This window comes from Lithobates pipiens, unplaced genomic scaffold, assembly GCF_037356315.1.
Source record: "Lithobates pipiens isolate NorthernLeopardFrog02 unplaced genomic scaffold, aLitPip1_a1.2 Scaffold_10, whole genome shotgun sequence".
Lineage (NCBI taxonomy): Eukaryota > Metazoa > Chordata > Amphibia > Anura > Ranidae > Lithobates > Lithobates pipiens.
The window spans coordinates 199,043,316-199,187,494 of record NW_027507686.1 but is presented as its reverse complement, the minus strand read 5'-3'; positions in this window follow the sequence as shown (position 1 = coordinate 199,187,494).

The following is a 144,179-nucleotide window of genomic DNA, read 5'->3' as shown; positions in this document are numbered from 1 at the left end:
CTTCCTTTGTTCATTTACATTACATGGGGAGGTTAGAAGTACATTGTGTGTGTTTTCAGGTTGGCTCACAGGAAGTAACAAGGATGCTACATTTCTGTTAAGATCAACAGATATTTTTTGCAGTGGAATAGAGATTTTGCATGGGAATACCTTGTTGCAGCCATCTAAGCTTCATGCATTTGGCTTGAAGTTGTGGAGCTGTCCCAATGACTGCAAAAGACAAGTGCAGCTGGCCAAACTTGACAGGCTGCATTGAAATTGCTACATACAAGAAGCAAAACAAATGAAGAAAGTACAGCGTAATAAATAAAAATGAATTCAATTAATAAAATTCATAAACTATAAAGGTGCCAAACAACACTATGGAAAGACACCCAATGCAAAGCAAACAGAACTTGTCACACAGTGAGTACAGTCCATACAGTTCATAGGATGATGAGAGGCCGAATAGTGCTGTAAATAAACACCCGGTGCGCGCCACACTTAGCCCTTGTACAAACAATTGGAGATTCTGATGGAATGTGTTCGATCTGAGCGTTTTGTCGGATATTCCGACTGTGTGTGGTATGCATGGGACTGTTTCCGTCGGAATATCCGTCGGACCAAATTTTACAACTTGCTGGAAATATTTTCTGACAAAATGCTCCGATCGGACATACTCCGATCATGTGTAGAGAATTCCGATCGGACAAAGTGCCACGCATGCTCAGATCAAATTCCTACATCAAAGCTATTGGCTACTAGCCTGAACGTAGTCCCGTCGTAACAAAATAACGTCATCACGTTCTGAACGATCGGATTTTCCGACAACTTCGTCAGAAAAGATTCCTGGGTATGATATTGGATTACTGCCTAACCCATAATTATTTTTGGTTCAATGGCGACTTCTACAGTCAGAAGACGGGAGTCGCCATGGGAGCCAAATTCGCTCCCAGTATAGCGAATCTTTTCATGAGTCAATGGGAAGATAGGTGGATTTATCAAACTAGACGCAGGGAATTCACATTCTATAGTAGATATATAAATGATGTGTTCTTTATATGGGAGGGCACAGAGGCATCATTGCAGAAATTCATGGAATATCTAAACAGTAATCTGAACCACATTAAACTTGACTACAGCTGGAATCAGCAACAAATACATTACTTGGATGTAGAGGTAATAAAAGAAGGGAACTACTTGTATACAAAAACGTACTTTAAGAGCACAGACAGGAATAGCTTCATCCCTATACAGAGTGGACACCACCCAAAATGGCTGATGAACATTCCCAAAGGCCAATTCACTAGGATAAGACATAACTGTACAACAAATGTGGATTATATCACGCAAGCGAACTCTCTGAAACTACAGTTTGAAGAGAAGGGATATAAACCCATGATACTAGACAAGTTAATTACAGATGTAGGCCAAAGAACTCAGGATCCGTATTTGCAACCAACGATTAAACAAAAAGATACCTCTTTTGAATGGGGATTAATTTCCAATTATCATAAACAATATAAAGATGTAGAGGCCATTATTACAAAACATTGGCACATACTCCAGATGGATAGGGTAATGGGAAAGACCCTACCACAAAAAACACCTTTTATATATAGAAAAAATGCTACATTTGGTGATCAGGTGGTCAAAAAAGTTCTTGACCCCCCCAAAAGATTCAAAATGTTCTGGGAACAAACTGGTTTCCATGCTTGCAGAAGATGCTAAGCATGTAGACAAGTGAATACTCATATAAGAGGGCTGACTAAATTCACATCTACGGCCAACAGTAAAGAATTTCAAATCAAGGAGTGTATCACTTGCAGATCTACACATGTAGTATATGCATTAGAGTGCCCGTGCGGCCTTATGTATATAGGTCGCACGAAACGCATGCTCACCACACGAGTGGCGGAACATATCTATAATATCAGTATAGGATATAAAGAACACAGCGTTTCACTGCACTTTAGGAATAAGCATAAGAGAGACCCAAAGGGACTAAAGTTTTGGGGAATAGACAAGCTGCACCCTAACTGGAGAGGAGCGAATATGGTAAGGGTGATTTCCCGACGTGAAACAGAATGGATCTTTTTAACGGACACACTTAGCCCTAAGGGCCTGAACATAGAATTAGATGTAAACCGCCATATTAGCAACTATTAGAGAGAGGGGGGTAGGTATGTGGTGAATTGCTGAACAGGACGAGGTCTATTAGTATAATCACTCGGATTATGATTAAAGTGATAAGGAATTAGAGAGTAATACTAATATCAATAATACACTCATAAAATGGATACGTCTGGGCATAGTACTATTGTTAATATATATACATAAGATCAATACAGTTTATGTCTCATATATAAGACATAGAATAGTGGGTTGTTAGGACAATAATATATAACAATAAAAAAAAAAAAACACTAGTTGATAATATTAACCTCTGAGGGGAATTGAAGTAGGATGGAGGCACATGCCCACACTGAAATGCCACTAGAGATAATATTAAATATTGGATAATAAATGAAAACAGAGTAATCAGTTGGAAAGTGTAAATTACATATTATGAACTATTAGTTGGTTCAGTAGAACTAATGACTTAATATTGTGTACCTCTTTGTTTATTTATTTTTTAATATTTTTAATATATTTTTTATATAATGGTTTTAATACAATAATTAAGTGTGATGAGCATAACAATCACGCAGGATACATTTAATATGAATAATAGTTATGTAAGCCCCACCACATCCCTCCGCGGAGCTTACATAAGTTGTACTGCGAGAGGAGATGGTGAGACACTTGTATGCACGGCTGGGTGATTTCTCACATCCGGGGACAGATTGTCCGACAACCGGAGGTAGGAATGAGAATACCGGAAGGACATACATTGCAGACAGCCGTCCAGACAAGTGGGAGGGGAAAGGTGGATGGGGACGAGCGGCGTCGTAGAGGATATGACGCGGCTCCTCCTCTATGGAACCTAGTATAAATAACTACAGTGTATGTCGCGTGACCACGTCCTCTGAAGACGTAATCACGAAACACGTCAGGGCGTGATCGCGCGAGTAGTGAGGTGGAGCAGTAGCAGACGAGTACCCGGGTCTCCAGTGACAGGCAGTGGCGAACAAGGAAACCAGCCTGGCGGTGAGAAGCTTGATCTGTATAACTGGCAACCATTGTACATGCTTTTAATCAATTGTTTTTAAGTAAGCGCATTTGTAAGGGGGGAGAGGGTTATTGTTAATAAAGGGTATAACACTATATCAGATCCCTTGCATCTTTTACATGCCTATGCACAACGAGTACAATATAAACGGAGGAGACAGGAACAGACAGGAGGAGCTCATACAGCGGAATCTAAAAGATAGGCTCTTAAGCAGATTGCTTCTGGTAAGCTGCCATCTGTGTGGACACACATTGCGGTGCAAAATGGTGAAGGTGTAGGATTGACTTCACTTGCATCCACATATACGGGATGATTACTTCTGTGTCGCATGCTGCTATCACACAGATAGTTTGAAAGAACTCTGTTATTATTATTATTTTTTTTGTGCTGGACTTATTAATGCTGGACTGTGTTTTATTCATTTTATTCATTTTCTAAGTTTACATGTTGGTTGTTAGCAATCATTAAGATAGGAGTATTGCAACGAACCAAGTTTAACTGCACGTTGGGAACAACAGGGGAATGCTAGTTCTCTGAATAAGCAGTAAAAGGGGTGTTAATGTTTGATTTGATGTAATTAGGTCAACCACATTGGGTTACATTGTTGTTTTTTTATATATAATAGCTGCTTAAGATCCAAATATGATCCCTTGTTGGGTGTTTTAGTCTCGTTCATGAGCGCTGGGGACAGGTGCATGTACGCTAACATTTGAGTAGATACTCCTGTTTTATATTTGAAAGTGTTAAACTAATGTACATTTATTTTTTCGAGGATGCTATTAGTAGTGTCTGCAGTTTTTGGAAACAGGTCTGGAAATCCTGTGAATGGTTGATATTATCAACAGCTTGTCAGGCATCTGTGTATTCACGTGTTCCAGTGCACGGTTTTGCACTTGGAGTTGCTGCTGGGCTTTCACCAGCATGCAGGACCATAAGTGTATCAGCATTTGTCCAAGTGCCCTATTTAGAGACCTGCATGACTCAAGATCAATGCTGACTGGTCTTTAGCTATTTCGTTGTGACCTGACCTGTGCCTCGTGGATTGTTTGCATATACTGACCTGGTTTCAGTTCCTGAACTGCCTGTTTGACTTCTCTGTACCTTCTGCTTGGATGACTGCCTATTAGATTTGATCTCAGTTTACCTTCTATACCTTAACTCTGCCTTTGATGTGGTACTTGATGTGGTACCTCATTGTATACTTGTTGACAACCTCAACCTATTCTAGACTCTGGCTATGACTTGGTACAACACTGTCTGGCTTGTGATGACCTGGGTCTGCTTTACTATTTTACTGATGCTTTTGTTACCTATGTTGTATTATCCTGCTGATGTGCTGGTGATTGTCACTCTGTCTGCTGTTACAGTCCTGCTAATGTTCTAGCGTTCCACTTGAGATTCAGCATGCAAACTCCATGGGTGGCTCTTTGGTGACATGTCCATGGCACCAGAGGACTGATCGACTGGTTGGATCACCTCCATTGCTCAAATCTTCTGAGCATCTTCTTCTGGTACTTGTTCATCTCCTGCACTACAAGAGATGTCACCATTGTATTCTTGGGATCCCACCAGGTACATAGCACAGTTCTGGTCAATGACTTAAAAGGTGTACATTTTTTTGCTGGTCTTTGGCATTAGCTTTTTACCCCAAATGAAACAGTTTTCTTCCAAGAACAATCAATCAGTTGTTCAATTTTATTATTTCTCTCCCACAGGGAGAATGAGACAAACAGGGGTCATAGACAACTTGGTCAGTAGAATCTACCCTTCCAGATTGACCATTGCTTGCCCTTTTTTGACTTCCATAGGAGTCAATAACAAGGGCAACCAACAGCTGACCTGCTGGAAAATCTGCCTGTAAATAAGAGGGCAATATCTTTCCATCTATGGTTGGCTCTTTTTTTTGTTATTGCAAATATAGACAATTCTCATACATACGCAAAAATGGAAATATGAGGAAGGTTTTTAAAGCAGAACTTGTTTTGTGTATTTCCACCGTGTTGGTAATGTCCTTCTTTATAAATACACTACAAAGTCAACTGTAAAACCGCAATGCACAATTCAGCAGCATTTTGTATTTTGTTTGCCAAAACCATGCTGTGCTAGTGTGATTTATTTATTACTGTTTTCTTTTTTTTTACATCCTTTAAAATTGATCTTGAGCAAATCCCTCCAGATGTAAAAAAAACAAGACTTCAAGGTGTGGAACATAGGGGAAATTACATTTAGAAATCTTGACAGTATAAACACACATACACTTCTTTGTACACAAATAAATAAACGAATCCACTTCTGATGCGGGATCACAGCAAGAGTTTAGTAATGTTCCCCTTCTTTTGGCATGTTATGCGTTGAGTGACCTTGCATGTCAGTGTCCTACTACTAATAGTGGAAGTACGTTTGTAATGCATAATGTATAAAGCTATAGTATAATATTACTCTTGCATGACTCTTAGACTTTATTAGATGATCACTCATCTATTGGCTGGAAGAATTCAATGCAGTTATAGGCAGTGGATGGTTACAGTGATGAGTAGAGGTTATTAACAAGGATCATTGCCTACATATGCAATGTGAAATAAAGTGTATATAAACCCTATCAATGAACTTCTCTTATTTACTTCCCTTTGGTCTGTCAAATATACCCTTGAAAGTTACACAGAACAAAGAATGGGACTGTAACGGTGCTCAACATCTGAGGACTATATATACTGGCAACTTTTTTGGGGGGGAAAAAAAATTACATTTTTAGTTATAGAAGAATATTATAGAATGTAACATCCATTTAAAAGAAATTATACAAGAAACTATAGCCTTCAGCCCAAACAGGCTGTGTGGTTTCTGTTTGTTGGGGGAAGGAGTGTATGCCATGGCCTGGTTTCTCACAGCAATATCTTTTGGGGCTTTATAATATCAAATGAAACCACCAAGATCCTCATTCACTCCCTTGTTATCTATCGCCTTGACTATTGCAACTCCCTTCTCATTGGCCTGCCTCTCCATAGGCTATCCCCCCTTCAGTCTATCATGAATGCTGCTGCCAGACTTATCTACCTTACCACCTGCTCAGTGACTGCCAACCCTCTCCTCCAATCCCTACACTGTCTCCCAATCACCCAGTGAATTAAATTAAAAATACTAACCACAACATACAAAGCCATTCACAACATACAAAGCCATTCACAACTCTGCCCCGAGCTACATCACCAATCTTGTCTCCAAATATTACCCAAATCGTCCCATCCACCCTTCTCAAGACCTCCTACTCTCAAGCTCTCTCGTCTCCTCCTCCTATGCTCATCTCCAGGATTTCTCCAGAGCCTCTCCCATCCTCTGAAACTCGCTACCTTCACTGATCCGGCTATCCCCTACTCTTGCTACCTTCAGGCGATCCCTGAAAACAAATTTCTTCAGGGAAGCCTATCATATCCCCAACTAATCTCCTACCACTTCCATCAGCTCATTCCCCACAGTTTAACCTTTTGTACCAACTGCCCCACCCTATTAGATTGTAAGCTCTTCTGAGCAGGGCCCTCTTAATCCTCTTGTATTTTATTGTATTGTAACTCTATTGTCTCCTTTTATATTGTAAAGCACTTCGTAAATTGTTGGCGCTATATAAATCCTGAATAATAATAATAATCACTGAGGGCTTTTTTGGAGGCAATGTGGGTTTCTGTGGGGCCCGGTCGGCAATTATAGCCCTGGCTGAGTTGACTCACCTCTATATTTGTGACCACATCCATTGATGAATTTGCAGTTTGGACCTGGCTTACCTGATCCTTTTCTTTCTTTGTTGACCGAATGCTTATACTTGTGTACACAAACACTAGCTCACAATTCATCTCCTGATGAAGCTTTTGAAGTGAAACACAAAGATTGTATAACCTTCTAATAATTAAAGCGGAGGTCCACCCTAAAGTGGAGCTTCTGCTCATTGGAACCCTCCCCCCCTCCGGCACAGTACAGGTATCTACACCCACTTCCGGCGTAGATTCTGCAGAAGGTACGCCCCTTTCTGCAGAATATACGCCCCTTTCCGAAGGTCCCCCGCTGCCTGCTGGGAAACACACGGATCCCAGAGACAGCGGGGACCATCCTAATTGCACAGCGCGACTCGCGCATGCGCAGTAGGGAACCGGGAAATGAAGCCGCAAGGCTCCACTTCCTGATTCCCATACCCAAGATGGCGGTGGCAGCACCCGAGAGACAATCGAGAGATCGGCTTCGGGTGTCGACATCGCGGGTGCACTGGGCGGGTAAGTGTCATTATTTTAAAAGTCAGCAGCTGCAGTATTTGTAGCTGCTGGCTTTAAATTAAAAAAAAAACGGCGGACTCCCGCTTTAAACTTGAGTGTCCCATCTGTCATGCCTTCAGCAAGTGTGTCTTATGTTCTTTTGTTAATTGTTGAATATGCTAATTTTATGTAAAGTAAATTGTAATATCGCCATCTAGTGGTTCTTTTGCATGCTTATAGTTCTATAGATTGATTACTGTAGGTAGAGAGATTGTTGCTTGAAAGCCACCATAGCTTCCTATCATTCCAGTGGGCTAGACCATGAGGTCTGAGAGACAGCCCCCAGTAGCCATATTGCATCTTCTCCAGAGGACACCACATCTACTGAGCTGCAACTCCATTGTTAGCCTAACGGAAACATCACCAATATGTTTATAACCCCTTTTCCTAGTTAGACTGATGTGTTAGGACTGTATATGTTGTATATTGTATACACTGATTGAATGTTTTCTTTTATCTGTAGTTTTATTCTAACGTCCCCGCAATAAACTTAAAAAAAAAGGACCTAGCGCTTGCCTCAATGAGTTGTTAAGGGAGGAGAGTTAGTTGTCTATCACATTATACCTCAGCCACGTGTAATGAGTACAGAACACATCATCAGATAGATAATGTAATCAGAGATGTTATTGGTATCTTATATCACTGTTTGGGATGATGGTTATTGTTGCTTTATTAATTGCTTTTAAATGAATGTTACATTCTGTAATATTATTTTATATCTTGTATGAAATAACAATGTGATAAAAAAAAAAAAAAAAAAAAAACAAGTTGTCAGTGTATACATTCCTAAGGTGTTGAGCACTATTAAAGTCCTATTTTCCATTATTTTTTCTGTGTCATTTATTATTCAGGGATGTGGAGCATTTCGTTGCCATCGTTGCCACGTGACATTTTTTTGTTTGAATTTATATAACCTTTAAAGTGTTTTGTTAGATTTGTGCAATAAGTTCAAAACACACCTGTTGTCCAAAATTTAGAGCTGTTTTCTGCACACTTCCTGTGTTATCTCAAGAAGGTAATTAGCCCTCCTAGTTCTTACATTGGATTACAGTACAATTTGTCCCTATGATGTGGAAATGAGGACAGTAGGGGGGGTTTCCATAGTGTAGCAAAAGACAATCGGGAAGGGATGACACCATACCCATCCACAAAAATGCTGTGTGTTGTCAGCCCACAACATGTAATGAGAAGCTGAGTGCATATCTGGTAGATTAGTAGGTATTGTAGCTTTGCAAGGTTTAATTGAACAAGTTGAAGTTAGAAGCTGATTGACTATTTTCCCCACAGTATAATGGTGATAAAGAAGTCAGTTTTTCAAATTTAGAAAAGTTATACATGTTTTCATTTAGAAAAGCTTAAACAAAATAAAGTAAAAATGATGAATTATGAAAGAGATTAGTACAACTATATATCTCCTATTCGTGGCTGGAAGCACAGACCCATCCATGTGATCTATGGCCGAGTTTCTCAACAGGGTGCACCCTGGTGTGCCATTTGGGTCCCCCTTACTCCGGGGTGCCACAAACACGAGACACAGTTTGTCTTCTGTGGTGATTGGAGACTGTGGTGTCATGAGGAAATACTGATGTGATGGGGGGACTGTGCCAGTGGGGGGGCTCTTATGATTTCACAGGATGCTGGATGGGGGAACTCTGATTTAAATGGGGGACATCTGATGTGGTAGGATATTCCCATGGGAAGGGGAGGTGTTGATGTGATGAGGAGACTTCTGATGTGGTGGTGGGACCTCTGATGTGAGGGGGACATCTATTGTAAAGTTAATTGGGCAGCACAGTGGCTAAGTGGTTAGCACCTATGCCTGGCAGCACTAGGGTGGTCGATTTGAATTCCAAACTTTACACTACCTCCATGGAGTTTGCATGTTCTCCCTGTGCTTGTGTGGATTTCCTCTGGGAACTCCAGTTTCCTCCCACATTTCAAAGACATGCAAGTAGGTAAATTGGCCCTAATATATGTAAGAATGGGAGTTAAGGACTTTATATTTTAAGCTCCTTGAGGGCAGGGACTGATGTGAATGTATAATACATATGCAAAGCGTGTGTAAATTCTGGGTGCTATAAACAGTAATTAATTACCTATAATAAATATTTTTATTTAATTTTATATAGGTGGTTGTGTGCATCGTCCAAGCTCAGGTTTTCCAATGATAAGTCACATTTACGTTTCTTATATTTTAGACCTGATGCCTCAAGATTATGAATACTTTTAAAGGGTGCTGCAATGGAAAAAGGTGGAGAAATGCTGATATATGGTGTTTGTTTCAGGAGCTGAATATCTGCAGTTAGTCCTGCAGATAGTGAAAGTGGGAGTTTCTGTACAGCCAATGATCCTTAACTGCTTTCCGCTCGCCCACTGTCAAAAGACGGCGGGGCGGTGCAGCTCTTGTTCTGGGACGCTGTCATATGACGGCAGCCCAGGGCAGCTGCTTTCGTGTGCTCCCGTGATCGCGGCCGCGATGTGTTGCTAGGATACAGCACTTTGTCCAATCACAGCCGGTCACATGGAAACACAGAGATGTCGGTAACCGACTCTCCTTGCCCATCAGCAGCATCTCCTCACAGGGGGACATCTAGGGATGTAATCAAGGCACTCACTGATCATCAGTGCCTTGATTACAATAAACAAATAAAGTGTAACAATACAGTGCCCACCAATGCCACCATACAGTGCACACCAATGCCAGCATACAGTGCCCACCAGTGGCAGCAATCAGTGCTCACCACTGCTCACAATTGCCACAAATCAGTGCCCATTAGCTATGCCAGTGAGTGCTGTTAATCAGTGGCGCCTATCAGTGCTGCCCATCAATGCCCATCGCTTCTGTTCAACAATGCCCATCAATGTTGTCCATCAGTGCCACCCATCAATGCCCATATGTGCCACCTATACATGCCGCCTATCTGTGCCCACCACTGCTGCCTATCAGTGCCCACCAGTACCGCCTATTAGTGCCCATCAGTGCCACCTAACAGTGCCCATTAGTGCCACCTATCAGTGCTCATCAGTGCCACATATCAGCGCCCATAAGTGCGGCATATTAGTGCCTCCTCATCAGTGCCACCTTGTAAAAAATAAAAAACCCAGCAGTAATTAAATACCACCAAAAGAAATCTCTATTTGTATGAAGAAAATGATAAAATTTAGTTTGAGTACAGTGTAGCATGACCGTGCAATTGTCATTCAAAGTGCGAAAGCTGAAAAATGGCTTGGGCAGGAAGGGGATGTAAGTGCCTGGTAGGCAAGTCGTTAAATGAAAATTAAACCCAAGAACAATAATATAATACCAGCTCACCAGTCCTTAGATGTGGTGGCTGTATCAGTTTTTATTTTGCAGGTAAGGAACAGTTTTACAAAATACAGAACATACCATGTGGATCGTGCTATAAATGTGCTATCCTTGTCACTTCCTGTGAGCTGCACTAACAGTCAAATTAATTCTGATGCAGGAGGAGGTAGGATGCAGTGGCTGGTGGTTTTTTGTTTAGGGGGGGCAACCACCCCTGCTGCGGCACCTCAAACCCCCCCCCCCCCACTGTCTGGACACATCGGGGATCGGCGGACACACAGCGACAGGGATCGGCGAGCACATCGGCAGGTGTACAGGCTGCAGCAGGCATCTGGCAGCATCTCCTGTGACCTCTTCTCTTCTGAGATCACGGTGGCTTCTGCTGTGCATCTCTTCCCCTACTCCTAGGCATCCAGTAGGATAGCCTGACTTTTCAGCCAATCGGAAATGGGTAACTGATTTCCTGATTGGCAGAGAGGCTATTAAGTGTTAGAAAAGCAAATATTAATTTGCTTTTCTAACACACCTGGATGGGCTCCGAGCGCAATGCTCTGTACTCTGAGTCCACCCTATTTTGAAGCCTATTAGAGCCTATGGCTCTAATCAGGTTCTTCAAAAAAACACCCCCGCTGCTGTATTTCAGGCACCTAGCGTCCTAAAAGGGGCCAGAATCCTGAATAGGGGGTGGCAGTGGGGGCCGTGGATAGATTCATGCTATACATGATTCTATCAATTAACCATATAGAGGGGCGGCACCATGAACCCTTAACCACTTCAATTCAGGACATTTTCACCCCCTTCCTGCCCAGGCCAATTTTCAGTTTTCAGCGCTGTCACACTTTGAATGACAATTGCGCAGTTATGCAATACTGTACCCATTTTTTTTCCCACAACTAGAGCTTTCTTTTGGTGGTATTTGATCACCTCTGTGGTTTTTATTTCTTGCGCTATAAACAAAAGAAGAGTGACAAGTTTGAAAAAAAACACATTATTTTTTACTTTTAATCTCGTTTTTTATATATATACAATTTTATATGGTGTATGTTTTAATAAGCAGCAGCTATTACTATTATTCTTATTATTCTTCTGATTTAATCGAATTTCTTGGGGATCATAAGCATTGGTCCAAAGGTGTTTTCTTTTAAATCATAATCCTGAAGCGCTGAGTTGTGTGCTATTGTAGTTAGGGACGGTAAATTTTCAGCACGCAGGCTTGGAATATTTTTTACTTTTGCTATAATAAATATCCCAATTTAAAAAAACAAAAACATGTTTTTCTCAGTTTTGGACGATACGTATTCGTCTACATATTTTTGTTAAAAGAAATTGCAATAAGCCTATATTGATTGGTTTGTGCAAAAGTTATAGCATCTACAAAATAGGGTATAGATTCATGGCATTTACATTTTTTAATTTTTTTTACTAGTAATGGCGACAATCTGCGATTTTTATCATGACTGTGACATTGCGGCAGACATATCGGACACTTTTGACACTATTTTGGGACCATTCACATTTATACAGTGATCAGTGCTATAAAAATGCACTGATTACTGTGGAAAGGGGTTAACACTAGGGGCTGATAAAGGGGTTAAATGTGTTACCTAGGGAGTGATTTTAACTGTCGGAGGAGGGGGACTCACAAGGGGAGGAGACCGATCGGTGTTCCTCTGTACTGGGAACACATGATTGGTCTGCTCTCCCCTGACAGGACATGTGTGTTTACACACACAGATCCACATCCCTGTTCTGTATTACCGGCAATCACGGGTGCCCAGCAGATATCGCGGCCGCCAGGCACGCACAGCGGCTCCCGAGTGACGCGGCGGGCATGCCCCCTAGACGGCCGGGAAGCCAAGGACGTCATATGACGCCCGCCAAGGATGGGAGATCCCTTTTGCAGATGTCATTTGACTATGGCTGGGGAAGAAAGTGGTTGATGGATGGGCTACCCTTGTAGGATGATTTATCATTTCAACTAAAACCTTGAGATCTGAGATGTTTCTATTCTCTTCCATGACAATTTATATGCTGTCAACTATCCTGCTACTTGGCAATGATTAAAACATATATATATTAAAAGTGAAACTAAACCCAGCTATCCTTTATAGCCAAGGAATCTGCCATGTTAACCTCTGTTTGATCTGCAGTTGTCATGGTGCTGCACGTGATCAGTAATAATACCAGTCAATGGATTTCTTAAAAGTTTGTTGAAGAGTACAAGCACCTGTAATGCCTTGTACACACGGTTGGAAATTCAGACGGAAAAGGTCCGATCGGTTTATATTGTCGGAAAATCCGATCATGTGTGGGCTCTATCGGACTTTTTCCGTCTGAATTTCCGATGGAAAAAATTTGAGAGCAGGACCTCAAATTTTCCGACAACAAAATCCAATCTGACTTTTTTTTTTCCTATCGTTTGTAGAGAATTCCGATTGGACAAAGTAACAAGCATGCTCAGATCAAATTACGAAACCAAAGCTATTACTACTAGCCACAACGTAGTCCCGTCGCAACGAAAGAACGTCATCACGTTCCGAACGATCGGATTTTCCAACAACTTTGTTCGACCATGTGTATACAACACCAGTTTCGGACAAAATCTGTTGGGAAAAATCTGACGGGTTTTGTTGTCGGAATGTCCGACCGTGTGTACGGGGGCTAATAGTTATCAATTATGGCATGACTTGAACTTTTTTGGGAAACCGTTAAACTGATTTGTTCAATTATAGTGTTTTTGCCGTTGACACTGCCAACTGTTGACACTGCCTTCGCTAACTCAAAAAGGTCCCTATCAAAATTGTGCAATGGGGCACCATGATCTTAAGTTACACCCCTGACCAGAATTTAAAAAATCTATCCAATGGGGTGAAAAACTGAAAAAAATTCTAAACTTTTCTCCATCTTCCAAAAAACTTAGCAAATACAAAAACTTGAAACCAAAACGTATATTTTCTAAGTGCAATCTAATTTCTAAAGCTAATGGTCCATATGACTTTTGATCATAACATTTATATGTAAATCACTAATGTAGTTCCTTCCTTAAATAAACTGTCATCCGGATGAGATCAGTGGTTTCTCTACTCCATGCTTATAAAAATAAATTCCTCCCGTCAGTGGTAATTGGCATCATAGAAAATGCAGTAGCTCTCATTCGAATAATATGCTCCTCCAACGATTATGTTAAACCTCAAGGACAGCCTTCTTCTAGATGTATATATCCTGAATGCTAACCACTATAATTTCTCCAAGCTTTATAGCCTTAGAACAGAATGATGAATGACCAAACACACAACTCTCTGCTGTAAAACCGCTGCAAGTATTTATGAATGCTGTAAATTAGAAGAAAGTCTTCTGTAACTTCTACCTCATTAGTATTAATTATTGAATAAATCAGGACGGAGATAAAATCTACGCCAATGCAGTTCAGCATAATATCTAGTTAAGATATAAGGTACATATCTGTTAAATCTAAAGTTTTAAGGCCTTTTTTTTTTTTTTTTACTTGAAGTGGTATTAAACCCAAAAAACTAAATTGTACCTTACCGATTCTAAGCCCTTGTACACACGGTTGGAGATTCTGACGGAATGTTTCCTATCGGACCATTTTGTCGGATATTCCGACTGTGTGTGGTCTGAATCGGACTGTTTCCTTTGGAATATCCGACGGACCAACTTTTCCAACTTGCCGGTAAAATTTTACTCCGATCGGACATATTTCGATCATGTGTAGCCTACTCCGACGGACAAAGTGCCACGCATGCTCAGATCAAATTCCTAGACCAAAGCTATTGGCTACTAGCCTGAACGTAGTCCTGTCGTAACAAAATAACGTCATCGCGTTATGTACAATCGGATTTTCCGACAACTGAGTCCGACCGTGTGCATGCAACATCACTTCCGGACCTCTTCCAGAATTAATCTGTTGGAATTAATCCGACGGATTTGGTTGCCAGAATCTCCGACCGTGTGTACGGGGGCTTAGATGTGATGGATGCATTCACTTTCTTTTACAGAGGATAGGCACAGACAAATTTTATTTTTCTGAGTGCCTGGTTTAGAAGGTAAGATAATTTGCATGCCAACAGAATTCTGTTCTGCAGAAATGGTAAAGCATTTTTGAATAAGTCAAATGCGATTTAAACAATCCACCCGTCTACCCACATGTGCTTGCTATTCCTTCTCCATGCTGTTTTTTTTTTTTGTCAAAATTCATTGTCCAGTGTGAACCCTATGTGGGATGGTTTTGGGTTGACTTCCTCCTTTCACTCACATGACAGTGTCCTGGCCTGGTGAATGGCTACTCAGGCCCAAGCACTGCATCCTGGAAGGGGGTCACATCATAACAGGGGTCTAATGGAGTTATGGGGCCGTGGGGTAGGGTGGATGTTTTCAGGTGGGGCTTGTTTTAGCCCAGAAGCCTAGTAATAACTTGTCGTTAAGGAAGAATTTCATTTCTGTTAGACTTGTATTAAATATCCATTTCGCATATAAGTCATTTTCTTATTTAATAAGTTCACTATATCTGGTCACCCACAGTACACAGAACATGGAAGTGCAATTATTTTAGTAAATATAAACTGCTAAATATCTTTTCTCATCAACAATATATAGCAGTCTTATGACTCTGGTTAAAATTCGTAATAGGCGTTTTCATTATACTCTGACTGTCCTATGAAGCTACAGGACCCCTGGCCCGTGACTGGACAGTGCTAATTGGCCTTGTGCACCCCCCCCCCCCCCCCCCCAAGAAAAAAAAAATCCCTAGCAATACACACCAAACTGAGCATGTACAGATTGCCCCCAAGGCTCTGTACTGTCAGGAGATGAATTGGGGAAAGTGAAAAAAGGGGAGGATCAGAAAAAACAGGATCAAACAGCCTCTTTACACAATGCACAGAAATAACCCTTTAGGTTCCACAGAGAGTATAGCAAGCATGCTTTACTACATATACAGACTGATTTTACTGTTGTGGGTTTAGTAACACTTAAACCACTTGCCGCCCGCCTACTGTCAAATGACGGGGCTCCTTAACCATGGGATCGGCTGTGTCCAATCACAGCCGGTCACATGTAAATACAGGAAGTGCCAGTAATCGTCTCTCATCGCCTGACCCTGACAAAGGGTGTGGCGAGGAGAACCGATCAGTGGCATCTCCTCGCAGGGAAGAACAGGGCATGTAATCAGCGCACTGATAAACAGTGCCCTGATTACAGTAGAGCCCCAGAAGTGCCACCAATCAATCCCCATGAGTGCCACCAATCAATGCCATTTTTGTAGGCCGGCCACTCCTGGGAAGGTTCACCACTTCCAAGTTATGTCCATTTGTTTATAATGGCTCTCCCCGTGGTTTACTGGAGTTCAAAAGCCTTAGAAATGGCCTTGAAACCTTTCCTAGACTGATACATGTGCAATACTTTGTTTCTAATCTGTTCTTGATTTTTTTTTAGATTGTGGCATGATGTGTGGCTTTTTGTGATCTGTTAGCGTGCTTTACTTTGTCAGACAGCTTCCATTTATGTGATTTCTTGATTCAACGGGTCTGGCAGCAATCAGGCCTGGGTGTGGCAAGTGAAAATTAACTCCGCTTTCCAAAAAATTGTGGTTAATTACAGTTCATTCATGATTCAGCATGGGAGGGGGCAGTTACATTTTCACAGGCGGGGGTCTCAGCGGGGGGCATCAATAGTTTCAAGAAACTATTAGAAAAGCACCTGAACAACCACAATATAAAGGGATATACAATGTAATACATATAATCACACACACAGGTGGACTTGATGGACTTGTGTCTTTTTTTCAACCTCACCTACTATTTAACTATGTAACATAGGGCCAGGCAGGTTTGAACAGCTATTTTCCCTTAATAAATGAAATAATAGTTTAAAAACTGCATCTTGGATTTACTCGGGTTATCTTTGTGTAATATTAAAGGGGTTGTAAAGGTTTGTTTTTTATTTTCTGAATAGGTTCCTTTAAGCTAGTACATTGTTGATTCACTTACCTTTTTCTTTGATTTCCCTTCTAAATGTTTTTTTTTCTTTGTCTGAATTTCTCACTTCCTGTTTCTCCTCAGTAAACTTCACACCATCATCCGAGCGGTGTTTAGTCAGCCAGAACAGCTTACTGAGGAGGAACAGGAAATGAGAAATTCAGACAAAGAAAACAAAGAAAAAAACCTTTTAGAAGGGAAATCGAAGGAAAAGGTAATTGAACCAACAATGCACTAGCTTAAAGGAACCTATTTAGAAAATAAAAAATGAACCTTTACAACCGATTTGTTTGATGATCTGAATCATTTAAGTGTGAGAAATATAAAAATAAAAATAAAAATCAGGAAGGGGCAAATACTTTTTCACAGCACTTTATGTGCCCAGGTCAGATTTCATGAATGGCGTTTACATCCAATTTAAGGAAATATCTTCCCATTTTATTCTGCAGCCACCTGGCAAAAAAATGTTTCTATGACAGGAGTGATTTGCTTATGAAGCTCCCTAGGGCTCCCATCCTCCCGATCACATGAGTAGCTTTCTGCTTCTCCCAAAAGTCTGAACAGAGCTGGAAGTCAAGATACTGCCATCCCCTGCAACAAACATTATAATTTCAGGTTTAAAAAAAAAAAATCTACAGACTATTTTTTGCTTAGGCTAATGTTCTTCAAACTATGAAGTTCAATGGAAACAAACATGTTTTTCAATGTCCTTTCAAATAAGCTTCTTTATCAACCTTATGCCCCTTACACACGATCGGACATTGATCAGACATTCCGATGAAAAAATCCATGGATTTTTTCAGACGGATGTTGGCTCAAACTTGTCTTGCATATACACGGTCACACAAAGTTGGTCGGAAATTGCTAATGTCAAGAACGCGGTGATGTACAGCACGTACGACGAGCCGAGAAAAATTAAGTTCAATAGCCAGTGCAGCTCTTCTGCTTGATTCCGAGCATGCGTGGAACTTCTTGCGTCAGAATTGTGTTCACGCATTCAGAATTTCCGACAACGGATTTTGTTGTCGGAAAATTTGAGATCCAGATCTCACATTTTTATGTGTTGGAAATTACGATGGAAACTGTCCGATGGAGCCTACACACGCTCGCAATTTCCAACAATGGATTTTGTTGTTGGAAAATTTGAGATCCAGATCTCAAATTTTTATGTGTTGGAAATTCCGATGGAAATTGTCCGATGGAGCCTACACACGGCCGGGATTTCCAACAAAAAGTTCCCATCGAACATTTTCCATCGGAAAATCCAACTGTGTGTATGGGGCATAACTGTCCTAGTGATCTTCAAGAAAAATGTCCTATTTAACTTCACAAACTTTTCCTGAATACATTTGTGTAGCAAAGCTCTTATTTCTTGCCTCTATTAAAACCAATACATCAGGTGCCCAAAATGACACTTCTCCAGTTGCCCAAGTTGAACGCAAGACAGCTCTATTGTTATGTATGTCTTATAATCTGCCTGTACATATGTATGCTTGCCACTCAACGACTACTTTAATAACGTATCTGATGGCGCAGTTAATTATCTCTCACTCTCCCACTCATTTTATGTATACATGAAGACATAATAAGTAGTGACATGTATATAGATGCTCATTAAATTACATTCACATCACATTAGCATTAAACGGAACATCGCTGAAGTACTTTTTTTGCAGCGCGTTTGATAAATATTCTGTCTTTTGCAATACAAAGCCCTGAAGCAGTTATCAAATGCTATTTAAATATCTCAATGGAATTCTGTAGCTGTTAAGCGAATGATTATCAAAATAGCACGCTCTATGAAAATATGTAATCCTTTATCCCCTAGCGCAAACCTCATGCAGGCAGACCCTCATCACTGTCCATTATTAAGTCTAGAATATGATAATTAATTACATCCGTCAATACACAGTTAGTGGACGGGGAACTCTGTTATGTGCAGTGATCTCTTAATCTTCCTGGCAACCTGTTTGCTAATTTATCTCACATTTTTTTAGCGCTTCCACTCCTGTTACCATTTTGGCCTATATTTCGAATGTGACAATGAAATCAGCATTACGTGGTTGACTAAATGGGCTTTTTTTTTATTCTATTGCCCTGTACACACGGTCGGAAATTCAGATGGAAAAAGTCAGATCAGATTATGTTGTCGGAAAATCCGATCGTGTGTGGGCTCTATCGGACTTTTTCTGTTGGATTTTCCAACGCACAACGTTTGAGAGCAGGATTTAAAATTTTCCGACAACAAAATCCAATCGCATAAATTCAGATGTGTTCGTGTGTAGACAATTCAGACGGACAAAGTGCCACGCATGCTCAGAATAAACTAAGAGACGAAAGCTATTGGCTACTGGCCAGTTTATAGTCCTGACATGCATGTTGTACGTCACCTCGTTCAGAACGATCAGATTTTCCGACAACTTTGTGCGACCGTGTGTATGTAACACAAGTTTCGGACAAAATCCGTTGGAAAAAATCAGATGGATTTTGTGGTCAGAATGTCCGAACCATGTGTATAGGGCATAAGTGAAAATTAGCAATGGTTGCGCGGGTTGTTTTTATAGTCCACAAAACTGCAGAAGTTGTGAAAAAATTAATTTGACAGCAGTATTTTTTTCTACCTTAGTAACCACTTGAGCTCTGGAGGTTTTTACTCCCTTCATGACCAGGCCATTTTTTGCTATTTAGCAATGTGCTACTTTAACTGGTAATTGCGCAGTCATGCAATGCTGTACCCAAACGCAATTTATATCATATTTGTGTTGAGCTTTGATCACCACTGTTTTTTTTATTTTTTTTTATTCTTTGAGATATAAATGAAAAAAGACTGAAAATTGGGAAAAAAAGTAAAAATATTTTTTACTTTCATTTTTTTTTTTTTGCATAAAAGTTTTATTGAAGAGTATTAAAAATACAAACTTAAGTACAGATGAACAGGTAAATCGCATACAAGTGTTTAGTAACAAGCAAAACACTATTGTTTACACAATTAGGTTAGAATGATGGTTCATAGCCCTTCAGACTGGCCTTACCAAAGCTGGTAGGTCAGATCAGACAGATTGGGCTTGTGTGGGTTGTGATCGCTTCCAAACTTCGAGCATGGATCTGTACTCCAAGAGAGGTGGAGAGTTCAGAATTGAGAGGATAGAAAGAAGAACATTAAGAGGTAAAGTGAAGGTTCCTATACAATGTTGCATCATGGGGCAGCATTATATGAGGAAACTGCCATTGAATTATTGGTAATTATTTTAACAGGTGTCTCTAGATTGGTACTTAGGCAACATTTTCCCAAGGTTAATGGGCTAACGAGTATGCATCATCAACTTTGTTACACAACCATTGTCTCGTACTCCTGAGAGAATCTATATTCGAACCAGGGAGACCAAGTTTTATGGTAGCGCTTAACTTTTTCCTTTGATTGGGCCTTGGTATCTTCCATTTCACATATGGAAGAGATTTTGTGTAGCCATTCTTTCAGGGTGGGGGTGTTTGTAGTTTTCCAGTATAATGGGATAAGCGACCTGGCCACGTTTATCAAATGCCTGGATAGGGAGTTTTTGTACTTCTTCAGGGTGAAGTTGGAGATGTGAAGTAAGCAGCATGCCACTTTAATGTAAGTTTGGTCTCCGTGATCGGATATATCATCTCTATCACTCCATTCCAATATGGTCTTATTCTCTCGCATTGCCACCAGATATATAACAAGGTGCCTTTTTCACTATTACAGTGCCAACATATGTCACTTGATTGAGGGTACCATTTGTGGATCTTTTCGGGTGTTACATACCAGTGAGTGAGTGTTTTATATGCTGTTTCCTGCATTCTTGTGCTGATAGAGCATTTATGAGCTAGTATACAGGCCCTTTCCCATTGAGCCCTTGTGATGTCCATGTTCAGCTTGTCTGACCCTCTCTCTCTAAATCTATCGCTCGTCACCTCCTTCAGGTGTTGCAACCACTCATAGGCTGTAGAGCAGGGGTGCCCAACCTTTTGAAGATCAAGGGCCACTTCAGCGACTTGGTAAATGGTTGCGGGCGACAATGAGTGGAGCGGGTGGATGGCATGTCCGTGTCTGCTTTGCATTTGCAGAGCAGACACGGACGCAGCCCATGATACTTTTTTAGCGTATCATATTGGAGGTAGAACACAAGTCAGTTTATGTCTGCCACTACTTAGAGGTGAGTGGAGGGTCCAATTGGTCAGGCTGTCGGACTGACTGTGTGAAAGGGGTCCAAGGCTGCTTTCACACTGATGCGCTGCGGTTTACACTCGTGCAACGCAGTGTACCTTTGGCTTTCCTGCAGTTTGCAATAGACTTCTATTATATTCTGTGGGTTTGGTGCACTTTCAGAAAGCTCACCAAACTCGAAGGTAATAATAGAAGTCTATGGTTCAGTGCACCTGCGGATCAGTTTGAAAGCAGCCCAGTAACCACTGAAGAAAAGATATGCCCATATATGTACTGTGATTTTAGCAATAAACTGACCTTTAATAACAGTATTCTTTCAGTTCTTTCAGTTCTATCCCAGGGCAGGAGGTCGTGGGCCACATCAGAGGGCTCCGTGGGCCACATGTGGCCCCCCGGGCCACTGGTTGGGCACCCCTGCTGTGGAGGTAGTTTTTTAACACCTGCTCTCCTTTTAGGCACACCAACTCCATCTCAGTAAGGTCTCTGGTGAAAAGCTTTTTACGGGAGGGTTTATTGACGTACGTGCATATCTGGAAGTATGTCCACAAAGGTAAGGCTGGTATGTCGTTGTCAGCCCTGAGGTCAGTCAAGTCTTTCATTGTCCCGTTGTTGAAGCAGTGAAGTGCTAGGAGTGGAAGTTGTTTGTTGTTGGGTTGTAGAAATTGGTTCTCCATTCCAGGTGTAAAGTCGGGGTTATTTTGTAGTGGGGTAAGTGGGCCCTGTGGGGAGGAGAGTTTGTCCTGTTTGGATAGGAGATGAAAGATTCTCAGGGTTGTCCCTATTAAAGGATGGTTTCTTCGTTTTGGAGGATATCTGGACTTCGGGACCCATGGGGAGAAGAGTAAGGGGATCGGACTTGAGTCATTTTCTAATGACACTCAGTCCTTCAGGTCGGAGTGGCAGTGCCAATCTATGATTCTAGCAATGTGTGTGGCATGGTAGTAGTTTCTAAAGTTTGGTATCCCCATCCCTCCCAAGGTTTTGGACCGTGTTAGTAGGGAAAATTTTATACGTGGTGTTTTATGCACCCATATGAATATATTTTTTACTTTTGTTATAAAACATATCCAATAAAAATCCATTGATGTGACAGTGTCAACAAGAAGGCACCACCATCCCTGAATAGTTTATATATACAGGAGGATGATTTAATGGGATTTTCAGGGTGCCAAGTAAGTAGGATAAACTTATAATACACCAAAAAGTATAAAAAATATATCAAAATGTATTAAACAAAAAACAGGAATTTTTGAAACAATCGTATTGGGTATACAAATATTACGCAGATGTTGGTACACATCTAGTAAGTAGATGGAAAGGTCTTTCAGCAATAATATCCTAAATTGTTTTGCCCTCTAGGGCTTCCTCAGGGGATGTTTGTTGAGAGACAAAAGTATATGTGTCACTGCATAAGACAAAATACAGTTAAAAGCATACAAAACAATATGCAAAAACACAAGAGTATGCCATTGACCATCCGGAACCAATGCTCATTAGCCACCCAACAACTAGTGTTTACCTGCGACTTTTAAAATATTTTGCTATTTGTGTCCTATTGGGGAGATTTCACAACTTGTCCCATAGCCAAACCAGAAAGTGAAAGGAAATCCCTTTCACTTTCTGGTAGATGGAGGAATTCCCTCTAAAATGAGGGAATTCCTGGTTATCACCGGGTCATCAGAAACAGTGTCCCCATTAGAAGAATTTCCTTCTTTGTCTGTTCTGGTGATAACCCAAAATTTGAATTAGAATACAAAATATTGGGGTATCAATGGAACAGGAATGAAGGGAAAGTCTTCTAATGGAGATACTTGTTGTGGTGACTTCCCACAGGAGGTGATTTCCCCCACTTTGGAGAAATTTCCTGTTGATTCCTATGATGTCTACAGGACAAGAAGTGTAGGAAGATCTTCTAAATGGGACACAGAGGGAAAAATAGGCTGACAGGGATTCTACCTTTTGCTTTGGCAGCAAAAACAGAAAGTGTTGTCCCCATTGGAAGATATCCTTTTACTTTTGCTCTCAGTGATGTTGGTAAACAGGACAAATAGAGAGGGTGAATCTACAGAAGCGGTGCAAAAACAGTAATAAAAACTGTCAGATGTTCTAATCCCTTCTTCACTCTATACTAAACTAAAAAAAAATGTTTGACTTTAGTTATACTTTAAGAGGCATGCAGGGTAGCTCAGTTTTTTTTATCCAGGTACTGTATAATTGTAGTGCACCAGTCCATCTTACGCCCTTCTATCAGTAATCTGGCGAGCAGTGAATCCCTGTTTCTGGTGCAGAAAAATAATTCCCAAATGCGCTTAACTGGAAAATGGTTCCTTTATATCAGCGCCCATCAGAAAATGCTCAATATCTACACACCACCCATGACTACAGGTATGTGGCTAAATAACGAGTATAATTATTTAGCTGTCTGTGCACAAGCCAACACTATTGTAGGGCATTACCTGGAGCACATATGTCAAACACAAGTCCTACGGGTCGAATCCGGCCCTCCAGGCCATTTCATGTGATGTGGCCCTCACACCTCTACTGCAGCTGCAGGAGAGCTCCAGCACCCTTTGGTCCTCCTCCATACCCTGCAGCTTCTGCTTCCCAGAAAAACTCCAGCTTCTTCCCAGAAACAGCACAAGGTAAGGGGGTAGGGTTGCCACCTTTTCATTGTGCCAAACCCAAACACTTTAGCGGCATTTTTTTTTGCAGTATACTGTACACTACAGGATTGTAAAATACCTGCGACACCTTTTGATGCTCCAAGAAGAGTAACAATGTGGCACACTTAGCGAGCTGTGACAAACAGTGGATGGGGCAAGGGCTGCAGAGGTAATGAGAAAGGAACCCCCACCCAGAAATACGGGATCATTCATCCCTCCCCCTCTAGATAAAAAAGACCCCAGCTGGGAGGACTTCGAGTGGGATGATAAGAGGGGACCACTCTCCAGGAACATAGGAGCCCCCCTCCAGTTAAAGAATACCCCAGCTTGGAGGACTACAGGGTGGATCATAAGAGGGGCCCCCCATCCAGAAACATAGGAGCCCCCCTCCAGTTAAAGAAGAGCCCAGCTGGGAGGACTGCAGGGGGGGTGATAAGAGGGAAACTCCCCCCAGGAACATAGGAGCCCCCCTCCAGTTAAAGAAGACCCCAGCTGGGAGGACTGCAGGAGGGGGTTATAAGAGGGGATCTCCCTCCAGAAACATAGGAGGCCCCCAGGTAAAGAAGACCCCAGCTGGGAGGACTGCAAGGGGCTAATTAGGGGGGACACCCATCCAGGAACATAGGAATCTCCCTTCATGCAGTTAAAAAAAAGACCCCTATTTGGGGGGATTGCAGAGGGGTAATAAGAGGGGACCCCCATCCAGTTAAATACGACCCCCAGATTGGAGGACTGCAGGGGGGCTAATAATGGGGGACACCCATCCAGGAACATAGGAACCCCCCTTCATGCAGTTAAATAAAGACCCCTATTTGGGGGGATTGCAGAGGGGTGATAGAAGGGGACCTTGCCCACCCCCCTCTAGAAGAAAGAGACCACTGGTCAGGAAGACTGCAGGCAGCTGCTCCCTCTGGAGAAGGTGATTGGTGTGTAGTGAGTGAAGACATCCATAGCCATACACACACACACAGCAACCCCAGTCATAGTGCAGAGGTGGAGAGGGAGGCTCACACTAGCAGAGAAGGTGGAAGAAATCCCACACAGATCTGATTTCTGTGTGTGAGGTGACTGTAACTGCTGGATCTGTTCTCCATGCTGCCAAAACCACCCTAGCTTCCTTCACTGTACCTGGACAACCGATCCAATCCCGGGCTCTGAACAAAGGGGAGGCTGGAGGATCTAGAGTGGAGGCGGGGATGAACCTGTGCAGTGAGTTAAAGTGCCCCCCTGACAATATAGTTAAAAACACTGCTAGCTGACAGGAGGGGAGACAAGAGGAGGATTAGTGCTGTGGGCCTGCCTGCCACTGATGTGTCTGGGTGTAAGGCTGACTGATACCCATGCAAAACCTATACTGCCCTGGTGAGTCTCGGACAAGTGGCAACCCTATAAGGGGGATGTACTGTAATGTAAGGGAGGGTGGGGGACTCTTGACATCTGATGTAGAGGGGGTGCCCTGGACATCTAGTATTACAGATACAACTGGCCCTTTGAGGGCAATTCTAATGCTGGAGTGGACCACTAAGAAATCGAGCTTGACACCCCTGACCTAGAGCTATTCCTCCATAAAATGCCCTTTCTTTGTTACAGAGCTTGGTTTCAGCACAGTGCCGGGCACCCAAGTTTTCAGAATGTTCTACCCAACAACAACTCTTCCAGAAAACTCTTGTCATCAACAAGCTAAAGAAGCAGCACTTTCTTTCGGCAATAATGGTTTAAATATTCTCTTTGCAGTGTTACAGCAGAATAACATCAACCAGCTCATAATTTTTAGTCTCACTAATCGCGTTAGAAACACCACATAATATACAGACATTTAAATTTATGTCTGAAATTTTAGGGATGAGACATAATAAAATAGTCAAAACAACTATTTCATTTGATAAGCTCCATCTACATTCAGTTATCTATTTTAGGCATATTGCCAACAGATGTAACACACCCTTCTGTGAAGAGATTAAGCCTCAAAAATATACTTTCACTTTTTATATTTATATTAACCCTTTCTATGGCCAGCTAAGCGTAGATAGTATAATATGTACATTGGTCTATACATTATGACCAGCAAGAAACAAAACCACTATAATCCATTCTGGGTCAAATTAAGTTCTCTGATTAGAAGAGGTGGACAGTGTGACATCATTGCCCCACCTCTCCACCCCAGATAGCAAGGATAACTTGCCACAAATTTGTGGCAGTATTGAATTGTAAGTCTTGTTAGAAGAAGGTTGATCTGGAGTCATGCAATACGAACTTGCTTCAATTGTGCAACACTTGTAAAGCCTGGCATGTCTAGCAGTAGCCTAGAAAGTCATTTTCAAACTTACAGCTCAATTGCTTGCTATGTGGGGCCCCATCCAATTAGAAAACACTTTGCATTCATTCATAAATTGCAAAGCATTCTTTGAAAAGCTTCTATGTGCAGCGGCCTACTTCCTGTGTTCACAATGCAGTGGGGAAAGCCACTCTGTGTGGGACCCAGAAGCAAGTGGAGATCACAGTGGCTGCTTTCAGGGGCATTGGCCAGGATAGTAGATACATAGGTACATTGGTCCAATCTGGATAAATGTAACTACAGTGCCTTTAAGTATTCATATCCCTTGAAATTTTCCACAATTTGTCATGTTACAACCAAAAACGTAAATGTATTTTATTCGTGCGATGCTGCATCCACTTAGGTAAGTATAATGGGGGTAAAAATAGGCAAACCCATACTTCTCCTTTAAAAGGTAAAACCCCAAGCCTCATCCAGGCTCAAACACTAAATGGAGTGTCCAGCACTTGTGATGGAAACAGGCTCAAGGTTCACATACCAGCCATAAGGCTTGCTTGGATCAGCTGTTTGTGTGCTGCAGGGAAGGCACACTTCAGTGTGATGTGTTGTAAAGCTGGAGCCAACAAAGAAGATGGCTGCTCACGGGATGGAGACTATAATGTGGCAGGCCAAGGGGCATGACAGAGGAAGGAGAGGGACCAGAGGGGCTCTTTCTCCAATCACAAAACGCATTTCAAAGCTTATGGCTTCTTTGTCAAATCTCCTGGGCTTTTATCTTTTAACTTAGACTGTGTACACATGACTGTGTTTCTATCTGGACTCTGTGCTTTATCTATGGCCACATAATAAATGTTACAGAGGGTCCGTTCACACAGGGGCGACCCGTCAGGCGACTTAGCCGCCTGACAAGTCGCGTCCCGCTCTATGCAATGGAACTGTTCTAATCGGAGCGACTCAATTCACTCCGACTTAGAAAAAGGTTCCTGTACGACTTTTGGGGCGACTTGCATTGACTTCTATACAGAAGTCATTTCACATGCCGCCGCTAAAGTCGGATCCCGGTCGCCTGAGGCAGTCGCGCTGCAAGTCGTGCTGCCTCAGTGTGAACGGGCTCTTAATGGTTCATATGAAAGCAAGTTTTATTTGTTTATTCATCATCCTCCAAGTTATCTATTTGTTTCTTATGGATGCCTTGACTTTACCAGTGCGCAACATATAGCCTTTGTGTTCCTGTTTTAAAATGTGGAATTCCCTCAGGAACTAATTCTAGCTAGCTTAAGTTAAATAATAAAAAAAAAGCTGAATGTATTCCTAAAAGCACAGAATATGCATAGCTGGATATTAGCATTTATACAGTAAGTAATAACACCAGATACAAAAAATTTCGGATGCCCTTGGGGGATGAGGAAGGAATTGTTTTTTCCCTGTTGGACCATGCCTTTTTTTGGATCCACCTTTTTCCTTACTTTTTTTTTTTTAAATTAGTTTTTATTGAAGAAAATTTTACATACAGAAATTAGTACAACAAATACAAAGATCACATAAAGAAAATTGTGAACTTCCAGACAATTGTGACTGATGTCACCTTTAGAAATAAGCATGAATGCGTATTGAAAATAATACAATGTAGATAAAGATATTAGTCTTACTCATATAGAGTTGAAAGCACAAGAGGTAGAAGGAAGATAGAAAGGGAAGGAAGAAAAGGAAGTAGTAAGAGAAACGGAGACAACAACCTGGTGGAGGGACACCGAGAGGAGAGATGCTGACTATTGCCTTAGAATACAGCAAACAATTAAAATTACGTACTTATATTCATAACCATTAACAAGTAAAGACATCTATTCACTCATTGAACTGATTTAGACCAGTCAACCCAGACTTTCCATTGGTCGTCAAAACTTATTCTATTCCCCCTCCTTCCAGCCAGTAATGATTCGTAAATGTAGTTTTGTCTGGTAATGCTAAGCACCTCTGACAGGTTAGGGGTTTTGTTGGATTTCCAATTTCTGGTAATCGATAATCTAGCCGCTAGTAGGATGTGCGTGACGACAGAGCGGCAGCAAGGGGGAAAGTGTTCGATACCCAGGTTCAAAACTGCTAACGCCGTATTCAGTGGAGTCAGAATCCCTGTAACACTGGAAATACAGCGGAATACGCTGCCCCAGAAGCTGGAGAGATGCTTGCAGAACCAGAACATGTGCGAAATGTTGCCTATTTCCCCACAGCCTCTCCAGCACAGGGGGGAATTAGCTGGTGAGAATTTTGCCAAGAGGTACGGTGTCAGGTATCACCTCAAGGCTATTTTTTGGGCAAGCTCCCAATGATTCACGCATCTAGATGCTTTGTAAATCGTTTGAAATGCTTTCTGCCACTCGCATGGAGCAAAACTTTTATTGAAGTCTGATGACCATTTAGTGAAAGGTCGTGAGTTGGTGAACAGGAGTTTGTTTTGGAAAGCGGAATAAAAAAGGGATATACCTTTTGTAGAGGAAGGGGATTTCGTGTAGAATTGCCACAAATTGGTCAGTATAGAAATGTGGGGGTACCCTAATGTTTTGAGGAGATGCAAAGTTTGCAGAGACCGGTAAAGGTCTGTAGGGAGCAGATTAAATTCTTCTCTAAGTGACTCAAATGATTTAGGGGAATTATCCCGATACAGGTCCTCGATGTAAGAAATGCCTCTTGCCTTCCATGTCGAGTAATCTGTGTTGGGGATCATGTGAGATAGTATCTCTATAGGGACAGGGAGTTCTGTGACTTCAGAAGATGTAGTAGATAGTCTATGTAAATCTCGCCAAGCAAGCAAAGAAGCCTGAAGTGTAGGAGCAAGCTGGTGTAAGGGAAAGGGTTTCCAAGTATCTAGCAGTAGGAGCATACGCAGATCAGTAGTTGGACTGAGGGCCCGTTCCATGTCACACCAGAGTATGTCGGGCGAAGGGGAAACCCAATATTTAAGCGCTGTGAGCATGGCTGCCCTACAATAGTCCTTAAGGTCAATCAAGCCCATTCCACCCACCGATCTGTGTTTAATTAGAAGGGGTCTAGAGCACCTAGGTCTCCTGCCCCCCCAGATGTATTTCCTAAGAATACTGTTTAGCGCTTTTAGATGTGTATTTTTGAGAGGAATGGTCAATGTACGAAACACGTACAATATCTGAGGGAGCAGGAGCATTTTAAAAGATGCCAGTCTACCAGACCAGGTGAGTTCTGTCTTGGCCAGTCTCTTTGCGTCATTTTCAATTTTGGCTACTAGGGCGGTATAGTTGGCATCTGCTAAATTAAGTGGGTCCGGCGTGAGTTGTAAGCCAAGATAAGAAATACTTGACTCTGTCCATGCATAGGGGAAGCTGTTTTGGAGACTGATTTGGAGTTGAGATGGTAGATTAAGGCCTAGTATAAGGGATTTTGAGAAGTTTACTTTGTAATAGGATATGCAACTAAAATCCTGAAGGATAGAGTGTGCGTGTGGGAGGGAAGAACGTGGGGAGGACAGGAAAAGGATAATATCATCTGCGAAAAGACTAATGGTGTGGGATTTGTCAAGAAACGTGAAACCTTGGATGCCAGGATGTGTTCTGATTTTTTCAGCAAGGGGTTCTATAAGAAGGTTAAAAATGGAGGGGGACAAGGGGCAGCCCTGCCTAGTTCCGTTAGAAATAGGGAAAGGAGTAGAGAGTATGTTGGAAGTGTAGACCTGGGCACAGGGGGAGGAGTACAAAGCCAGGATTGCCGACAGAATAGGGCCTGAGAACCCAAATCTGCTAAGAGTCTGGGACATATATCCCCAATGTATCCTGTCGAATGCCTTCTCCGCGTCCAGGGACAACAGCAGAGAAGGCATCTGACAGGCATCCGACAGGAGCGTGCATAGTGTAGGATATTAACGACCCTTCTGGTAGCGTCCGACGCCTGCCTTCCCCTTGTAAACCCGGTTTGTTCCGGTTTAATCAGAGATGGTAGGATCGGAAGAAGTCTATGGGACAAAATTTTAGCAAATAATTTCACGTCAGTATTTAATAGGGAAATAGGCCTAAAATTAGCTGGAGTAGTGGGGTCCTTCCCAGGTTTTGGGATGGTGATTATAAACGCTTTAAGCATTTCAGGAGGGAACGAGGCAGAGGACACTGCAGCAGAGTAAACCTCCCCTAGAGCCGGGGAAAGAATTTGGGAGAAGGTCTTGTAGTAGCTATTCGGTAGGCCATCGGGGCCCGGGGATTTGCCGTTTGGGAGAGCTTTGATAACTCGTCGGATCTCAGGTTCCGTGAAGGGCGAATTGAGGGTCTCTAACTGATCTGTTGTCAGGGAGGGAAGGGTAACATCGGTGAAGAATTTTTGGATGTCATGTTCAGTAGGTTGCGGAGTGGAAGGATCATCCTTTAGATTGTACAAAGAGGCGTAATAATCTGCAAAAGAGTTTGCAATGTCGCTAGGGTTGTACAATTTGCCGTTATCTGATTTACGAAATAGAAAGGGGATATTGGTTTTAGCCTTACGATCTTTTAACCTCTGAGCCAGTAATTTACCAGCCCGGTTTCCAGATGAGTAATGGGATAATTTCAGCGAGTGGACATGTTTGTCGTATTGCTCTAGCAATAGGAGCCTGAGATCCGAACGTAATTTATTCAATTTGTGCAGAACATCATGGTTCGTAACGGTTGCATTTTTATTCTGGGCCTCTAACTGTCTTATCTCCGAAAGAAGGGAATCTAGCTTTTGCGTCCTCTGCCTCTTTGCCCTTGCACTCATTTGGATAAGGATACCTCTAATAAAAGCCTTATGGGCACACCACACCACTAGTAACAGAAGCAGTGTTAAGAGAGAAGAATTCCTGTAGATGTTTAGTTAGGAGGGAGACCTGCTGCGGTTGCTGAAAGAGACAGGAATTAGCACGCCATACATTAGCAGGAGTCAGAGGACGCCCCCCGTCCACCGTGATGGACACGGGAGCGTGATCCGACCATGTAATTTCATGAATGGACGAGTTTGCAATTCGTTGAAGAAGTAGCTTATCAGTTAAAATCAGATCTATACGTGAGTACGAATTGTACCTAAGGGAATGGAAAGAATAATCTCTTTCGGTGGAATGTTGGCAGCGCCATACATCAGTCCCTCAGTATGGAGCAAAGGTTGTAAAGTAATTCTTGGACGCTGCGTTTTAGAGGTTGTGTCCATTACGTGGTCAGGGGTAACATTGAAATCTCCGCACACGATCAAGTCGCCCTTTTTTAGTAGGTGCACCTTACGGAGAAGCTTCCTCAAGAAGCGTAGTTGATGGGTGTTGGGTGCGTAAACGTTAACTATTGTGTAGGGCTTGTCATTGAAGTTGCCTAGTATGACTAGGTATCGACCATCAGGATCTATAAAAGACTGCTGAAGAGAAAAAGAAACTGTGTCTTTGATAGCGATAAGGACTCCTTTCCTTTTGGCAGAGGCAGAGGCTCTAAAGACATGCGGGAATTTGTTGTGTTTGAAAGTGGGTTCACTCAAAGAAGACCAGTGCGTTTCTTGTACACACAAGATGTCAGACCCCAGCCTGAGAGCCTCTTTCCATAGCGAGGCGCGTTTGGCAGGGTGATTCAAGCCCCGCACATTAAAAGAAGTTACCTTAATAGACATGTTTCAAGTAAGGGAAAGATGTCAAAGAAAGTACCTTGTTAAGCCCGGGTCTGCTCCAAAAAGGCCACAAAAGCTGAGCTGACGGTATAGTTGTCGGATAGATCGTCTCCTTGTGCGTTCCTCCGTGTCCATCTCCGAAAGGTGGTAAAGAAAAACAAGAGAAATAAGTAGAAGAGCAGCAAAGGTCAAATAGGAACAAAAAAGTGAACTGGTAAAGAACTAAAAAGGTGGATTCCATCCGGAATCTGTAGGCAGGTGTACTGCTTAAACGTGTAAGCGGGGGGTAAAACAAGGGCTAGGAGCTCCAGAGCGCAAGGGATCTCGTCGGTCAGTTTGAAATAGTGAGTCAAATTAACCGAGGCAGCTAAACGACAGATTTCTTGGTGTGCCTTTTGCGAGATACTACCTGCCAGTCGTCGCTAGTGTTCACCGCTGGTACAGCTGCATTGGTGTCGGAAATTTGGGCTGGCAGGATGTCCCAGGAACGAAGCAAGTCCAGACCTTCATCCAAGTTAGAAATCATGGAGGTTTTGCCTTCCCGCGTAACAATAATTCTGGTTGGGTACCCCCATCTGTATACAATGTTATGGTTCCGGAGAGCCTTGGTGATCGAAAGGAGGGACTTGCGTTGTTGCATAGTATGTTGCGAAAGATCCGCAAATAGTTGCAAAGTGGAATATTGCTCCGGGGGGTTGGGGTTCTTACGGTAGGCCGTCATGAGTTGATCCTTTATATGATAGAAGTGGACCCTCATCAGGACATCTCGAGGGATGTTGTCCGAGAGGTGAGACGGCTTGGGCAGGCGATGAATCCTGTCAATGACCAGTTCGGTAGCCGGAACTGAGGGGAGAAGCGCCATCATAAGGTCTTTGGCGTACTGCTGTAGGTGACTCGGTAAGACAGATTCTGGCACACCTCGCAGCTTGACATTATTTCTGCGCGACCGGTCTTCGAGGTCTGCGAGTTTATTTTTAAGCCAGGCTACTTCTTCTGCCTGGTCGTTATGAGAGTCAACCAGTGTATTATATGAATTCGCGTATTCCCCCATCTTTTTCTCAACGTGATCAACTCTGGTCCCCAATTCGTTTACTTCGGATTTGAAATTCCTCATGCATTCCATGAGATCAGAGTGCAGCGAGCCTCGCAGAGAAATCAACATGTCTTTTAGAATGGTATCTGTGATAGGCTGGCTTGCAGTGGGGAAGGAGTTAATGGTGTCAGCAAGTTCCCTTGTGTCATCCAGAGAGCTGTGGCTTACACTGACCTTATCTCCTGAAGGCTCTTTCATCAGGCGAGGTCTGGATTTAGCTGGGCTGCATGAGAGAGGAGTTGAGGCAGCAGGGGAGTGCCGCTGCGATCCTTCGTCGGATCTCGGACTCGGCGTTGCAGGTGGAGAGCCGTCTGCAGGGAACGAGGAGCTGGCGCCGGCGCCATCTTGGCTCTCGCGGCCTACAGTTGTGAAGAAATCACGGAGTTTCTTCGGTTGCGCGGTGTTGGCACGCTTTCGGGTCATCCTCCGATGATGAGGGTGATCTCAGCCCCAGTCCCGTATACTTGTGGTCGAGAGTCGCTGCCTCGGTGAGTAGTATGTCCCTTCGCTGGAGCGGAGCTCTTAGATCAGACGTCCATTCCGCTGCGCGCTAGCCACGCCCCCCCCCCTTTCCTTACTTTTGATCTACTTTTGGGATAGGGTTCTGTTTCTGAAGGTTTTCTACTGCTGGTTGAGCTTGATGGATAAGTTTAATTTTCAACCTATGTCACAGCTTCACTTTATTTACTAAGTTCCGAGAACATTGCATTTGCTAAGTTACTAGGCTCTGCTCCTTTAAATAATCAACCCCAAGGACTATATGTAACACCAGTGTTGCAGATGATTTGAATAAATCATTTATACCGAAAACCTTTTTTTTTTTTTTTTTTTTAATTATGTGCATATATTAACAAAGCATGCATATTTTGCAAACTTGATTCTTTGTTGTGCTTTGTGAAATCTACCCTATTGCGTTTTATTGTTTATTTTCCCTTTCTTCTTTTCCCCTCTTTCTGTGAAATAAAAGCTTTCTTATCAGCCAGAAATCTTTATATTGAAATTGCCGGTTTACAAAACAAAACTCCTTGGCACAGTTTATTTTATTCCTGCTGTCCTCACAAGTTTCAGCTGAGTGTAAATTGCACAGCTCCTCTGGGAAATCTTGTTGTTCACAGAGCATATACGGTAATATTTGCATGTCTGGATGTGCCTGGATATAGTTTTTCCATCCTAGAAGCAGGTGCAAGTCCCACATGGCTAACTTCCATTATATGCTACAACCCTAGCGCAAGGCACGAGTAGACTGAGCTGCTGCGCTGGACAATGTGTCATCGCCAAGCCCATAGGGATACTTAAAACAATACAAAAGTGCAAATTAAATCTTCACAGAGGCATAGACATGGGCTAGAATTTATACTGGCTGGCTGGCTGGAATTCCCTTATTTTCCAAAGTAAATATTGTCTTTTTTTTACTTTCAAATGTTTTTAACATTTTACATGAAATCAGTTAATTAACAATGTTTTAAAATAAGTACATATATAGACAAGCTCCCCAATTTCTGGCACAACGTACACTGGTCATGTACACCATAGATATAGCTTTCCCTTTGAGAATAGAGATGGGGCCCAACCAGAGGTGTAAATAGAACTTTTAAGGCCCCGGTGCAAGAAAACAAAAAGGCCCCCCTGGTCCCCGACCATTTTTTTTTTTTTTTGCAATTTAAGATTTTATTACTCTTTACATATTTTGTAGGACTCCTGTTGGGGGCCTTTGGTGAAATATCTGATGTCTCACTTTTGAGATAGGGAAAAGGACTGAGGAGAGATTCATCAGATTCATCAGTCCCTCTCTCTGCAGCATCAGTTGCAAAGAATGATTGAACAGGAATAGCTTTGTACAAAGCTTCCTGTTCATTCATAAACGGAGGCATAGTAAACACAGTTTACTATGCCGCACAAATGAGGCATTAACTGGTTCCTGACCGGCGCACGCCGATGTACATCGGCAGAATGGCACGGCTGGGCGTACCTGTATGTCCCTTTAAATTTGCCGCCATGCCATCGTGTGCATGCTGGCTGGGTCCTCCGTAAGTCAGGTTGCGGGTCCCGCAGACTCGATACCTGCAATCACCTCACAGAGAGGAAGAACGGGGAAATGCTAATGTGAAAAAGCATCTCCCCGTTCTGACTAGTGACAGTGTCACTGATCTCTGCTCTCTGTGATCGGGAACAGAGATCAGTGACGTGTCACATGTAGCCATGCCCTCCACAGTTAGAATCACTCCCCAGGATATAATTAACCCCTACACTGCCCCCTAGTGGTTAACCCCTTCACTGCCAGTGTCATTTATGCCGCGTACACACACGATCGGATTATCCGGCGGACTTGGTCTGGCAGACCAGAGTCCGCCGGACAATACGCCAGTGTGTGGGCTCTGGCGGACTTTGTTCCCAAAAATCCGGCGGACTTAGAAAGAAGTCTTGACTCAAAATTCGAGTCCGGCGGACAATCAGCCTGTCTTTGTGCTAGTTCGCCGGACTTTTGAAACGGACTTGCCCACACACAGAGTAAAGTCTGTTCATTTTGAACGTGACTCAAGGTAGGCGGGGCTAGCGAAGGAAGTCAATGTCGCCGCCTCCATCGGCGAGATTGACACCTTGCGAACCCCGTCGCCTGGTATGGATTTAAAGGGGAACCCCTACGTCAAAAAAAACGGTGTGGGGCCCCCCCCCCAAAGTCCATAGCAGACCCTTATCTGAGCATGCAGCCCGGCCGGTCAGGAAAGGGGGTGGGGGACGAGCGAGCATCCCCCTCCCCTGAGCCATACCAGGCCGCATGCCCTAAACATGGGGGGGTGCTTTGTGGAACTTGGGGCCCTGTGACCTCCCCACCCCAAAGCACCTTGCCCCCATGTTGATGAGGACAAGGGCCTCTTCCCGAAAAACCTTGCCGTTGGCTGTCGGGGTCTGCGGGTGGGGGGCTTATCTGAATTCGGGAGCCCCCTTTAATAAGGGGGCCCCCATATCCCAGCCTCCCACCCTATGTGAAGGAGTATGGGGTACGATGTACCCCTGCCCATTCAAGTGAGGAAAAAGTATTAATAAAAAAACACAACACAGGTTTTTAAAATACTTTATTAGACAGCTCCGGGGGTCTTCTTGCTGGACTCCTCCGCTATCTTCTGCTCTTTTACCGCTAGCTCTTTTACTAGTGGAGGAGCCCAGCTTTCTCCTTCGTCGCCGCCACTGTCCGGCGGTCTTCTTCCGACTTCAGGGGCCTTGTCCCGCTCTTCGGTTCTTCTTGCTTGGCCTCCGCTATCTTCTTGCAGCTCTTTTTCTAGCGTTGGCTCGGTCTTGTCGCTGTCGCCTTCTTCTTCTGCCTTCTTCTTCTTCTCTTCGTCTTCTTCGACATTATCTTCCTTCCGATATTGACACGACGCTCTCTCAGGCCGCAATGGCAGGGACTCGTTGTGCAGCGACTTATATAAACATAAGGGGCGGGGTCACCATGTGACATCACATGGTGGTAGGTTTTCACTGAACATTGACTTTAAGACAAGAAAAGGGCTGGTAAATTACACATTTACCGACTCCTTCCCCGCTCTCCATCCTGACAGATCCCCCACAGCAGCCAACGGGAGGTGGGAGGGGGAAACCCGGCAGTGCTGTGGGGGGGGGGAGGGATCAGGGAAGCACACAAGGGCAGGTGGCAGCAGGACAGGGATAGGGAAGCAGCAGGAGCGGCATGTAGAGGAACCAATGCCCTCCATTTTCTTCATGTGGCTGCTGAATGTCTGCAGAAGGGAGAGGTGGAAAAGCGGGCATTCATCGGCTACATGGAGAGATCAGTTCCTCTACATGTCACCGCCATCCTATCCAGATGTACACATGGGCCGCATGGGCCCCCTGGAGCATGAGCCTGGGTCACAATGGCGACCCCAGTATGTACGCCCTGGGCCCAACCCAATATTTATTTATTACAGCACCCTACATACTATTTGTTCACATCAGTACTTGTCTTTAAAGAACTTACAATCTATGCTTCTCATTATACATATTCATAATCATACCAAGGCAAATTTTATAGAAGCCAGTTAACTTACTACCATGTCTTTTGAGTGTGGAAAGAAACCACAATACCCAGGGATAACCCATACAAGCTAAGGAAGAACCTGCACAATGCAAACAGTGTCCTAGGCAGGATCTGAACCAAGAACCCCAATACTGCAAAACAGAAGGGCTAACCACTAAGCTACTATGCTGGAATTAGTAATGCCCTAATTTGCTTGGTAAGTTTATATTGATAAGAAAAGAGGGAGAGAGCATAGTGCAATAATTTCTTAATCTATGGTGTTTAGCTGCAACACAGATTCCTAGTGTAGTTCCAGGTAATAGCTTTTATGTAATTAAAGAGGAAGTAAACCCCTTCAAACCACTTTGACCTACAGGTAAGCCTAGATTAAGGCTTACCTGTAGGTCCAAGCAATATCTCCTAAACCTATATGGTTTAGGAGATATTTGCCCGAAAATGGGCACCGCTGTCTACGGCGCATGCGCCGTAGACAGCGGCGCGCAGGCGCACTAAATGCGGCAAGTCCAAGAATGGATTTGCCTAATTTGTCGACTCCCGTGCGCATGCGCGGGAGTGACGTCATCGCGGCTATGCCGAATGGCAGCGGCGGAGCTGCGAGACGCGACTCCCGTGCGCATGCGCGGGAGTGACGTCATCGCGGCTTCGCCACTGTCATTGGTCGGAGCTGCGAGACGCCACCAGCGAGATGGATGCGGCGGACTACAGGGATCAGCGGCGACTTCGCTGGCTCCTGTGTCAGGTAAGTGACACATAATGAGCTACTATGCGATGCATAGTAGTCCATTATGCTTTACCTTTGCAGGGAAAAAAAGAGGAAGTAAACCCATCAGGGTTTACTTCCTCTTTAAGGACACCTAATTGGTTCTCACATTGCAACATATGAATTATTGTATTTTTTTTTTTAACATGTTCTTCATTTTGGATTTTATTTTTTAACATTTTAGTTACAGGGACAATGCCATGTTGTTACTATATTTATTGAATAAAAGTACTTGTTAAAAAAAATTTCACAAGAGCCCTTCTTATGTTACCACAACACAACATCTTTTTAAATTAACCCAGAAAAAGAACTGTATATTATATTACATTATATCAAAAATAATTTTATTAATCACAAAGCAAAAGTGGTAAAAGCTTATCATACAAAATGTGAAGTCCAACTATACAGCTTCCTGTTATGGGGTGGCAATGATGCTGCACTGCTCCCGAGATCAGAGCAGTGTTGCCACTTTTATATAGGTTGTGCCTGTTTGCACCATAGTGGGAGGAAGAAAATGTTTTATGGGGTGTGTAAGGCTATGGCACTTGATTTCTCAGATTAAAGCGATATTAAAGGCCTGTTTTTTGTTTGCTTTTTTAAATAACAAATGTAGCCCCCTGGTCCTAAACAGGGATGCTAATAAATCCAGTTGTGCTAGGTGGTAACTAGCCTGGCTAATTGGTAGGTTGATTCACTGATTCCTGTCTGAGTTTGGGGTGGCCTCTCTCTTCTTTCAATAGCTGGCACTGTTGCTTTTGGCATTAGCATAATTGTTTACCATAAATTTAGCTAATGGGTAACTAGGTTGTCTCAGCCAATCAGCAGAGGTTTCTTTGACCACTGTGTATGCTGGGATAGACTATTTATTTGGGAGGAGTCAGGTGACCGGGGTTCTTGCCGACTAAGGCTGCGGCCTGGGTGGGTGTGTGTTGAGAAGCTCCTGATAGCTAGGCCCGAAGCCTGAGGCCTATCCAGGAGGCATGCTTGCTGCTAGGCCCACTTAAGGTCTATCCAGGAGTTCAGGGTTCCGCAAAAGAGAAGCAGTCAAAGTTAAGCCTGAAGTCTGGGGTAGAACTGCATGTGTTAGAGGGGAGCCTGATCGTTGTCAGAGGTAAAGCAGAAGCATAAGGAAATGATTTCGGACAGCTGCACTTTTAAAAATCCTTTTATTGAAGCTTTATATGACAAGTGGTTGACAGATGGAGCAGGGGACAAAAAGGTAGATGTGTTTTCCGCAAATGTTAGCGCTTAGTCATTACCTATTGGAACTAATCACCACAATCACCTACTGTATATACTGCTCTAATGTGTCATCATTAGGTTACAGGTGAATTAACCAATTAAAATCAGTACTCAGCTGGTGTTACAAAGAAAACCCAGCTAGAATACATGATACTTACACTAAAATCTGATGTAAAGAGTTTGGTTCAAAGCCACTGCAGTGGAAAGGATTAAGTTCTGAAGGAGTACCAGAGCAGATGCTTCACTAGCCGGGGACAGTGAAGTGGTGGGAAAGCTTCAGTAGAGACTCATCCTGGAGGCCAGCTGGTAGCTGTGAGTAAAGCTTGAAGGAGTACGGCGGGTGGCTGTAAATAAAGCTTGAAGGAGTACGGCGGGTGGTTGTAAGTAAAGCTTGAAGATAAAGTACAGCGGTTAGCTGTGAGTGAAGCTCAGGGAATCTAGCGGGTGGCTGAGAGTCCAGGAAGTCTAGTGAAAGATGGCGGGCAGAGCTTAAGGATCTACAGTGGGATACTGTGAGTTAAACTGGAAGATCTACAGTAGGATACCGTGAGAGAAGTGATTGCTATAGGAGACAGCGGTTGCTACAAAATACAGATTGCTGCATTCAGCTTTAAAGATCCTTGTTCTGTATTGCTGTCTGCCTAGTTCTATTTTTGTCTGTGGAGTTTGCCTTAATTGCTGTTGCATTTGCTTAAGGGTGTCCTGTGCTCTGAACCCTCTCTCCCCAACGTTCCTGTTAAGAGAAATAAAATGCTCTCTTTGTTAATCTTTACAAAAAGTGACTGGCACCCAAGCTTTTCACCTTGCACCACACCCACTATGCCTAGTAACCTGCACCCTGAGGAGGAATGTCATTTCTCCCTGGTTCTGGGGCTCCCCTTCAGGCCCTTGGAAGTCGGGAAGACCGATACACATATATGTCATATTTACCTGCTCTGTGGTTTTGCATGGAGCAGCCCGGTTCCTCTACTTCTTGAGTTCCCCACCGGCGCTCCTGGCTGCTCCCCCTTTACCAGTGCCCCCCCAATAACAAGCTGCTTGCTATGGGGACACTGGTGTATGCTCGCTCCCGAGTCCCCCTGTATGTGTCCATAAGACATGCCTACCCCTGCTCTTTCCTCTTTGGCTCACTGGCTGTGATTGACAGCAGTGGGAGCCAATGGCTCCTGCTGTTGTGTCTCAGCTAATGAAGAGAGAGAGAGACCCAGGACAGCAGAGGCTTCCATACACATCGCTGGATTGAGAACCACCTAAATGATTGGTTCTTTAAACACCTCAATACAGTGCACTTACACCCCCTTCCTGACCAGACCAATTTTCAGCTTTCAGCGCTCTCACAGTTTGAATGACAATTACTCAGTCATGCAACACTGTACCCATATGAAACTTGCGTCCTTTTTTCCACACAAATAGAGCTTTCTTTTAGTGGTATTTAATCACTAGTGGGTTTTTTATTTTTTGTGCTACAAATAAAATAAAACGTAAATTTTGTGAAAAAAAATGCCTTTTTCTTTGTTTCTGTCATAAATTTTTGCTAATTAGTAATTTTTCTTCATACATTTTGGCCAAAATGTATACTGCTACATATCTTTGGTAAAAATAACCCACATTAGTGTATATTATTTGGTCTTTGTGAAAATTATAGAGTCTACAAACTATGGTGCCAATCACTGAAAATTGATCACATCTGATCAGACCTTCAGTACATCAGGTGTATCTCATTTCTTGAGACACTAACAAGTCAGGAAAGTACAAATACCCCCCAAGTGACCCCTTTATATAAAGTAGACATTCAAAGGTATTAAGTAAGTAGCATGGTGAGTTTTTTTAAGTTGTCATTTTTTTCCCACAATTCTTTGCAAAATGAAGATTTTTTTTTATTATTTTTTTTTTTTACCAAATTGTCATATTATCAGGTTATTTCTCACACACAGCATATGCATACAACAAATTACACCCCAAAATACATTCTGCTACTCTTCTTGAGTATGGCGATACCACATGTGTGAGACTTTTACACAGCCTGGTCACATACAGAACACCAACATTGATGTAGTACCTTCAGACGTTTTACGAGCAAAAATGACGCATCTAATTTCTCAACCATCTATTACAGTTTTGAAGGCCCTGGAGTAGCAGGGCAATGGAATTTCCCATAAAATGACCCCATTTTGTAAAGCAAACACCCCAAAGTATAATCTGTGGGGCATAATGAGTCTTTTGAACGGTTCATTTTTTTCCGGAAGTTTTTGGAATATGTGGAAAAAAATAAAAACGCATTTTTTTTTTTTTTACGCAAAGTTGGCAATTTATAAGATATTTCTAACACATAGTATGTATATAGCAAAAATTACACCCCAAAACACATTCTGCTACTTCTCCTGAGTATGGCGGTACCACATGTGTAGGATTTTTACACAGCCTGGTCACATAGAGAGGCCGAACATTGAAGTAGTACCTTCAGGCGTTCTAGGAGCATAAATGACACATCTCATTTCATTCCTACCCATCACACTTTTGAAGGTCCAGGAGAACCAGGACAATGGAATTACCCAAAAAATGACCTCATTTTGGAAAGCAAACACCCCAACGTATAGTCTATGAGGCATGGGCTGCAAATAGGTATTTTGGTACTCTGATGGGCTGCAGATAGGTACTCTGGTGCTCTGATGGGCTGGTGACAGGTACTTGAGTACTCTGATGGCCTGGTGACAGGTACTTGAGTACTCTGATGGCCTGGTGACAGGTACTTGAGTACTCTGATGGCCTGGTGACAGGTACTCGGGTACTCTGATGGCCTGGTGACAGGTACTCGGGTACTCTGATGGCCTGGTGACAGGTTCTCTGATGGCCTGGTGACTGGTATTTGGGTACTCTGAAGAGCGGTGATAGGTACTCAGGTACTCATATCGACTGTGACAGGTACTTGGGTACTCAGATGAACTGTGACAGGTACTCAGGTACTCAGATGAACTGTAACAGGTACTCGGGTACTCAGATGGACTGGGACAGGTACTCAGTTACTCAGAGGAACTGTGACAGGTACTCAGGTACTCAGATGGACTGGGACAGGTACTCAGTTACTCAGAGGAACTGTGACAGGTACTCGGGTACTCAGATGGACTGGGACAGGTACTCGGGTACTTTGATGGGCTGTGACAGGTACTTGGGTATTCTGATGGGCCGTGACAGGTACTTGGGTACTCTGGGCCGTGACAGATACTCGGGTACTCTGATGGGCCGTGACAGATACTCGGGTACTCTGATGGACCGTGACAGGTATTCGGGTACTCTGATGGACCGTGACAGATACTTGGTTACTCTGATGGGCCGTGACAGGTACTCGGGTACTCTGATGGACTGTGACAGGTACTCGGGTACTCTGATGGACTGTGACAGGCACTCGGGTACTCTGATGGGCTGTGACAGGTACTCAAGTACTCTGATAGACTATGACAGGTACTCAAGTACTCCGATGGACTGTGACAGGTACTCGGGTACTCTGATGAACTGTGACAGGTACTCAGGTACTTTGATGGGCTGTGAAAGGTACTCGGGTACTCTGATGGGCTGTGAAAGGTACTCGGGTACTCTGATGGGCTGTGACAGGTACTCGGGTACTCGGATTGCCTGTGACAGGTACTCGGGTACTCGGATGGATGTGACAGGTACTCGGGTACTCTGATGGACTGTGACAGGTTCTCAAGTACTCTGATGGACTATGACAGGTACTCTGATGGACTGTGAATGACAGGTACTATGAGGGGTGGTGACAGGTCCTCTTTATTGGGGGGGGACAATCAGTGTGATTGGTGTACACTGTAAGCGGTAACGAGATGTTACCGCAATCTCCTCCTCACACACGATCGGTGAGTGAGGAGGAGAACCCGGTAACATCTCGTTACCGCGGTTTGTTAACATTTTAGTGATCAGCTGTGAAACAACCACAGCCAATCACGTGGTTAAACAGCCAGCCACTGGCTGTTTACCAGCATTGGTGACGAGCAATGTTCCCAGGGAACACGCTACCACCGGTGTGCGCGCTCAGCACGCTTGCGATCGCGTGAATGTGCCGTGCACAGTGGGAGTGTGACCATCTGTGATCGGCCGTGATGAAGTCACGGGCGATCACGTGGTAAACAGCCATACCCAATGGCTGTTCACCCCCTTCAGGGCGAGCGGTGTCTCCGTGACACGCCGCCACTGAAGAAACAGGGATGCTCGCGCGCATTCCCTGTTTAAACGGGAGGACATCATATGACACCCTCCCACGACAATAAGTCCGCCACCTGGCCGTCATTTGATGGCCGGCAGTCGGGAAGTAGTTAAGAGAGATCCAATTGTCTTGAATGTTCATCTTAAATTACTTTGTAATGACTTAAAGGAAGTTGATTAAATATGTGACTACATAGTACATACTGTATAGCACCAGTGAAATAACACACACACACACACACACAATTAAAAAATTAAAATGAACTTTTACTTAAAGTGGTTTTACCCTAATTTGTCATTTTATAATAAGGCTTACCTGTGGGTAAAATTAATATCTCCTAAACATGTATGGTTTAGGAGATATTCCCCTTGCATGCAGCCGCCGACGTCAGCAGCACATGCGCTCTGAATGCCCAGCTGAAGGTCCGGGAAAAAGACTCCTGTGCGCATGCGCGGGAATGACGTCATTGCGGCTCCAGCCACTCACAGCGATGGAGCCACGAACTCGGAAGAAACGCAGAGGGCAAGATTTCAGCTGCCTCGGCATGGACTGGGCTGCAATACGGGGGCTTTAAACTAAGGTAAGTATTTCATAATGCTTTGCATACTAGCTCATTGTGCCATTGCCTTGCAGGGTTTTTTTTTTTCTTGTTTTTTTTTAGATGTGCAGGTACACAACCGCTTTAACTGATAACAGATGGCTTGTTACTGATACAGCAGTCTCAGGTGTCACTCTCAGATTCTGTCCACCTCAGTGAAAGGACCAAAACTACAGAAATCACTTGGATTCTAGCAGCTGCTCTACTACAATTACTTGAAGTGTACTGTACCTACAGACAGAACTTTTTTTGTTGTTTTGGATAGATTGGAGAGGTATTAGAACCCCTGTCAGTTTTTTGTGTCTCACTTAAGAAGATTCGCCCTCTCTACTCTCTATTCACCCTGTTAATTGTTATCATTTAAAGTGAAAGCAAAAGAAAATCCCACATTTTGGGTTGTCCCCAGAAAAGTAATAGAGGGGGGGTCATCCAGTGCAGACTAGTTCTTGTGACCTAGGAATCTCTAAGAAATTCCCTTAATTTGCATGGATTTCCTCTCACTTCCTGTTTAGCTACGGGACAGGAAGTGAAGGGAAATCTCCCCAATGGGACAGAGATGGCGAATGTTTTTTTACAGTGGGTTATAACCCTTCCTTGTTCTATCCAAAATGAAAAAAGTTTTGCCGATAGTTCTACTTTAAAGTGATTGTAAAGGATCAAGTTTTATTAAAAACAAACACATGATACTAATCTGCTCTGGCGACTCTGGTTAGACACATACTCTGTGCAGTATTTTTATTTTGGCGACTCTGGTTAGACACATACTCTGTGCAGTGTTTTTTGCACAAAGCAGCCCCAATTCTCCTCTTCTCAGGTCCCCTCAGTGGCGCTCCTGGCTCCCCCCCCTTCTGCTGAGAGCCCACCATAGCAAGCCACTTGCTATGGGAGCACTCATGTGGGCTGACTCCAGAGCTGGCTCTGTGTGTCTATAGATACACAGAGCGAGTTTCGGCCACACCCCCGCTCCCTTGTCACTGGCTGGGAGTGACAGCAGTGGGAGATATTCCACAGGCGTACACAATCTATTTATTTGGCGTAGCATCATCTTTTATATTTGATCAAAAATGGGAATTATATTGTGTTTTTGTGCACTAAAATTCATTACTGTATTTTTCCCAAAAATTGGCATTTAAAAAAACCTCTTTGCAAATACCACGTGTCATAAAAATTGTAACACCCACCATTTTATTCTCTAGGGCCTGTGCTTAAAAAAATATATAATGTTTGTGGGTTCTAAGTAATTTTCGAGCAAAAAAAAAAAATGTTTTTTTACATGTAGGAGAGAAATGTCTGAATTGGAAGTAGTTAAATACTATGTTACTCCAACATTTTATATTCCTGATATGTATCTGTTAAACAATGTACTTGTCTTAAAAAGTACCCTGTTCTCTTTATATTGCCCTGCTTCTCTGTTTCAAATTGACCACAACAGGGCATGGACGCACAACCTTCTCAGCGTGGCCAGTTTGCTGGCTGTGCTGGGGGCACAGCTCGCCTGTCCTCCAAAGATTAGACTTGTGTTGACACACCATTCACCGCCATTCACTGGGAAGATCAGTGTGCTGCTGCTTCTCCACCCCCACCTCTCTAAAAACCCTGATGTAGATGAGAAGAGAGGCTATGTAATCATTTAAAAATAATGAAAAATAAAAGATATTTTCAATTTTGACTCATCAGTCAAGAGCAACTGCTGCCATTGTTTTTGTGCATAGGACATGGAAACAAGGCTACTTGACTCAACTATGCATGAAAATATAGGAACTGGGGTGCAGAAAAATGGCAACAGTTGATAATATTTGGCTGTAGCAGGAGGCAGTTTGTTAGCCGAAAAACTGGAGAGCGGTCCAATAATAAGTGTCCGCAGGCAACAGTGAAGCATGGTGGACGTTCCTTGCAAGTTTGGAGCTGCATTTCTGCAAATGGAGTTGGAGATTTGGTCAGAATCACTGGTGTCCTCAGTGCTGAGAAATACAGACAGATGCTTATCCATCATGCCTTACCATCAGGGAGGCGTGTGATTGGCTCCAAATGTATGCAGCAGGACAATGACCTCAAAAAACAGCCACTGTCATTAAGGACTATCTTTGGTGTAAAGAAGAATGATGACCATGCGGAAAATCGACTGTTGAACCAGGAATCCTATGATTCAAATACAAAGATAAGGCTTAAAGAGGAACTAAACTTTCCTCAACTTTACAAGAAGTTGCCATCTTGGGTCAGTTTGATCTGCAGCTGCCATGGTGCTATATGCATGATCGGTTATGACACCAGACATTTAATGGCTTTACAGTTTTATTGAGAGCACAGGCAACTTTTAAAGTTATTCATGCATGCCTTGAATATAACTGTTTGGGAACAATTGATTGGTTTATCTCTGCTTTAAATCCATGGAAATCCATGAATATCTGTCAGTTGTGCATCAACCCAAGCTAGGCTGGTTAGGCTCCATCATTCATCTCTAACTATATATCCTGTGTATTTCAGGCTACAAATGACCGGCTTTACCTTTAATTAACCCAATATGTTAAAATTATTAAATTTCCATCATGTTCTATACAGCCATGTGAAGTGCTCTCCTAAAAGAAATATTAGCCAGTAATAAATTTTCTATTCATAACACAAATGGAATTTAATATTTACAGCAAGCCAATAACTTACTGGTGTGTGAAACACACCTAATCCACTTAAACATATCTCTCCACCTCAATACGATGTATCGATCTCTCATTGGAGAAATAAAACACTGCCCTGGAACATTATATATGGTGTAATGTTCCTTAGCCTCAAGACTATCACCAATGAATCTTTTGGAAAGGCTATCACTCCAATTTCCTTCGTCCGTGATTCTGCTTACACTGAAGAAAACTGGATTTGTCACAGTTACACTTCCGAAAAAATGAAAAGAATATACTAAGAATAAAAAGTGAAATAGAAAGGTGTTATTATTATTACTGATATATACAATTTTAAGTAGAGGCTGCAAAATGGTGCATAACTGTTAGAAGATATGCAAATAAAATCCAAAAAGTAAAATATTACTCATTATTATCATTACTAATACATGTCAAGCACTTGTAAGAGGGGCTTTGGGATTTGCTAGAATTGGCACCAAAAGCACAAGTCCCTACCTTTGTATCCCCAAGGCAGGAATGTCCACACAAGAAGGAGTTTTGCTGCACTTTAATGGTGTGGTTCAGGAAACAGCATTACAGTCACATCACAAGGACGTGTGCATGATGGACATGTACAGTGCCTTGAAAAAAGTATTCATACCCCTTGCCATTTTCGACATTTTGTCATGTTACAACCAAAAACGCAAATGTATTTTAGTGGGATTTTATGCAATAAACCAACACAAATTGGCATATAATTGTGAAGTGGAAGTAAAATTAATAAATATCTAAAAAGTGTGGCGTGTATTTGTATTCAGACCCCTTTACTCTGGTACCCCTAACTAAAATATAGTGGAACCAATTGCCTTCAGAAGTCACCTAATTAGTAAATAGAGTCCACCTGTGTATAATTTAATCTCAGTCTAAATGTGGCTGTTCTGTGAGGCCCTCAGAGGTTTGTTAGAGAACCTTAGGGAACAAACAGCATCATGAAGGCCAATGAACACACCAGACAGGTCAAGGATAAAGTTGTGGAGAAGTTTAAAGCAGGGTTAGGTTATAAAAAAAATATATACCAAGCTTTGAACATCTCACGGAGCACTGTTCAGTCCATCATCTGAAAGTGGAAAGTATGGCACAACTGCAAACCTACCAAGAGATGGCCATCCACCTAAACTGACAGGCCGGGCAAGGACAACATTAATCAGAGAAGTAGCCAAGAGGCTCATGGTAACTCTGGAGGAGCTGCAGAGATCTACAGCTCAGGTGGGAGAATCTGTCCACAGGACAACTATTAGTTGTACACTCCACAAATCTGGCCTTTATGGAAAAGTGGCAAGAAGAAAGCCATTGTTGAAAGAAAGCCATAAGAAGTCCCATTTGCAGTTTGAGAGAAGCCATGTGGGGGACACAGTAAACATGTGGAAGAAGGTGTTCTGGTCAGATGAGACCAAAATTGAACTTTTTGGCCTAAAAGCAAAATGTGTGGCAGAAAACTAACACTGCACATCACCCTGAACACACCATCCCCACCATAAAACATGGTGGTGGCAGCATTATGTTGTGGGGATGCTTTTCTTCAGCAGGGGCAAGGAAGCTGGCCAGAGTTGATGGAAAGATGGATGGAGCCAAATACAGGGCAATCTTAGAAGAAAACCTGTTAGCGTCTCTAAAAGACTTGGTACTGGGGCAGACGTTCACCTTCCAGCAGGACAATGACCCTAAACATACAGCCAGAGCTACAATGGAATGGTTTAGATCAAAGTATATTCATGTGTTAGAATGGCCCAGTCAAAGTCCAGACCTAAATCCAATTGAGAATCTGTGGCAAGACTTGAAAATTGCTGTTCACAGATGCTCTCCATCCAATCTGACAGAGCTTGAGCTTGTAGAGACATCTCCAAAAAGACTTGCAGCTATAATTGCAGAAAAAGGTGGTTCTACAAAGTATTGACTCAGGGGGGTTGAATACAAATGCACGCCATGCTTTACACACAAGTATTTGTAAAAAGTTTTTAAAACCATTTATCATTTTCCTTCCACTTCACAATTAGAGTATGTGCCTCTTTGGGTGGTCTATCATATAAAATCCCAATAAAATACATTTACGTTTTTGGTTGTAACATGACAAAATGTGGAAGATTTCAAAGGGTATGAATACTTTTTCAAGGCACTGTAAATAACTTTCAGGTTTCAGGGAACCCCTGCTAATAATTACTACATCCACCACTCAGTGAATAGTGAGTTGAAATATAAAAAAAAAAATGATTAAGTAGTGTGGCATACTTAGCATATTATAAAACCGAGGCTTGTTTTAGAATTTGAAATAAGTCAGTTAGAAAGTCAGTAGAGAAGCATTCCCTAAATTGTTGGTCTGTAAAGTGTCCTTTTAAATTGGTGGTCAGTGGAGAAGGGCCTTGATATGTTGGTGGTCAATGGGAGAAAAGCCAGAGGGAAAATTCTCCCTACATTGAAGGTCGGTGGAAATAATTTTAATTTTATTTGTGGTCAGTGGGAGGAAGGGGCCCATTACAATGGGTCATTGGGAAGAATGATTTTTACCATGAGTGTAATGTCACTTTAAATATTATGTGCTTACCATGTGATCAAAGTTTATACATAAAAAATCCATCAAATAAATAGCAATTAAATTCAAATTCATACATAAAAATTGCATATCAATTAAGTGCTATAAATGAATAAAGTGCAATACTTGAGTAAAGTGCGATGTGCAAAAAAAAGGCCATCAAAGTGCAAATGCCAAAGATTAAACAAACAAAAGTCCCAGATATAGAATCCTCCAAAGCTGAAGTGATGGCAAAATCAAACAAAATACTTCTTCTGAAGAGTCCCACCACCAATATATACCCTCCTTAGCAGATTGATCAGTATCGAGGATGTGCAATGATGTCACAAGTAGCTGTCCCCAACGCGTTTCATGTAAGAACACGTCACGTCATTAGGGGAACATAGTGTCTAACAGACACTAAGCGCAGGTGGTTTTTATCTTTCTCTTTTTAGCTTCTTTGGGAAGAACGCCTTCGTATAAATAGCTAAAAAAAAAAAAACTCATTAGTGTTAGTGACTATTTATCTGGGAAGCCCCTCGAGGTGGGGACCTTATGATTACACAGGACCCTGGTTGAGAAACGCTCGCCTATTACAAGTGTAAGTTTCTATTTTATTGGATGTGTTCAGAAACCAATTTACAGCAGATTTAAATTGTGTCTAATGTAATCATTTTAAAATGCAAAGTATAGCTCATGTTATTTATGGCATATTTGCTATGGTACCAACTACCATTTCAGTTCTTTTAAGGGTATAGTTTGACAAATACATATTAAATTTATTATTTGTTATTTTTTTTTTTTTTGGCTTAATGTAATACATATCTATCTCAAAATGTTTTAAAGTGCTGGAACATTTTTTTAACCTTTAGGTGTGACTGTTCTCGTTGTTATCTATAGAGACTACATGACTATACACATTATTATAAATACTAACACGTGATTGCATCCTAACGCTAAAAACAAGAACACATGGTGCAATCATCAAGATAGCACATTGGTTTCAGGAAGATAAATTAAATATTTCAAGGCACTCATAAAAACAGATGCAGAAAGCAGTGAATATTATAGGCTGGTCCTAATTAGCTGACTTGGCACTTTTATTTCAATGGCTTTTATATATATATATATACTTTACACTGACTTATACTACACTTTATCTGACTTTACACTGACTTATACTGCACTTTATCTATGGGCCCACATTCTTGCCCAAATGGCTTTATACACAGCATACACTGATGTTGAGTGCTTATGGTGCAATCCTAATTTTCCATGTCTATGGATTGTCCTAATAATGTAACTTTTTTTGCCTTCTGTTCTTAAAAAGCACACCAAACAATGTGCATGTCAACATTAGGAAATACACATAAAATAAAAAAATAGAAACAAAGAATGCAACCAGCTAAGTAAGCAATAAAATGCTAAAATGCACAAAGTCAACAAGCATGTCAGCCCCCCCTGTACATTATGATGCTCAAGGAAAAAGAATATGTACATTTATTTATGACTGAAATCTCCATTCCAAGCACCAGGGTATGACATCTTTCATGCTGGCTAGTGTTTGAACTTCTGCACTGTCAGAAACCATGAATCAGACTGAAGCAGAAGTACAGTTATATCTCACTTGTTTAATAATAATAAAAAAAGGTAAACCTACTAAACATAGTCAAAACATAGCCAGAGTTCAGGAACCGGAACAGATAGTCAGACAAGCCAAAATGTCAGGGAGCCAGAGAACAGCGTAGTAGAATAGCAAACAGGATCTGGAGCCAGAAGGAATGTCAGCCAAACAAGTCTTTAACAGGAACACAGGAGAGAGTCTCTAGAGATGTGACCAAGGCGAAGGCAAAGATCATCTGGGCTGGACGGCTTAAAGGGATTGTAAAGGTAAATGTTTTTTCACCTTAATGCATTCTATGCATTAAGGTGAAAAAACATCTGACAATGCCGGCCCCCCCCATTTTACTTACCTCACCCCTCGAAAGTCCTGCACTCGCCCCCGACTTCCTCTTCACCACTCAGCCTGGCCGCTGATTGGCTGAAGTGGATGGATTGAAGGCAGCGCAGCCATTGGCTCGCGCTGCTGTCAATCACATCCAATGACGCGGGGCATCGGGGGGCGGGGCCGCGTGATACAGCGAGCTGCTGTAGCTGCAGGCTGTATCACGGGAGCGCGCCTGCAGGTGCTTCTCACCACGCGAGGGAGCTCGCATGACCGTGAGAAGTACCTGCGGAAAGAAGCAGAGACAGCCGCCGAGGGACCCCAGAAGAGTAGGTTCGGGGCCACTCTGTGCAAAACGAGCTGCACAGTGGAGGTAAGTATAACATGTTTGTTATTTTAAGAAAAAAAATACCTTTACAATCCCTTTAAGTAGGCAGGAATGAAGAGCAGGAAATCATCAACAGGTGAGTCACTGTGGAGAGATAGGAGCTGGCAATTAGCCAACAGCTGAGTGGCCAGCTCAGAGAAGGAAGGGCTGAGCCCAGTCCTGACATGTGCATACATTAAAAGATGTGTGCCTGCATTACCATACCTGCCACATACTGAGGCTTTTTACAAATTAGGTATCTTGAAGACGTCTTTAAAGTGGTTGTAAACCTCTGACATGAGAAATGAACAAAACCTATCCCTCCAAAGTGTGTACTTTTCTAAGTCAAGAGCACTACATTTTTTTTTCTGCTGCTTCATTCATCATCTATCTGTCACTTCTGACATCTAAAAAAAAAAAAAAAAAAAAAAGTGGGAGGGAGCCGCAGCACACGGCCTGTGATTGATAGCCTCAGTTCTGTTCCCATGTGCTATGTGAAGCATGGGAAAGGGGGGGGGGGGGGGAGTCTCTTCCCTCCATTTAGCTCTCACTGAGCTCTGCAGAGTGTAACTTCAGTTTCTTGCCCCCTGGTTTGTGAAAGCCCAGACAAGCTGTATAAAGGATGCGCTTTAAATGGATGTAGTGAAGAGAGGGTTGAAGATAAACTGGTACAATTTACGTAGGCGAATGTGTTTGATCTCTGTGTAAACCTGAAGCTATTCACTTCACTGGGTATATGTAACCAACTACTTTAAGCCCTTCACCTCTCTGTGTGTGTTAACACCAGGAGGCCGTAGGCAGCTTCCTAATCACGTGATCACTGTGATTGAGAGTCCATCCCACAGGCTCTCGATCACAAACAGTGATCAGGAGCTGTAAGTAACAGCTTGGTCAGTGTGCTGGGAGCGTGCTCTCAGCACAGAACCTCATAGCCCCTTGGGTGCATTCTAGCAGCAGCTGGGTATTAATCTAGTCATCAAGATGTTAACGATCACTCTATGTCATTGATGCAGTTGATGGTATATGAACTGAAAAACATCTTCACCTCAGGCTCACTGGGGCCTAAATATCATGCATTGGACACTGGAGCAAATATTCCATAGCAAACAACACATGGTAGTACATTCTGATATGACCACTGTAGCTTGTGTGTATAATTGTAGTATTGCACACATCATGGATGTATAGTAAATTTTGGAGATCTAGCTTGAGCTAGACTTTATATCCTTTAGTAAACTAGGCATTGGATATCTTCAAGATATTCCCTTTGTACAGATGAAAACTTATTCCAGGATTTTAATTGAGGACATATACTAATTTCCATGTTAGCAGCCAGAAACAGACAAAACTATCTAGATCCAAAACTTTTTTTTTGTTTTGGATAGGGAAGGCAATGGTTACAAATATATTTTTTGTGTGTATCCTGTAGGATAGATTTCTCTTGACTTCCTGTCCCGGAGAAACCATCTGTGACCCCTTTGGGAGATTTCCTTTCACTTCTTGACCCGTTGCCAAACAGGAAGTGAGAAGAAATAATTCCAAATTAAGGGAATTCCAAATGAAGGCAACCAGAACTAGTGTCCCCATTGGAAGATTTCCCTTTTTTGGGGACAATACAAACTTTGGGAACAGTAAACAGGACACATACAGTGAGTGAATCTCCCTAACAGGGCACAGACAGATAAAAACTGACTTGTGTTCTAATCCATCTATACTCTGTCCAAAACTGAAGAAAAATGTTGCCTTTAGTTATACTTTAATATTGGTGTCATCAGGGGTGGACTGACAACTCATGGGGCCCCCGGGCAATAGGAGATTATGGGGCCCCCAGGCAATCAGAGATTATTGGGCCACACAGTATACGATCACATAGTATACATATACAGTGGTGTGAAAAAGTGTTTGCCCCCTTCCTCATTTCCTGTTCCTTTGCATGTTTGTCACACTTAAGTGTTTCGGAACATCAAACCAATTTAAACAATAGTCAAGGACAACACAAGTAAACACAAAATGCAATTTGTAAATGAAGGTGTTTATTATTAAAGGTGAAAAAAAATCCAAACCATCATGGCCCTGTGTGAAAAAGTGATTGCCCCCCTTGTTAAAACATACTATAACTGTGGATGTCCACACCTGAGTTCAATTTCTCTAGCCACACCCAGGCCTGATTATTGCCACACCTGTTCACAATCAAGGCATCACTTAAATAGGAGCTGCTTGACACAGTAAGGTCCACCAGAAGATCCTTAAAAGCTACACATCATGCCGAGACCCAAAGAAATTCAGGAACAATTGAGAAAGAAAGTAATTAAGATCTATCAGTCTGGAAAGGGTTATAAAGCCATTTCCAAAGCTTTGGGAATCCAGCGAACCACAGTGAGAGCCATTATCCACAAATGGCGAAGACATGGAACAGTGGTGAACCTTCCCAGGAGTGGCTGGCCGCCCAAAATTACCCCAAGAGCGCAGCGACAACTCATCCAAGAGGTCACAAAAGACCCCACAACAACGTCCAAGGAACTGCAGGCCTCACTTGCCTCAGTTAAGGTCAGCGTTCATGCCTCCACCATCAGGAAAAGACTGGGCAAAAATGGCCTGCATGGCAGAGTTCCAAGGAGAAAACCACTGCTGAGCAAAAAGAACATCAAAGCTCGTCTCAATTTCTCCACAACACATCTTGATGATCCCCAAGACTTTTGGAACAACATTCTGTGGACCGATGAGACAAAAGTGGAACTCTTTGGAAGGTGTGTGTCCAAGTATATCTGGCGTAGAAGGAACACTGCATTTCATAAAAAGAACATTATACCAACAGTAAAATATGGTGGTGGTAGTGTGATGGTCTGGGGCTGTTTTGCTGCTTCAGGACCTGGAAGACTTGCCGTGATAAAAGGAACTATGAATTCTGCTGTCTACCAAGAGATCCTGAAGGAGAATGTCCGACCATCTGTTCGTGTACTCAAGCTGAAACGAACTTGGGTTCTGCAGCAGGACAATGTTCCTAAACACACCAGCAAGTCCACCACCGAATGGCTGAAGAAAAACAAAATGAAGACTTTGGAGTGGCCTAGCCTAAGTCCTGACCTGAATCCTATTGAGATGTTGTGGTATGACCTTAAAAAGGCCGTTCATGCTCGAAAACCCTCTAATGTAACTGAATTAGGACAATTCTGCAAAGATGAGTGGGCCAAAATTCCTCCAGGGCGCTGTAAAAGCCTCATTGCACGTTATCGCAAACGCTTGGTTGCAGTTGTTGCTGCTAAGGGTGGCCCAACCAGTTATTAGGTTTAGGGGGTAATCACTTTTTCACACAGGGCCATGATGGTTTGGATTTTTTTTCACCTTTAATAATAAACACCTTCATTTACAAATTGCATTTTGTGTTTACTTGTGTTGTCCTTGACTATTGTTTAAATTGGTTTGATGTTCCGAAACACTTAAGTGTGACAAACATGCAAAGGAACAGGAAATGAGGAAGGGGCAAACACTTTTTCACACCACTGTACATGTACACACATTATACACAGACATGTTTCTATTGGCTGAGAAGCTACTGGAGAGGTGGGGCAGCTATAATCTCTGGATTTTTAGACCAAAAGTATGTTGGTAAGGGACATTTCAGAGACAGATGTAAAAAAAAACACACATTTTTACATACTGTCCCTGGTTTTACTGAGACTGGCAACCCTGGCAGTGCCCGAGTGGCCCAATGGCCAGTCCGCCCCTGGGTGTCATTTATGTTATATAGACCTGCGCTATTTTTATACCAATAGGGATAGGCTGGGGTTTGGCTTTGAGTTTGGTCAGAACCCATGTTGGGCTTACCCAGAAGTCTGCTATCAGTGCCTTGCCAACAACAGGATGCAAGCAAGGAATTCCCCACCTACATGAAGGGAAGACGATTCTCATATCATTGACCAATTATGGCCATGCAACCATAACAACCTAATGAATAATTGAATCAATATCTTGTGTATGTGCAGCTGCGAGGCTGGAAATGTCCTGGCCTGCCCCTGTATGGCCCATGAATAATAGCTACCTTCCAGGTTTGGTTGAACCCAACCATACCCAAGCTCCTCACTAGCCACCAGGACTTAATCTTCCCAGTTGGGACACACACAGCAGTAAAAACCTCACAGATGGCCTAACTCCTCTATTTTATCCAAAACAGAAACAAATTTTGCACTTTAGATACACTTTAAGACCTCATTCCCATATCTAAGTGTAAAAAATTTGTACAGAAACCACGTTAATGCTAATACCATATCCAAAATAATTTGTGCAAAGCAGCACCTCAACCATGTGATATAATCATAGTGCATACAAATATATAGAAAACAGAGCCGTGTTTATGCAATGCAGAGCAAATTAACTACACATTCAGTAAAACATAGTGATATTGTAGAATATACTGTAGATAAAAGCCCATGTGAATATGTGAGAAATTAGTGAAGAAATTATCTTTAAAGATTCTTTGAAAGGATTCCAACACCAGCAGTGATATAAAACTGATCCACCCTTTGGTGAGAATAGGGCCATGCGTTTTGGACCTTCTTGATTAATTATCAAGATCTTTGTTTTGATACTTATTTGGTTCATTATACCCCCTACAGATGTACTACACATGCATCTACCCTGATGAAGCAAGCATGGTCTTGCGAAACGCAGTGGGATACTATTCATGCAATTTACATTTTATACCATGATACATGTAATGACATTTTTTACTGGATGTATCATTTCAGGGGCTTGACTATGATTCATGTTGTTTATGTTTGCATGACAATTTTAATAAATTTTGAGACTGCATTTACTCTATCAATTGTTGGCTAACCGCATTCACCTCATTTAAAGTCTTGGGGTGATTTCCTGTATTGTGTTGCATATATTAGGATGGAGGTGGTTTTCGGGTGACACATGACCTTTTTTTTTTTTTTTCTAAAGCCTCAAAGTTTTTCACCTTAATGAATTCTATCCATTAAGGTGAAAAACATTCTCTGTTGCAGCTGCAGCCCAGACCCCTCCTTTTCCTTACCTGAGCCCATCCCATCCAGCAATGTGCATGAGCACAACGGCTCCCACTTCTAGCAATCTGTCCAAAGAGGAGAGAGACAGCAGCGGGAGCCGTTGTGCCCATGCACATTGCTGGATCGGATGGGCTCAGGTAAGGAAAAGGAGGGGTCTGGACGGCAGCTGCAACAGAGAAAGTTTTTCACAGCGATTGGCTCCCTCTACTGTCAATCAAATCCAGTGACACGGGAGCTACGGGGCAGATCCCGCTGTCTGTATCAATGGATGCAGCAGCAGAACTCGGGATCAAGCCCACACAGGTGCCCCCATGGAAAGCGACTTTCCGTGGGGGCACCCGACGAAGAAGAGGGACCTGAAGCGCCCAAAGGGAGACCCCAGAAGAATAGGATCGGAGTTGCTCTGTGCAAAACTATTGTGCAGAGCAGGTAAGTATAGTCATGCTTGTTATTTTTAATTCAATAATTTTTATTTGAAGATTTTCATCAGAACAATAAAGATGAACATTCTTTGAAACAAACAGACAAAATCCACCTTTACATATATATAGCCAATCTAGGCAAACATAGACCTAGACTATAACATCACAGAACATACCTGTAAAACAATCAGGCATTATGTTGATACATCAATTGTATTGCTGTGCACCCCTATCTGCTTGTTATTTTTATAAAATAAAAAAAAATAAGCTTTATAAACCACTTTAAAGAGGAAGTAAAGTCAAATAAAAAAAATTCCACCCTGCAAGGCAAAGGCATAATGAGCTAGTATGCATAGCATACTAGCTCATTATGAATTACTTACCTGAGAGCAAAGCCCCCACAGTGATCCTCGGCCACCTCCTCCGTCGCCGCCATACCGGAGTGACTTCCGGATACCGCGGCTCCGGCAATGTGATTGGCTGGAGCTGAAATGCCGCCACTCTGGCGCGTGCGCGCCTGCGCCTTTGTCTATGGTGCGCATGTGCTGAAGACATTGGTGCCCGGTTTTTGGAAAATATCTCCTTAACCATGTAAGTTAAGGAGATATTTCTTGGACTTACAGGTAAGCCTTGATCCAGGCTTACCTGTGGGTCAACGTGGTCCAACCACTTTAAGTACGTCCATGTGAATGAGGCACAATCGGTTACATACACACATCTAAACAGCTCTGCCATGACAAGCTATAGAAAAGTTTTTGTTTAGACTGGAGTTGTTTCAAATATAGAAAATAGTGAATGACACAGAAATGTTAATGACATATTATAGTATATACACAACAATACAAACCACTGGAGTCTATATTACCAGAATAATGTAAATGATATGGGTAGTTCAGCTTTTACCAGCACACATCCTACACATTAAGCATTGTGCCCGATGTAAAGGTGCTATTTTATTATAGAACAGCTGACATTTAAAAGACATTTTCTTTCAACTATTACAAAGCCATTTGATCAAGGTTGTGACAAGAACAGACCTGAAGAATGGAAAGTGAGACTTACCGGGCAGAGCAAGACCCGAAGACGTATTTTCCGGTTCACAGTAATCAACATCTGCTTCGCTGGTGTTTGCCGCAATAAAATTGAATTCGATGTCATTGTCACACTCAATTTCTTCAGAAGAAAGATTATCCAGTTCAACTCTCACGGCGGACATTGTTAAAATTCTAGAACATCTCTTTATTAAAAATGAAAATAAAAAAAATAAAAAAAATTCACCTTGCGGAGGCAAAAAAAAAAAATTGCAAAAGTTTTACTATTAATTTCTGAGTTACCTCCTAAGCACTTTTTCTCTGCACTTCAATCAGCTTGCTTTGTGGTTCCACAAGGAAGTGTTAAAACAGTTTCTAAAAGAGGAGACACCTCAATGCTTCAATTATTTATTCCTCTGCCAGACTTGAAGGAGTCGTTGTCTTTGAAAGTGCTGGATACTGTCACAGGGAGTGCGGGGCTCTCTGCCTCGGCCTCAGATCTAGGAACATGTTCTGGGTTTGTATCTCTGACAAGTTTATGTACCAGCTGGGTGGGGCGCAGTGTTGCCACTCTGAAACTTTGATGCTTCAGCCGAACACAGGATTCTACAGCAGTCCCCGCATTCTGCACTACGCTACTAAACTTACGCTTTTCTCCTCTAAATAGAAATGCCACAAAGGTTGTGTTAAAGGGAAACATGAACTTATAATAGGTCTAAACAATGCACAAGTGCAACGCCATCTAAAAGACAATAGAAATTCCGAACTAAAACAAAGACTTGCTTGTTATTTTGTCATCTGCAGGCTTGTTTCTTGTTCCATTAAAAGTCGTTTTAACCACTTCCCTACGGCTGTTCATCTTCTTTAACTACTTCAATACCGGGCACTTATACCCCCTTCCTGCCCAGGCCAATTTTCAGCTTTCAGCACTGTCGCTGTTTAAATGACAACTGTGCGGTCATGCTACACTGTACCCAAAGAGAATTGTTATCATTTTGTTCCCACAAATAGAGATTTCGTTTGGTGGTATCTGATCACCTCTGCGTTTTTTTTTTTTATATAAACAAATAAAAAAGACCTAAAATTTTGAAAAAAAAATGTTTTTCTTTTGTTTCTGTTATAAAATGTTGTAAATAAGTACGTTTTCTCTTTCACTGATGGGCACTGATAAGGCAGCACTGACGGGCACTGATAAGGCAGTACCGATGAGGTGGCACTGATGGGCAGCACTGATAGGCACTGGTAGGTGGCACTGATGGGTGGCACTGATATGCATCACTGATGGGCATTGATAGGCAGCACTGATGGGCACTGGTAGGTGGCACTGATATGCAGCACTGATGGGCATTGATAGGCGGTACTGATGGGCACTTATAGGTGGCACTGGTGTGCACTGATGGGCACTGATAGGTGGCACTGGTGTGCACTGATGGGCACTGATAGGCGACACTGATGGGCACTGAAAGGCTGCACTGATGGGCACCGCTTTGCGGCACTGATAGATGGCATTGTTAGGCATCCCTGACAGCACTGGCAGGCATTGGGGATGGGCACAGACCACCCTGTCAGGAGAGCAGCCGATCGGCTCTCCTCTACTCTCGTCTGCCAGACGCAAGTAAGGAAAAGCCAATCAACGGCTCTTCCTGTTTACATCGTGATCAACCATGAATGGATCGGTGATCAGCCTCCGTCAGAGGCTCTTTAATGAGATCGGTGTAGCGGTGTGTCAGACTGACACACCACACCACCAATCTCCGTGATGCACCCCCCCCCCCCCCCACGAGCACACGAGATCGCCCGTTCTGGAGGGCCGTTATATGACGTCCACCCAGAACGAGACCCGCGCCGCCTAGCCACCATTTAACTGCCGGCGGGTGAAAAGTGGATACACATTGAAGTGGTGGATGCTTATTTCTGCAGCGCTGTGCACCCAGTAATACTTGTGAAATTAGCCACCCTTGGACAGCCTAGTTTATAGAGCTCCCCAAAGCTCAAACCCCAAAGCTGAAACACACATGCCTTTCTCTTACATTGGACAGTAAATGAATGGAAAGTGCATGTGCTGAACGACATCCTGGTCATCCCCAAACTGAAGCATAGTAAACACAGCTTACTATGCTTCAGTTATGAATGAACACAGTGAGTGAGTGTGTTCGTTTAGAAAAGGAAGAGGCTGGTAAATGGCGTATTGACTAGCCCTTTCCCCTGTTCTCCATCCTGAAAGATCCCTCTCAGCAGCTGAGAGGAGAGGAAGACACCAGCAACACTGCGGAGGGGACAACACGGGGGGGGGGTTGCCCTGGGCAGTAGGAGGAATCAGCACCACAAAGAGTGACAGACAGACACACCTGGAACAACCCCTGCGCATGTCTATGCCCCACAGGGTTAAACAGCCATCAGCCACTGTTCTTAAAGAAGCTTGTCATGTAATGTCCCTATCATAAACCAAAATCACCAGTACACCTTATTTGAACAGATACAGAAAAAAAATGCTTACATGTTTTGAATGAACATATCCTTACAGAGGAACTGCAATCTGCTTACATAATTTGTAATAAAAAAACATCTTTGCCATTCTGAAGCTTCCCTCCAACCACTTTGCATATTATTTTATATATACTGTGATTCTGTACTTGCCAAATATGCTGTACAAATCTCCATCCACTGAGTCTGGCTTCAATAATTTTAACTGTGGGCAGATGAAGCTGCTGCCGATAATTTTCTGGATTTACAAAGACACACAGAGGCACACCTCCAGCTCTTCAGCTCTCATTGGCTCTCTTATGAATCACCCCCCCCCTCCCTTCCTGGAAAACTCTCATGAAAGTGAGAGAGAGAGAGAGAGAGAGAGAGCTGTGCATGATGTCATAAGCCTAGGCTAATGACCAGACAAGAAACAGGAAGTGGGCTGTATAAGGTATTTACTGGCAGAAAAAAATAAAATGTTTTACTATCTAAAGTTAAAACAACAAGGGCAGAAGATTTAATAGATGAAAAAAGGACTGAAGGTCCGCTTTAAAGTGGTTGTAAGCATGTGATTTTTTTTTATAAACTAACAAACATGACTATACTTACCTGCTCTGTGTAGTGGTTTTGCAGAAAGTAGCCCCAATCCTCTGCTTCTGGGGTCCCCGCTGGTGCTCCAGGCCCCTCTTCTTCATCGGGTGCCCCCCAGGGAAAGCCACTTTCCTTGGGGGCACCTGTGTGGTTTCATTCCTGAGTCCTGCTGCTGCGTCCATTGACACAGACAGCGAGACTCAGCCCTGTCCCCCACTCCTTTGTCACAGCTTTTAATTGACAGCAGCAGAAGCCAATGGCTCCTGCAGCTATCAACCTGTCCAATGAGGAGAGCAACAGCGCCTGGAGCTGCTGCACTCATGCACAGCGCTGGATCGGATCAGGCTTAGGTAAAAAAAAGGTTAAATGCACAGAATGCATTATGGTGAAAAACCTTAAGGCTTTACAACCACTTTAAAGTGGTTCTTCAGGCAAACAGTTTTTTTTACATTAATTCATTCTATGCATTAAGGTAAAAAAAAAGCCTGGGTGCAGCTCCCCCCACACCCCCCTTATATTTACCTGAGCCCAATCTCGATCCAGAGATATGCATAAGATCATCAGCTCTCCCATGTCTGTCTCTCCTCATTGATTTACACTGCAACTGGAGCCATTGGCTGCTGTTGATCATCCAATGAGTCAATGAGGAGAGAAGTAGGGGTGGGGCGGGGCTGAGCCATGCTCTGTGTGTGTGTTAATGGACAATGCCCATTCACAGGAGCGTAGCTCAGGAGCGAGCCTGTCCCCATAGCAAGAGGCTTTACAATGCTGTGGTGCACTGCATTGGAAAACATGTTTGATACAAATGATGTGCCTGGTAGGATTTGAACATTTTTAAATGTTTTTAAGTTGGTGCTTTATATGTATTTTTAGCCCTTATTTATATCATAGGTATACAGTTGTTGTTTTACAAATATTTTTGAATACATTACAAAGAATTCCCAGAGCAATGTGGGCTTGACAGCACATCAGAACCTGCCTGCTTTGAGGTTTTATCTGTCTAACTAAAACTTTTGCAAAGTCATAAAGGGTGAGTTACTTCATTGGCTTTCTCACATCTGTATGTAACTTAAAGCTTGAGCTGTTGAGCTCTGTTAACAATATACTTTTTACAAAGTAAAAGTATTTTTTACAGGTGGTAAAGAGATGGTTACCCCACAAGTCCTTTTATTCTAGCATTACTATTGCTTTATACTGGCTTTTGAAATTAAAAAATGCAACAATTTAGAAATTGGATGAAAGGTTTAGCAATGGGATACACTTTTTGATAGATACAGCAAATAGTGATAAGGCGGTATATGTAGCACCCTGAAGTTTAGGCAGGGTTGCTCCCCCAAATATACTTGCCAGGAATAGTATCTTGGGTAATTGTTAGAGATCAATTGATCTCTCCCCAGTTCTGACCTTGTTGCACTTTTCTCTTCTACCACTAGGTGGCCAGGCACCTGCTGGTACTAGATACAAGAAGGGCATGCAAGGTTAGATTATGGGTATGTGGGGTGAGTCAATCAACGGTCAGGGGTTTTCTTGGATCTCTTGGCCTGTTGGGAAAGCCTATACATTCTGGTGGAGTCAGGTGATCTGTGTTCTGTGCCACCCGGACGGCTGTCTGGGTGGACGTGTGTTGTACTGTTGGAGATTGGGCCTATCCCGGGCATATTTGTCTACTGGGCTGTCTCAGGGTCTATCCAGAAGCAAGAGAGCAGTGCAGTGTTGGGATTTTGGCTTGCACTCCAACCAGAAGTGATGTTTCTGCCGGCCAGTGGTCAGAGGTAGAGGTAGAGGGGAAGCTGTCGCCACTAAGGGACCAGCCACCTTATTACCAGGGACCACAGTGAACAGCTGAAGCAAGTACCGGAGCAGTATTCTCACCAACCAGGGATGGTGAAGAATTTGAAACTTCAGTGGGTATCAAGCCAGGGACCCATCCAGTGGAGGTGATGCTTGCAGAGCAGCCTTGTGTGTCAAGCCAGGGACCAAGCGGGCCAGCGGGGGTGAAGCTTGAGAGGTGTGTAGAGTGCCAAGATACCACCGTGAAGTTTGGTGGAGGTCAAGAGATTCAGTGGCAGTGAATCATCTGGTCTAGTGAGAGAGACTGGGAGCTCAGTGGGCTGACGAACTACAAGAAGTGATTGTAGTGGAGGTGAAAGAACTGTTACACTTTGTGTTAGGAACCGTTAAAGACTGATACCATAGGAGACAGCATTCTTACACATGCAGATGTGGCGTCTTTCTGGATGCCTTTCCCTGCTTGGCTGTCCTCCTGTTGAAATCTCAGAGTCTGTCAATTAATCTTGCAACTACCTAAGGCTGGATTCACACCTTGCATTTTTTGTGCTTTTTGCATTTTGCAGATTTGCACTACAGAACGTGTTCCATAGGAAACCATGGTAAATGGACTGTAGTGCAAATCTGCAAAATACAAAAAGCACAAAAAAATGCATAGGTGTGAATCCAGCCTAAGGGTGTCCAGGCCCTAACCCTCTCTCCCAAAAGTTTTGTTAAGAGAAATAAAATCTCTTTTGCATTCAAGAAGTGTCTGGCGCCCAATAACTTTAACTAACTTGCACCCACTATGCCTCACAACCCACCATATTCAGAAGGATGTCAGCTATCTCTGGCCCTGGAGGCTCTCATTAGACTGAAGGAGGTCTGGGACCTTTATATATATATATATATATATATATATATATATATATAATTTTGACATAATGTGCACATACAAATACGACCCAAGCACACTTACCCATAGCAGTAATAATTTTCAGTACTGGCTTCTTATTGGTTGTTAAGGGTTTCTATACCTTCTGTTCTGACTAACTGAATAAGCCTGAAATCATAATTGTATGCAAAAAAGGCCATAATGGACAAACTTACAATAAAACTGTTTTAGAATGACGAAGAGCGACTCCAAGTGGTCGTGTTTTGTAAATGACAAAGTACAATTTCGAAGCACCTTCTCAAGCTTAGGGGTCCATTTCTAATTGTTTTTTACACAAGATGTACACAACTTTCACCAAAGATTCTGGGTTCATTTAGAAAAATGTGGGAATACTGGGTTTAGGTTGTATGGTTATAAATAGACTCCTATGTACACCTTCACTTAATTGAAAGTAGTTAATCACTTAGCAGGGATGAGTGGAGTGATGTTAATGAAATGATTATGGTAAAAAAATGTCTGATTTTGCCTTTTGGAAAACTGTGCACATTCGGAATCTGTTATTTTTCTCAGTGCGCTGCTTAGGTGAAATTTGCTTGGATTCTTTTCTTTTTTTTTTTAGTGATCACTAGGGATGAGCTTCGTGTTCGAGTCGAACATACGTTTCAACTCGAACATCGGCTGTTCGTCCGTTCGGCGAAGTCCGAACATTTTGGTCCGTTCGCGCCAAATTCGTGTGGCGCTCACGGCCCACAATGCACTGCGATGGCGCAGTGCATTGCTGGCTCATGATTGGCCAAGCATGCACTGTGACCCGGCATGCTTGGCCAATCGCAGCGCCAGCAGCGAGGAGAGCCATGATTGGCCACAGGCAGGATGCCTGTGGCCAATCATAGCTCAGGCTGTGTAGTGCACGCCCCACACTATATAAGGCCGCCAGTGTGTTGGCGTCTGAAGCAGTGGGTGTTCTGTGTACCTTCAACACAGTACACACCGATCGTTTTCGGACGATTTTCGATCTTGCTGTTGTGTAGTGGTTGTTGTCTGTGTGCCCTGACCGCAGTATACACCGCTATATTCACCTCACCTATATAGCTAGTGATCTATCTTTTATAATAGAGCTTGCAGTCAGTAGTGTTAGGAACTAGTGCGTGCTGTCTGCGTGCTCTGTACCCAGTACATACCGCTATATCCACCTACATAGCTGTTCTCTATTTGAGCCCACTTGCCATCTGCAGGAGTTATTGGAAGTTGTGTGTGCCTCCAGCACAGCACAGTATACATCTGTATATACCCCTTTATCTCTGGTGTTCTATAATAAAGGCATCTGCAGGAGTTAGTGGGTGTTGTGTGCCTCTAGCACAATATACACTACCCAACTGCTTTTTTACCCAACTCCCTTCAGGCCATTACCATGTCTGGAAGGCCAGCAAGGAGAGGCAGACAGGCGCGAGACGATAAAAGAGGGCAAGCAGGCTAGAGACAACAGTGCTGGTCGTGGACGCGGTGCATTGTCATCAGCACGTGGCCATGGGACACGCTTGTCCTTCTTTTCGGCAGCTGGACATGTTGAACCGCAACATGCCAACGACTTGGTAGAGTGGATGACCAAGCCCTCTTCATCCTCCTCATCCTCTCTCACCCAGTCTCAGGGTACTAGCAAAGCAGCTGCCAACGCATCGTCTTCCCTCCTCTCAATGTCATCATCAGACTCCTTCCCTAGACCCACCACGTCCTCCTGAGGAGTCTCCTGAACTCTTTGAGCACAGTGTTGGTTACATGCTCCAGGAGGATGCCCAGTGTTTTGTGGGCTCTGATGATGACACTCAGCTAGAGGAAGGCAGTAGCGTGAGCGCAGAGAGAGGGGATGCTCAAGAAGGACAGCAATCTGGCAGTCATGTTCCACAAGCTGCAGCATACTGCCAGGTTTGCTACAGCGATGAAGAGGGAGGGGATGATGAGGGCACTGACTCCACATGGGTGCCTGGAAGGAGAGAGGAGGAGGAGGAGGAGGCACATGTCCAACGAGGCAGGATGCCCTCCGGGGGCCAGCTTAGGGGCAGCACACCGACTGAATCACACCGCAGAGCTCCGCCTGTGCAGGGCGCTGCCTCTGTGCGTTATTCTAAAAGTTCTTTGGTGTGGGCCTTTTTTGAGACGAGTGCATCAGATCGCACAGCTGCTATTTGCAACATATGTCTCAAGCGTATCTCGCGTGGCCAAAACATCAGCCGCTTGGGCACCACATGCTTGACCAGACATATGTTGACCTGCCATGCAGCTCGTTGGCAAGCGTACCTCAAAGACCCACACCAAAGAACAAAGCGGACCTCTCCTTGCTCCTCATCATCTGGCATCTCCAACCCCACTAGACCTTCAGTCCTCTCTGAAACCTGCTCTGAGAGGAATGAAGGTGTAGAATTAGGTGTGTCACAGCCAAGTGCTTCCGGGAACTCTGCTAGCGGTACACCCACGTCCGATTATAGCAGGCAAATGTCCCTGCCCCAGCTGCTGGATCGGCGAAAGAAGTTCACTCCCAGCCATCCACATGCCCAGCGGTTGAATGCTAGCTTGGCTAAATTGCTAGCACTTCAACTGCTGCCTTTTCAGTTGGTAGACTCGGCCCCCTTCTGTGAGTTTGTATAATGTGCGGTTCCTCAGTGGCAGGTCCCCAAACGCCACTTTTTCTCACGGAAGGCGATTCCGGCTCTCTACCGGCATGTGGAAGGCAATGTCCCTGCCTCGCTGGACAGGGCGGTCAGCGGTAAGGTGCATATTACCGCTGATTCATGGTCCAGCAGGCATGGACAGGGACGTTACCTGTCTTTCATGGCCCATTGGGTCACTCTTCTGGCAGCTGGGAAGGATGCAGGACAAGGTGCAGTAGTGTTGGAGGTTGTTCCGCCACCACGCCTCCAAAATGCTACTATTGGTTGTGACACACCTCTCTCCCCCACCCCCTCCTCTTCTTCTTCCTCCATGGCCTCTTCCAGTGCTCTGTCCTCAGAATCAGCGGTGCTCCGTAGGCGTTCCAGGGGCTACGCAAGTACGCAGGCAAAACGATGCCATGCCGTGCTTGCGCTGGTTTGTTTGGGGGACAGGAGCCACACTGGGGCGGATGTTTTGTCAGCTCTGCAGGGGCAGGCCGAGAGGTGGTTGACGCCACGCCAGCTTAAGCCAGGAATGGTGGTTTGTGACAATGGCACCAACCTCCTCTCCGCCCTCCGACAGGGACAACTGACCCATATGCCCTGTGTAGCTCACGTCCTTAACCTGGTGGTGCAGCGGTTCTTGGGCAGGTACCCCGGCTTACAGGATGTACTGAAGCAGGCCAGGAAAGTCTGTGTGCATTTCCGCCGATCATTTAATGCCTGTGCTCGGCTGGCTGAGCTCCAAAAGGAGTTGAACCTGCCCAAGAACCGCCTTATATGTGACATGCCCACCAGATGGAACTCAACGTTGGCCATGCTGCAGCGGCTGCACACGCAGCAGAGGGCCATCAATGAGTACCTGTGCGACTACTGCACCAGGACAGGGTCAGGGGAGCTCAGTTTTTTCTCACCACGCCAGTGGGGCATGATCAGGGATGCATGCACTGTCCTGTCACCGTTTGAGGAGGCCACAAGGATGGTGAGCAGTGACAGTGCATGCATCAGTGACACTGTACCTCTTGTCCACCTCTTGGAGCATACGCTGCGTGGAATAATGGACAGGGCACTTGAGGCAGAACAGAGGCAGGAAGAGGAGGACTTCCTTGCCTCTCAAGGCCCCCTTTATCCAGACAGTGTTCCTGCTGTGCCACCCATCACACAGGAAGAGTATGAGGAGGAGGAAGAGGAGGAGGAGGATGATTGTGTCAGCATTGAGGTGGAGGCTGGCACTCAGCATCAGCAGCAGCAGCAGTCTTGTAGGGATGATTTACAGTCCCAAGAAACACGTGGACTTGTACATGGCTGGGAGGAGGTAGCTGCGGATCATGTTGTCCTTAGTGACCCAGAGGACTCCGGACCGAATGCCTCAGCTAACCTATGCTGCATGGCCTCCCTGATCCTGCAAAGCCTGCGGAAGGATCCTCGTATTCTTTGGATCAAGGAGAGGGACCATTACTGGCTGGCCACTCTCCTTGATCCACGGTACAACGGTAAGGTTGCCGACCTTATCTTGCCATCGCAGAGGGAGCAGAGGATGAGACATCTCCGGGAGGCCTTGCAGAAAGGTCTGTGCAACGCGTTCCCAGAGACTGGGAGGTTACAAACTCCTGGTCCTGGACAACGTGTTGCTGAGGCATCGGTCAGAAGGAGCGGTGGAGAAGGTGGCCGTCTGACTGATGCTTTCAGACAATTTTTTAGGTATGATCGGTTCCAGCACCCATCGCCAGCGTCTGATTTACATGGTGCAGGAATACCTAGGGGCAAGGTCAGACTTGGACACCTTTCCCACCGAAAATCCTCTGGCTTACTGGGTCTTGAGGATGGATCACTGGCCAGAGCTTGCACAGTATGCAATTGAGCTACTGGCCTGTCCTGCATCCAGCATTCTTTCGGAACGCACCTTCAGTGATGCTGGTGGCTTTGTTACCGATCACAGGGTGCGCCTGTCCACCGAATCAGTTGATCGACTGACCTTCATCAAGATGAATCAGTCTTGGATCACCCACAGCTACCAAGCACCTGAAGCTGATGTAACAGAATAATTTTTTTTGAAATATCACATCCCTTCAAGACTGCCTATGCTGATGCTGAGTGACTTTCCTGTTATGTTGATTGTCTATCCTCTTCCTCCTCCGCTGATATGTTGGAAGAACATTTCTGGTTCTGGTTGATGCCATCAGCACAATTTTTCTGCCCCTGTTTAACAGGGACGTTTAAGTACAACTTTTGATGCAATGCTTTGCAGCAGGGCTAATTCCTGCAATCAAACAAGAGTATATGGGAGAGGTTGCAGTGTGGTGGCACCAGCACCAGTGCCTAAGGCCCAATTTTTCTGCCCCTGTTTAACAGGGGCGTTTAATTACAATTTTTGATGCAATGCTTTGCAGCAGGGCTAATTCCTGCAATACAACTAGAGTATATGGAAGAGGTTGCAGTGTGGTGGCACCAGCACCAGTGCCTAAGGACCAATTTTTCTGCCCCTGTTTAACAGGGGCGTTTAATTACAATTTTTGATGCAATGCTTTGCAGCAGGGCTAATTCCTGCAATAAAACTAGAGTATATGGAAGAGGTTGCAGTGTGGTGGCACCAGCACCAGTGCCTAAGGCCCAATTTTTCTGCCCCTGTTTAACAGGGGCGTTTAATTACAATTTTTGATGCAATGCTTTGCAGCAGGGCTAATCCCTGCAATAAAACTAGAGTATATGGAAGAGGTTGCAGTGTGGTGGCACCAGCACCAGTGCCTAAGGCCCAATTTTTCTGCCCCTGTTTAACAGGGGCGTTTAAGTACAATTTTTGATGCAATGCTTTGCAGCAGGGCTAATTCCTGCAATAAAACTAGAGTATATGGAAGAGGTTGCAGTGTGGTGGCACCAGCACCAGTGCCTAAGGCCCAATTTTTCTGCCCCTGTTTAACAGGGGCGTTTAATTACAATTTTTGATGCAATGCTTTGCAGCAGGGCTAATTCCTGCAATAAAACTAGAGTATATGGCAGAGGTTGCAGTGTGGTGGCACCAGCACCTAAGGCCCAATTTTTCTGCCCCTGTTTAACAGGGGCGTTTAAGTACCATTTTTGATGCAATGCTTTGCAGCAGGGCTAATTCCTGCAATAAAACTAGAGTATATGGGAGAGGTTGCAGTGTGGTGGCACCAGCAGCAATGCCTAAGGCCAAATTTTTCTGCCCCTGTTTAACAGGGACATGTAATTACAATTCTTGATATAATATTTCACAGGAGGGCCCCTTCCTGTGCCCACCCAGAGTAACGGTGAGGACTTATAGTGTTGTGGCACCAGCACCACAACCACCAAAGGTCAATTTTTCTACCACTGTTCAACAATGGCATGTAATTACAATTCTTGATATAATCGTTCACAGCAGGGCGCTCCAGCGCCCACCAAGAGTCACTTTGAAGGCTTACAATGTTGTGGCAAAACCAACACCTTGTTCCACCATTTCTTAAGAGCATATAGGGCAGGCCCCTACTTTCAAACATCCAATTTACAAACATCTCCTACTTGCAAACGGAAGGAGACAACAGCAAGTGAGATGAAAAAAGATGGACGACAAAACAAATTATACAGGGGTGATAACCCTTCCCTATGTTTTCCAAAAAGCTTAAAAATAGTTTTTTTGACTGGAGCTACACTTTAGAAATGTACCAGTTGAAAATTACAAACAGATTCAACTTAACACAACAAACCTACACAGTCCCTGTCTTGTTTGCACTGCCTGTATACTGCTGTTCTGAGTATATAGGGCCTGGGGGCCACACGCATTTCCTTTTTTTAATATGGGTACAGGGTTCCCCTTAATATGCATACAAGACCCAAATAGGCTGGTAATGGGCAGGGAGGGCTACCCATGCCATTTTTCTCAATGATTTTCAACCATATTGCAGGAACCAGATATAACATTAAAACCGCAAGCAGTTTTAAATGGTGTTATTTCCGTTTAATGTAATTTTGTGCAGGGACTGTTCTAAACACGGGAAACACGTGGCACTTCACAGGCATACTACAGACACCCCCCAGGCACCATATTTAAAGGAATATTTCACTTTTTTTTCACTTTAATCGTCATTAAAATCAGTGCTCCCCCCAAAACTGCGATTTTTAAAAACATTTTAGGCATTGACCCATGTCCCCTGGGGCAGGAGCCAGGTCCCCAAACCCTTTTTAGGACAGTATCTTGCATATTAGCCGTTAAAATTAGCACTTTTAATTTCGAACGTTCGAGTCCCATAGACTTCAATGGGGTTCTAAAGTTTGTTCGAATTTGGGGTCCGTTCGAAAGTTCTGGTGCAAACCAAACCGGGGGGTGTTCGGCTCATCCCTAGTGATCACCTCGTAGCAGCATTATATAACAAACAAAACTTTCTTATCATGAATGTTTTCTATGTTTAACTAGGATTTCATGGCAAAGGCCGTAGGTCTTAAGTAGCCCTTAAGTAGTGCTGACATTGCAGACCGGAGGTACGACCGTGGGGCATGTATTGAAATTGTCTGAAAGACATATAAAAAGCAAAAAAAGCACAGTAGGATGTCTACTTTATACATGGACATCCTCCTCTGCCATGAGTGCCGGAGGGCTCAGCTTTCGCTATCCATATCCAGAAGAGAGAGATAATTGCGTGTATATAGTTTGTCTAAATGTGCAGGAACATACCTCCCAACAATGTGAGATGGGAATGAAGGACACCTACTGGCAAATGTATGTAGGGAAAGGATACACCCCCTTCCATGTCCCCTTAAAGTAGAATTAACCAAAAAAAGGTTAATTAAATCCACAAGGGTTTTTATTTTATTTTTTTACCTCTACTATTCCTTTATACTGGCTTTTAAAATGTACAAATGCAGCAACTTACAAATTGGATGAAAGGTTTAGCACTGGGAACAGTTTTGGAAAGATAAAAAGTGAATTTTATATAAAACCATATGGATCAGACCAAAATGAGGGACAAATGAGGAGGAATGAGGGACAGAGGGACATTGCTCCAAATCAGGGACAGTTGGGAGCTATGCAGGAAGGAGTTTGTACCCCTAAATACTCGATAGCTCCCTGAGCCCATTTGAAGGGAAACCTGCCCTGCAAGATGTCCCATTCCCCTGGTGGAACTGAAATGTCCAGACAATGTGTTTTCGTGGTTTTACCTTTAAGATCACTGAACAGGCCAAACTGCTCCAATTCAGTTAACAAGGAGGGAAAGGCAACCCTGGAGTTGGAGACATGCAGGAACAGATTGTCTGCAAATAGTCTCAGTTTGTAATGTCTAGAGGGTAAGATAAAGCCATGGATCGAGGCGTTAGAGCGTAAGGCATTATCTAGGTTCTCCATCGCTGCTATATATAGAAGTGGCGAGAGGGGGGGCAACGCTGGCACGTCTCATTTGAAGTCTGTTTAGGTTCAGAGAGCACACTGTTAATTCAAATTTTGGCTGTGGGAAGTGTATAAAGAGCCAAAATTGGAGTACGAAAGCTTTCTCCCTTTTCTTATCTGTGCAGTCCATGTGACTATAGAGTCACGTGTGGGGGAGTATACACAGTGGTAAATGACAGCGAGCCCACTCTCTTCCTCCTCCTCTATGCCCACGAAACAGCTAAACACTATTGGGGTAAGATATTACATGTTGATTGATGGGGGCGTCACCTCCCTGTAATTCTAAGCACATACAAACAAGAGATAGCCTGTTTCACACCCATCTGGCAATACCTCTGTCTAGATAGCCTGCACCATGGTTTTATACAAAAATAATGAAGATTTGAGTTCAAATACATATTTGCATGATGATTTAAAACATTTTATATTACTTATGTATTTTTCCTTTGTATTTTGAACATGTGATCAGCAGGAGAGGATTAGAAGCTCTTCCCAAAGATGTTTTACTGCAGATGGGCTGGGAAAGAGTTGAGTTACATGACAGCTGTACATCAATATTGAAAAAAGCTTACTTAGATTTTTTTTTATAAAAATAAATACAGTGCCATCATCCACATACATAAAGAGAATGGATAGAATAACTTTAAAGTAACACTAAACTCTAAAAATTCTATTCAAGTATGTATTGTACCTTCTAGAGCTCTAGAGCTCTTCCAAATAGTTTTTTTTTTTTGCTGGTGTAATTCCTGTTAGAAGGTGACTACATTCATTGTCCACAGTCCGATTGTGTATAGGATTTTTTTTTTTTTTATTCAATAATTTTTATTGCTTTGTGGTAAAACAGAGGCAAACAATGTATACATTGTATGTCACATTGGTAAATACATATAGAAACATAATAAGTTAACTTGAGTGGAAACAAACAGAACCTTCTTTATGCAAGATCTGTAGTTCTTAAAGAGCGAGAGAGAGAGAGATTGTCCCTATGAAATTGTGGTTTCTGCTCCCCCAAGAACCCCTAATGGGACCTCTTTTGTTACTTGGGGGAGTGCTAAATCAGGTGTTTCTGGTGGGCCATATATCTTAAATCTTTATCAAGGTTTTTAAAACCAAACTCATTGCTGCATCATGACAAAACGTAACTATTTCAACAATATAAGAAATTCACAGCTCCAGACCACTCTTCCCATGGTAACAATGCCTTCTTCTCTTTACCTAGAGTGCCTCCGCTTGAGGCCATCGCTAATTCATAACTGTAGTGTAGGTTTACCAGTTCAAGTGTGTGCTCGATAGAAGGGACTTTTTCTATTTTCCACAATCTTGTTATACTTAATCTTGCAGCTAGTAGGATATGAGTGGTAACATGTTGGATGGATTGCGGTATATAGTCTATATTGAGGTTCAAGATCGCAAAGCAGGCTGAGAGGGGAACATGTGTAGTGGCAATGTCTGATAGTACTTGGAAAATAGTTTCCCAATAGTTGCAAAGATTCCTACACTGCTAGAAAATGTGGAACATGTTGCATTTGGTTAAGTTGCATCTCCAGCATTTGTCAGGTGTATTCGCGCTAAACAGTGTGAATTTTGAAGGAGTTAGATACCATCTAAGTGACAATTTTTGAGTGAGTTCCCACAAATCTGAGCATTTAGTTTCTTTGTATACAGATTGTAGTGCACATTGCCATTGACGTTCGGTCTAAGTTTGGCCTAGATCTTTTTCCCAGTGTATGTGGGGGGTGGGGTGTTTTGGTAAATCTGAGTTTTTGGTGTTGTAAGTTGTAGAATAGTGATATCCCTTTAGTCGTGGGGGATGATCCGGAGAAGAAATCCCATGCTTTTGGGGATATTGTGCATGGAGGAAGGCGTAGTAATTCCAGACAATACTTGACCCTGATATAAGTGAATAGTCTGTATGTGGTAGCATACATTTGCATTGCAGAAGGGGGAAGGATTTCCTGAAGTAGGTCTTGAATGGATTTGATACCCTGACGTGACCAATGGGACAGAGATAAACCTGGTGATAGGTGGTATAGTGTTTCGATAGGAATCGAGAGGGTGGTGGGCGAGCTATGGTTGGGTTGGGCTAGTGTTTTCCATGCATACGCTGCTGATTTCATGGGGGGGGGTATTTTCTGCCTTAGGGGGGTGCTCATCAGCCACCACATCAAATTTGGGCATAATAATGATGATCGTTCAATTCTACTCCACAGCTTACGTTGCCCTGGGAGGAACCAGTCGGTCAGTTGTTCCAGTACAGAGGCCAGGTGGTAATCCTAAAACTCAATGGACCCTGATCCCCCCGCCAATTTGTGTTTCATGAGAGTTGTGTGTGTGCATCGAGGTTTAGCTCCCTTCCAAATACATCTGTTGAATAAGGTTTGTAGAGATTTGAAGAAATTCCTAGGTATGGGGATGAGAAGTGTTATGAATAAGTAAAGATTTTGCGGGAATTAAAGCATTTTGAATGCCACAAGTCTGCCAGACCAGGATAGTTCATGTTTTGTTATATTTTGGATGTCAGTGTATAGTTTGGTGAGAAGAGGTTTGAAGTTGGCTGAAAAAAATTGTTTAACCAATCTTGTGAGTTGAACCCCAAGATAGGATGCACTGTAGTCAGACCAGGCAAAGGGATATTGGATCTGTAGAAGGTTTTTAGTAGTGGCGTCAAGTTTAAGGTCTAGTATATGTGATTTGGACATATTTAGTCAATAGTATGATACTTTACTAAACTAGTCCAGTGTTTTTTGGACTTCCGCTAAAGAGGAGGTTGGGTTAGTGATGCCAACTGTTCCACCAGTAGGTTGAAAATGATTGGTGAGAGAGGGCACCCTTGCCGGGTACCATTCATGATGTTGAATGGTTGGGATAACATGTCCATGGAGTAAACTTGTTCTGACTGTGTGGAGTAAAGTGCCATAATGGCCCTGTAAATGTGGTCCCTGAAACCAATTTTTTAAAGGACCATTTGTAGATAGTTTCAATGCACCCTGTTGAACACCTTCTCTGCATCTAAAGAGAGCAGCAGAGAAGGCATTCCGCTGGATTCTGCATGGTGGATTAAGTTGATCACACGTTTGGTAGCATCAGGTGCTTGTCTCCCTTTAGTAAACCCTGATTGGTCTGAGTGGATGAGGTCTGGCATAATATCTAGTAGACTTCTGGCAATGGTCTTGGAATACATTTTTACATTTAAGTTTAGCAGGGATATGGGTTGAAAGTTTTGGGGAGAGGTTGATTCCTTGCCTTGTTTCGGGACAGTTATAATTAGTGCATTTAAGGATTCCTTAGCGACGCTAGAAGAGGAGGCAGCTGTGCTGAAAAGGTGGGATAAGTGTGGGGATAACTGAGTGGCAACATTTTTATAGTATTCCCCTGTTAATCCATCAAGACCCAGTGCTTTCCCAGAGGGTGAGGAGTTTATTGTGGCGTGAATTTCTAGGTCCGTGAAGGGTTCATTTAACTATTGTAGTTGTGCTTCCATCAGAGTAGGGAGTGTAATCTGTTGTAGAAAAGCGTGGATGTCATCACATGAGGGGAGGAATGTGGAAGGGTCTTTGTGAATGTTACATAATTCACCGTAGTAGTTACTAAATATATTCACTATGTATTGTGGGTTGGACAGGTGTTCTTTGGTGTGAGGATGGATTAAGTGGCTTATTTTGGCTTTGGTCCATTGCCCTTTAAGACTTTGTGCTAATTTTTTCCCCACCTTGTTTGATATGGAGTAAGAGGTGGCCTCAATCCTGCGCTGTACACGTTCAGGAGAAGTGATCTCAGTTCCTGTCTCAATGTCAACAATTGTGTCGTCTGTGTCGGGGTTGGGTCAGTTTTATGTTGGCTTCAACGCTAGCTATTTGTGAGGTAATATTATCAATACGCTGCGTCCTCTTCTTCTTGCATACAGAGCTCCCTACTCTGATGAAAACACAACTACAATAGTTAAATGAACCCTTCACGAACCTAGAAAATCACACCACAATAAACTCCTTCCCCTCGGGGAATGCACCGATCCTGATGGATTAACAGGGGAATACTATAAAAATTTTGCCTCTCAATTATCCCCACATTCATTATGGTACCTCTAATAACGGCTTTATGTGCGTTCCACACCATGCTGGGGTCAACCACTAAACCCGTATTGAGGTTAAAGTTAGGTGATTGCTGATTTCCTGGGAGTATTTTGGGTGTTGTAGTAGTAAGTATTCTGCTGATGCCCAGTGTCGTTAATAGAAATTGAAATGGGGGTTTGGTCAGACTACGTCATGGTGTGGATTACAGATGCGCTCATATTTTTCAACAACCACTTGTCAGTGAGGAACATGTCTATTCTCGAATATGATTTATGATGTGGCGAGAAGTAAGTAAAGTCCCTTTCAGAACCATGGTGACATCTCCACACATCATAGAGGTCCTGTGCTGTGATGAAATGTTTCAAGGGGGATTCTCTTTGCTTTGCTGCCGATGTGGTATCCATGTGTATGTCTGCAAATAAGTTAACCACTTACCGGGCACTTTCACCCCCTTCCTGTCCAGGCCAATTTTCAGCTTTTAGCACTGTAATATTTTGAATGACAATTGCGCACTCATGCAACAGTGTACCCAAATGAAATATTAATGATTTTTTTCACACAAATAGAGCTTTTTTGGTGGTATTTGATCACCTCTATTGTATTTATTTTTTGCACTGTAAACAAAAAAAGCGACAATTTTGAAAAAAACTATATTTTTTACTTTTTATAGCAGCTCCAATAAAAAAAAAAAAAATGTTTTCCTCAGTTTAGACCGATATGTATTCCTCTACATATTTTTGGTAAAAAAATTGCAATAAGCGTATATTGATTGGTTTGAGCAAAAGTTATTGCGCCTACAAAATAGGTTATTGATTTATGACATTTTTTATAATTTTTTTTTATGCAATTTTTGATCAGGACTGCGATATTGCAGCGGACAGATCGGACACTTTTGACACTATTTTGGGACCAGTGATATTTATACAGCAGTGCTATAAATAGCCATTAATTACTGTATAAATGTCACTGGCAGTGGAGTTAACACTAGGGGGCGATCAAGGGGTTACATTTGTTACCTAGGGAGTGATTCTAACTGTGGGGGGATGGGACTGACTGGGGGAGGAGACCGATCTGTGTTCCTATATACTAGGAACACACAATCTGTCTGCTCTCCCCTGACAGGGCGTGGATCTGTGTGTTTTTTACACACGGATCCACATTCCTACTCAGTCACAAGCGTTCACAGGTGCCTGGCAGACATAGCGGCCGCTTGGCACATGCATTGGCTCCCCCTTTGCCGGCGCAAAGCTGAGGACGTCATATGATGCCCGCCCAGGATCGGAAATTCCATCTGCGGATATCATATTACTATGGGCAGGTATTGAAGTGGTTAAAGCCCCCGCAGATTAGTAGCAGAGTTCTTGAGTTTTGGGTAGTACTTTCCTGAGGAAGCTCATCTGCTGAGTGTTGGGGGAATACAAATTTTACATTGTGTAAGTAATTTTGTTAATGGTGCAGATCAGAATTATATAGCGACCATTTGGGTTTAATATGACCTGGAGCAGGTGGAAGTCTACATCTTTCTTTATGCGATTAGAACACCCCTCTTTTTGGAGTGGAAGGTAGCATGGTAAGTGTGGGGATACTTGGTATTGGAGCAAAGGGCTGTTGATGGGGATAGTAAGTGCGTCTCTTGGACATATAGAATGTCAATTTTGAGCTTCTCAGCCGTGTGCCACAAGGAGGGGCATTTAGCTGGATGGTTCAATCCCTTAGCGTTTAGAAATGGGACAGTGATGGTCATGACTGCTTTTCAGGTGTGTAGGAGGTTGTGGAGAAAAAGGTAATCACTTACTGTTAGGTGTCAAGAGCTCCGTGGTGGGCTGAGTGTATGGTGCCAGAAGCTGGGATCCGGTGCAGTTGAAGTTTGTGGTACTTATGCTGTGTTGCTAGAGCAGCTGTGTGAACAATAAGTCAGGTTAGATTTAAACAGGTAAAACTTATATAAACGTTTCTGTTTGTCGTTGGATCTTCACATAAAAGGAGAGGACCCTAAGGAACAGAATAATATTCTGGGGCAGCGTACGTAAAAGAAGAAGCTGAGATCAGCTATGCCGCTGTGTGGGGAAACAGTTAATAACTGAAAAAGACTGTGCAGTCAACATTGAACAGTGAGGGAGAAGGGTTTGTTGTGGTGTAAGACCCTTCTCTGATTTATGAACTACAGAGGGAGGGGCTGAGATCCCCCTCTGACGTCTGCTGGGCGGGCACATGACCACACATCGGCGAGGTGGAATAAGGTATTTAAAAAAAAAACAAAGATATCATCTAGTTTATTTTGTCATAGCAAAGGGGTTGACAGTAATTGTGAGCAGAAACTTTACTGGCACTCGGAACAGCGGTAAGAGGGGAGGCAAAGGGTAGCTCACACACAGGAGCTGACAGGCAGGGAGGGAGGGGGAGAGGGGAGAGAAGAGAGCAGCAGTATGACGGAGGCACGTAACCTGACCACAGTAATCATGGATCAGCGGACATGATTACTGTGGTCAGCACATACAGGGGGGTATAGGAACAGGCTGAATCAACCAGGCTTTTTACAGCATATAAATGGGAAAATTACACCGCACAAGCACTATGTAGTATAACGTGCTTTAAAGGAACAGGATCTTTTTTTTAGGGGTACAACCTCTTTAAGTATCATGTTAAGGCACTCCTAGGCCTAGACCAGCAAGCTAAGAAATGTGTTCAGCAGCAAAACCAAAGCAGGTCTGCAAAGAGTCTGTCAAAAAACTCTTTTGTGAATGTTCTCAATTTTTGGCCCAGGAATAGGAAAAAAAAGAAATGGGAAGAGGCAAGTAGTACAGGATGTTTCTGATGGGTGAAACAATAGATATGGATGTAGTGGCAGGAGAGTGGTATGATGTGGTGTAGTATAGAGTAATTAAATAAAATTAAACCGATTAATCAGATATTAGTGCAATATGCTAACAAAACAGTTTTTTTTTTTTTTACTTTTAGTGTAAATGTATGCATTTATTTATTACAGGTACTTATATAACGCTGTCAATTAACACATCGTTTTACATATATACTAAAGCGATGTACATTCCCACCAGTCCCTGTCCTCAAGGTGTGTACAATCTAAGGTCCCTAACTCACATTCATACATACACAGACTAGGGCCAATTTAGACAGGATCCAATTAACCTACCTGCATGTTTTTCGACTGTGGGAGGAAATCGGAGTATCCAGCGGAAAGCCAACGTAGGCATACTTATTTTTCTTTTGATTACCTTAGTGAGATGTGATGTCCCCACCAAAATTATAATCTGGCATTTATCACAAAAAACAGGCACCTCCAGCTGCGTGCATCCAAGCTCTGCTTCCTTTTAGAGCGCCTTGGTACAATGCGATTAGCATCTATTATCCATGTGAAAAGAAAGGGATCCAAGGTGCTCACTGCTCATTCAGAAGTTTACTCTCAAAGAAGGCACTTAAAGTGGTTGTAAACCCTTACAACACACTTTGACCTACAGGTAAGCCTAGATTACGGCTTACCTGTAGGTCTAAGAAATATCTCCTAAACCTACACGGTTTAGGAGATATTTGCCGAAAGACAGGCACCGCTGTCTACGGCGCATGCGCCGTAGACAGCGGCGCGCAGGCGCACTGAGTGCGCCGTTGTCAACGGCGATATGCCGCGAGTGAAGGCTCCCATGCGCATGCGCGGGAGTGACGTCATCGCGGCTTCGCCAAATGACAGCGGCGGAGCAGAGAGACCCACCGAGAAGATGGATGCGCCGGACTACAGGGGACAGCGGTGACTTCGCTGGCTCCTGTGTCAGGTAAGTGACACATAATAGACTACTATGCGATGCATAGTAGTCCATTATGCTTTACCTTTGCAGGGAATGAAAGAGGAAGTGAACTCATCAGGGTTTACTTCCTCTTTAATAGAAAGCAGAAACCAATAGCAAAAAACCTTGACAATTTTCACATTACACATGTTTACTCATAACTAGTGATGGCCGAACGGTTCGCCCGGCGGTCGTTTCGCGGCGAATTTCCGACTTTCGCCGTCCGCGGGTTCGAACGCCTTTTTCCGTCGTTCGCCCCGGCGGACTTACGTGTTTAATGTATACAAGAACTTTAACCTTTCGTGACACGTTTATCATGTGTTACAGGACAACCAATTGAGACATGACAGCTCATGGACACTTGGACATTCCCCCTAACCTATAAATACACCCGATCCGGTGGCCATTTTACATTCTTTCTTCTGTCACTGTAGGGAAAGGATCCTGTGTGGAGTAGGGACAGAGAAAACGCTAGCTATTTGGTACACAAAAGTTCTTTTCAGGACTGGTATAGGTGTTAGGTCAGCAGCCTGAGTTTCTTTTGTCAGTTTAGATAAAGGGACAGAGCGCTGTATGCTGCTATTTTAGGGACAGCTCAGCCAGATTAGTCTTTCTTCATCATCATCATCATCATCATCATTAGCTGTTACTATCAGGTCCACAAAAGAGCTGTTCCAGCTAATCGTTCCAGCCTACTCTTTTTTGCCAATTTGTATAGGGACAGGCAGGAAGCAGTGTGTCAGGCAGTGAGGATAATTTTAAAGACTTGCTGTTACTATTAGTTCCACAAAGGTTCTTTTCAGGACTGGTATCAGTGGTACGGTAATAGGCTTGTACACGTATAATATTCTTTCTTCCAAATATAGAAAGAATATTATACTTGACTGCTGCCCTTCTGCTGCAGTCTGCTAATCATTCACAACTCACTTGTTCCACAAAGCTCTTTATCAGGACTGGTAACTTGGTCTGTCTAGGGTGCTACGGTACATAGGCTTGGGTGCGGTACAGTCTGCTGTTCTGTAAGGACCGCTATCGGTCCACAATACATAGGGTTGCCGTGCACTACTGCTGACCGCTGCCCTATACTGCAGCAGTCCTTCATTGGTATAGGGACTGACGTACAGTCTGCTAATCACTAACACACAACCTGCTTGGTCCACAAAAGTTCTTATAAGGACTGGTAACTTGGTATAGGGTGCTACGGTACATAGGCTTGAGTGCGGTACAGTCTGCTGTTCTGTAAGGACCGCTATCGGTCCACAATACATAGGGTTGCCGTGCACTACTGCTGACCGCTGCCCTATACTGCAGCAGTCCTTCATTGGTATAGGGACTGACGTACAGTCTGCTAATCACTAACACACAACCTGCTTGTTCCACAAAAGTTCTTATAAGGACTGGTAACTTGGTATAGGGTGCTACGGTACATAGGCTTGAGTGCGGTACAGTCTGCTGTTCTGTAAGGACCGCTATCGGTCCACAATAGATAGGGTTGACGTGCACCACTGCTGACCGCTGCCCTATACTGCAGCAGTCCTTCAGCGGTATAGGGACTGACGTACAGTCTGCTAAACACTAATACACAACCTGCTTGGTCCACAAAAGTTCTTATAAGGACTGGTAACTTGGTATAGGGTGCTACGGTACATAGGCTTGAGTGCGGTACAGTCTGCTGTTCTGTAAGGACCGCTATCGGTCCACAATAGATAGGGTTGACGTGCACCACTGCTGACCGCTGCCCTATACTGCAGCAGTCCTTCAGCGGTATAGGGACTGACGTACAGTCTGCTAAACACTAATACACAACCTGCTTGGTCCACAAAAGTTCTTATAAGGACTGGTAACTTGGTATAGGGTGCTACGGTACATAGGCTTGAGTGCGGTACAGTCTGCTGTTCTGTAAGGACCGCTATCGGTCCACAATAGATAGGGTTGACGTGCACCACTGCTGACCGCTGCCCTATACTGCAGCAGTCCTTCAGCGGTATAGGGACTGACGCACAGTCTGCTAAACACTAACACACAACCTGCTTGGTCCACAAAAGTTTTTATAAGGACTGGTAACTTGGTATAGGGTGCTACGGTACATAGGCCTGAGTGCGTTACAGTCTGCTGTTCTGTAAGGACCGCTATCGGTCCACAATACATAGGGTTGCCGTGCACTACTGCTGACCGCTGCCCTATACTGCAGCAGTCCTTCATTGGTATAGGGACTGACGTACAGTCTGCTAATCACTAACACACAACCTGCTTGGTCCACAAAAGTTCTTATAAGGACTGGTAACTTGGTATAGGGTGCTACGGTACATAGGCCTGAGTGCGTTACAGTCTGCTGTTCTGTAAGGACCGCTATCGGTCCACAATACATAGGGTTGACGTGCACCACTGCTGACCGCTGCCCTATACTGCAGCAGTCCTTCAGCGGTATAGGGACTGACGTACAGTCTGCTAAACACTAATACACAACCTGCTTGGTCCACAAAAGTTCTTATAAGGACTGGTAACTTGGTATAGGGTGCTACGGTACATAGGCTTGAGTGCGGTACAGTCTGCTGTTCTGTAAGGACCGCTATCGGTCCACAATACATAGGGTTGCCGTGCACTACTGCTGACCGCTGCCCTATACTGCAGCAGTCCTTCATTGGTATAGGGACTGACGTACAGTCTGCTAATCACTAACACACAACCTGCTTGTTCCACAAAAGTTCTTATAAGGACTGGTAACTTGGTATAGGGTGCTACGGTACATAGGCTTGAGTGCGGTACAGTCTGCTGTTCTGTAAGGACCGCTATCGGTCCACAATAGATAGGGTTGACGTGCACCACTGCTGACCGCTGCCCTATACTGCAGCAGTCCTTCAGCGGTATAGGGACTGACGTACAGTCTGCTAAACACTAATACACAACCTGCTTGGTCCACAAAAGTTCTTATAAGGACTGGTAACTTGGTATAGGGTGCTACGGTACATAGGCTTGAGTGCGGTACAGTCTGCTGTTCTGTAAGGACCGCTATCGGTCCACAATAGATAGGGTTGACGTGCACCACTGCTGACCGCTGCCCTATACTGCAGCAGTCCTTCAGCGGTATAGGGACTGACGTACAGTCTGCTAAACACTAATACACAACCTGCTTGGTCCACAAAAGTTCTTATAAGGACTGGTAACTTGGTATAGGGTGCTACGGTACATAGGCTTGAGTGCGGTACAGTCTGCTGTTCTGTAAGGACCGCTATAGGTCCACAATAGATAGGGTTGACGTGCACCACTGCTGACCGCTCACCTATACTGCAGCAGTCCTTCAGCGGTATAGGGACTAAGAGTTTTGTCACAGGGTCATTTAAAAAATGACATGCAGAGGAAGAGGCAGGCCCTTCCGCAGGGGTGGTAGGGGTAGGGCAGGAGCAACAGGCTTGAGCCAAAGTGGGAAGTTGCAGAAGGTGCGTTCAATTACTTTAAAGGATGCACCAGACTTGGTTGAGTGGCTCGCTCAGCCTTACTCTTCTGCACCCTCCTCATCCTCTCGATCTGCACCCTCTTCTTCACTCTCTGCTATGTGCACCCCCAAAGACACTACCACCAACAACACGACCACCACCACCACCACCACATACCTTCCGCTTGAGTCACTGGAATTATTTTCCGATCCATATCAAGAGGACATTTCTGATGCGCAGCCACTCTTGGTATTGGATCAGGAAGAGGAGGTAGCAACAAGCGCTACTCAGCAGTCTGACGCCAGTACCCAGATCAGCCCAAGGAGGAGGTTGGTCCCCGGTGTTGCTGCCTACTCTACTTATAGCGGTGGGGAAGGTGACGTTGATGATGACGTGTCTAGTGATGTCACGTGGGTGCCCACAAGAGAGGAAGAGGAGGGGAGTTCAGAGGGAGATATGGACCAGCAGATAGGGAGGAGAAGCAGCAATGACTTACATTGCACAGCAGGGACAAAGCAGACTGCAAATGTATCAGGAGCGAGTCATCGACCATGTACGGTCACATCTGGCGCTCCCAGGACACCGGCACATGGCTCCGCAGTGTGGGCTTTTTTTAACGTGTCCGCTGCTGACAATAGCGTTGCCATCTGCAATCTTTGCAGTCAACGCGTTAGTCGCGGTAAGCCCAATACTCACCTAGGGACGACCGCCTTAAGAAGGCACATGAGCAGCCATCACCGAGCCCAGTGGGAGCAACGGAACACACAAAGCCACACTGCAGGCTCTCACCGTCCAGCCTCGTCTTCTACTTCTCCTTCTCCTCTCTCCTCACAATTGTCCTCCACTCCACCTTCCATCACGCCAAGCTCACATTTTTCTGCAAAAAGGCAGGCTTCCGTGGGCCTAATGTTTGAGCGTAAAAAAATGATGACGCCGGATAACCCTCTTGCCCAACGGTTGGCGGCTGGCTTGTCAGAACTCATAGCCCGCCAACTACTGCCATATAAACTGGTGGACTCGGAGGCCTTTCGCAAATTTGTGGCCATTGGAACACCACAATGGAAGGTCCCAGGAAGGAAGTATTTCTCAGAGAAGGGCATCCCAGAGCTATATGGCCATGTTCAGCGGCAAGTGAATGTATCTCTGGCACACAGTGTCGGTGCCAAGATACATCTGACCACAGACACGTGGTCTAGCAAACACGGGCAGGGAAGGTATATCAGTTTTACTGCCCACTGGGTGAACCTTCTGACGGCCGTCAAGCATGTAACCCGTGGCACCCGTGTAGATTTGGTTTTACCGCCACGGATTGCATGCAGGCCTGACTCTTCTTCTCCTCCTCCTACTCCATCCTCCTCCCTCTCCTCCTCAGCTGCCTCCTCCTTTTCCGCTGCTAGCGTCTCTTCCACTGCACCGCCCAAGCTCCCCAGAACCTATTCCACATGCCAGGTGAGACGTTGCCATGCCGTGCTGCGTCTGTTGTGCCTGGAAGCAAAGAGCCACACTGGCCCGGCACTCCTTTCAGCTTTGCGTTCACAGGCAGATGAGTGGCTAACACCGCTCAATTTGACAGTTGGTAAAGTGGTGTGTGACAACGGTGCCAATCTGCTTAGCGCATTGAAACAGGGCAAAATCACGCACGTGCCGTGCATGGCACACGTCTTAAACTTGGTCGTGCAGCGATTCCTTGTCAAATACCCTGGGGTCCAGGACATCTTGCGGCAGGCAAGGAAAATCTCGGCCCATTTCAGAAGATCTTACACGGCCATGGCTCGCCTTGCTGACATTCAGCGGCGACACCATCTGCCGGTCAGACGTCTTATTTGCGATTGCCCGACGCGATGGAACTCAACCTTCTATATGCTTGATAGGCTGCTCCAGCAGAAACGTGCAGTTAACGTCTACCTGTATGAACTCTGCGAAAGAAACGGTTCTGGGGAGCTGGGTTTTTTTTCACCGCGCCAGTGGCTGCTCATGCGCGACACATGCAGACTTCTGCGGCCATTTGAGGAGATCACCAAACTGGTCAGTCGCAGCCATGGCGCCATCAGTGACATGGTACCTTATGCCTTCTTTCTGGAGCGTGCATTGCGTCGTGTCATTGATCAGGCTGTGGAGGAGCAGGAGCGGGAAGATGAGGAAGTCGCAATGCTGGATGAATTCCCAGGGGGGGCTACTCTATCTGAGACAAGTCAACAACAGGAGTCTGATGAGGAGTCAGAGGAGGATGGTGCCGGGGCGGATGAGCAGGAGCAAGAAGAGCATGCTTTAAACCTTTCTGGGATCCCTGTTGTGCGAGGATGGGGAGAGGAGAATGAAGAGGACGACATTATCCTGGATGATGAGCAGGAGCCAGGCCACCACACCGCTTCCACTTTAGTGCAAATGGGGGCCTTCATGCTCCAGTGTTTTAATAGGGACCCCCGTATAAAAAGCATGAGGGTCAAGGACCAGTACTGGGTGGCAACGTACTTAGACCCCCGGTACAAACACAAAATGGCGGAAATGTTACCGCCGTCGCAGAGGGCTGTCAGAATGCAGCACTTCCAGGCCTTGCTTCGAGAAATGCTGCATTCTGCTTTTGCGTGCGCTGGCAGAGGAGCAATTCCCACTCCCAGAGAAGGATTTGCGGGTACCAATCCAACAGCGCCTGCAAGAAGAGGCCGGTTTGAAGATGTGTTGGTGACTTCGGATATGAGGTCATTCTTTCAGCCGACCCATCGACAGGTGTCATCCGGATCCAGCATCAGGGAACGCCTAGACCGTCAGGTGTCCGACTACATTGGGTTAACGGCCGATGTGGACGCTCTGAGGAGTGATGAACCCCTAGACTACTGGGTGGGCAGGCTTGACCTCTGGCCAGAGCTTGCCCAATTTGCAATCGAACTGTTGGCTTGCCCCTCATCCAGTGTCCTGTCCGAAAGGACGTTCAGCGCAGCAGGGGGGATTGTGACCGATAAGCGTACTCGCCTAGCTCACCACAGTGTTAACTACCTCACATTTCTAAAAATGAATGAGGCATGGATCTCGGAGGAATTCAACACATGTGATCAGTAGACCATGTATATGTCTATAAACAATTTTTGGAATCAAGCACACAGACCTTCTTAATTCATTTGGCTCACTTCCCTGACCCAAAAAAGCACACCGTACTATATGCCCCTACCCTCCTCTTTGAAGAGGTTGAGCGGTGTCATATTTCTACTGGGGCTGCTTATTATGAGGGGTTCCCACCATCCCTGTGCTGTGCTGACTTCCTCCTGGGTGTTCTTATTATGAGGGGCTCCCACCATCCCTGTGCTGTGCTGACTTCCTCCTGGGGGTTCTTATTATGAGGGGATCACACCATCCCTGTGCTGTGCTGACTTCCTCCTGGGGCTGCTTACGGTGCTGCTGTCAGCGCTGTATGTCACGGAGCTGCTGTCAGCGCTGTATGTCACGGAGCTGCTGTCAGCGCTGTATGTCACGGAGCTGCTGTCAGCGCTGTATGTCACGGAGCTGCTGTCAGCGCTGTATGTCACGGAGCTGCTGTCAGCGCTGTATGTCACGGAGCTGCTGTCAGCGCTGTATGTCACGGAGCTGCTGTCAGCGCTGTATGTCACGGAGCTGCTGTCAGCGCTGTATGTCACGGAGCTGCTGTCAGCGCTGTATGTCACGGAGCTGCTGTCAGCGCTGTATGTCACGGAGCTGCTGTCAGCGCTGTATGTCACGGAGCTGCTGTCAGCGCTGTATGTCACGGAGCTGCTGTCAGCGCTGTATGTCACGGAGCTGCTGTCAGCGCTGTATGTCACGGTGCTGCTGTCAGCGCTGTATGTCACGGAGCTGCTGTCAGCGCTGTATGTCACGGAGCTGCTGTCAGCGCTGTATGTCACGGTGCTGCTGTCAGCGCTGTATGTCACGGAGCTGCTGTCAGCGCTGTATGTCACGGAGCTGCTGTCAGCGCTGTATGTCACGGAGCTGCTGTCAGCGCTGTATGTCACGGAGCTGCTGTCAGCGCTGTATGTCACGGAGCTGCTGTCAGCGCTGTATGTCACGGAGCTGCTGTCAGCGCTGTATGTCACGGAGCTGCTGTCAGCGCTGTATGTCACGGTGCTGCTGTCAGCGCTGTATGTCACGGAGCTGCTGTCAGCGCTGTATGTCACGGAGCTGCTGTCAGTGCTGTATGTCACGGAGCTGCTGTCAGCGCTGTATGTCACGGAGCTGCTGTCAGCGCTGTATGTCACGGTGCTGCTGTCAGCGCTGTATGTCACGGAGCTGCTGTCAGCGCTGTATGTCACGGAGCTGCTGTCAGTGCTGTATGTCACGGAGCTGCTGTCAGCGCTGTATGTCACGGAGCTGCTGTCAGCGCTGTATGTCACGGAGCTGCTGTCAGCGCTGTATGTCACGGTGCTGCTGTCAGCGCTGTATGTCACGGAGCTGCTGTCAGCGCTGTATGTCACGGAGCTGCTGTCAGCGCTGTATGTCACGGAGATGCTGTCAGCGCTGTATGTCACGGAGCTGCTGTCAGCGCTGTATGTCACGGAGCTGCTGTCAGCGCTGTATGTCACGGTGCTGATGTCAGTGCTCTGTATTACGGTGCTGCTGTCAGTGCTCTGTATCTCCTGCACCCTCTTGTTTGCCTACCCTGGTCCCTGACCTTCCCTCTCCTCCATTGCCTTCATTAGCTCCATAGTCCTGAATTGTCAGAACAATTTCCCAAATAAAAAAAAAATGCTTGTAGTTATCGATCCCAAATTCACCTCATACATGTATTATGCTATTGTCCAGGTGGTGGGACTACGTGCTACCCCCTAATAATTACCCCGTGGCCGCAAATTCGACCTAAAGGTTTGCGAAATTCGCCTCCCATTGAAGTCAATGGAGCCCGCGGCGAACGGTCGTTTTCGCGAACGTTTGTGTCCGTTCGCGTTTCGCGTTCGCGAAACGTCCCGTCGGAAGTTCGTCCATCACTACTCATAACACCCTGCATATTAAATCTCTGATTAAACAGTGAGCATCTTTGACCCGCTTCTTTTGTTGTGAGTTTCACATATTATGATTGGGCAAGGTCTGGGAAACAAGAGTTGCTTCTGCAAAGTTGCATGAGGAAGCCAATCTCCCTTTCAGCAGCAGCTTTTGAAACTTGTTGTTCAAGATCTAACTTCTAAGGTTGCTTGCTGTGACCTGACCCTGACTACCTTTTCTGTCTCACCATTGGATCTCTGCAGTCAATGTGCAGCCGCAATAGACTACAAAGCTAGATCTAGCAACCATGGAATCTGACCATTGTTAGCATTGTGATGCTACCAATGGTGTCCCAGGTTTTAAGGGTACCAAGGGAGGGACCTCTCGTTACTTGTACATTATTTCTGTCAGAGACCCCTGGCTGCTTCATATAAAAGGATAGCCCCCCGCTCTGGCCAAACTTCTCTGGCTGGATCTCGCTTACAGTGATGGGCCAATAGTAAGGTGCAGAAGGTTGTATCTCTACTAATTACAGTAATATAGAAACGTAATAAAAATGTGTTAGATAGTTTTTAGAAAAATCTTAATAGGTACCAATGTCCCCAATACTTGTACATAAAGAAGGACATTTTTGAGGCAAATGGCTTTCCTGGTACCAACAGAGACATTATATTACAACATGTAGAAAGTTAAAAACTAATATTTTTAATTACAAAATATATTTTTAAAAATGGCTTAAAACATTGTTACAAGAAATCACAATCAATTCCCTCACGGTCAAGTTATTGTTTCCAAGACAGTGCTTTCCAGCATCATGTATTTATTAGTACAACATGAAAATGAATATGAAAATGAATATATAGCCAGCTCTTCTCGACATGTTTCATGGTTCATCCTCTTCTTCAGGAGTATTGGAGGGAATATATTTCCTATAAGTAAATAAATATAACATAACAAATGTACTAAAAATAATAATGCTATGTAGAATAATCAGACAACACAGACAGCTGGGCCAATCCTCGCCTAGTGGGTATGGGGGCAGTATATAAAGGGGGGGGGGGGATCTGTATATCTGAATAAATAAAGCATATATAACTTTCAAAATAAGTCATTCTGGTGACTCACTTGTGGAAATATACACATGGGCTGAGCTCCTTCTCTACCTTGCTGATAGGATAATCATTAAATATAATATCAAGTGGCATGAATCCTGATGAAGCAACTTTCCTGTGAAACTTGTCAATATGTTTTTACCACGATTGATAGATATATCTGTGGAAATATGTATATTTCATTTTCTTTTTATAATGTGTCTTTAATATTTGTAAATAAAAAAAAACATGTTTTACATATATTGTTTCTATTCTCTTTGGAGGCACAAAGTCCCATTATATTCCTTTCTCCTCTCCCATCATTCTGGGGGAGTTGTGGGTGGGAGAGTTTTGGATGACTTGAGCTTGCCACTGCTGGAAGTTTTTGATATGGCACGATCTTTCACTTTTATAATATTTGAAAACCTGGAAAATTCTTAATAAACAGATTGAAATACATATACATCATTATGTTTGGCTTCACAACATTTGTTATCCTGTAATTTACCTAGTAGACATATAAATGTGTAGATACAGTAGACTGAATGCCTGAAGCTTAATGCCACAGCGTGGACAGTATTGTGTCTGAGCCTACAGCATGCCAAGCAGTCTAATTTATATTTAATCTCATGATTAAAAAATAAAAGCCGTGTTTTACAAGTGTTTCACATAGAGCCAAAACTTTCCATCTGCTGAAACTGAATTTGAAGGTTATTTGTTATTTCTTTCTAAAGAGAGACTGAGGACAACTAACATGGAAAGATTTACTTTGACTTCTTCCTGTTACAAAGAGATAGAACATCCCAGAGTTTTAGGATCTGCAAAGCTTCTTTCATGTAACTGACTTTGGTGTTAGTGAATACAAACACATTATCAAAGAGATTTCAGTGGCTTATCTTCCAATATTCTGATCCCTTTCTGGAACTTTACAAATATCTCTCAGCTTCTGTCTGTGTTTTAGCAGGCTTTGGTTGTGCTCGGAAATAACTCGGCACCCTCGGAAGAGATAGCTCTTTTCTCAGAGAACAGGCCGATTAACAACCCTTTATTCCTCTTTAGTTGTATGAAGCAATATATATACATTTAAAGGAAAAGCACATTTCTTTGTAGAGGAGCGAAGTGACTAAATTGCTGTGATTTATGTATACAGTGAGAAGAGGCAATGTATTTACTTGTTTAACCACCTCAATACCGGGCACTTAAACACCTTCCCGCCCAGACCAATTTTGAGCTTTCAGCGCTGTCGCACTTTGAATAACAATTGCGCGGTCATGCTACACTGTACCCAAATTACATTTTTATCACTTTTTTCCCCACAAATAGAGCTTTCTTTTAGTGGTATTTGATCACCTCTACGGTTTTTATTTTTTGCTAAACAAATAAAAAAAGATCAAAAATTTTGAAAAAAAACTTTTTTTTTGTTTCAGTTTCAAAACTTTGTAAATAAGTATGTTTCCTCCTTCACTGATGGGCACTGATGGGGCTGCACTGACGGGCACTGATAAGCCAGCACTGATGGGCACTGATGAGGTGGTACCAATGAAGTGGCACTGATGAGGTGGCATTGATGGGCACTGATATGTGGCACTGATAGGCAGCACTGATGGGCACTGATAGGTGGCACTGATGGGTGACACGGATGGACACTGATAGGTGGCACCAATTGGCACTGATAGCTGGCACGGATTGGCATGGATAGGCGGCATGAATGGGCATGGATAGGCAGCACAGATGGGCATGGATAGGTGGCACAGATGGGCATGGATGGGCACTGGTAGTTGGCATGGATGGGCACTGATAGTTGGCACGGATGTGCACTGATAGGCGACATTGTATTGTATTGTTTTGTATTGATGGATGCCAATCGGTGCCAAACAATAATGCATGCCAATCAGTAATGCCCATTGTGGGCACTGATTGGCATCCATTGTGCACACTGACTGGCATCCCTGGTGGTCTAGGGTGGCATACCTGGTGCTGGGCATCCCTGGTGGTCTGGTGGCATCCCTGGTAGTCCAGTGTGGGCATCCTCATGGAAGCTGTGCTGATAATCGATCAGCACAGACCCCCCCCCGTCAGAGGAGCAGCCGATCGGCTCTCCTCTACTCGCGTCTGATAGACGTGAGTGAGGAATAGGATCGCCAGCTCTTCCTATTTACACTGTTATCAGCCGTGATTGGACACGGCTGATCACGTGGTAAAGAGTCTCCGTCAGAGACTCTTTACCGAGATCTTTGTTGCGGAGTGTCAGACTGACACCCCACAACAACGATCGCCGCGATGCCCTGGGGGCGCGCAGCGGCTCAAAATCCTGAGGACATCCTATGACGTCCGGTCAGGATTTTGAAACCACTTTGCAGCCGTCATTTGCCTATTGGTGGGCGGCAAGTGGTTAAAAAATAATATATATATTTTTAAGAATTTTATCCCATGTATTGATATCAGTAAACGCTCTAGACTTATATATTTTCCCCGACTGGTACCAGTAAAACCCATTTCAACTTTTTCTTTGCATTTTGCTGTGATTTTAAATGGTATTAACCACTTCAGCCCCGGAAGATTTGGCTGCTGAATGATTGGGGCATTTTTTGCGATTCAGCACTGTGTGGCTTTAACTGACAATTGCGTGGTCCCACCCAAAAAAATTGGTGTCCTTTTTTTTCCCTCAAATAGAGCTTTCTTTTGGTGGTATTTGATCGCCTCTGCGGTTTTTATTTTTTGCGCTATAAGCAAAAAAAGGCGACAATTTTGAAAAAAACACACTGGGGGTTATTTATGAAAGGCAAATCCACAAATCACTAGTGGCCGGCGGTCATTGCGGCCGTCGGCCACGAGCATAAGCACCCCCGCAGTGCAGTGCACGCATGTTTTCTTTTTCTTTCTTCCCTCTGTTTTCACCTGGTGACGATTTTGAAAAAAACACACTGGGGGTTATTTATGAAAGGCAAATCCACGTTGCACTGAAAGTGCCCTTGCAAGTGCAGTCACCCTAAATCTAAGGGGTAGATCTGAAATGAGGGGAAGCTCTGCTGATTTTATCATCCAATCATGTGCAAGCTAAAATGCTGGTTTTTATTTTCCTTCCCTCGGATCTACAGCGACTTTACTTTACTTCCAAGTGCTCTTTCAGTGCAAAGTAGATTTTACTTTAGTAAATAACCCCCAATATTTTGTACTTTTTGTTATAATAAATATCCCCATTTTATTTTTTAAAAAAGCTTTTTTTTCTCAGTTTAGGACGATTATTATTTTATTATTTTACATATTTTTGGTAAACAAAATCGCAATAAGCGTATATTGATTGGTTTGCACAAAAATTATAGCGTCTACACAAGAGGGGATAGATTTATAGCATTTGTATTATTATTTTTTTACTAGTAATGGCGGCGATCTGCAATTTTTATCGGAACTGTGACATTATGGCAGACACATCGGACACTTTTGACACATTTTTGGGACCATTGGCACTTATACAGCGATCAGTGCTATAAAAATGCCCTTATTACAGTAAAAATGTCACTGGCAGGGAAGGGGTTAACACTAGGGGTTGATCAAGGGGTTAACTGTGTTCCCTGTGTGTGTGCTCTAAATGTAGGGGGAGGGGATTGACTAGAAGAAATGACAGATCGTGGTTCCTAGCTATTAGGAACTCACGATCTGTCACTCCTCACAGTTTGCTCTTGTTAGGCTTTCTTCCCTCTGTTTTCACCTGGTGATCTGGCCAGTAACACACATTCTTTATTAGAGTGCCCCCACTCTGGATAAAGGAGCACAGCATTGTCTGTCTCACTATTGGGGGGGGGGGAGTGTTAGATGGACTAGTAGCATTAGATACACTTAGGCCGCGTACACACGCGGGGACTGTTCGCCCAACTTTGTTCGTCAAACAGTTTGAGCGGACAGTCCGCTCAAAATTAGCATGGACGGACTTGGCCACACACGACGAACGAACAGTCCGCTGAAACTTGCGTGATGACGTGAACGGCATGTACGACGGGACTAGAAATACGACGTCCTATACACTGCAATGCAACCTTCGGCGTGTAAATCCTTTCTGAGCATGCGCGGAACTTAGTTTGACGAACAAGCCTACACACGGGCGGACTGTCCGCTCAAACCAAGTTTCAGCGGACAGTTTTACGGAATTTCCGAAAAACTTTGTTCGTCAGACTGTCCTCTGAAACTGTCCGCTGAAGCCCACACACGAGCAGACTGTCCGCCGAAACACTGTTCAGCGGACAAAGTTGGGCGAACAGTCCCCGCGTGTGTACGCGGCCTTATAAATTGAAGCCAAACTCCAGCTAATACTTTATAAGCAGTTATAGCAGAAGTTTTTATTTTCCTTTTAGGATAAAGATTTTACATTAATTATCAAAAGCTGACCATTGTAAGCACCCACATCAGTAGTAAATAGTTCCCTAGTTCATCCCTCTAAGGAAGGGGTGTCAAACTCAATTTAAACACGTGCCACATCAGCATTGGGGTTGCCCTCAAAGGGCCGGTTGTATTTGTAAGGCTATAAAAATGTATCTACTTTTTATCATATTAAATAATTGCTTCTGTGTTTCATTATATCTGATTTTAGTGATAGCTAAAGGCTTAAACCTCCTCCTTTCTCTGCCACCGGGCCATTAACAAAGCGCAGAGCGCTTTGCGCATGCGCAGTAGAGAACCGGTTGCGAAGCCGTAAGGCTTCACTGCTGGTTTCCCCTACAAGAGATGGCGGTGGCAGCCCCTGAGAGCAAATTGAAAAATTGGCTGGGGTGCCCACATTGCGGGATCCCTGGACAAGTAAATATTCTCATATTAAATAAAACGTTTTGGCGGGGGGGGGGGGGGGGGCTGGAGCTCCACTTTAAGCTGTGGAGGACAGGTGCAGGCTAGCACACAGTCTGCTCATGCTCCTTGGGGGGGAGCAGAGGCAAGCATCTTCACGGCTGCATGGAGGAGAACAGGATCTGTAGAAGAAGCTCTGTCCTCCTCTCTGCTTCAGACTGCTGAGACAAGGTGGGGGCAGAGATGAGGGAGTGCTCCAGCTGCAGGATAACTGTGAGGGACACATTTTATACACCACCATCTATATACATCTAGCACACTAGAGGGTGCTACAAGTACAAAAGGAATCAGCACAAAGGACTTGCATTTAGTTGAAACTATCTCACAATAATGTCAGAGTAGACAAAATTTAACTCCATCTCAAAATAGCTACATTTCAATTCAAACACAATTTCCTTTTACACTCTTTAACCCCAGGCACTACAAATTTCTACAGCCATACCTGTGTGGTGTCTTCTGTGGGGTCCTAGTCCTCAACTACCTGGGCTATCCTTTGCAGCCAGTCCCCTGACATAAGAGAGAGAGAAGCAAAGGGGTCAGCTCACTAATGTTTATTACATGTGGTATTTGTGTGTCATACAAAATATGGCATTTGATATTTAAAATGTAAATTCACTATAGTTAAATATTACAAATGCAATAAATATCACAAAAACTGTGATATTTTCTAAACCTCCTTTGTGACAGAGGGTAAATCAAAGCTTAATGTCTGAACACAATTTTTGCAACTTTGACATGTGTTAGTAAAGCTGTACCTGTCATTGCAACTACTTTGTGTATCCAGGTGGACCATACCTTGTTTTTTTGTGAGTCACATGAGATAAGACAAACCAAGGCGTCTACATCTCAAGTTCCTTAAACTTCATGAAGACCATAGTGGGGCTCTTGAGAGCCACAACAGAGAAATAGTGCCAGTCTAGGAGCTCCAAACGCCACCATTAGAGATGCAATGGTGTCTGCCCCCTGTTGCTCAAGCATTGATTCCCACAGAAGTCTCCAAGCCCAACAACACGGCAGAATCCAAAAGTCAACCAGCTCAGGTTTGTGGTTCCATGGTAAAACCCCCCGATTGCCTAGCTACCAATGTGCTTGATAAGGAGAAGGTAATGTCACCTCAAGGTCCAAAGGATGGGGCCAAGACTCAAACCCTGAGGCACTCCCAGTGATTTAACTTCGGGAAGCCCCTGAACATTTTACACAAGAAGACTTTGGATGGCAAACTTGCTGGGGACTGTTCAAGTGGAGTGTCCCTTTACCCAATGGCCAAAGCAGTGGGTGCAATGCACTTGACATCCATTACTGACAATTTCCTGGACTCCCATGTTCTCCTGGACTCCTGGACGTGCCTAGAGAAAAAATTACTGCAGTTCTTCTGGCCTTCCAGTGTTCAGTGGGATTGTGTCTGAAGGAGCAGCCATGACTGTGCTAGCTAGCTGTGAGATTTTTGGTGTAAAGGCCACAAAAGGGCAAACAGTACTACTCTAAGCTTCAGTCACATCTGTGGACATTGATCAAACTTTCAGGTCACCTTGAGGCGAGGTGACAGATAAACACCGTAGGAATCAGGGGTGCACCGCAAGGTTGTGGACCCTATGGCTGACTGCTGCAGACGGGGGACAGATCCCACTGGGGTTAGAGCGTAAGATTCCCTGGGGCGCGGAGTCTAAGAGCCAGCAGGTGTTCACCAACGCCTCTAGTGGTGAGGATGGACTTGGCTGCAACTGGCTCCAGGTCGCGACCCCCAGGGTCCCCCAGCTCACACCCACAGTAGGCAACAGGAGGTTTGGGATGGTGAGGGACAAAGCCAAGGTCGGGGCCACAAGCAGACGGGAATAGTCGGAGACAAGCCAAAGGGTCAGGATCACAGGCAAACAGGGATACTCTAGGACACGTCAAAGTCAGTAACGGGAAACAACAGAATTGCACACGGCAGGTAACAGGAAGCTAACACACAAAGGAATACACAATGGTTGATCAGCACTGATGGTCTGCAGTGCACAGGTTAATATTGGGCTCCCTGATAGGGCCTGGGGTGGAGCCATGTTTAGAGGAGAGGTTATAAAAACCACCAGGTGGAAGTGGCTGGCCTCTTAGTCTGAACACATGAGAGGAGGTAAGCAAACAGGAAGATCACTGCATAACCATGACACAAACAAACTCCCAGTACCAGCGTGGGGCCAGCTATGTGGTTCCAGTCCTCAACTAACTGGGCTAACTTCTGCAGTCAGTTCCCTAACATTAATAGAGATACTGTACTCCCTCCAAGAGCGCCGCAAGTGTTTGCCTAAATTGTCAGTACATCCAATCTAGTTTGTTTGCCAGTGTCTCCTTTCCTGTACCATATGTTTAATTATGTGGTATCACCACCTAGTGGGCAAATGTAGGATTTGTTGCTGGTATTCCTACTAAATCTGTTTGGATACCCACTTTCTGTAATCCTCTGTTTAACCGGTTCCCACGTACTGCGGTAGAATGGCACCACTGGGGGAAACCCTGTACGAGTACGTCTTGCCCTTTAAGAGCCGCCAGAGGGCACGCGATCGTGTGCACGTGAGCCAGCATGGGGATTTGTGTGTGTAAACACACAAATCCCTGTTCTGTCAGGGGAGAGGAGACATACCCTTCAGGAAAAAGGCATAATGAGCTAGCATGCATAGCATACTAGCTCATTATGAATTACCTGAGATCGAAGCCCCCAAAGCGACCCTCGTCCACCTCCTCCGTCGCCGCCATAATACCCGGAGTGACTTCCGGGTATAGCTGCTCCGGCGCTGTGACTGGCCGGAGCAGCGATGACATCACTCCAGTGCGGAACCCGTCAGTGACAGCATGATTGCCTTCACTAGTGGCACGCTCAGTGCGCCTGGGCCATTGTCTATGGCGTGCATGCGCCGTAGACATTGGTGCCGTTTTTAGGGAAATATCTCCTTAACCATGTAGGTTAAGGAGATATTTCTTGCACCTACAGGTAAGCATTGATCTAGACTTACCTGTAGGTTAAAGTGGTCTGTAAGGGTTTACAACCACTTTAAAGCGACACAGTGCCAAATTGTAAAAAGTGCTCTAGTCAGGAAGGGGGTAAAATCTTCTGGTGCTGAAGTGGTTAAAGCAAACTTTCAAAAATTAAAGTACCGCATGAAAGTACTCAACCTCCTTTCTACCCCAACACATTTTAAACTTTTTTGTTGTTGTTGTTACGGGGGACAGGTACCTTTTGACAGATAGAATGACATTGCTTGGCCCATCTCCATCCCAGCCTGCATCCTCCAGGGACACACAGTCCCCCTTTTCCCCACGGGCTGCCCAGACCCCACATTTGGGAAAACAGCACTGCCTCCTACTTTTCTGTGGGTGCTATCTGATACATCTGTTTTTAAGGTAATGCTATTTATATTTTATCTTATAGCCAATCCATCACTCCTATACTCCATTGAACCCATGCTCTTGATTATTATTGTATGAAATTATGCCTGTGTATGATATTAATATTAATTACAATATTTTGTTTACTTGTAGTTTTAACTTTACATTGTGTTATATGTGAATACAAGAAAGGCCAAAGAGGTCCTGAGGAAGCAATATTCAAAAACTGTCAACCCTATTTCCAAACATCTGTGACATTTCCAGCAGGATGTCCTAGAGATGTTTTTCAGATGTTATCTACCCTATGCACAAGATTCGTCATGTATTTTATAACACATGGAATGACCATGAGTTTTTTACGTCTTTTTGTATACAATAAAAATTTAATTTGTAAAAAATGTAAGGTGTTATTAATTTTGGAGTTTATGGAGATGTGACCCCGTGTCACGGTGTATATTGGCAGGTTACGCCTGATTTTGGTAGGCTTGCTAATTGCACACCTGTGGGCTGGCTTCATAATCCTTCCAGGAGAGGTCAGGGCTCAGACTTGGAGACAGCTCCATCTGGCCGACAGGATGTCTGGCCTAGGAGGTTGGGAGGGTCCCAGTAGGAGACAGCTCCAGGAGAAAAAGACAGGAGGTCTCGGAGTCTAATGTCACGTACACAGGATCGCAATTCTCGTCGGAAAAAGCTCTGATGGTTTTCCCGGCGGAATTCCGCTCAAGCTGTCTTGCCTACACATGGTCACACCAAATTCCGATCGTTTACAACACGTACGACGGGACTAGAAAAAGGAAGTTCGATAGCCAGTAGCCAATAGCTTCCGTCTCGTAGTTGAATCTGAGCATGCGTGTTTTTTTGCGTGTCCGAATTGCATACACACGATCAGAAGTTTTTCCATCTGGAAAATTGATAACATGCTATCAATTTTTGGCTGGTGGAAATTCGGACAGCTAAATTCCAATGGAGCATACACAGGGTCGCATTTTCTGATGAAAAGCTCTCATCAGTCTTTTTCTGCCCGGAATTGTGATCATGATCGGCATTAGGCTGCAGCCTGTACGTGCACGTCTGTAGCAAACAGATGTGGCCCGCGACCGAACAGCAGTAAGCTGACAGTGAGTAAGCCAGGAGCCTGAAGTGTGTGTTTATACAGTGATGGTGGAACTCCCTGCAAGGAAAGATTACTGTTTGTTTGAACTTTTTTGTTTCCTTTAAATAAAAGTGGGCTGCATTGCCCTAAAAACGCAGTCTGGAGTGACAAGTTTCTGGAAAACGGCATGCACCACTTGAATCTAATCACCCTGAACGTTTACAATTGGTGAAGGAAAATGCTTTGGGCACAGATGGCGCAGGTCCAGATCTTTGCATGCTAGAAACCGTGAGTGCCAGAAAATTTCTGTTTTGCTATTGCTGTGCAAGCAAAGAGATGTGTGCTGTCTCTTAGCCTTAAAGAGACGTTCCGACCAAAATATTTTTCTAAAAGGAACCGTGGGGGTTATTTACTAAAGGAAAATCCACTTTGCACTGCAAGTGCACTTGGAAGTGCAGTCGCTGTAGATTCGAGGGGGACATGTGAGCAAAATAAAAAACAGCATTTTAGCTTGCACATGATTGGATGATAAAATCAGCAGAGCTTCCACTCATTTCAGATCTACCCCTTAGATTAAGAGCGACTGCACTTTCAAGTGCACTTGCAGTGCAAAGTGGATTTGCCTTTCGTAAATAACCCTCTGTGTGTCCCTGGCTACAGAGATGGGCTGTTCAAAGGGGAAAAGTTCTGCAGGAAGAGTGCGGTCTCCCAGGGTAACAAAAGATGGAGTGCCGTCTGGATGGTGGAGCTGCTATGAAGAGTTAGCTCACTGTTCTAACAAAGAGGGCAGGTATGCCCGAGAAGAGTCATCTGGGTGGTGGAGCTGCTATGAAGAGGTAGCACACTGTTCCCACAAAGAGGGCAGGGATGCCCGAGAAGAGTCATCTGGGTGGTGGAGCTGCTATGAAGAGGTAGCTCACTGTTCCCACAAAGAGGGCTGGGATGCCTAAAAATCTGTTTCTTCACCCTGTGATCATATGGGTAAAGGTGCCAGGAAAAGCTCTACAAGGAGAAGGGAGTCTCCCATAGCAACCAGTAATATTTATGGATGTAAGGGGTGTCTGCTGTTACCACTGGCAACAGGAAACCCGTTTGGCCTGCAATGTTGCCCTGCATTCAGATGGGGCATTTGCCTGTGAGAGCACAACCAAGGAGGGACAATGCCCTCAATTGACATTTCAGACACAGGGCAGCACAGTGGTGTAGTGGTTAGCACTCTCACCTAGAAGTAAGAAGGTCGCTGGTTCAAATCCCAACCACGACACTACCTGCCTGGAGTTTGCATGTTCTCCCTGTGCCTGCGTGGGTTTCCTCCGTGTACTACGGTTTCCTCCCACAATCCAAAGACATGCAGGTAGGTTAATTGGCTTCTGGCTTCTGTCCAAAATTGGCTCTAGTATATGTATATGAATGGGGAGCTTGGATCGTTGTCTCCTTGAGGATAGGGACCGATGTGGGTGTAGCAATGTACAGGGAAAGGGACAATTGTAGACACTCACTCAGGTTGAACTGGATGGACTGGTGTCTTTATTCAACCTAACTAACTATGAAACTATGAGACACCTGCCGCCTGCAATGGTAAGACTATTACCGTTTCTTTTGTGGAAAAGACTGATGATTTGGTTGATGCCAGTGAAATGGTGGCAAGTCCGGTGGGGAGATTTGCTTCTGAGAAGGACTTGTAGCGGTACAGTCATACCTCCCAACAGTCCCGGATTGGGAGGGACTTTCCTGCATTCACACCTTTGTCCCGCTGTACGGGGGCTTTGTCCTGCATACTTCTGTTGCTTATATCAGTGTTTCTCAACTCCAGTCCTCAAGGCGCCCCAACAGGTCATGTTTTCAGGCTCTTCATTTTTTTCCACAGGTGATTTGATCAGTTTAACTGCCTTAGTAATTGCCACAGCCGTTTGTTCTGAGGGAAATCCTGAAAACATGACCTGTTGGGGCGCCTTGAGGACTAGAGTTGAGAAACACTGGCTTATATGTCAACTTCTGGCTGAATAGGACCTACAGCAGTGTAAACATCCAGAACATCCAGGGATGGGCGAGCAAGCCAGCTGGATGGGCACTGTGCAACTCCGATACCTAGCGCTTTTGAACCCTTCAATCTGTACATAACACACTCCAGAACCATACACTGTGCCCAGCACTCTCCTGCACTCTGTACATAACGCACTCCATAACGCAGCACCTTGTGCATAACATACTCCAGAACCCTGCACCCTGTGCATAACACTCCCGAGCCTTGCACTCTGCATGTAACTCCAGAACCCTGAACCATGTGCATAACACACTCCAGAACCCTACATTCTGTACATAACACAATCCAGAACCTAATTCCCTGTACATAATGCACTCTAGAACCTATCTCCCCGTACATAACACACTCCAGAATCTTGCATTCTGTACATAACACACCCCAGAATCTTGCACTCTGTACATAACTCCAGAATCCTGCATCTTGTGCATAACGCACTCCAGAACCTTACACTCTGTATCTAGCACTCTCCTAAACCCTGCACTCCGTGCATAACGCATTCTAGAACCCTTCTCCCTATGCAAAAGGCACTCTAGAAACCTGCAGTCTGTGCCTTGTGCTCTCCTGAGCCCTGAACTCTTTAAATAAAGCACTCAAGAAACATACTCCCTGTGCATATCAGATTCCTGAACAAGGCACTCTGTACATAGCACACTCCTGAACCCTGTACCTTGTATGTAATGCATTCCTGAATCCTTTCACACTTTGTGTAACACACACTTCCATAGTTTATGCAAAACCATTTGCGATGGCAAAAGCTTTTTCTTTCTATTTTTTCTTTTTTTTTAATGATAGTGCTGGGGTTTGTATATGTCCGTGAAACTCTATATTGTGGCACAGCAAACAAAGCATATTTTAGAGGTACAAGAAAACCTAGATTTTGTTTAACCACACCCATTAAGCCCCTCCCATGGTTAAAAGTTTGCCCACACCTACTTTTGCCGCAGTACATGTAGCGCATCTGTCGGTCGCTTCCTACCTCAAGTGTCCCTCATTCTGAAGTTCAAAAGTTGGGAGGTATAGGTGCAGCGTAAATGATGAGCTACTGCAGTGCTTCTCAACCCCTCTCCTCAGGACCCACTAACAGGCCAGATTTTAAGTATTACCTTGGGGATATGCAGACTATAATACTGCAAGATTACTACTTGTTTGAACGTTTTTGTTTTCTTTGATCACTTCAATACAGGGCTCTTTCACCTCCTTCCTGCCCAGGACAACTTTCTGCTTGCAGAGCTGTAACATTTTGAATGACAATTGTGCGGTCATGCAACACTGTACCCAAATGCTATAATACATTTTCAAAATGTATTTAAAAAAAACTATTTTTTTTCCTCAGTTTAGGCCGATATAAATTTTTATACATATTTTTGGTAAAAAAAAATTGTCTCTCATCGGAGCTGCACAGTGCACATCCAGCTGGTTTGCTCGCCAATCCCTGGATGTTCTGGATGTTCACACTGCTGCAGGTCCTATTCAGCCAGAAATTTACATATAAGCAACAGAAGTATGCAGGACAAAGCCCCCATACAGCGGGACAAAGGTGTGATTGTAGGAAAGTCCCTCCCAATCCGGGTTCTGTTGGGAGGTATGACTGTACTGCAACAAGTCCTTCTCAGAAGCAAATCTCCCCACTGGACTTGCCACCACTTCACCGGCATCGACCATATGATCGGTCTTTTCCACAAAAGAAACGTTAATAGTCTTACCATTGCAGGCGGCAGGTGTCTGAAACTTCAAGGCAGGTGTCTAAAACTTCAGGAAGGATCTGATTCTGCCTACTGTGAGTACAGATCTGTGTCTTTGGGGCCTGAACCCTCAGGTGAGGGCCACCCCTTCAGCTAGAAAGTAGCCTGAAGCTAATGTAGTTCATCAAGTCTGCTGCTAGTGAGAGTAAGAAGACTTAAATACATGTGGAAGCATGGTTAAAACAGTGTGACTGCTTTCACAAATAATCCGGTGAGGCCAAGTGAGAGTTGTCCTCATCCACTGTGAATAGTTCCAGTTGGAATATCCCACTAATCCCTTCTCCCATCCAAGTTCCAAAATAAAATACAAAAACCCAAATACCCCTGGACTGACTAACGAGCCCTTACCCTTACTCCCGCTAACGAGCAAGCGGGAGTAAGGGTGGGACAAGTGGAAACCCCTTGCAACCATGTGGAAACCCTTAGCAACCAGCTGCAGGTACCCAGAGAGCGGCCTATGAAGTCAACCCTCAGCGAGCCCTATGGGGACAGTGCTACACTTAACATAAATCAATATTTCAGCACTAGTCAGCTGTTAAATGAGTGTTCTCTTTTCTTGTAACTTGTCCATTCAGAAGTTCTGGAACTACAGCCAATCAGAAAAGAGCTGTCACTGTCACATTACAGTATCAGAACCTTCTTAATGGCTGCAGTTCCATAACTTTTGAATGGTCACAAGTTGCAATGACAAAGTACAATTACTAAACAGCTGACAGACTGCTAATTAACTTATGTCAGCTGTAATTTCTGCTGCCCTGCATCACTGTGTAGAATAGCGGGGAGGGGATTTGCGTGACAGTCCTCTTATCTGGAGAACTGTGGGATTTGTACCAAATCCAGGGCAGTTCTGCAGAATCTGGCACTGTTGGGAGTTCATCTTAAAACATCAACCTGCAGTGGCAGTTCCTATATTTCTAACCTTTAAACTTCTAATATGGAAGAAGCATGGGATTAATGAGGTTTACAGGCTACGCTCATTTTATCCTTCACCATTAAAGAGTATTTAGTGTACTTTTCATTACATTGATTGGGCCTAGTTAAACTCCAATAGAAATGGTCCTTCAGAATCTCATTTCTCAACAGCAGAGCTTTTAACATTTTATTTCTGTCTGCACTGATGCATTTTTAATTTGGTATTCTAGCAGGCATCAATTGCTTTGCATTTATTAAAACGTTACAGCAACCTATGAACCTATTCTTTTTGTGTGATGCCCTGTTCAAGCTTGCACATTTTTTACATTTTTTGATGCACTATGTAATAATGCACACAGTATGTAGGTCACCTGTCTGAATGTGCGTTATGGATAATTATTGTAAATCACAAGTCTGGATATACAGAAGAGAAGCAGAAGCCATAAGGATTCCAACCAACTTTCACTTTGTGGGCATACTTTATCCTGAATAAACAAAAAAACAAAAACTGTTGAGAATAAATTGGACTTTTAATGTATAGAGGCAGTCTACATCATTGGAATAAATATATATTTTATTCAGTTCAAAATAATTTATTAAAAAAAGGCAACGGACCCCTAAAAAAAGGCTTCAAGAACCCAATAAAAAGCTCATAACAACATCTCCCATAGTAACAGGGACATTATCATGCTTGTGAAATAAATTCAGATTTACAGAAAGACATCAGATGTATTAGACTCATTAGGGCCACACGAGTGACTAAGCTAAAAAAAAAAATAAGAAAGTATATATATATACATACACGATATTACCAAAAGTATTGTCTTTACATGCACATGAACTTTAATGGTGTCTTAGTCTGTAGGGTTCAATATAGAGTTGACCCACCCTTTGCAGCTATAACAGCTTCAACTCTTCTGGGGAGACCACAAGGTTTAGGAGTGTGTCTATGGGAAAGTTTGACCATTCTTCCAGAAGTGCATTTGTGAGGTCAGGCAATAATGTGGATGAGAATACCTGGCTCGCAGTCTCTGCTCTAATTCATCCCAAAGGTGTTCTTTTGAGTTGAGTTCAGGACTCCTTGAAGGCCAGTCAAGTTCCTCCACCCCAAACTCACTCATTCATGTCTTTATGGACCTTTGTGCGCTTGCGCGCTGTCATGTTGGAACAGGAAGGGGCCATCCTCAAACTTCCCAAAAAGTTGGGAGCGTGAAATTGTCCAAAATGTCTTGGTATGATGATGCCTTAAGAGTTCCCTTCACTGGAACTAAGGGGCCAAGCCCACCCCTGAGAAACAACCCCACATCATAATCCCCCTCCACCAAATGATATGGACAAAGCTGTGGAGTCTTGTCCCTGAGGAGATCACAGACTGGGGAAGGAGGGGGGACTGTTTGCCCCCTGGGCAAGCCTGCATGTGTCTTCTGCTCAGTAAGGTCCCAGCTAGGCTAGCTGCTGGGCCTATTGTACTAAACGTTACTGGAGCTGACAGATGGAACTTTTCATCTAACCTGGTATCACTTGAAACGTGTTTGGAAGTTATTGGAAGGAGGTAACTAACAATCCAAGGGCATTATTAAATATAAGCTGGTGTGAAAGATTCCCTGCTCTCCCTGTGTCCCTGTCAGGGCTGGGCTCAGCCCTTCCTTCTCAGAGCAGGCCGCTCAGCTGTCAGTTAATTTCCAGCTCTAATCTTCCACAGTGACTCACCTGGTGATGATATCCTGCTCGTCAGTCCTGCTGGCTACTTAAGCTGTTCAGTCCAGATCCTCTCTGCCTTCACCTGGTCAACATATCAGAGACTTTCTCCTGTGTTCATGTGAAAGACTTGCTTGGCTGACGTCCCATCTGGTTCCTTATCCTGCTTACTGTTCCACTACGCTGATTCTCCGGTTTCCTGATTTCCTGGCTTGTCCTGAAGTTTCCTGGCTTGACCTGATTCATGGTTTCTGACAGTCCTTTCCACTTGTCCAGTATTAAAATCCCTTATGGTACATTTTTAGGATGTAACACTCTTTCTCTTTGTTCTCCTTTCTTTCCCCCATCCATCTATTTAGCTGTCTTTTCTGTTCTTTGTCTTATTCTTTCTCTCCCCTTTTCTTTGTTCCTCCCCCTCTTTCCCTTCCCTCTCCCTTCCATTAATTCTCTATGTTTTATTCCTTCTCTTACTCGTGGCGGGGGTGGGGGGGGGGGGTTTAATGGGGTCAGTGGCAGTGCTGGGGGGAGTTCTGATCAGACAACTTAGATGCTCTTGATCAAGGTCATCTGCAGATTTGAGAACTGTAGTGGGGGCTTTTAATGGCAACTACAATCACAGGTAGTGTTACTCACTGTATCTCAGGCTTCACTGTGTTTCTGACTTTGTGGTGTCTCACAGCAGTGACACCTATGCTGGAACAGCCCTGCTGGGCAGCCACAGGCTCCAGGGACAGCCCTGCTGGGTGGCCACGAAAAGACTGGGAGAGTGATGTGAGCTTCAGGAACAGCTCAGGATTCGGTGACCCCTGGCAAGTCATCATGTGATCCCCAGGTTGAGAACCACTGCCATACAACATTGTGTCCCCATAATCATATATATTAGTGTGGCCCCATTAACACACATCATTGTGTCACCATAATCACACATCGGCACATTGTTTCCCCTTTACCACACATCATTGTGGCCCCACAGTTGCTTTAATTCATACCACAACGGTTCCATGACAACCCAGGCAATTTGTTTAAGTTGGCTGCTTCCCAACTGGATGTTTTCCTGGCTTCAAACTGATGACGGTTCCTGAACATTTTGCCACATCATCATCCTCTGTTTTGTCTCCAAGCAAGCAACAACTACACTAGGTCATTCCATGAATAACATCTGACTTCAAACTTTACTAGACTCTATTGCTTGCACATTTTCTTGTCAGGTGAGGATCGCACACCTGTTGTAAAAAAATCAGCCTTCAGTTACCTCTATCTCTGGTTTATTCTGTAACACCATTTAAGATGAATGACCAACTTATTGCATAATAAGTTGCTCTGAGATGTCCCAGTCCACTTACTTTGTTGTTGTAGTTTTATTATTTAACAGCCTAGCCATGTGCACTAACAACCATGTAGTCGGGGAGCAGAGATTCACTTTAACCCATTGCTGCTCACCTAGCATACTGTTGGTTGGTCCCCTTAGACTCATCATTTACTATGGACAGGGGGTCCTCCCTTGGGCACCAATACATGAGGACCCCTGGAAGACCCCAGGCCTGGCGTTACCAGCACCAACATTAGTCCATTCAATACCTGCTGCAGGCCTTATGGCAATGGACCCCAATAACTGCCTCACCAAGCACCTGTTTGTTTCCAGAGGACTAGAAAAGTCCAGACAAGGGAAGCCTTTTAAAGTGGTTGTATATACCCAATTTTAACTTATAGGTAAGCCTAGGCAAGCATTATTAGGGGTCTCCTAGAGTCCTGTATCCCATGCAAATTGGATACATGTAGTCCCAGAGTCCTACACCTCTCCTTCCCTGTAAAGAGGAAGCTCCCAAATGCTAGAACTTCAGAAATTACATCTTTTCCACTGTTTGGTCTTTACAATGCTTCCCACAATGACCAACCACAGGCTATTTGTACTGATCCCTCTTACCCAAGATGGCCCATATTGGCAAGTGCAGGGCAGGCACTAGCTCACCATTTATGGTAACAACCCACTTGCTACTCTGGGGACCTCTAGAGGCTAACTAAGCAACTACACTGCCTAGTTTATCTACAAGGGTTCCTGACCCTAACCATAGGAACAGCTAGTGGGAAATTTGGGAGAGCTATACCACTGCCCCCTACCCCACAATTTATCAACAAATCTACTTCAGTGCTGATTATTTCTCAAGGGAATGTAAGTAAAAATAACCTGGGTGTGCCCCTATGGCTTCAAAAGCGCAGTGGTTATAGTGTTAGACACTAGATGTCTCCCTACTACCCCCCCCCCCCCCCTCAGATCTCCCCCTCCCAACTCGACTATAAAGCCTAGTTTGCATCAGCTAATATTAGGTAGTATATTATTTAATTTTCCTTACATTATTATAATGCACTTTAACCCGTAATGTTTACCCATTCTCTAATCCGTTTATTATATCTTTATCCCTCTTCTCACAGGTGACAAACAGTGACATTCTACCTTCCCATCCATTCGTTGACAAATTCATAAATAAAATGTTCCTAGTGATATTTATACACAGTTTTATCCTCATCTCCCTCACACCCCCCCGCCCCCCCCCCCCCGCCCTCTCACTACTGCTGTATCCACACCTTACAGATACTTTATACACAGTGCAATTCACCATATAATCATTGACATAAATTCATAAGTGAGGTAATATTAGTGGTATTTATACACATTTTTCTTCCTTTTTCCCTTATCCCTTTTTTTTCCTTCCTCTTTTTTTCCCTTTCCCCTTTCTTTCTTTCTCCCTTTATTCTTCTCCCTCACCCCCCCCCCCCCCCATAACTGTGGCTGTACCTTACATGAGCTTTATACACAATGTGACTCACCATATAGTACACAATAACCCGTAATACATTAACCCCCATCCCTAAGTGGTTAATATGTTATCTCCACTTGCTCACCCCCCTCCCTACCCCCCCCCCCCCCATTAACCATTAATAACATAAAACAATTCAGGACAAAAACAAAAATGGGGCAACTCAGACCCACAAAAAAAAAAAAGAGGGCAAACCCGCCCCTGCCCCCCCCCCCCAAGAGCTAATGCAAAAGATAATACATAGCGACTCTAAGTGCCACTAAAGAGACTCCCTATGTTCCTCTAGCCAGTTCGTGACCTCCAAAGGAGAGCTGAAAAAAAATGTTGAGCCCAAAGCAGACACCCGAAGTTAGGCCGGGTACAGTAGAGCATAGGCTATCTTGTGCTTTTGCAGAATACGCTTAACAGGTACAAACTCCGCTCTCCGTTTCTGTAAGTCTGACGAGAAGTCTGGATAAAATGACACTCTAATCCCTCTATAGAAGATGTCTCCCAATCCCCTAACTCTCTGCATCAAAATCATTCGGTCGTTATAATTAATACATTTCAATATCATTGGCCTGCAGCGTCCTTCTGCCAGGTGCGACCTAGCAGGGACTCTGTGGGCTTTTTCAATGCAAGAGAGCGGGGAGAAGGAGACATCTCCCAGTAATTCCTTGAACCAGTTCTCCAAAAAGGCTATAGGATTAGGACCCTCGCTTCCCTCAGGAAGGCCAATTAATCGCACATTGTTCCTGCGGCTCTTGTTGTCCATGTCGTCAATTTTAGATGCTTGTGCGATAATTTGTTTCTGAAGCGTAGCAATTTTTCCCTGTAAGGGAGATAGTTCATCTTCCACCGTGCTTAATCTTCCATCTAGGGCATTTGTTCTATCGATGGTATTGCTTAATAGTTGACTCATGGAGTGCAATTCATTTTGAATATTTCTTAATTGGCTATCAAAACCAGAAATGGAAGTTTTACACTCATTAATCGCCAACAGAATCTCTCGTAGGGTAGGTTCACCGCCCCCTACGGATTTTTGGGACACCTTATTTTCCTCTTGGGATGGCTCACCCACCCCCCCCCCCCAGGAGGTAGAGTACCAGAGTCTGTTGCCAGGTAGCCCACACTTCTCCTGTCCCCCAGCGTCCCCTGGGTTTTTAGTTGGCCAGATGAGTGGTGCTGTGTTTTCCTGCCTGGAGAAGTCGCATGTGCAAAGCACTCAAGTTTTGAGGCCGCTGAGGCTTGATTTAGTTTTTCCTTTGCCGCGCGTGTTTTTTGGTTCCCCTCCCCATGTGGCATATCCTCCACGGCTCTTTTACTAAGCATAGTAATATTTAATGTAAAGAAAGAGGAAAAGGGAGAGGGGGAAGGGCAATAAGCCAGTAGAGAGTTATTATAGAGTGGTGTATCCCCCAAAAACTTTCCAGCGGGAAGGGACCACTTTCAGCTAATAAGCACCCCTTTTTTTTTTTTTTTGGGGACACAATTGGTGCTATGGAGGGACTATGATCCCATCTGAAACTTGTGTCAAATGAGCATGGCAGGATTATTGGGGGGGGGGGGCGGGGAGCAAGGGTATGTTTGAATGGGGTATGGTTATACCGGCTGCAATCGAGACCCCTAGGGGTTGCTCTAATGGGCAGGGTTGGGGGGGAGGGGGAGGGGGGTGAGTCTTCGAACACGTGCTGTTGGCATTGGGATGGTGACGGGGAGTAGGTTGAGATGGGGGGCGGTGCTGGGGGGAGGAAGCAGCTCCCTCCCCCCTTGCCCCCTCCCATCCCAGGGCATATTAGCCACCGGAGTCGATGAGTAGGTGGAATATAATCTCATGGAATGTGAGGGGCCTGGGAGATCCTAAGAAAAGGGGGTCCGTGATGTTGGAGATGGAGAGGAGGGGACCTGGCCTCTTTTTTCTACAGGAGACCCATCTAACTCCAACTACGGCCCCCCACCTACATAATCGGAGTTTCCAGGCATATTACCACTCCTTCTACTCATCGTACTCCCGTGGTGTGAGTGTGCTAGTTTGGAGGGGTACAGATTTTCTATGTAAAGAGTCCCAGGTTGATGGGGAGGGGAGATTTATTTTCTTACACTGTTTGATTGATGGGCAAGAATATGTCTTGGCCAATATCTATATACCCCCCCCTTTTAAACTGGAGGTTATACATAAATTCCTCATGTTTAGCTTGGGCAAACCAGGGGTCCCATGGATAATAGCTGGAGACTTTAATGAAACTATGGATAAGAGCCTGGACAGATTTCCCCGCTCAGTGGGGAATAGAACCGGCCGATTACATGAATTCCTGCTGGAAGTTGGACTAAAGGACATTTGGCGTATACGACATCCCCAGGATAGGCAGTACTCTTGTTTCTCTAGAACTCATCAGACGTTATCGAGAATAGATATGGGCTTGGGGAACAAGGAGGCATCAGGGCTGGTGGCAGATATAGTATATGAGGCACGTGGGATTTCAGATCATTCCCCCTTAGTTATAACCTTGAATACGGGAGAGAGTGCCCCACGGGGAGAGTGGAGAATAAACCCCGCTTGGCTAGAATTAATTGATAGCTCTAACCTTCTAGGGGTACAGATAGGGGAATTTCTTCAAATTAATAGAGGGACAGCGGCACCCGGAATTGTCTGGGACTCTCTAAAAGCCTTTCTTAGAGGAATACTTATACAGAAAATTGCAATAACTAAAAAAGAAGCTCGAGAGCAAGAGAAAGAAATCAGAAATGATGTTATTCAGGCTGAGAGAGCGTTCGTGGAGGACCCATTGCCAGGCAAACAACAGGCCTGGGTGAACTGCCAACAGATATATAAAATGGCCCTCTTAAAGAAGGCAGAAAACCAGCGTATCTTTCAACGCCAATATTATTTTGGTGAAGGAGAGAGGGTGGGTCGAGTTCTTTCTCTATTGGTTCAATCTAATGGCCCCTCTACTGTAATACAAGCAATTAAAACACAAAATGGAGACCTTGTCTCCAGACCCCCTGAGATTATGAAGGCACTTAGGGATTATTATAGAAAATTATATAAATCGACCATACAGGAACATAGACACCTGGCCACTAACTTCCTACATCAAACAGATATCCCTATGCTCTCAGATCAGGATAAATTGAATCTCGATCTGCCACTAACGATGGAAGAACTAAAAAGCGCAATGACCAGTATGCCCAACCATAAATCCCCTTGCCCTGATGGGCTCCCAGTAGAAGTCTATAAGCGCTACAGCGAACAGTTGACGCCGGCACTATTGGAAACACTAAACCATGCATTAGAAACGGGAGAGCTTCCTGCCTCAATGCTAGAGGCCAATATCACTTTAATTTTAAAGGAGGGGAAGGACCAACAAGAGGTTTCATCATATCGGCCGATATCTCTGCTATGCTCAGACGTAAAAATTCTAGCTAAAGCCCTAGCAACTCGTTTAAATAACTACATCCATAAATTAATACATCCAGATCAGTCCAGGTTTATTCCGGGCAGAACAACTAGTACTAATATTAGGAGGGTTTTTTTAAATCTACAAATACCTAGAGATAATGAAGGCCCAGGTGCCATACTGGCTTTGGACGCTACTAAAGCCTTCGACAGCCTGGAGTGGGGTTACCTCTGGGGGGTTTTGGAACGCTTCGGCTTTGGCCCCTTATTTATTCAATGGGTAAAGTTACTCTATGGGGGACCGAGGGCCAAGATTAAAATGGGGACCTTACTTTCCGATACATTTCATTTAGAAAGAGGAACGAGACAGGGGTGTCCGTTGTCCCCCCTCCTGTTCGTATTGGCTATGGAACCCCTGGCTGTGCTGGCGAGATCGCGCCCGGACATCCAGGGATTCCGGCGCGGACCGGAGGAGGAGAAAATGGCCCTATTTGCAGACGACGTCCTGTTTTTTATTGGGGATATGGGCTCTACCCTGAATAATGTAGTGCAGTTGATGGAGGAATTCGGACAACAATCAGGCTTGGTTATTAACTGGAGCAAATCAGCCCTTATGCCATTGTCGGGGTCTGGAGGTCCAATACTATCTACGGTTTCGGGATTGGAAGTGGTGCCTAAGTTAAAATACCTGGGTATTTGGATCTCTAGAGATATAAACCAGTATGTTGAGGAGAATCTAGTACCATTACTGACGAAGCTGAAGCAAAAGGTTGATAACTGGTGTCGCCTCCCCCTGTCTGTGGCTGGCCGCTGCAATTTAGTAAAAATGATTTGGCAGCCACAGATTCTATATATTCTTCATAATTCCCCAATCTGGATTAACCAGAAGTGGTTTACCAGACTGGAGGTGTTGATCCGTGAGTTAATATGGAGGAAGAGACAGCCTCGTATTCGACTGCAGACGTTGCAGCTTTCTGCAGAAAAGGGAGGAGTAGCGATACCACACCCAAGAACATACTTTTTGTCAGCCCAGCTCCAGCATTTTACTGGGGCTGGGCTTGAAGGAGGTGGTTGTCCAAACCATAAATTGATGATCGACAAAGCATACCATAAAACATTAGCTGAAGTTTTGGAGGCCAACTCATTTGCTTGTAGATGTCCTACTAATGTACTGGCGAGGAAAGTATGGCAGACAACCAAGCAACTCTTGGACTATGAGGGAGTAACTGAGTATACACCCTTATGGAATAACGGAGACCTGGCCGAATTAAACAGTATAGGTAGGCCACTAGAGTGGGAGAGAAGGGGGATCACTAGGTTAGTGCACCTTTACCAGGCGAGCCTTATGAAATCTTTTGAAGCCCTTCGGCAGGAATTTGGTATTTCCAATAGAACGTTCTATATATACTTACAAGTGAGACATGGGATACAAGCACAGTATCGTACACTTACCATTGAGAGGATAAAGACCCCCCTACTCCAGGAATTTCTCGATCGAAGGCAAACAAAGGGCCAGATCTCTAGGCTATATACAAAACTTAAGGATAAAGTGTTGAAAGGAGAGGGCCCTGACAAGAGTAGAAGGGGATGGGTGGCAGATTTGGGACCACTTAAGTGTGAACAATGGGATGAGACCTTAGCACAGGGGAACTTGGTATCTATCTCCCCATCACAGCGTATGTCCCATAAACTCTTTATATATAGGGCATACTATACCCCTAAAAAAATGTGGAAAATAAGTAGAAAATCTAACGGCAATTGCCCCAGATGTGGGGCATTAGGGGATCTTCTCCATATGGTATGGAAGTGCCCAAAATTGTATCAGTACTGGCTAGAAATTGTACATAGAATTAACAGGATTTTCAACACCACCTTGAAACCGGAAGCTAAGACTTGTCTATTAGGGATTATGGAAGGGAGTAGAATACCCGCTGTAACAAAGACATCTATACTGAGGTGCTTATACCAGGCCAGACGCCTAATTGCGTTGAACTGGCAGGCAACGAGTCCCCCAGTACTACAAGCATGGGTAAACGCCATAAATTCCATAATTTGGTGTGAACGAGCAATGTTTATTAGACAAAATAATACAAAAAAATTTGGGGCGTTATGGAATCCATGGTTGAGAGATATGGGGTACCCCCTGGATGAGATAGTGGATGATAAGACTTAGCGAGTATTTACTCGGTCCGGGCTTGGTGTGGCTTGAAAATCCGATGATGTCCCCAGTCCTTGTCCCCGAAGGGATTTGCCATCTTCCTAGCCGGCCAGCCTGAATTGGTCTGGCTGGAGCCGGTAGCACGTGTTCGAAGAATGGGGCTTTGGGGGGGGGGGAAGCCTAGTAGGCGGGTTAGGGAAAATTAGCATGGGTTACATGATTATGTCTGCTTTTCTTGATAAATTCTATGATGTAAGAATTTGTATTTCTTGTTGTTTTATATGATAATTTTTTATAATCATGTCTTATGTAAAATAAATTTTTTTTTCAATAAAGAGTATTTAAATAATAAAAAAAAAATAACCTGGGTGGTAGTCACTTAGTAGAAAATTTTAACAACAATTACAGAACTACAGAGAATGGAAAGAAGGGTGGTGAACTCAACTACCCCAGTTGCACAATGCATCAAAACATGGGTTGACTTTTGATCATCTTCAAGATACTCTGTACTCTGACAGGTTATTCTGGCTAGTGACAAACCTATTGAACTTAACCTCCATATTATCTAAGTAACTCTTTCCCGAGGCTGCACATTTGAAATTATTCATCTTTGTGCAGTATTGCACTACTTCTCTTAAATGGAGGGCAGCTGTAAGAGCTTTCTCAAGGTTAAAGTACTTGAGATCCTATAGTAGGCCAGCATCGTGGAGAATGGAAGACTTCTCCAACATACTATTCCTCTGGGCAGAAGGTTATAAGAGAAAGAAATCTCTATAATGCTTGTTTTCAAACATTTATCACCTTCCCAGCCTCACAACACTAGGGCATACTTCCCAGTAATTGGTTGAAATGATAAATATTCATACCTTCGGAGACAGACTACTCAAGTATGCTCAACAGCAGCCTGACACGTAGAGATGAAAGAACTTTTAAACTGACTGCAATCTATACCTGCACATCACAAAAAACACTAAAGTACTCACTGCACTTAATAGGGTTCCTACAATCCCCTTCTGGGAACCATACAATCATACAGTAAGCTAATGATGATCTACTCAAGATGAAAAAAAATATTCCTAAAATTCTATTCCACCATTACCTTTTTATGGCACCATGTTCTGTTTCTTTATGTATATGGATTTAGTTGACACACACACATGTGTGTTCTGCACTTTCCAAAATTTGAATGTAGATTAACCTTTCATCTGCACTGGGTTCATGAAAGGACATGCTAATCTATCAACTGCAGATGTGAAGGGATACAATTTTTAATTTACAGGTAATTGTATACAAATTTTCTGCAAATGTCTTATTGTTTTATCATAGTAGGCTACCATAAGTAAACATTTTATAAATTAAAACTAACAAAAAGCAGTCTCATGTCCCCTTGACTTTGGCCTGTATGTTTTTCCTCAAAATCCAGCTGAAAAAGGGAATTGCCAAAAGTGCTTACATAGGAACCAATGTGCAGCCATGAACATGTGCTCATTGTTTTCTTCAGGTTGAATGGAGCTGGTCTGGCACTGCTCGTAGAGTTGAATGAGCTCTAGTAGGAAAGTGCACATCACTAAATATGTGTGCTTGGAATGCCAGGTGCCAGCCACCTGTGACTGGATTCAATTATTTTATATGCATTAGAAGCTGAGCTCTATTCACTGACTCTTCTGCACATGGGATCTGCATTCTGATCACTTAAAGTTTGGATATGTATATATATATATATATATATATATTTTTTTTTTTAAACAGTACAAGGGATGGTATTTACATTGAATGAGAAGTGTTCCATGTGCTAGTGGCTGCTCTCTAAGTTGAAATCGTCTGTCTTTTGCCCCTACCCCCATAATTTTCCCTTAGTGGTAATCTTCCAGTGCCCTGGAAAAGTGTGTGTGTGTGTGTGTGTGTGTATGTACACACAGGTTACATACGCCGCAATCGTTAGAGCGAGAGCAATAATTCTAGCACTAGACCTCCTCTGTAAATGTTAAAGCGTCACCTATGGGGATTTCTAAGTACTGACATTTGGTGCCTATCAGCTCCAAGCAGTGTCAATCAGTGCCACCTCATCAATGCAGCCTATCAATGCCACCTCATTAGTGCCCACCAGTGCAGCCTATTAGTGTCAGTCAGTGCCACCTTATAAGTGCCCACCAGTGCAGCACATTAGTGCCACCTCATTAGTGCTCATTAGGGAAGCCTATCAGTGTCCATAAGTGCCACCTCATCAGTGCCCATCAATGCAGCTTATCAGTGCCCATCAGTGCCACCTCAGTGCCCACTAGTGCAGCCTATCAGTGTCCATCAGTGCCACCTCATCATGTCTCCCACCTCATTAGAGCCCATCAATGCAGCTTATCAGTGTCCATCAGTGGCACCTCATCAGTGCCCACCAGTGAAGCCAACCAATGTCCATCAGTGCCACCTCATCAGTGTCCATCAATGCAGCTTATCAGTATCCATCAGTGCCACCTCATCAGTGCCCACCAGTGCAGCCTATCAGTGTCAATCAGTGCCACCTCAATAGTGCCCACCAATACAGCCTATCAGTGTCCATCAGTGCCACCTCGTCAGTGCAGCCTATCAGTGCCACCTCATCAGTACCCACCAGTGCAGCCAATTAGTGGCAGCTTATCAGTGCCCACCAGTGCAGCCTATCAGTGCCACCTCATCAGTGCTCACAATTCAGCCTATTGGTGTCCATCTGTGCCCATTAATGCAGCTTATCGGTGCCCAACAGTTCCACCTCAGTGACCACCAGTGCAGTCTATCAGTGCCATCTCATCATGGCTCCCACCTCATCAGTGCCCATCAATGCAGCTTATCAGTGTCCATCAGTGCCACCTCATCAGTGCCCGCCAATGCAGCCAATCAGTGTCTATCAGTGCCACCTCATTAGTGCCTACCAGTGCAGCCTATCAGTGTACATCAGTGCCACTTCATACATGCTTAGTCGGTCTGGGGACTACATCTCTCACTAGTCATAGTTGCTCCCAGAAAGCTCTATCTTTTCTACAATCAATAGCAGATCAGTTTCCTCTTCCTCTCTATGATCACAAATGAAGGTTGGGGCTTGTTGCAGCATAAAATCCTGCAAACAGTCAGTGCTCTCCGCTCTCTGCGATTTATTCACTGGTAGTGCAGGAGAGGTAGACCAGCTGCAGCATTGGTTAAGTTTAAATTGCTACAGTGTGTGTGTGACACTGCAGTGACAGTCTGTCTATGTAGCTTTAGTCCAGGTAGTACCTCAGACTGGGGCTACACATTCCCCCCACCAAAAGTCTTTGGTCCCCACAGAAGCAACAGGTGAGCCATCAAAAACACAAATAAGAGCTTAAAGTGATTATAAAGGCAGATTTTTGTTTATTTAAAAAAAATAGCAAACATGTCATACTTACCTCCTCTCTGCAAGAGTTTTGCACAGAGCAACCTTGATCCTCCTCCTCTCAGGTCCCTCTCCAGCAATCCTGGTTCCTCCTTCCCACCAAGTGCCCCCATAGCAAGCCATTTGTTACGGGGGCACTCGTACTTGTTTGCTTCTAAGCAGGCTCTGTGTGTAGGCTTGAATTAGGTGAACTACAATGTGGAAATGAATATATAATTTTATATTTTAACTACAGATTTGCTTTAAAGAAAGTGAAGTTTGTTGCACTATAAGTTTATTGCAGAAGATTCTGAATCAGTGGGAAAGAAGGGGAGTGAAGAATCACTCCATACATCCTCTCTGAGAGGAGCATTACAAAGAAATGACACAGTGCTAAGGTTCCTATCCTCATATTTCAGAATCAAACAAAGGTAACAGTATGGCATCATTCTGAATGCATTTTGTGTTGTTGATAGTTCTATATGAGCATAACACATTCAGAGTACCTTATCTGACATGGTAACTTTATTCTTAACTAACAGAAATGGGAGCAGAGTCACAGCGGAATGTAAGAAAATGCCCAACTGACAATCTTCATCTATTCAAACGGCTTTCCTGGAACAGGGAATGAACCTGTCATAGCAATATATATTATATTACTCCAGAAGATGGCAGCGGAGAGCTCTACTCATGAAATAAAGCAGAACTACAAATGTGAAATTTAAGAACAAAAACTCACAGAGAGTCTTAGGCCGCGTACACACGCGCGGACTGTTCGCCCAACCTTGTTCGGCAAACAGTTTGTCAAACAGTCCGCTCAAAATTTGCATGAGCGGACTTGCCCACACACGAGCGGACTGTTTGACGAACAAGGTTGGGCAAACAGTTCGCTCAACTTTTGAAATGAACGGACTCGCCCACGTAAGGAGGAGGCAAATCCGCCCATTTCGAGCGCGTGTACAGGTAGGCGGGGCCCGCGAAGGAGACGTCGCGGGCTCCGCCGCCTGGAATGGGCTTAAAGGGGAACCCCAACGCCGAAAAAAATCGGCGTGGGGGTTCCCCCCAAGTCCACACCAGACCCTTGTCCGAGCACGCTACCCGGCCGGCCAGGAAAGGGGGGCGAGCGAGCGCGCCCCCCCCTCCTGAGCCGTACCAGGCCGCGTGCCCTCAACATGGGGGGGTGCCTTGGGGAAGGGGGGGGCCGCGCGGCCCCCCCACCCCAAAGCACCTTGTCCCCATGTTGATGAGGACAAGGGCCTCTTCCCGACAACCCTGGCCGTTGGTTGTCGGGGTCTGCGGGCGGGGGGCTTATCGGAATCCGGGAGCCCCCTTTAAGAAGGGGGCCCCCGGATACCGGCCCCCCACCCTATGTGAATGAGTATGGGGTACAATGTACCCCTACCCATTCACCTGTGAAATAAAGTACAAATAAAAACACAACACAGGGGGAAAAAATATTTTATTGCACAGCCGGGGGTCTTCCGTCTTCGGGGGTCTTCTCGCCGGACTCCTCCGCTATGTGTGTGTAGCTCTTTTGCCAGCGGAGGAGTCCGGCTTTCTTCCTCCCCGCCGCCGGCCTCTTCTCCCGACTTCGGGGGTCTTGTCCCCCTCTTCGGTTCTTCTGCCGGGCCACCGCGCCTGGTCCGGTGGCCCGGTCTTCTGTCGCCGTCTTCCGTTCTTCTGTCGCCGCCTTCGGTTCTTCTGCCGGGCCACCGCGCCTTCTTGTAGCTCTTTTACAGGCGGTGGCCCGGTCTTCTGTCGCCGTCGCCGCCTTCCGTTCGTGTTCTTCTTCTTGTTCTTCTTGTTCTTCTCCAGGCGATGTTGACACGTCGCTCCCTCCGGCCGGAATGCCAGAGCCGCCCTGCGCTGTGACTTATATAGTGACAATGGGGCGGGGTCACATGGTATATGTCACATGGGTTGATGTCACATGGTGACCCCGCCCCCTTACGATGTCATAGTCCCCATGTGACATCAACCCATGTGACCAACCCATGTGACATATACCATGTGACCCCGCCCCATTGTCACTATATAAGTGACCGCACAGCGCGTCCCCGGCATTCCGGCCGGAGAGCTCGTCGAGTCAACATCGCCTGGAGAAGAACAAGAAGAACAAGAAGAAGAACAAGAACGGAAGGCGGCGACGGCGACAGAAGACCGGGCCACCGCCTGTAAAAGAGCTACAAGAAGGCGCGGTGGCCCGGCAGAAGAACCGAAGGCGGCGACAGAAGAACGGAAGACGGCGACAGAAGACCGGGCCACCGGACCAGGCGCGGTGGCCCGGCAGAAGAACCGAAGAGGGGGACAAGACCCCCGAAGTCGGGAGAAGAGGCCGGCGGCGGGGAGGAAGAAAGCCGGACTCCTCCGCTGGCAAAAGAGCTACACACACATAGCGGAGGAGTCCGGCGAGAAGACCCCCGAAGACGGAAGACCCCCGGCTGTGCAATAAAATATTTTTTCTCTGTGTTGTGTTTTTATTTGTACTTTATTTCACAGGTGAATGGGTAGGGGTACATTGTACCCCATACTCATTCACATAGGGTGGGGGGCCGGTATCCGGGGGCCCCCTTCTTAAAGGGGGCTCCCGGATTCCGATAAGCCCCCCGCCCGCAGACCCCGACAACCAACGGCCAGGGTTGTCGGGAAGAGGCCCTTGTCCTCATCAACATGGGGACAAGGTGCTTTGGGGTGGGGGGGCCGCGCGGCCCCCCCCTTCCCCAAGGCACCCCCCATGTTGAGGGCACGCGGCCTGGTACGGCTCAGGAGGGGGGGCGCGCTCGCTCGCCCCCCTTTCCTGGCCGGCCGGGTAGCGTGCTCGGACAAGGGTCTGGTGTGGACTTGGGGGGAACCCCCACGCCGATTTTTTTCGGCGTTGGGGTTCCCCTTTAAGCCCATTCCAGGCGGCGGAGCCCGCGACGTCTCCTTCGCGGGCCCCGCCTACCTGTACACGCGCTCGAAATGGGCGGACTTTCCGAGCGGGAACAGTCCGCTCATTTCGAAAGTACAGCGGACAAGCCCACACACGGGCGGACTGTTCGCTCAAACACAGTTTCAGCGGACAGTTTTTCGGAATTTCCGAAAGACTTTGTCCGTCCAACTGTCCGCTGAAACTGTCCGCTGAAAGCCCACACACGAGCGGACTGTCCGCCCAAACACTGTTCAGCGGACAAGGTTGGGCGAACAGTCCGCCCGTGTGTACGCGGCCTTATGGATAGGAGAATGATAAAAGACAAAAGGAAAAAGTTTCCTGTGGAATTAAATAGCTAATCCTTTGCTTTTAGGTGAAACGTGACATTTGTAGTTATGTACTTTGTATTGTGGTGCCATTTTTGGACAATAGCTTAGGAAACAATGGTTTATTGTTTCTGTTTGCAAGAGTAGACAATCATTTTAATGATTATATATGATGGTGTAATGTAGATACACTCCAGTTATTGAGAAAATCATGAAAAGGCTTTACATGCTCAAAAAAAGTGAACAAAGGTTTGAGTTATTATTGCAGTGTTTACATTTGCCTTAGTTTGCATAATTACATTTTCAGATTATATTAAAGTGTTACTAAACCCAGGACCCTGCATTCACTATATCTGGTCTCACACAGTACACATGACCAATGTAGTAAAGATATCCCCCATTTTACCCTTACCACTTTTTTACACTCAATTCTCCCCCACCCCCCATCCCTTTTTCCTACCCCCATCAATGAAAACAACCACCCAATTGTTTGGAGTAATAAATGGCCATAGCAGCCTTTTTATTAACAAAATAATTAAATCATTTCCAAATAACTTTTGTAACAATAACTTTTTTAGCCTGTTGGTCTTTGACGGCACCCCAAAATTAACATTTTCCAATCACTACACTGCGGGACCTTTTTACCATACCAGGACTCCAGCCGTATCACCAGCTCGGAGACAACCCCTTTTTCCCGCAGTGCAACCGTAACTGTATTCCAGCAGACCGTTCTGCTGGAATACCCCAGAGGGGCCCATACCACAGATGAGCCCCCCACCATTTCCATCACATATGTCATCTGTCACCATCAAAGACCAAGGACAACACCATTGCACAGCTGCTATGATGACCCAAATCCAGCGAACCTGAAAGAGAAGAAAACAAATGAACAACACAACATATACAAAAAACAGGGAGGGTGGGTGGCAAAAACTGCCTCCTTCTGTCTCACTCCACATGAACTGTTCCTTGCAGTCCCGCCTCCTCCTTATTTATTGCTCCTCCCCTTCCGCAAACGTTCTCATCCTGCCACCTCCCCTTCACATCTCCTCTATCTTAACTCTTTAATGGCTCACTTTACACTTAATCATGTCCGGCCCTCTTTTATCTTTCTCTTTGCTTTTTTCCACTCCGGGCCTCACTTGACCAATGTAGTAAAGATATCCCCCATTTCCCCCTTACCACCTTTTTACACTCAATACTCCCCCACCCCCTTTTTCCTACCCCCATCAATGAAAACAACCACAAAAGAGTTTGGAATAATAAATGGCCATAGCAGCCTTTTTATTAACCAAATAATTTAATAATTAAATAATTTCCAAATAACTTTTGTAACGACAACTTTTTTTAAACACACACACAGCCTGTTGGTCTTTGATGGCACCCCGAATGTAACATTTTCCAACCTCTACACTGCGGCACCTTTTTACCATACCTTGACTCCAGCTGTATCACCAGCTCAGAGACAACCCCTTTTTCCTGCAGTGCAACCATAACCGTATTCCAGCAGACTGTTCCACTGGAATACCCCAGAGGGGCCCATACCACAGATGAGTCCCCCACCATTTCCATCACATATGACATCTGCCACCATAAAAGACCAAGGACACCACCATTACACAGCTGCTATGATGACCCAAATCCAGCGATTTTTTACACTCAATACTCCCCCACCCCCTTTTTCCTACCCCCATCAATGAAAACGACCACAGAGTTTGGAGTAATCAATGGCCATAGCAACCTTTTTATTATCAAAATAATTAAATAATTAAAAAATTTCCAAATAACTTTTGTAATGACAACTTTTTTAAACACACACACAGCCTGTTGGTCTTTGATGGCACTCCGAACTTAACATTTTCCAACCACTACACTGCAGGATCTTTTTACCATACCAGGCCTCCAGCTATATCACCAGCTTGGAGACAACCCCCTTTTCCCGCAGTGCAACCATAACCATATTCCAACAGACCATTCTACTGGAATACCCTAGAGGGGCCCATACCACAGATGAGCCCCGCACCACTTCCATCACATATGTCATCTGCCACCATCAAAGACCAAGGACACTGCCACAGCCCGCAAGGATAACACCTTACCCTTAAGGACCCCTCCACACCCGCAGGGCCCGCTGAATTCCACCCTGAAGCCCCAACGCCCACAGATCTATACCCACCACTGAAAGGTGAACTCCATCCCCCTCAGATACAAGCCCACATTAATCTCCAACTCTGTTTGCCTTATCACCAAACCCCCATTTCGTGATACAAATCTACCTACCACTTTATTCACCTTGATCCGAGCTTTATTTATCCTCGCCATAGATCGTGCCATGCGCCAAGTGGTCCGAGCAACTATGTACGACCACACCAGCAACATGAAAGGGAAAGCCGAACGGAGTGTCATGAAGTCCAATTTAACGGCTGAAATCAGGTCCCTCATTGATCTGACCCCCAAGTCGTTCCCTCCCACGTGAAGCACCAAAACATCTGGCAGCCTATTGAGCCGAGCGTATCGATGCACCTCCAGTACCACCCTGCTCCATGCCATCCCTGGAATACCCAGTCACTTAATCACTGCCTCCCTCCCTGATATGCCCAGTTGCCTGCCTTCCGGCCTCACATCTGCTCTCTTGGCCCCCCAAAAAGACTGCCCTAAAATCCAAGGACAAAAAACAATGGGCATTACTAACACACCACACACAACTCAAAACAGGTAGGCACATTGAATCATCACATCCCTACTCCCATACCACCCCCCCCCCTCCAAGTCAGTCAGACAACATGTGGGGGCGCACATAAGAGTGGATTCCCAACGCCCAATCTTCTTAACTGCCGCCTCATCCAACCCACATTGGGCAGCTTCTGTGGCTGTCCGGATGTGGAAGGAGTGTGAGGCAAGTTGGCTGCAATCAAACCCAGCCCTGCTAAGACATTTTCTAAAAACCGCAACAAATTGGAACCTAGATAAATGTGAACCATCCCCATGCACCCAGAACGGCCCACCCCCAACTGGTCGAACCTCCAAGAAATCCTTTACCACTCTTACTGGGCAAACCCTTGAACCCAGCAACTAATACAGCTCAATACTCACCCCTTTCCCCATCTGATCCGTCTTAGATGGCGCAACCTCAATACCACCTGTCTTCCATAGCCAACATGTTCCGGGCCATGAACCCCCCAGCTCCCCCCACCCGAAAGGCCCCAAAAAATGCCACTGAAAAAGGAGCTCTAAACAAACACACCTCATAACCCGATGAACACACGGACCCCAGTTCCTCACAAATGGCTTGAAGTGTCGAAAAGGAGACCAGCCTGCAAGTATCTCTTCGTGAGTGACACTTACGGTACCCTTTTACCACCTGTTTTACCCAGAAGCATTTTGTGAAATCTGGCAGGCCCTATAATTAGAACAGAAAAGCCAAACCTGTCAGTTTCTTATCAACAGTTGATACAGATCCCCCTCCCTCCATGTGTCTAGAAATAAAATACACCACCAACCACCCCGCCTCAGACACCCCCAGCTCGGCATCTGCCAGAAGTGTAAAAGCCAGCCACTCCTTCCAGACTTTTGAGCATGTTGCCCAGGTTGACCCACTCACTGACCGCCCTATCCATCCCGTGGTGACTCCAAGGCAGTCTCCCACAGCCACCCTGGAACCCCGTTCGTCTCTGCAGCCGGAGCCAGCTCCCTGAACCTGTCCCACTGAAACTGAGACAGGGCATTAGTGAGCATGTTGTCCACACCCAGAATAGGCACAGCATACAGAAAAATGTTAAGCTGTAAACAACGCAATACTAAGTGGCACAACAACCGTATCACCTGCTGCAAAGACGTGGAAATACGGTTGATGACTTGGACCACCCCCATGTTATCATAGTTCAAACATTCCTTGCTGATACCTAGGCATCCGAGGGCGCCTATGGCCACCCCTTTCGGTTTGGCCTTTGGTTTTCCAGCTACCATGTGACTAGTGACGTTGTGATGTTGCCAAGCCGCTGCCGTGATGACACAATGATGTAATGACGCAGACATTGCCACCATGGTGACGTTGCGATGTGGCGTTGCCGCACTCCTGTTTGCGGAAGTGTGAGCACGTATTACACGCCTATGACACTCCAGCCCAGCGCTGGCTATGTTCGGCGGTCACGTTTTTTGTTTATGGAGACGTGCATGTGGGTATGACACACGCTGACGGCACTCTTTTGTTTTTATATTTGTGATTGGCTCGTGCTAGTGTCATCATATTTGGTGCATATGATGAGATCTCATTGGTCAGCGTTTATGATTGGATAGTCATTATTTGCACATATAAACTAACATTTTATATTTTATATATACAGAATTGTCTTCTGTTTAGTGCATGATGTTTAGTGCACCAATTATATATTGTATGATGGGTTTTGGGATTGCTAATTTGACCCCCACTTTCCAATTCACATGGAGGCTTAGAGGGCAGGTTAATGTCTCTACTTCCGGTCACACCCTGCAGGGGGTGTGGCCGTTGGTACCTCCTATAATTTTTAGTCTACATATACTTTGGCAATGTGGGGATGTCTGAGATATGCCCCAGTCGATGACCTATTGAGTCGAAACGCGTCAGTTGCTTATCTTATGCTTCCCACATTGCTTTTATACAATTTATGTGATCAGGGTTTTTATCATCACATCTGTCTTTCCATGTAAGATTCAAATAACATTTTATCCATTTTGACCTGCACCATCAGAGTATTTTCCGCTTTTTTATATTCTTTCCTTGCCCTATTGGATTTCCGCTGAGCCATTCCATTGCAAGATTACCATTTTTGACGGATGCTGTTCCTCTGTATGGTAGTTTTCCAGCCTTTATCGCTTGGATCTGGTTTGGTTTTGTTCCCCTTAGCGCTAGTGTTTTAGAGCTCTAAGCTCATACGATACACTGCCATATGTTAGATGTGTCCAACACATCTGGTAAGAGTGTTTTATCTTTCAATCTGATTTTCACTCTTTCACTCTCACTCTTCACTCAGTTTTCAGATCTATTGAGACCCATTCGGATTATATTATTTCTACATTCCAGTAATTCATAATTTTATTGGACACTTTAATATTGTATATTTTTGAGACTTTATTTATTTCATTCATGTACATTTAGTTCTGTGGGTGTCACCTCACAGGGATATGTACTTTCCTTTTATGTACACTAATCATTATTGTTATTTGCCTTCACGGTTTATATTTCACTTATTTTTTATCATTTTTGTCACTGAGTACACAGATGTTCTGGTTTTACCGGATCTAAAATAAATTTTTCTAGGGGGAGTAACGAAAAAATGTCCACATACTCACCCTTACCGACCTTGTCCCGCACTTCCTGCTTCAAATGGGCCCCCAATGGTCCCTCAAAAAACAAACATATACTTCACACTTAGCAGCACCAGCAAGTGTGACTATATCCACCCTGGCAGGACCCTCCTGCTTCCCACTCTTGTCCCCGATACTCAACGATACAGCACCCTCCACCGCTGTGAGGGGTGTATCCACCACCTTCTCTCTAGTCCCTCCCACCCACTAAGCCACCTATGGGGGCACCCCTTGCACACCTGAAAACCGTTGGACCAGGTCCCGCAACCCCCCCAGCAACTCCAGCATTTTCCCTGGGGCCGACCCCGTGGCAGGCATGTCCCTCGGCCCAACTACCCCGGAAGATGAATCCCACCTTTGTGCTTTCCAGGGAGAAGGTACGAGACTGTAGCAGAAAATATAACTGGCAAGCATTCCTGAAGGCACGGAATTTACTGCAATCTCCGGAAAACCTCTCTGGAGTAGAAACTCGAGGCTCTGGGGGTGACTGGAGGACTGGGATGCTGTGGCCCCTTGGGAAGCAGCGGTGCTTGGTGTCAATGACTCCACTCTCTGCTCAAGTTGGGGATAACCATCTTGCAGGCCCTGGACTGCTTGGGTAAGGGCGGAGATCTGTTGACACAAGGCTTCCAAATGTGAGGCCCCCGTCGGACTCCATTATGGCTGGATCATACTGTCACGTACCTTACAGCGGAGTCAGACTGCTGGGGGTGGCCTCTTGCATGGTTTCTGGTCTCAACACCCCTGGAAGTGGGGACAGGGAGTTTTGAGGCAGCGAAAAGGTGCAGGCAGAGGCGGTTCTAGGCTTTGTGAGGCCTTAGGCAAAACTTAGACATGAGGCCCCACTCACGCCCATAATGGTAAAAATAATTCAAGCGATAAAAAATAACGGTGTGCCCCCCCCCCCTCCCCACAGCTTTACCAAATTCCCTCCTCTGCTCTCCAGCTGACTGCTGTGAGGGATCTTCAGGATAGAGGCCAGGAAAAGGGGCTGGTAAACCTACCTTTTTTAAAAGAACACAGAGAGTGGTTGGAACTGATCACTCACTGTGTTCATTCATAGCATACTATGTTTTAGTTTATGAATTAACAGGAGCCTCTGTCTCCTGTTCATTCATCTGCAGTGCAGCTGACACTATAGAGAAAGGAACTGGGGAATACATTTCCTCATTTCCTTTCTCTGTCTCAAAAGTGAGATTTGAGTGGTTCTCAAAAGTGAGACTTCAGGGTTCTGTTTAGACCCCTGATATCTCACCAAAGAAACCAAAAACTTTCACCAAAAGTCGCAAAAAAATAAATAAAAAGATTGTATAAAAAATAAAACTGTAAAGAATATAAAAAAAAACAGACTAAAATTTCTAATCAAACTAAAAAGCCATGCCCAATAGGTAGCATAATTTATCCACACTCACTGTTTTTTCTGTATGCCACGGGTCACCATCTCCCTAGTAGGGGCCCCCACTGTACAATGGCGGTAAATTTGAGTAGGAGAGGAAAGTGGAGGGTATGATGGCGGGTAATATGTACATGGGAGGGGTGCGGAGTCTATGGAGGCAAGTAGTATGTAGAGGAGAGGAATGTGGAGTGTATGGTGGGTAGTATGTGCATGAGAGGGGAGCAGTGTATGGTGGGTAGTATGTACATGAGAGGGGTGCGGAGTATATGGTGGGTAGTATGTACATGAGAGGGGTGCAGAATGTATGGTGGGTAGTATGTACATGAGAGGGGAGCGGAGTGTTTGCTGGGTAGTATGTACATGAGAGGGGTGCAATGTGTATGGTGGGGGTCAGGGCTGGACTGGGACAGAAATTTGGCCCTGGAATTCATCTAGACCGGCCCACTTACATTTTGAGTGTCCCATCAGAATTCCCTTACATCAGAGTGTCCCATCACCAGCCCCCTTACAACAGAGTGTCCAATCAGCACCCCTTACATCAGAGTGTCCCATTACCAGCCTCCTTACATCAGAGTGTCCCATTACCAGCCTCCTTACATCAGAGTGCCCCATGAGCAGCCCCCTTACATCAGAGTGTCCCATCAGCAGCCCCCTTACATCAGAGTGTCCCATGAGAAGCCCCCTTACATCAGAGTGTCCCATCAGCACCCCCTTACATCAGAGTGTCCCATCAGCAGCCCCCTTACATCAGAGTGTCCCATCGGCAGCCCCCTTACATCAGAGTGTCCCATCAACAGCCCTTTTTACATCAGAGTGGCCCACTGAGCCATCGGCCCACCGGGAAATTCCCGGTAGTCCCAATGGCCAGTACATGCCTAGTGGGGGTAGTATGTACATAAGAGGGGAGCAGAGTGTATGGTGGGTAGTAGGGATGAGCTTCGTGTTCGAGTCGAACGTACGTTCAACTCGAACATTGGCTGTTCGTCCGTTCGGCGAAATCCGAACACTTGGTCCGTTCGCGTCAAAATTCGCATGGCGCTCACGGCCCACAATGCACTGTGATGGCGCAGTGCATTGCTGGCTCATGATTGGCCAAGCATGCACTGTGACCCTGCATGCTTGGCCAATCGCAGCGCCAGCAGCGAGGAGAGCCATGATTGGCCACAGGCAGGATGCCTGTGGCCAATCATAGCTCAGGCTGTGTAGTGCACGCCCCACACTATATAAGGCCGCCATTGAGGCGGCCTCGTGTAGTATGTTGGCATCTGAAGCAGTGGGTGTTCTGTGTACCTTCAACACAGTACACACCGATCGTTTTTGGCTGATTTCCTATCTTGCTGTTGTGTAGTGGATATTGTCTGTGCCCTGACCGCAGTATACACCACTATATTCACCTCACCTATATAGATAGTGATCTATCTTTAATAATAGAGCTTGCAGTCAGTAGTGTTAGGAGATAGTGCGTGCTGTCTGCGTGCTCTGTACCCAGTACATACCGCTATAATCCACCTACATAGCTGTTCTCTATTTGAGCCCAATTGCCATCTGCAGGAGTTATTGGAAGTTGTGTGTGCCTCCAGCACAGCACAGTATACATCTGTATATACCCCTTTATCTCTGCTGTTTTCTGGTTATTGTCTGCGTGCCCTGACCGCAGTATACACCGCGATATTCACGTCACCTATATAGCTAGTGATCTATCTTTAATAATAGAGCTTGCAGTCAGTAGTGTTAGGAGATAGTGCGTGCTGTCTGCGTGCTCTGTACCCAGTACATACCGCTATAATCCACCTACATAGCTGTTCTCTATTTGAGCCCAATTGCCATCTGCAGGAGTTATTGGAAGTTGTGTGTGCCTCCAGCACAGCACAGTATACATCTGTATATACCCCTTTATCTCTGCTGTTTTCTGGTTATTGTCTGCGTGCCCTGACCGCAGTATACACCGCGATATTCACGTCACCTATATAGCTAGTGATCTATCTTTAATAATAGAGCTTGCAGTCAGTAGTGTTAGGAGATAGTGCGTGCTGTCTGCGTGCTCTGTACCCAGTACATACCGCTATAATCCACCTACATAGCTGTTCTCTATTTGAGCCCAATTGGGGTTATTTCCTGCAAATTCCTGCAATAAAACAGGGCTAATTCCTGCAATAAAACTAGAGTATATGGCAGAGGTTGCAGTGTGGTGGCACCAGCACCAGTGCCTAAGGCCCAATTTTTCTGCCCCTGTTTAACAGGGGTGTTTAAGTACAATTTTTGATGCAATGCTTTGCAGCAGGGCTAATTCCAGCAAAAAAACTAGAGTATATGGAAGAGGTTGCAGTGTGGTGGCACCAGCAGCAGTGCCTAAGGCCAAATTTTTCTGCCCCTGTTTAACAGGGACATGTAATTACAATTCTTGATATAATATTTCACAGGAGGGCCCCTTCCTGTGCCCACCCAGAGTAACGGTGAGGACTTATAGTGTTGTGGCACCAGCACCACAACCACCAAAGGTCAATTTTTCTACCACTGTTCAACAATGGCATGTAATTACAATTCTTGATATAATCGTTCACAGCAGGGCGCTCCAGCGCCCACCAAGAGTCACTTTGAGGGCTTACAATGTTGTGGCAAAACCAACACCTTGTTCCGCCATTTCTGCAGAGCATATAGGGCAGGCCCCTACTTTCAAACATCCAAATTACAAACATCTCCTACTTGCAAACGCAAGGAGACAGCAGCAAGTGAGATGAAAAAAGATGGACGACAAAACAAATTATACAGGGGTATTTTTTTATCCAAAAAGCTTAAAAATAGTTTTTTTGACTGGAGCTACACTTTAAAAATGTACCAGTTGAAAATTACAAACAGATTCAACTTAACACAACAAACCTACACAGTCCCTGTCTTGTTTGCACCGCCTCTATACTGCTGTTCTGAGTATATAGGGCCTGGGGGCCACACGCATTTCCTTTTTTTAATATGGGTACAGGGTTCCCCTTAATATGCGTACAAGACCCAAATAGGCTGGTAATGGGCAGGGAGGGCTACCCATGTCATTTTTCTGAATGATTTTCAACCATATTGCAGGAACCAGATATAACATTAAAACCGCAAGCAGTTTTCAATGATGTTATTTCCGTTTAATGTCATTTTGTGCAGGGACTGTTCTAAACACGGGAAACACGTGGCACTTCACAGGCATACTACAGACACCCCCCAAGCACCATATTTAAAGGAATATTTCACTTTTTTTTTTTCACTTTAATCGTCAGTAAAATCAGTGCTCCCGCCAAAACGGCCATTTTTAAAAACATTTTAGGCATTGACCCATGTCCCCTGGGGCAGGAGCCAGGTCCCCAAACCCTTTTTAGGACAGTATCTTGCATATTAGCCGTTAAAATGAGCACTTTCCATTTCGAACGTTCGAGTCCCATAGACTTCAATGGGGTTCTAACGTTCGTAACGAACGTGGGGTCCGTTCGAAAGTTCTGGTGCGAACCGAACCGGGGGGTGTTCGGCTCATCCCTAGTGGGTAGTATGTACATGAGAGGGGTGCGAAGTGTATGATGGGTAGTATGTACATGAGAGGGGTGCAGAGTGTATGGTGGGGGTAGTATGTACATGAGAGGGGTGTGGAGTGTATGGTGGGGGTAGCATCAAATACACCACTGAGCATAAGTGACCAGTGTTAGTTAATCAACCCCTTTGTGCTGCATTAGTGGCAACAGTATCAATGTTTATGAACCCTTTCATGCTGCACCATATAGGGGTTAATTAACACTGATACTGTTGCCACTAATGCAGCACAAAGGGGTTAATTAACTAACACTGGTCCCTAATGTATAGTAATGCATTAACCTCCTCCATGCTGCATATTACAAATACCATCTGCAAACTTACTTGCACTCTTGCATGGGGCTTCACTAGCTCCTCGCAGGTCTGTGCAGCAGTAATCTCCTCTGCCTTTTCATCCCGCCTCTCGGCCTGTGAATGAATGTCATCACGCCAGGTGGGACTAGCAAGCTCCTGTCAGCCAGAGATCACTCTGCCTTTCAGAGAAGTAAATGCGTCGGTTGGACGGACCCATAGAATACTCACACCGCTCTCCTGCAGATTTAACACAGTGCAGCGGCGGCTGGTGGGTGTGATGGCTATCTACAGGCAGCGGTGCAGAGCCAGCACCATTTTTACGAGGCCCCCCTGCCCAGTCCGCCCCTACCTCCTGGCGGGTTCAGCAGTGGCTGGCAGCTCCGCCTCCTCTACAATTCCTCTGCACTCTGCAGCAGCACTGTATACTAAAGACGGTGAGGCTTTACCATTCTGGCCCGCTCACCCTGCCAGCTTGGAGGCACTGGCCGGGGACATTCCTTCCCATTCTTCCACAGGCACATCAGGTAAATTAGGCGGCCGCGAGGCCTCTGGGAGTGCAGGGCCTTAGGCGACCACTTTTTTTGCCTAATTAGAGAGCCGCATGGGTTGATGTCACATGGTGACCCTGCCCCCTTACGATGTCACAGTCCCAGAGGATGCTGGGGCTGTCGCCATGTGACATCAACCCATGTGACATCAACCCATGTAACATCAACCGATGACCCCGCCCCTTGTCCCTATATAAGTCACCGCGCAGCACGTCCCTGGCATTGCGGCCGGAGAGAGCTTCGAGTCAACATCTCCAGGAGAAGAAGGAGAAGAAGAAGAGCGGAAATCGGCGGCGGCGGCGACAGAAGACTGGGCCACCGCCTGTAAAAGAGCTATAAGAAGGCGCGGTGGCCCGGCAGAAGAACCGAAGAGGGGGACAAGACCCCCGAAGTCGGAAGAAGAGGACGCGGCGACGAAGAAGAATGCCGGGCTCCTCCGCTAGCAAAAGAGCTAGAAGAAGATAGCGGAGGAGTCCGGCGAGAAGACCCCCAAAGACGGAAGACCCCCGGAGCTGTGCAATAAACTGTTTTATTTTGTGTGTTGTGTTTTTTTGTACTTTATTTTACAGGTGAATGGGTAGGGGTACATTGTACCCCATACTCATTCACATAGGGTGGGGGGGCTGTTATCCGGGGGCCCCCTTATTAAAGGGGGCTCCCGGATTCCGATAAGCCCCCCGCCCGCAGACCCCGACAACCAACGGCCAGGGTTGTTGGGAAGAGGCCCTTGTCCTCATCAACATGGGGGCAAGGTGCTTTGGGGTGGGGGGGCCGCATGGCCCCCCTTCCCCAAGGCACCACCATGTTGAGGGCACATGGCCTGGTACGGCTCAGGAGGGGGGAGAGGCGCTCGCTTGCCCCTCCTTTCCTGGCTGGCTGGGTATCGTGCTCGGACAAGGGTCTGTTGTGGACTTAGGGGGGACCCTTTAAGTCCATACCAGGTGGCGGGGCCAGCGGCGTCTCCTTTGCGGGCCCGCCTACCTGGAGACCCGCTCGAACTGAGCGGACTTTTCTCCGGGCGGGAAAAGTCCGTTCATTTCAAAAGTACGGTGGACTGGCACCCACGGCCGGATTGTCCGCCGAAATGCGAGTCCGGCGGGAAGATTGGAGTGCAAAACTACTTTCTAAGTCCGCCGTACTTTTGGGTCAAAAAAGTATGCCGGAGGCTACACACGGGGGGATTGTCCGGCGGACTTCAGTTTGCCGGACTTTTCCACCCGCTTGTTTGATCGTGTGTACGCGGCATAACAAACCTCTGAGGGTTTCACAGAACAGCTTTATTTATACTGCAATTAAATTACACACGGGTGGACTCTATTTGCTAATTAGGTGACTTCTGAAGGCAATTGGTTCCAGATTTTAGTTAGGGGTATCAGAGTTAAAAATGACTGAATACAAATGCACGCCACACTTTTCACACATTTATTTGTAAAACATTCTGAAAACCATTTAAAATTTTCATTCCACTTCACAATTATGTGCCACTTTGTGTTGGTCTATCACATAAAATCACAGTAAAATGCATTTACATTTTTGGCTGTAACATTATTATTATACATGATTTTATAGGGCCAACAGTTTACACAGCACTTTACAATATAAAAGGGAGACAATATAGTTATAATACAATAAAATACAAGAGGATTAAGAGGGCCCTGCTCAGAAGAGCTTACAATCTAATAAGGTGGGGCAGGTGATACAGAAGGTTGTAACTGTGGGGAATGAGCTGATGGAAGTGGTAAAAGATTAGTTAGAGGTGTGATAGACTTTCCTGAAAAGATGAGTTTTCAGGGATTGCCTAAAGGTAGCAAGAGTAGGGGATAGCAGAACAGGTGGAGGTAGCGAGTTCCAGAGGATGGGAGAGGCTCTGGAGAAATCCTGGAGACGAGCATGAGAGGAGGAGACGAGAAAGCTTGAGAGTAGGAGGTCTTGAGAAGAGCAGATGGGATGATTTGGGTGATATTTGGAGACAAGATTGGTGATGTAGCTTGGGGCAGAATTGTGAATGGCTTTGTATGTTGGGGTTAGTATTTTGAATTTAATTCGCTGGGTGATTGGGAGCCAGTGTAGGGATTGGAGGAGAGGGTTGGCAGACACTGAACGGTTGGTAAGGTGGATAAGTCTGGCAGCAGCATTCATGATAGACTAAAGAGGGGATAGCCTACGGAGAGGCAGGCTAATGAGAAGGGAGTTGCAATAGTCAAGACAAGAGATAACAAGGGAGTGAATGAGGAGCTTGGTGGTTTCATTTGTTAAAAAGGAGCAAATTTTAGAGATGTAACATGACAAAAGGTGGTAAATTTCAAGGTGTATGAAAACTTTTTCAAGGCACTGTACATGAGTGGCTTTTTATAATAAACTTAACCACTTAAGCCCCGGACCAATTTGCAGCCAAAGGACCAAGACCCTTTTTGCGATGTGGCTCCCAAACAAAATTGACGTCCTTTTTTTCCCACAAATAGAGCTTTCTTTTGGTGGTATTTGATCACCTCTGTGGTTTTTATTTTTTGCGCTATAAACAAAAATAGACGACAATTTTGAAAAAAATACAATATAATAATATTTTTTACTTTTTGCTATAATAAATATCCCCCAAAAATATATAAAAAAAATATTTTTTCCTCAGTTTAGGCCGATACATTTTCTTCTACATATTTTTGGTTAAAAAAAATCGCAATAAGTGATTATTGATTGGTTTGCGCAAAAGTTATAGCGTTTACAAAATAGGGAATAGTTTGAGGGGGCGTGGCGACCGAGCTCCATGCAGGACGTGTAGCGTGAGAGCTCCGCTCGCCGCCGGAGTAATCGACCTCCATCCGACTCCACCGATACACAATTCGTTATCCAACGACCTTGCTGAGTTCCCCGAACACTGATCTAACCAGCGGTATGGGCAAACGACGAAAGCTCGTGATGCATCCGCACAAGCTGGACGCGTATTTTACCTCAGGCCTGCCCGGGCCTAACCAAAATGGCGACGGCTCCCGTTCGCATCACACGACCGAGGCTTCAACCATACGTGATCCGGACCAGAGGATTTCCTCAAACCAGGCTTGCCTACATAGCGGATCCTCCTCGAGCAACCAATCGCCATCCACACGTAGCCCAGCGAAAGCCAGAGTGCGGAGGTCTTCCCCGGAAGGGCCGCCAAGCCAGCCTGAGGCTCAGATGGAGGTAAGCAGGCCGCAACCCTCAGTACTGCAAGGTCCGCAGGCAAGGGATCCCATCACTGACTTTCCCACGACAGATGCCCCAATCTCTGAATCTACTCTAAAGGATATGCTCCTATCTCTCAGGGCATCCCTGCAAGCTGACTTAGTAAAAGAAATAGCTGACTGTCAGAAATCAGTTCATTCATTAGGCACTAGAGTGGATAAAGTAGAACAGCAGCTGGGCACATATGCTTCCTCATACAATGTTATGGTGGAGGCTCATGAAGCACACGGGGATGATATTAAATGGATGAAAGATAAACTCGCAGACATTGAGGACCGATCCAGGAGAAATAACATAAAATTGCGAGGAATTCCTGAATCCGTTCCGCCTACTCAACTATTGCAGTTTGCTCAAGCTATGTTCTCAACGCTGATTCCGGAGCTGACAGCCCAGGATCTCATAGTGGACAGAATACATAGGCTGCCTAAACCTTCGTTTATCCCTGTGGAAACTCCTAGAGATGTTCTCTTGAGAGTTCATTTCTATCATGTGAAAGAAAGGTTGATGCTTGCCTCTCGCAACCCAGACGCACTGTCCCCTGAATATGCTGATGTCCGGATGTTACCCGACTTATCTAGACACACATTACAACGGCGCAGAAACCTTGCGACCATTACCAAGGCCCTGAGAAACAACGCCATTCCACATAAATGGAAGTATCCGGCGACTCTAGTCATTACTCATAATGGGGTTGCTGTCATGATTTCAACTCTAGAAGAGGGAATTGAGGCTCTGAGGAAATGGCACATTTTACCAGATCCCTCATCATCACGCTCTCCTAACGAACACCTACAACACATCCCTGAAGAATGGCATTTGGTCACCCGCAAAAGATCTCCTAGAAATTCCAAAGGTGGAGTCCCCAGATCTACTGAAAATATTTCTTAAACACAGTTCTCCGGTGGCTGGAGCTGTCTCTTGAGTGCTCTTCAGCCCTCACCAGTGCTTTATAGCAGTTATATCTGCACACGGATCAATTATGGATCCTTTTCTTAAACATGTTGTGTTAACTATTTTTTTATCTTATGTTACTCTTTTGTTCTTATCGTCTAGTTCTCTCACAGTTTGGTTCTCTACTCTCGATACATGCAGTGAGACTGGTTACTTGAAAGTTTTGTTTTCAGACGGCATAAGGCCCCATTTCAAGCCTATCATCCGTAATGGAGTCACGACTTACACACCCCCTATAATGGTGAGTACATACTTCCCGCACTCAAAATCTTTCCGCATGCCCTATAGTTCTTCAATGCCTCTCTGTTAATGCCAAGGGGCTAAATCACCCCGCAAAACGATTTTCCTTGTGGTCTGAAGCCAAAAAGCATAAAGCTGATATCCTTTGCGCACAGGAAACTCATTTTCAAAAAGATAAGGCTCCTTATTGTTTTAATAAACACTATCCTCATATTTTTCTGGCTTGTACCCCTGAACGTAAAGCAGGCGGTGTTCTTATGGCAATAAGCAACTCTGTTTCTTTTCAACTTCGTGAAACATTTTTGGATGAAAATGGTAGATTTATCATTGTGACTGGTGATATTAACTCCAAACCATATACATTACTTACCTTGTACGCTCCTAACTACCGACAACTTCGTTTTCTCAAAAAGGTTCTAAAGAAAACTGCATCGATGCTATATGGTAGTCTTCTTATATGCGGTGACTTCAATACTATCCCTGACCTACATATGGACACAACTGCCAAAAGATCTAAGGGTTCTCCAACACTACAACCTCTTCTACAATCCGAAGGTTTATTCGATGCGTGGAGATGTTACCATGCAAACGAAAAGGACTACACTTTTTTTTCTCATAGACATAGGTCTTATTCACGCATTGACCTATTCCTAACGGACAAATGGTTATTACAAAGAGTGGTAGATACTAAAATATTTGATATTACATGGTCTGATCATGCGGCAATTTCTATTGCTATTTCAGAAGGGTCTGCCTCCTCATCCCCTCCCATTTGGCGTTGTAATGTACGTCTGTTACAGAATCCAGATACTAACAATATTGTAACCCAGCACATTAGGAATTTTTTTGCAGATAATCACCATTCAGTTGCTGATCCTTACACTCTTTGGAATTCCCACAAAGCTTACATTAGAGGGATTCTCATTCAATTAGGCGCACAACAAAAAAGAAAACACACACAAACTCTAAACAAATTGCTATCTGAACTTCACGAATCGGAGAAACTAAATAAACAGTCCCCAACACAAGCTCTGACCAAACAAATTGACCGACTAAGGGAATCCCTACGAGAACATCTGACACAACAATATGACAGACACTTGCGACGCCTACGTCTCAGTCACTATTCTAATGCAAACAGAGCAGGCAAATATTTAGCCAACAGACTTAAAGCCACACGACTAAAAACTAGGATTCCATTTTTATACAAATCCACGACACAATTGAAATTATTCAACCCTCTAGACATTGCAAATCAATTTGCCGATTACTACAGTTCCTTGTATAATCTCAAGGATGACATAGATACAACTCAACCATCCATGGACACTATCCAATCTTTTCTCAAACACTTGAAACTTCCATCCCTCACCACTCAACAATTAGAAGACCTTAATATGGATATTACCACCACAGAAATTGCCCAGACCATAGCTAGCCTTCCTAATGAATAAATAAATAAAGTCGCGCTATGGAAAAAACAAATCTCCTAAGTGATAGAAATATGTGAAATAAATTGAAAATAAAAATATACTGGGTTAGAGCTGCCTGTGCCTGAAGCCCTCACTTCCTTATTGGGGAGGAGAGGGAAATGAAAATGTGAAATAAAAAGGTTATGGCGCTAAACCCTATTAGTGATGAGGTGAGTTGACTTATCAAATCCTAGTGTTTGATTTTTTGTATAAAAAGAGAAAGAAAAAGAAAAGAGCTGTTGGTGATACCGTGAAAAAAATATATATATCCTAAAGCAATTTTATCCAAAACAAATTGTGTGTGATTAATGTGGAGTCAGCATTCATGTTCCATTATAATAAAAACAAAAAATGAGTATTAAATTATCATATACGTATCAGCCTGCTAAAAACATGTAAACCTTCATTAAATGTGCAAATTAGTGGAAATAATGTTAATATTCAACAGTATGTTAGTGTAAAACAGATTGTGCAAACATGTGCAAAAAAATGTACAAAAAAGCAACTAGAGGTCAGAACAACCAAGGATCAGAACTAGTTTAACCATAAAATCGCATGAAGTCGCTAAATGTGCGAATAGACAATATTTTCAACCAATAATCGCATGAAGACGCATCTGTGTCCAATATAAGTCCAAAATTAATATTTGGCTTGGTAGTGCTGCCTCTTCAGACTATTTTTGTAATTGTTACAAAAAGTCAATGGGGGGTATTTGATTTATTCGTGCAAATAGTGCGGGCTTTCAATTAGAGAACTTCATCCCCGGTGCGCCACTCTGTGCTATAGTATGTGAATGCTCTCACCAGAGTTAATGCCCCTGTGGGGCTGGATGGACCTTCACAATGTAAGCCACTGTGTCGCTCTCTGGCTGCTGCTGGTGCACTGGGTGAAGCTTCGTTGTTCCGTCCGTATGGTATCCAACGTTAATTATATAAGGGAAGACATATCCATAGTGTAATACGTTCTTAACCAAATCGTTCGTTTATTAATATTAAAATCTACTCACATTTTACATTAAAAGCATGTGCATATAGGAAAAACTCCACCGTTCGTCTCAAACGAGTGCACACAACGTGGCCACGCCCTACGCGTTTCGTCACTACGACGTCCTCTGGAGCGGCCATATTGGTGCACCTTATTGCTTAAATAGGGTGCAGTGCTCCACTACGCCTGCGCTAGAATAACAGCGCCATTTTGGGTGTGGGATGCCCTTACTCTACTGGGGATGAATGCCATTACTCCCCCTAGTGTCCTTAGGGAAGACTGATATACTTAGCCTTGGAGCACTGCAGCCTACCCATAAACCATACTCAGTTTAAATGACATTCTTTAGTATTTCCCATTTAACCGGACGTTTATAATTAAGAGAATAAAAAATAAAAATAAAATTAAATGACACTAAAAATACATTGAATAAATGTATGTATAGGAATACATACATAAAATTCACGTATATAAAATTCATACATATAAAAAATTCTTACATAAAAATTCATGCATAAGAAGGGGGGTATACATTAATACTGAAAAAACGCATAAATTTGTAAAGATTATAAAAATTATAAAAATTATTTAAGAGGTTTTTTAATATTATTTGATTATTTAAGGGGTTTTTTATGTTTAAAAAAGTTTTTTATGCATACTAATATGTGGATGTAAATGGAGAAATTATTCCAAAGGAAAGTTTTCCAAGAGGAAAGTTTTTTTGGGAAGGAATTAAATAAAATAAAATAAAATTCTTAAGAAATAGATATATATGAAGGTGCTAAGAAGGTCTGTTTGACTTCGTCCTATAGGTGACTGTATGTTTGATTCCTACAGGGGAACTTTTAGATAATTTTGATCAGTCTTGTTGTAATTCCGACACGTCCAATGTATTTTGAATGAATAACATTCGACCTGAACCCGAAGGTGTGGGCCATGTGATGTTAATATTGGGGTAGATAGGTTACTTATATATGTGGTTAGATCTTATCGGGATCCTGTAGTGTTATGTATGTGTATGGGTAACATTCAACTACGGAATGTTCGTCCAGCATTATCTAATGCTGAGGCAAACATTTGACTGTTAAAAGTTAGTTAAGAAGCAATTGGCTATTAAAAGTTAGTTAAGAAGCAATTGAGGTCTAATTCTATGTTCATTCCCCTTGGCTGGAGGGTGTCTAAATTAAAAATCCATTTCGTTTCGTTCCTGGATATTTTGATCGTTTTGTCTTCCCCTCTCCAGTGGCCTCTTATTTTGTCTATTCCGTAGAAAATCATTTGTCCAGGGTCCCGATTGTGGAAATCCCTAAAGTGTTTGGAGACACTGTGTTTCTGGAAGCCTTTTTTGATATTTGCAATATGTTCCCTTATCCTGACTTTTAACTCCCTGGTGGTCCTTCCCACATATTGCTTATGGCAAGGACATTCAATGACGTAAGTAACGTGGGAGCTGTTACAAGTAATCAATTCTTTGATTTTATATTCTTTCCCATTAGAGGTGGAATTAAAAGTAGTTTTCTTCTTTTCTGTCTTTTTACTATTTCTGCATGGGAGGCAATTTCCGCACTTGTAGAATCCTTTTAGGGTTTCGGAAATTTTTATTTGTTTTGGTGGGTCCACCACATTTTTTACTAGTTTGTTTCGGAGTGTTGGAGCCCTCCTGTAGATGAACCGTGGTTTGTTCGGCAACATGGCCTGGAGTGAGCTGTCTGCTTGTAAAATCGGCCAGTGTTTTTTGATGATACGCTCTACATCTTTATGTTGTCTGTTATACCCTGTAAGGAACGCGATGTCATGGAGGTTTTGTTTTGGTTTTACTTTCTTGCCTTCAATTAGTTTTTTCCTATCCATATGTTTTACTTCATTTTTTAATTTACGGAGATTTTCTTCTTTATATCCTTTCTTCCTAAACCTTTCGATGACTATATCCGCCTGCTTATCAAAGTCGTCAATTTTGCTACAGTTCCTGTATAGCCGTAGAAGCTGGCCTTTGGGTATGTTCCCTAGCCACCTAGAATGGTGGCAGCTGTTTGTGGGGATGTACCCATTGCGATCCGTGGTCTTGAAGAAGGTGCGGGTGCCAAGATTTCCTTCATGTTTGTAAATTTGGAGGTCCAGATAATCTACAGTCTGGGTGTTAAACTTTCCTGTGAATTTGATGTGATATATATTGTCATTGATTTCTCCAAAAAAGTCTTGCAGTTGTTCTACCGTGCCTCCCCATACCAATATAATATCGTCTATATATCGACGGTAAAATTTCAAATTTTGCCTATGCACTCCATAAATTTGTTCTTCCTCCCATCGGTTCAAAAACAAGTTCGCCACACTTGGAGCGTACTTTGCCCCCATTGCCACGCCTTTCGTCTGTGTATAGAAAGTTCCATTGTACCAGAAATAGTTCGAAGTCATTGCCATCCTTAGGCCTTCAATGATGTATCTTATTTGTTCCTGTTTTAAATCCGATAGTCGTTGTAATGCCCACTCGACACTACTGATGCCATCCTCTTGTTTTATATTTGTATATAGCGATTCCACGTCTATTGTCACCAATATGTCACTTTCACTAATGGGGATTCCATTCAAGTCCTCTAGTAATTGCTTACTGTCCCTTAAGTATGACCTTCCTTTTGTCACCAGGGGCTGTAGGAAACCATCCACATATGCCCCCAACCTGGAAAACAAAGAATCGATTCCACTTATTATGGGTCTCCCAGGTGGGTGAGTTTGATTTTTGTGGATCTTAGGGACGTGATAAATAACTGGGGTCTTTGCCGCCTTTGGAAATAGGTATTTCACCTCTTTTTTATTCAAAATGCCTTGGTCTTTGCCTTTTTTGATATATTTCTTAAGTTTAGTTTCATATTCTGATTTCGGGTTTTTCTTCAGCTTTTTATATGTGTCAGGTATATTTAACAAGTTCTCCATTTCTTTCTCATAGTCTTGTTTATCCAAAATGACAAGGCCGCCTCCCTTGTCTGCGGGTCTGATGATAATCCCCTTTCTCTTTTCAATTGATTTAATGGTGTCCCATATTCCTTTTCCTTTGGTTTTTCTCACCTCTATATTCCTTAGGTCATGTTCGACCATCTTTTTGAAGACCTTAATGTTTTCATCCTGCTGGACTTTGGGATTGAAGGTTGAATTGTTTCTTAATTGCGAGTGCTGGTAAAATGTGTTAGTGTCTTCCTTCATATGTGGATTCTTGGTTGCAAAGAATTTTTTGATGTTAAGTTTTCTCACAAATCTTTGGAGGTCTATATATGTTTCAAATTTATCTAGTCCCTTATCTGGGGCAAACTTTAAGCCCATGTCCAGCACCCTGAGTTCTTCCTCCGTAAAAACCGCCTTACTTAAATTATAAATGCCCTCCCCTATTGTTCCCTTCTTCTTTTTCTGGAGGCCTCCTCTCTTTCCTCGTATGCGTTTTCTGCTCTTCTGTCTTGTATCCAGTGTGTTTCTTCCCCTCTTTGATTCCGATGATGGCCGTTTCCCCCATAGTTCCTCCTCGTATTGTCTTCTCTGGTCCATCTCGGGTTCCATCCACCATTTCTTCTGGGGGGCCCGTACTGTTGATTCCTTATTGGATATCGAAATGGTCTCCAATCTCTCTGGGGACCATGTCTCATATCTCTCGGGCCTGGTGGTCTGTGTTCCTGTCCCCTGGGAAAAAAATCTCTTTCAAACCTCCGGTTTCTAAATGGGGTGTATTGGGGGTATTCCCTTAGAGGAGAGTATCTGTTGTGATGTCTCGGAATATTTGGTGTATAGGGAGTATGATTCCCCCTATATCTGTCTTGCTCATATTCCCCTACTGTCCTCCCTTCGGGTCTCCTATACCCTGGTGTGTGTGGAATGTCATTTCTTACTGTTCCATCTTGTGTGTGTGTGGGTTGGTTCCACTCCTGTTCTGTGTTTTGGGTTGGGTTTTCCCTGGATTCTTCCATTATGGATAGTTCATTGTCTTCCTCGTTATAGTTGCCCTCTATTTGCCATTTGTAAACCTGCTGGTTTTTGTAATCCAGCACATCAAAGTCAGGATAAGGGAACATATTGCAAATATCAAAAAAGGCTTCCAGAAACACAGTGTCTCCAAACACTTTAGGGATTTCCACAATCGGGACCCTGGACAAATGATTTTCTACGGAATAGACAAAATAAGAGGCCACTGGAGAGGGGAAGACAAAACGATCAAAATATCCAGGAACGAAACGAAATGGATTTTTAATTTAGACACCCTCCAGCCAAGGGGAATGAACATAGAATTAGACCTCAATTGCTTCTTAACTAACTTTTAATAGCCAATTGCTTCTTAACTAACTTTTAACAGTCAAATGTTTGCCTCAGCATTAGATAATGCTGGACGAACATTCCGTAGTTGAATGTTACCCATACACATACATAACACTACAGGATCCCGATAAGATCTAACCACATATATAAGTAACCTATCTACCCCAATATTAACATCACATGGCCCACACCTTCGGGTTCAGGTCGAATGTTATTCATTCAAAATACATTGGACGTGTCGGAATTACAACAAGACTGATCAAAATTATCTAAAAGTTCCCCTGTAGGAATCAAACATACAGTCACCTATAGGACGAAGTCAAACAGACCTTCTTAGCACCTTCATATATATCTATTTCTTAAGAATTTTATTTTATTTTATTTAATTCCTTCCCAAAAAAACTTTCCTCTTGGAAAACTTTCCTTTGGAATAATTTCTCCATTTACATCCACATATTAGTATGCATAAAAAACTTTTTTAAACATAAAAAACCCCTTAAATAATCAAATAATATTAAAAAACCTCTTAAATAATTTTTATAATTTTTATAATCTTTACAAATTTATGCGTTTTTTCAGTATTAATGTATACCCCCCTTCTTATGCATGAATTTTTATGTAAGAATTTTTTATATGTATGAATTTTATATACGTGAATTTTATGTATGTATTCCTATACATACATTTATTCAATGTATTTTTAGTGTCATTTAATTTTATTTTTATTTTTTATTCTCTTAATTATAAACGTCCGGTTAAATGGGAAATACTAAAGAATGTCATTTAAACTGAGTATGGTTTATGGGTAGGCTGCAGTGCTCCAAGGCTAAGTATATCAGTCTTCCCTAAGGACACTAGGGGGAGTAATGGCATTCATCCCCAGTAGAGTAAGGGCATCCCACACCCAAAATGGCGCTGTTATTCTAGCGCAGGCGTAGTGGAGCACTGCACCCTATTTAAGCAATAAGGTGCACCAATATGGCCGCTCCAGAGGACGTCGTAGTGACGAAACGCGTAGGGCGTGGCCACGTTGTGTGCACTCGTTTGAGACGAACGGCGGAGTTTTTCCTATATGCACATGCTTTTAATGTAAAATGTGAGTAGATTTTAATATTAATAAACGAACGATTTGGTTAAGAACGTATTACACTATGGATATGTCTTCCCTTATATAATTAACGTTGGATACCATACGGACGGAACAACGAAGCTTCACCCAGTGCACCAGCAGCAGCCAGAGAGCGACACAGTGGCTTACATTGTGAAGGTCCATCCAGCCCCACAGGGGCATTAACTCTGGTGAGAGCATTCACATACTATAGCACAGAGTGGCGCACCGGGGATGAAGTTCTCTAATTGAAAGCCCGCACTATTTGCACGAATAAATCAAATACCCCCCATTGACTTTTTGTAACAATTACAAAAATAGTCTGAAGAGGCAGCACTACCAAGCCAAATATTAATTTTGGACTTATATTGGACACAGATGCGTCTTCATGCGATTATTGGTTGAAAATATTGTCTATTCGCACATTTAGCGACTTCATGCGATTTTATGGTTAAACTAGTTCTGATCCTTGGTTGTTCTGACCTCTAGTTGCTTTTTTGTACATTTTTTTGCACATGTTTGCACAATCTGTTTTACACTAACATACTGTTGAATATTAACATTATTTCCACTCATTTGCACATTTAATGAAGGTTTACATGTTTTTAGCAGGCTGATACGTATATGATAATTTAATACTCATTTTTTGTTTTTATTATAATGGAACATGAATGCTGACTCCACATTAATCACACACAATTTGTTTTGGATAAAATTGCTTTAGGATATATATATTTTTTTCACGGTATCACCAACAGCTCTTTTCTTTTTCTTTCTCTTTTTATACAAAAAATCAAACACTAGGATTTGATAAGTCAACTCACCTCATCACTAATAGGGTTTAGCGCCATAACCTTTTTATTTCACAAGCCTTCCTAATGGTAAATCTCCAGGGCCGGATGGTTTCTCAAATGAATACCTCAAACTTTTCCACGCTGACCTTGCACCACATTTACAACAGGTTTTTCATAAAGCCATTACGACAGCAGCTTTTCCACAAGAGATGTTAAGAGCTCATATTGTCACACTTCCTAAACCGGGAAAAGATCCCACCACTCCGGCGAATTTCAGACCAATCTCACTGTTAAACTCCGATATAAAAGTTTACGCCAAATTATTAGCTAGGAGATTGACTAATGTAATACCAACATTAATTTCACGTGATCAGATGGGATTTGTGAAGGGGAGGCAGACCTCTGATGCTACCAGGAGAATTATAAATATCATTAGTTCGGCCGGCCAGTCTAGAACGCCTTCTCTGCTGTTATCGATTGACGCAGAGAAGGCGTTCGACAGGGTACATTGGCAATATATGAAATCGGTTTTGTCAAGGTTTGGCTTCTCAGGTCACATTTTTTCTGCCATACTAGCTCTCTATTCTTGTCCCTCTGCGCAGGTACAAACAGCAGGTTTTCTGTCTAAATCATTCCCCATAACTAATGGTACAAGGCAGGGGTGTCCCTTATCCCCCACTATCTTCAACCTCATGATTGAACCACTAGCCGAAACTATCCGTTCACACCAGCTTATTACAGGCTTCCAATTTGGTACCAGCAAACACGCCATAAATCTCTTTGCAGACGACGTGATACTACTCTTAACCAACCCAATACAATCTTTACCTCAAGCACACCAGGTTCTAACGCAATT